Below are 144,179 nucleotides of genomic sequence, written 5' to 3'. Positions count from 1 at the left end.
GCAATAACATGGTTGGTTATATCATGGTAATAACATGGTTGGTTATAACATTGTTGTAACATGGTACGTTATAACATGGTTGTAACATGGTACGTTATAACATGGTTGTAACATGGTTGGTTATAACATGATTGGTTATAACATGGATGGTTATAACATGGTTGGTTATAACATGGTTGTAACATGGTTGGTTATAAGATGGATGGTTATAACATGGTTAGTTATAACATGGTTGTAACATGGTTGTTTATAACATGGTTGTAACATGGTTGGTTATAACATGGTTATATAGTTGGTTATAACATGGTTATATGGTTTGTTATAACATGGTTGGTTATAACATGGTTGCTTATAACATGGTTATAACATAGTTGGTTATAACATGGTCGGTTATAAGATGGTTATAACATGGTCGGTTATATAATGGTTATAACATGGTTGGTTATAACATTGTTATAACCTGGTTAATTATAACATTGTTATAACATTGTCGGTTATATCATGGTTGGTTATAACATGGTAATAACATGGTTGGTTATAACACGGCTATAACATGGTTGGTTATATCATGGCTATAACATGGTTGGTTATAACATGGTAATAACATGGTTGGTTATATCATGGTAATAACATGGTTGGTTATAACATGGTAATAACATGGTTGGTTATAACATTGTTATAACATGGTTGGTTATAACATGGTTATAACATGGTTATAACATGGTTGGTTATACCATGGTTATAACATGGTTGGTTATATAATGGTTATAACATGGTTGGTTATAACACGGCAATAACATGGTTGGTTATATCATGGTTATAAAATGGTTATAACACGGTTGGTTATAACATAGTTATAACATGGTTATAACATGGTTGGTTATACCATGGTTATAACATGGTTATAACATGGTCGGTTATATAATGGTTATAACATGGTCGGTTATATAATGGTTATAACATGGTTGGTTATAACATTGTTATAACATGGTTAATTATAACATTTTTATAACATTGTCGGTTATATCATGGTTGGTTATAACACGGCAATAACATGGTTGGTTATATCATGGCTATAACATGGTTGGTTATAACATGGCTATAACATGGTTGGTTATAACATGGTTATAACATGGTTGGTTATAACATGGTTAGTTATAACATGGTTGGTTATAACATGGTTTGTTATAACATGCTTGGTTACACCATGGTTATAACATTATCGGTAATAACATGGTTGGTTATAACATGGTCGGTTATATAATGGTTATAACATGGTTGGTTATAACATTGTTATAACCTGGTTGGTTATAACATTGTTATAACATGTTCGGTTATATCATGGTTGGTTATAACATGGTAATAACATGGTTGGTTATAACATGGTAATAACATGGTTGGTTATAACATGGTTATAACATGGTTGGTTATAAGATGGTTGGTTATAAGATGGTTGGTTATATGATGGTTGGTTATAACATGGTTGTAACATGGTACGTTATAACATGGTTGTAACATGGTACGTTATAACATGGTTGTAACATGGTTGGTTATAACATGATTGGTTATAACATGGTTGGTTATAACATGGTTGGTTATAACATGGTTGTAACATGGTTGGTTATAAGATGGATGGTTATAACATGGTTGGTTATAACATGGTTGTAACATGGTTGGTTATAACATGGTTATAACATGGTTGGTTATAACATGGTTATATAGTTGGTTATAACATGGTTATATGGTTTGTTATAACATGGTTGGTTATAACATGGTTATAACATGGTTGGTTATAACATGGTTATAACATAGTTGGTTATAACATGGTCGGTTATAAGATGGTTATAACATGGTCGGTTATATAATGGTTATAACATGGTTGGTTATAACATTGTTATAACCTGGTTAATTATAACATTGTTATAACATTGTCGGTTATATCATGGTTGGTTATAACATGGTAATAACATGGTTGGTTATAACATGGTTATAACATGGTTGGTTATAACACGGCAATAACATGGTTGGTTATATCATGGCTATAACATGGTTGGTTATAACATGGCTATAACATGGTTGGTTATAACATGGCTATAACATGGTTGGTTATAACATGGTTAGTTATAACATGGTTGGTTATAACATTGTTATAACCTGGTTGGTTATAACATTGTTATAACATGTTCGGTTATATCATGGTTGGTTATAACATGGTACGTTATAATATGGTTGTAACATGGTTGGTTATAACATGGTCGGTTATATAATGGTTATAACATGGTTGGTTATAACATTGTTATAACCTGGTTGGTTATAACATTGTTATAACATGTTCGGTTATATCATGGTTGGTTATAACATGGTAATAACATGGTTGGTTATAACATGGTAATAACATGGTTGGTTATAACATGGTTATAACATGGTTGGTTATAACATGGTTGTAACATGGTACGTTATAACATGGTTGTAACATGGTACGTTATAACATGGTTGTAACATGGTATGTTATAACATGGTTGTAACATGGTTGGTTATAACATGATTGGTTATAACATGGATGGTTATAACATGGTTGGTTATAACATGGTTGTAACATGGTTGGTTATAAGATGGATGGTTATAACATGGTTAGTTATAACATGGTTGTAACATGGTTGTTTATAACATGGTTGTAACATGGTTGGTTATAACATGGTTGGTTATAACATTGTTATAACATGGTTAATTATAACATTTTTATAACATTGTCGGTTATATCATGGTTGGTTATAACACGGCAATAACATGGTTGGTTATATCATGGCTATAACATGGTTGGTTATAACATGGCTATAACATGGTTGGTTATAACATGGTTATAACATGGTTGGTTATAACATGGTTAGTTATAACATGGTTGGTTATAACATGGTTTGTTATAACATGCTTGGTTACACCATGGTTATAACATTATCGGTAATAACATGGTTGGTTATAACATGGTCGGTTATATAATGGTTATAACATGGTTGGTTATAACATTGTTATAACCTGGTTGGTTATAACATTGTTATAACATGTTCGGTTATATCATGGTTGGTTATAACATGGTAATAACATGGTTGGTTATAACATGGTAATAACATGGTTGGTTATAACATGGTTATAACATGGTTGGTTATAAGATGGTTGGTTATAAGATGGTTGGTTATATGATGGTTGGTTATAACATGGTTGTAACATGGTACGTTATAACATGGTTGTAACATGGTACGTTATAACATGGTTGTAACATGGTTGGTTATAACATGATTGGTTATAACATGGTTGGTTATAACATGGTTGGTTATAACATGGTTGTAACATGGTTGGTTATAAGATGGATGGTTATAACATGGTTGGTTATAACATGGTTGTAACATGGTTGGTTATAACATGGTTATAACATGGTTGGTTATAACATGGTTATATAGTTGGTTATAACATGGTTATATGGTTTGTTATAACATGGTTGGTTATAACATGGTTATAACATGGTTGCTTATAACATGGTTATAACATAGTTGGTTATAACATGGTCGGTTATAAGATGGTTATAACATGGTCGGTTATATAATGGTTATAACATGGTTGGTTATAACATTGTTATAACCTGGTTAATTATAACATTGTTATAACATTGTCGGTTATATCATGGTTGGTTATAACATGGTAATAACATGGTTGGTTATAACATGGTTATAACATGGTTGGTTATAACACGGCAATAACATGGTTGGTTATATCATGGCTATAACATGGTTGGTTATAACATGGCTATAACATGGTTGGTTATAACATGGCTATAACATGGTTGGTTATAACATGGTTAGTTATAACATGGTTGGTTATAACATTGTTATAACCTGGTTGGTTATAACATTGTTATAACATGTTCGGTTATATCATGGTTGGTTATAACATGGTACGTTATAATATGGTTGTAACATGGTTGGTTATAACATGGTCGGTTATATAATGGTTATAACATGGTTGGTTATAACATTGTTATAACCTGGTTGGTTATAACATTGTTATAACATGTTCGGTTTATCATGGTTGGTTATAACATGGTAATAACATGGTTGGTTATAACATGGTAATAACATGGTTGGTTATAACATGGTTATAACATGGTTGGTTATAACATGGTTGTAACATGGTACGTTATAACATGGTTGTAACATGGTACGTTATAACATGGTTGTAACATGGTATGTTATAACATGGTTGTAACATGGTTGGTTATAACATGATTGGTTATAACATGGATGGTTATAACATGGTTGGTTATAACATGGTTGTAACATGGTTGGTTATAAGATGGATGGTTATAACATGGTTAGTTATAACATGGTTGTAACATGGTTGTTTATAACATGGTTGTAACATGGTTGGTTATAACATGGTTATATAGTTGGTTATAACATGGTTATATGGTTTGTTATAACATGGTTGGTTATAACATGGTTGCTTATAACATGGTTATAACATAGTTGGTTATAACATGGTCGGTTATAAGATGGTTATAACATGGTCGGTTATATAATGGTTATAACATGGTTGGTTATAACATTGTTATAACCTGGTTAATTATAACATTGTTATAACATTGTCGGTTATATCATGGTTGGTTATAACATGGTAATAACATGGTTGGTTATAACATGGTTATAACATGGTTGGTTATAACACGGCAATAACATGGTTGGTTATATCATGGCTATAACATGGTTGGTTATAACATGGTAATAACATGGTTGGTTATATCATGGTAATAACATGGTTGGTTATAACATGGTAATAACATGGTTGGTTATAACATTGTTATAACATGGTTGGTTATAACATGGTTATAACATGGTTATAACATGGTTGGTTATACCATGGTTATAACATGGTTGGTTATATAATGGTTATAGCATGGTTGGTTATAACACGGCAATAACATGGTTGGTTATATCATGGTTATAAAATGGTTATAACACGGTTCGTTATAACATAGTTATAACATGGTTATAACATGGTTGGTTATACCATGGTTATAACATGGTTATAACATGGTCGGTTATATAATGGTTATAACATGGTCGGTTATATAATGGTTATAACATGGTTGGTTATAACATTGTTATAACATGGTTAATTATAACATTTTTATAACATTGTCGGTTATATCATGGTTGGTTATAACACGGCAATAACATGGTTGGTTATATCATGGCTATAACATGGTTGGTTATAACATGGCTATAACATGGTTGGTTATAACATGGTTATAACATGGTTGGTTATAACATGGTTAGTTATAACATGGTTGGTTATAACATGGTTTGTTATAACATGCTTGGTTACACCATGGTTATAACATTATCGGTAATAACATGGTTGGTTATAACATGGTCGGTTATATAATGGTTATAACATGGTTGGTTATAACATTGTTATAACCTGGTTGGTTATAACATTGTTATAACATGTTCAGTTATATCATGGTTGGTTATAACATGGTAATAACATGGTTGGTTATAACATGGTAATAACATGGTTGGTTATAACATGGTTATAACATGGTTGGTTATAAGATGGTTGGTTATAAGATGGTTGGTTATATGATGGTTGGTTATAACATGGTTGTAACATGGTACGTTATAACATGGTTGTAACATGGTACGTTATAACATGGTTGTAACATGGTTGGTTATAACATGATTGGTTATAACATGGTTGGTTATAACATGGTTGGTTATAACATGGTTATAAGATGGATGGTTATAACATGGTTGGTTATAACATGGTTGTAACATGGTTGGTTATAACATGGTTATAACATGGTTGGTTATAACATGGTTATATAGTTGGTTATAACATGGTTATATGGTTTGTTATAACATGGTTGGTTATAACATGGTTATAACATGGTTGCTTATAACATGGTTATAACATTGTCGGTTATATCATGGTTGGTTATAACATGGTAATAACATGGTTGGTTATAACATGGTTATAACATGGTTGGTTATAACACGGCAATAACATGGTTGGTTATATCATGGCTATAACATGGTTGGTTATAACATGGCTATAACATGGTTGGTTATAACATGGCTATAACATGGTTGGTTATAACATGGTTAGTTATAACATGGTTGGTTATAACATTGTTATAACCTGGTTGGTTATAACATTGTTATAACATGTTCGGTTATATCATGGTTGGTTATAACATGGTACGTTATAATATGGTTGTAACATGGTTGGTTATAACATGGTCGGTTATATAATGGTTATAACATGGTTGGTTATAACATTGTTATAACCTGGTTGGTTATAACATTGTTATAACATGTTCGGTTATATCATGGTTGGTTATAACATGGTAATAACATGGTTGGTTATAACATGGTAATAACATGGTTGGTTATAACATGGTTATAACATGGTTGGTTATAACATGGTTGTAACATGGTACGTTATAACATGGTTGTAACATGGTACGTTATAACATGGTTGTAACATGGTATGTTATAACATGGTTGTAACATGGTTGGTTATAACATGATTGGTTATAACATGGATGGTTATAACATGGTTGGTTATAACATGGTTGTAACATGGTTGGTTATAAGATGGATGGTTATAACATGGTTAGTTATAACATGGTTGTAACATGGTTGTTTATAACATGGTTGTAACATGGTTGGTTATAACATGGTTATATAGTTGGTTATAACATGGTTATATGGTTTGTTATAACATGGTTGGTTATAACATGGTTGCTTATAACATGGTTATAACATAGTTGGTTATAACATGGTCGGTTATAAGATGGTTATAACATGGTCGGTTATATAATGGTTATAACATGGTTGGTTATAACATTGTTATAACCTGGTTAATTATAACATTGTTATAACATTGTCGGTTATATCATGGTTGGTTATAACATGGTAATAACATGGTTGGTTATAACATGGTTATAACATGGTTGGTTATAACACGGCAATAACATGGTTGGTTATATCATGGCTATAACATGGTTGGTTATAACATGGTTGGTTATAACATGGTAATAACATGGTTGGTTATAACATTGTTATAACATGGTTGGTTATATCATGGTAATAACATGGTTGGTTATAACATGGTAATAACATGGTTGGTTATAACATTGTTATAACATGGTTGGTTATAACATGGTTATAACATGGTTATAACATGGTTGGTTATACCATGGTTATAACATGGTTGGTTATATAATGGTTATAACATGGTTGGTTATAACACGGCAATAACATGGTTGGTTATATAATGGTTATAAAATGGTTATAACACGGTTGGTTATAACATAGTTATAACATGGTTATAACATGGTTGGTTATACCATGGTTATAACATGGTTATAACATGGTCGGTTATATAATGGTTATAACATGGTCGGTTATATAATGGTTATAACATGGTTGGTTATAACATTGTTATAACATGGTTAATTATAACATTTTTATAACATTGTCGGTTATATCATGGTTGGTTATAACACGGCAATAACATGGTTGGTTATATCATGGCTATAACATGGTTGGTTATAACATGGCTATAACATGGTTGGTTATAACATGGTTATAACATGGTTGGTTATAACATGGTTGGTTATAACATGGTTGGTTATAACATGGTTTGTTATAACATGCTTGGTTACACCATGGTTATAACATTATCGGTAATAACATGGTTGGTTATAACATGGTCGGTTATATAATGGTTATAACATGGTTGGTTATAACATTGTTATAACCTGGTTGGTTATAACATTGTTATAACATGTTCGGTTATATCATGGTTGGTTATAACATGGTAATAACATGGTTGGTTATAACATGGTTATAACATGGTTGGTTATAACATGGTTGGTTATAAGATGGTTGGTTATAACATGGTTGGTTATAACATGGTTGTAACATGGTACGTTATAACATGGTTGTAACATGGTACGTTATAACATGGTTGTAACATGGTTGGTTATAACATGATTGGTTATAACATGGTTGGTTATAACATGGATGGTTATAACATGGTTGGTTATAACATGGTTGTAACATGGTTGGTTATAAGATGGATGGTTATAACATGGTTAGTTATAACATGGTTGTAACATGGTTGGTTATAACATGGTTGTAACATGGTTGGTTATAACATGGTTATAACATGGTTGGTTATAACATGGTTAGTTATAACATGGTTGGTTATAACATGGTTTGTTATAACATGCTTGGTTACACCATGGTTATAACATTATCGGTAATAACATGGTTGGTTATAACATGGTCGGTTATATAATGGTTATAACATGGTTGGTTATAACATTGTTATAACCTGGTTGGTTATAACATTGTTATAACATGTTCGGTTATATCATGGTTGGTTATAACATGGTAATAACATGGTTGGTTATAACATGGTAATAACATGGTTGGTTATAACATGGTTATAACATGGTTGGTTATAAGATGGTTGGTTATAAGATGGTTGGTTATATGATGGTTGGTTATAACATGGTTGTAACATGGTACGTTATAACATGGTTGTAACATGGTACGTTATAACATGGTTGTAACATGGTTGGTTATAACATGATTGGTTATAACATGGTTGGTTATAACATGGTTGGTTATAACATGGTTATAAGATGGATGGTTATAACATGGTTGGTTATAACATGGTTGTAACATGGTTGGTTATAACATGGTTATAACATGGTTGGTTATAACATGGTTATATAGTTGGTTATAACATGGTTATATGGTTTGTTATAACATGGTTGGTTATAACATGGTTATAACATGGTTGCTTATAACATGGTTATAACATAGTTGGTTATAACATGGTCGGTTATAAGATGGTTATAACATGGTCGGTTATATAATGGTTATAACATGGTTGGTTATAACATTGTTATAACCTGGTTAATTATAACATTGTTATAACATTGTCGGTTATATCATGGTTGGTTATAACATGGTAATAACATGGTTGGTTATAACATGGTTATAACATGGTTGGTTATAACACGGCAATAACATGGTTGGTTATATCATGGCTATAACATGGTTGGTTATAACATGGCTATAACATGGTTGGTTATAACATGGCTATAACATGGTTGGTTATAACATGGTTAGTTATAACATGGTTGGTTATAACATTGTTATAACCTGGTTGGTTATAACATTGTTATAACATGTTCGGTTATATCATGGTTGGTTATAACATGGTACGTTATAATATGGTTGTAACATGGTTGGTTATAACATGGTCGGTTATATAATGGTTATAACATGGTTGGTTATAACATTGTTATAACCTGGTTGGTTATAACATTGTTATAACATGTTCGGTTATATCATGGTTGGTTATAACATGGTAATAACATGGTTGGTTATAACATGGTAATAACATGGTTGGTTATAACATGGTTATAACATGGTTGGTTATAACATGGTTGTAACATGGTACGTTATAACATGGTTGTAACATGGTACGTTATAACATGGTTGTAACATGGTATGTTATAACATGGTTGTAACATGGTTGGTTATAACATGATTGGTTATAACATGGATGGTTATAACATGGTTGGTTATAACATGGTTGTAACATGGTTGGTTATAAGATGGATGGTTATAACATGGTTAGTTATAACATGGTTGTAACATGGTTGTTTATAACATGGTTGTAACATGGTTGGTTATAACATGGTTATATAGTTGGTTATAACATGGTTATATGGTTTGTTATAACATGGTTGGTTATAACATGGTTGCTTATAACATGGTTATAACATAGTTGGTTATAACATGGTCGGTTATAAGATGGTTATAACATGGTCGGTTATATAATGGTTATAACATGGTTGGTTATAACATTGTTATAACCTGGTTAATTATAACATTGTTATAACATTGTCGGTTATATCATGGTTGGTTATAACATGGTAATAACATGGTTGGTTATAACATGGTTATAACATGGTTGGTTATAACACGGCAATAACATGGTTGGTTATATCATGGCTATAACATGGTTGGTTATAACATGGTTGGTTATAACATGGTAATAACATGGTTGGTTATAACATTGTTATAACATGGTTGGTTATATCATGGTAATAACATGGTTGGTTATAACATGGTAATAACATGGTTGGTTATAACATTGTTATAACATGGTTGGTTATAACATGGTTATAACATGGTTATAACATGGTTGGTTATACCATGGTTATAACATGGTTGGTTATATAATGGTTATAACATGGTTGGTTATAACACGGCAATAACATGGTTGGTTATATCATGGTTATAACATGGTTATAACACGGTTGGTTATAACATAGTTATAACATGGTTATAACATGGTTGGTTATACCATGGTTATAACATGGTTATAACATGGTCGGTTATATAATGGTTATAACATGGTCGGTTATATAATGGTTATAACATGGTTGGTTATAACATTGTTATAACATGGTTAATTATAACATTTTTATAACATTGTCGGTTATATCATGGTTGGTTATAACACGGCAATAACATGGTTGGTTATATCATGGCTATAACATGGTTGGTTATAACATGGCTATAACATGGTTGGTTATAACATGGTTATAACATGGTTGGTTATAACATGGTTAGTTATAACATGGTTGGTTATAACATGGTTTGTTATAACATGCTTGGTTACACCATGGTTATAACATTATCGGTAATAACATGGTTGGTTATAACATGGTCGGTTATATAATGGTTATAACATGGTTGGTTATAACATTGTTATAACCTGGTTGGTTATAACATGGTCGGTTATATAATGGTTATAACATGGTTGGTTATAACATTGTTATAACCTGGTTAATTATAACATTGTTATAACATTGTCGGTTATATCATGGTTGGTTATAACATGGTAATAACATGGTTGGTTATAACATGGTTATAACATGGTTGGTTATAACACGGCAATAACATGGTTGGTTATATCATGGCTATAACATGGTTGGTTATAACATGGCTATAACATGGTTGGTTATAACATTGTTATAACATGGTTGGTTATAACATGGTTATAACATGGTTATAACATGGTTGGTCATACCATGGTTATAACATGGTTGGTTATAACACGGCAATAACATGGTTGGTTATATCATGGTAATAACATGGTTGGTTATAACATGGTAATAACATGGTTGGTTATAACATTGTTATAACATGGTTGGTTATAACATGGTTATAAAATGGTTATAACACGGTTGGTTATAACATAGTTATAACATGGTTATAACATGGTTGGTTATACCATGGTTATAACATGGTTATAATATGGTCGGTTATATAATGGTTATAACATGGTCGGGTATATAATGGTTATAACATGGTTGGTTATAACATTGTTATAACCTGGTTAATTATAACATTTTTATAACATTGTCGGTTATATCATGGTTGGTTATAACATGGTAATAACATGGTTGGTTATAACATGGTTATAACATGGTTGGTTATAACACGGCAATAACATGGTTGGTTATATCATGGCTATAACATGGTTGGTTATAACATGGCTATAACATGGTTGGTTATAACATGGTTAGTTATAACATGGTTGGTTATAACATGGTTATAACATGGTACGTTATAACATGGTTGTAACATGGTTGGTTGTAACATGGTTGGTTATAACATGGATGGTTATAACATGGTCGGTTATAACATTGTTATAACCTGGTTAAATATAACATTGTTATAACATGGTCGGTTATATCATGGTTGGTTATAACATGGTAATAACATGGTTGGTTATAACATGGTAATAACATGGTTGGTTATAACATTGTTATAACATGGTTGGTTATAACATGGTTATAAAATGGTTATAACACGGTTGGTTATAACATAGTTATAACATGGTTATAACATGGTTGGTTATACCATGGTTATAACATGGTTATAACATGGTCGGTTATATAATGGTTATAACATGGTTGGTTATAACATTGTTATAACCTGGTTAATTATAACATTTTTATAACATTGTCGGTTATATCATGGTTGGTTATAACATGGTAATAACATGGTTGGTTATAACATGGTTATAACATGGTTGGTTATAACACGGCAATAACTTGGTTGGTTATAACATTGTTATAACATGGTTGGTTATAACATGGTTATAACATGGTAGGTTATATAATGGTTATAACATGGTTGGTTATAACATGGTACGTTATAATATGGTTGTAACATGGTTGGTTATAACATGGTAATAACATGGTTGGTTATAACATGGTTATAACATGGTACGTTATAACATGGTTGTAACATGGTTGGTTGTAACATGGATGGTTATAACATGGTTGGTTATAACATGGATGGTTATAACATGGTTGGTTATAACATGGTTATAACATGGTACGTTATAACATGGTTGTAACATGGTTTGTTATAACATGGTTGTAACATGGTTGGTTGTAACATGGATGGTTATAACATGGTTGGTTATAACATGGTTGTAACATGGTTGGTTATTACATGTATGATTATAACATGGTTTGTTATAACATGGTTGGTTATAACATGGTTATAACATGGTTGCTTATAACATGGTTATAACATAGTTGGTTATAACATGGTTGGTTATAAGTTGGTTGGTTATAACATGGTTGGTTATAACATGGTTGGTTATAACATGGTTGTAACATGGTACGTTATAACATGGTTGTAACATGGTACGTTATAACATGGTTGTGACATGGTTGGTTATAACATGGTTGTAACATGTTTGGTTATAACATGGATGGTTGTAACATGGTTGGTTATAACATGGTTGTAACATGGTTGGTTATAAGATCGATGGTTATAACATGGTTGGTTATAACATGGTTATATAGTTGGTTATAACATGGTTATATGGTTTGTTATAACATGGTTGGTTATAACATGGTTATAACATGGTTGCTTATAACATGGTTATAACATGGTTGCTTATAACATGGTTATAACATAGTTGGTTATATCATGGTTGGTTATAAGTTGGTTGGTTATAACATGGTTGGTTATAACATGGTTGGTTATAACATGGTTGTAACATGGTACGTTATAACATGGTTGTAACATGGTACGTTATAACATGGTTATAACATGGTTATAACATGGTTGGTTATACCATGGTTATAACATGGTATAACCAACCATGTTATAACCATGTTATAACATGGTTGGTTATAACACGGCAATAACATGGTTGGTTATATCATGGTTATAAAATGGTTATAACACGGTTCGTTATAACATAGTTATAACATGGTTATAACATGGTTGGTTATACCATGGTTATAACATGGTTATAACATGGTCGGTTATATAATGGTTATAACATGGTCGGTTATATAATGGTTATAACATGGTTGGTTATAACATTGTTATAACATGGTTAATTATAACATTTTTATAACATTGTCGGTTATATCATGGTTGGTTATAACACGGCAATAACATGGTTGGTTATATCATGGCTATAACATGGTTGGTTATAACATGGCTATAACATGGTTGGTTATAACATGGTTATAACATGGTTGGTTATAACATGGTTAGTTATAACATGGTTGGTTATAACATGGTTTGTTATAACATGCTTGGTTACACCATGGTTATAACATTATCGGTAATAACATGGTTGGTTATAACATGGTCGGTTATATAATGGTTATAACATGGTTGGTTATAACATTGTTATAACCTGGTTGGTTATAACATTGTTATAACATGTTCGGTTATATCATGGTTGGTTATAACATGGTAATAACATGGTTGGTTATAACATGGTAATAACATGGTTGGTTATAACATGGTTATAACATGGTTGGTTATAAGATGGTTGGTTATAAGATGGTTGGTTATATGATGGTTGGTTATAACATGGTTGTAACATGGTACGTTATAACATGGTTGTAACATGGTACGTTATAACATGGTTGTAACATGGTTGGTTATAACATGATTGGTTATAACATGGTTGGTTATAACATGGTTGGTTATAACATGGTTATAAGATGGATGGTTATAACATGGTTGGTTATAACATGGTTGTAACATGGTTGGTTATAACATGGTTATAACATGGTTGGTTATAACATGGTTATATAGTTGGTTATAACATGGTTATATGGTTTGTTATAACATGGTTGGTTATAACATGGTTATAACATGGTTGCTTATAACATGGTTATAACATAGTTGGTTATAACATGGTCGGTTATAAGATGGTTATAACATGGTCGGTTATATAATGGTTATAACATGGTTGGTTATAACATTGTTATAACCTGGTTAATTATAACATTGTTATAACATTGTCGGTTATATCATGGTTGGTTATAACATGGTAATAACATGGTTGGTTATAACATGGTTATAACATGGTTGGTTATAACACGGCAATAACATGGTTGGTTATATCATGGCTATAACATGGTTGGTTATAACATGGCTATAACATGGTTGGTTATAACATGGCTATAACATGGTTGGTTATAACATGGTTAGTTATAACATGGTTGGTTATAACATTGTTATAACCTGGTTGGTTATAACATTGTTATAACATGTTCGGTTATATCATGGTTGGTTATAACATGGTACGTTATAATATGGTTGTAACATGGTTGGTTATAACATGGTCGGTTATATAATGGTTATAACATGGTTGGTTATAACATTGTTATAACCTGGTTGGTTATAACATTGTTATAACATGTTCGGTTATATCATGGTTGGTTATAACATGGTAATAACATGGTTGGTTATAACATGGTAATAACATGGTTGGTTATAACATGGTTATAACATGGTTGGTTATAACATGGTTGTAACATGGTACGTTATAACATGGTTGTAACATGGTACGTTATAACATGGTTGTAACATGGTATGTTATAACATGGTTGTAACATGGTTGGTTATAACATGATTGGTTATAACATGGATGGTTATAACATGGTTGGTTATAACATGGTTGTAACATGGTTGGTTATAAGATGGATGGTTATAACATGGTTAGTTATAACATGGTTGTAACATGGTTGTTTATAACATGGTTGTAACATGGTTGGTTATAACATGGTTATATAGTTGGTTATAACATGGTTATATGGTTTGTTATAACATGGTTGGTTATAACATGGTTGCTTATAACATGGTTATAACATAGTTGGTTATAACATGGTCGGTTATAAGATGGTTATAACATGGTCGGTTATATAATGGTTATAACATGGTTGGTTATAACATTGTTATAACCTGGTTAATTATAACATTGTTATAACATTGTCGGTTATATCATGGTTGGTTATAACATGGTAATAACATGGTTGGTTATAACATGGTTATAACATGGTTGGTTATAACACGGCAATAACATGGTTGGTTATATCATGGCTATAACATGGTTGGTTATAACATGGTTGGTTATAACATGGTAATAACATGGTTGGTTATAACATTGTTATAACATGGTTGGTTATATCATGGTAATAACATGGTTGGTTATAACATGGTAATAACATGGTTGGTTATAACATTGTTATAACATGGTTGGTTATAACATGGTTATAACATGGTTATAACATGGTTGGTTATACCATGGTTATAACATGGTTGGTTATATAATGGTTATAACATGGTTGGTTATAACACGGCAATAACATGGTTGGTTATATCATGGTTATAACATGGTTATAACACGGTTGGTTATAACATAGTTATAACATGGTTATAACATGGTTGGTTATACCATGGTTATAACATGGTTATAACATGGTCGGTTATATAATGGTTATAACATGGTCGGTTATATAATGGTTATAACATGGTTGGTTATAACATTGTTATAACATGGTTAATTATAACATTTTTATAACATTGTCGGTTATATCATGGTTGGTTATAACACGGCAATAACATGGTTGGTTATATCATGGCTATAACATGGTTGGTTATAACATGGCTATAACATGGTTGGTTATAACATGGTTATAACATGGTTGGTTATAACATGGTTAGTTATAACATGGTTGGTTATAACATGGTTTGTTATAACATGCTTGGTTACACCATGGTTATAACATTATCGGTAATAACATGGTTGGTTATAACATGGTCGGTTATATAATGGTTATAACATGGTTGGTTATAACATTGTTATAACCTGGTTGGTTATAACATGGTCGGTTATATAATGGTTATAACATGGTTGGTTATAACATTGTTATAACCTGGTTAATTATAACATTGTTATAACATTGTCGGTTATATCATGGTTGGTTATAACATGGTAATAACATGGTTGGTTATAACATGGTTATAACATGGTTGGTTATAACACGGCAATAACATGGTTGGTTATATCATGGCTATAACATGGTTGGTTATAACATGGCTATAACATGGTTGGTTATAACATTGTTATAACATGGTTGGTTATAACATGGTTATAACATGGTTATAACATGGTTGGTCATACCATGGTTATAACATGGTTGGTTATAACACGGCAATAACATGGTTGGTTATATCATGGTAATAACATGGTTGGTTATAACATGGTAATAACATGGTTGGTTATAACATTGTTATAACATGGTTGGTTATAACATGGTTATAAAATGGTTATAACACGGTTGGTTATAACATAGTTATAACATGGTTATAACATGGTTGGTTATACCATGGTTATAACATGGTTATAACATGGTCGGTTATATAATGGTTATAACATGGTCGGGTATATAATGGTTATAACATGGTTGGTTATAACATTGTTATAACCTGGTTAATTATAACATTTTTATAACATTGTCGGTTATATCATGGTTGGTTATAACATGGTAATAACATGGTTGGTTATAACATGGTTATAACATGGTTGGTTATAACACGGCAATAACATGGTTGGTTATATCATGGCTATAACATGGTTGGTTATAACATGGCTATAACATGGTTGGTTATAACATGGTTAGTTATAACATGGTTGGTTATAACATGGTTATAACATGGTACGTTATAACATGGTTGTAACATGGTTGGTTGTAACATGGTTGGTTATAACATGGATGGTTATAACATGGTCGGTTATAACATTGTTATAACCTGGTTAAATATAACATTGTTATAACATGGTCGGTTATATCATGGTTGGTTATAACATGGTAATAACATGGTTGGTTATAACATGGTAATAACATGGTTGGTTATAACATTGTTATAACATGGTTGGTTATAACATGGTTATAAAATGGTTATAACACGGTTGGTTATAACATAGTTATAACATGGTTATAACATGGTTGGTTATACCATGGTTATAACATGGTTATAACATGGTCGGTTATATAATGGTTATAACATGGTTGGTTATAACATTGTTATAACCTGGTTAATTATAACATTTTTATAACATTGTCGGTTATATCATGGTTGGTTATAACATGGTAATAACATGGTTGGTTATAACATGGTTATAACATGGTTGGTTATAACACGGCAATAACTTGGTTGGTTATAACATTGTTATAACATGGTTGGTTATAACATGGTTATAACATGGTAGGTTATATAATGGTTATAACATGGTTGGTTATAACATGGTACGTTATAATATGGTTGTAACATGGTTGGTTATAACATGGTAATAACATGGTTGGTTATAACATGGTTATAACATGGTACGTTATAACATGGTTGTAACATGGTTGGTTGTAACATGGATGGTTATAACATGGTTGGTTATAACATGGATGGTTATAACATGGTTGGTTATAACATGGTTATAACATGGTACGTTATAACATGGTTGTAACATGGTTTGTTATAACATGGTTGTAACATGGTTGGTTGTAACATGGATGGTTATAACATGGTTGGTTATAACATGGTTGTAACATGGTTGGTTATTACATGTATGATTATAACATGGTTTGTTATAACATGGTTGGTTATAACATTGTTTGTCATAACATAGTTGGTCATAACATGGTTAGTTATAACATGGTTGGTTATAACATGGTTTGTTATAACATGCTTGGTTACACCATGGTTATAACATTGTCGGTAATAACATGGTCGGTTATAACATGGTCGGTTATATAATGGTTATAACATGGTTGGTTATAACATGGTTGGTTATAAGATGGTTGGTTATAACATGGTTGTAACATGGTACGTTATAACATGGTTGTAACATGGTACGTTATAACATGGTTGTAACATGGTTGGTTATAACATGGTTGGTTATAACATGGTTGGTTATAACATGGTTGGTTATAACATGGTTGGTTATAACATTGTTATAACATGGTTGGTTATAACATTGTTATAACATGGTCGGTTATATCATGGTTATAACATGGTTAGTTATAACATGGTTATAACATGGTTGGTTATAACATTGTTATAACATGGTTGGTTACAACATGGTTATAACATGGTTGGTTATACCATGGTTATAACATGGTTGGTTATATAATGGTTATAACATGGTTGGTTATACCATGGTTATAACAAGGTTGGTTATATAATGGTTATAACAAGGTTGGTTATACCATGGTTATAACATGGTTGGTTATATAATGGTTATAACATGGTTGGTTATAACATGGTACGTTATAATATGGTTGTAACATGGTTAGTTATAACATGGTTATAACATGGTTGGTTATAACATGGTTATAACATGGTACGTTATAACATGGTTGTAACATGGTTGGTTGTAACATGGATGGTTATAACATGGTTGGTTATAACATGGTTGGTTATAACATGGATGGTTATAACATGGTTGGTTATAACATGGTTATAACATGGTACGTTATAACATGGTTGTAACATGGTTGGTTATTACATGGTTGTAACATGGTTGGTTGTAACATGGTTGGTTATAACATGGATGGTTATAACATGGTCGGTTATATAATGGTTATAACATGGTTGGTTATAACATTGTTATAACATGGTTGGTTATAACATGGTTATAACATGGTTATAACATGGTTGGTTATACCATGGTTATAACATGGTTGGTTATATAATAGTTATAACATGGTTGGTTATAACACGGCAATAACATGGTTGGTTATATCATGGTTATAAAATGGTTATAACACGGTTGGTTATAACATAGTTATAACATGGTTATAACATGGTTGGTTATACCATGGTTATAACATGGTTATAACATGGTCGGTTATACAATGGTTATAACATGGTCGGTTATATAATGGTTATAACATGGTTGGTTATAACATTGTTATAACCTGGTTAATTATAACATTTTTATAACATTGTCGGTTATATCATGGTTGGTTATAACATGGTAATAACATGGTTGGTTATAACATGGTTATAACATGGTTGGTTATAACACGGCAATAACATGGTGGGTTATATCATGGCTATAACATGGTTGGTTATAACATGGCTATAACATGGTTGGTTATAACATGGTTATAACATGGTTGGTTATAACATGGTTAGTTATAACATGGTTGGTTATAACATGGTTTGTTATAACATGTTTGGTTACACCATGGTTATAACATTATCGGTAATAACATGGTTGGTTATAACATGGTCGGTTATATAATGGTTATAACATGGTTGGTTATAACATTGTTATAACCTGGTTGGTTATAACATTGTTATAACATGTTCGGTTATATCATGGTTGGTTATAACATGGTTGTAACATGGTACGTTATAACATGGTTGTAACATGGTACGTTATAACATGGTTGTAACATGGTTGGTTATAACATGATTGGTTATAACATGGTTGGTTATAACATGGATGGTTATAACATGGTTGGTTATAACATGGTTGTAACATGGTTGGTTATAAGATGGATGGTTATAACATGGTTAGTTATAACATGGTTGTAACATGGTTGGTTATAACATGGTTGTAACATGGTTGGTTATAACATGGTTATAACATGGTTGGTTATAACATGGTTATATAGTTGGTTATAACATGGTTATATGGTTTGTTATAACATGGTTGGTTATAACATGGTTGCTTATAACATGGTTATAACATGGTCGGTTATAAGATGGTTATAACATGGTCGGTTATATAATGGTTATAACATGGTTGGTTATAACATTGTTATAACCTGGTTAATTATAACATTGTTATAACATTGTCGGTTATATCATGGTTGGTTATAACATGGTAATAACATGGTTGGTTATAACATGGTTATAACATGGTTGGTTATAACACGGCAATAACATGGTTGGTTATATCATGGCTATAACATGGTTATAACACAGTTGGTTATAACATAGTTATAACATGGTTATAACATGGTTGGTTATACCATGGTTATAACATGGTTATAACATGGTCGGTTATATAATGGTTATAACATGGTCGGTTATATAATGGTTATAACATGGTTGGTTATAACATTGTTATAACCTGGTTAATTATAACATTTTTATAACATTGTCGGTTATATCATGGTTGGTTATAACATGGTAATAACATGGTTGGTTATAACATGGTTATAACATGGTTGGTTATAACATGGTTATAACATGGTTGGTTATACCATGTTATAACATGGTTGGTTATATAATGGTTATAACATGGTTGGTTATAACATGGTTATAACATGGTTATAACATGGTTGGTTATACCATGGTTATAACATGGTTGGTTATAACACGGCAATAACATGGTTGGTTATATCATGGTAATAACATGGTTGGTTATATAATGGTTATAACATGGTTGGTTATAACACGGCAATAACATGGTTGGTTATATCATGGTTATAAAATGGTTATAACACGGTTGGTTATAACATAGTTATAACATGGTTATAACATGGTTGGTTATACCATGGTTATAACATGGTTATAACATGGTCGGTTATATAATGGTTATAACAAGGTCGGTTATATAATGGTTATAACATGGTTGGTTATAACATTGTTATAACCTGGTTAATTATAACATTTTTATAACATTGTCGGTTATATCATGGTTGGTTATAACATGGTAATAACATGGTTGGTTATAACATGGTTATAACATGGTTGGTTATAACACGGCAATAACATGGTTGGTTATATCATGGCTATAACATGGTTGGTTATAACATGGCTATAACATGGTTGGTTATAACATGGTTATAACATGGTTAGTTATAACATGGTTGGTTATAACATGGTTTGTTATAACATGCTTGGTTACACCATGGTTATAACATTATCGGTAATAACATGGTTGGTTATAACATGGTCGGTTATATAATGGTTATAACATGGTTGGTTATAACATTGTTATAACCTGGTTGGTTATAACATTGTTATAACATGTTCGGTTATATCATGGTTGGTTATAACATGGTAATAACATGGTTGGTTATAACATGGTAATAACATGGTTGGTTATAACATGGTTATAACATGGTTGGTTATAACATGGTTGGTTATAAGATGGTTGGTTATAAGATGGTTGGTTATAACATGGTTGTAACATGGTACGTTATAACATGGTTGTAACATGGTACGTTATAACATGGTTGTAACATGGTTGGTTATAACCGTTAGGGTAATTTACATCTGGCTCTGTATTTAGATTTTGTAATTATCTTATATTTTATATATTTGTAATTTATATTTTATTGTGATTTTATTTGTACTGCGATTTTAATGGAAAGCACTTTGGTGTACTTCGGTCTTAAAAATGTGCTATATAAATAAATTTTGATTGATTGATTGATAACATGATTGGTTATAACATGGTTGGTTATAACATGGATGGTTATAACATGGTTGGTTATAACATGGTTGTAACATGGTTGGTTATAAGATGGATGGTTATAACATGGTTAGTTATAACATGGTTGTAACATGGTTGGTTATAACATGGTTGTAACATGGTTGGTTATAACATGGCTATAACATGGTTGGTTATAACATGGTTATATAGTTGGTTATAACATGGTTATATGGTTTGTTATAACATGGTTGGTTATAACATGGTTATAATATGGTTGCTTATAACATGGTTATAACATAGTTGGTTATAACATGGTCGGTTATAAGATGGTTATAACATGGTCGGTTATATAATGGTTATAACATGGTTGGTTATAACATTGTTATAACCTGGTTAATTATAACATTGTTATAACATTGTCGGTTATATCATGGTTGGTTATAACATGGTAATAACATGGTTGGTTATAACATGGTTATAACATGGTTGGTTATAACATGGCTATAACATGGTTGGTTATAACATGGTTAGTTATAACATGGTTGGTTATAACATTGTTATAACCTGGTTGGTTATAACATTGTTATAACATGTTCGGTTATATCATGGTTGGTTATAACATGGTTATAACTTGGTTGGTTATAACATGGTTATAACATGGTAGGTTATATAATTGTTATAACATGGTTGGTTATAACATGGTACGTTATAATATGGTTGTAACATGGTTGGTTATAACATGGTTATAACATGGTTAGTTATAACATGGTTATAACATGGTTGGTTATAACATGGTTATAACATGGTTGGTTATAACATTGTTATAACATGGTTGGTTATAACATGGTTATAACATGGTTGGTTATACCATGGTTATACCATGGTTGGTCATATAATGGTTATAACATGGTTGGTCATATAATGGTTATAACATGGTTGGTTATACCATGGTTATAACATGGTTGGTCATATAATGGTTATAACATGGTTGGTTATACCATGGTTATAACATGGTTGGTTATAATATGGTTGTAACATGGTTAGTTATAACATGGTTATAACATGGTTGGTTATAACATGGTACGTTATAATATGGTTGTAACATGGTTGGTTATAACATGGTTATAACATGGTACGTTATAACATGGTTGTAACATGGATGGTTATAACATGGTTGGTTATAACATGGTTGGTTATAACATGGATGGTTATAACATGGTTGGTTATAACATGGTTATAACATGGTACGTTATAACATGGTTGTAACATGGTTGGTTATTACATGGTTGTAACATGGTTGGTTGTAACATGGTTGGTTATAACATGGATGGTTATAACATGGTCGGTTATATAATGGTTATAACATGGTTGGTTATAACATTGTTATAACCTGGTTAAATATAACATTGTTATAACATGGTCGGTTATATCATGGTTGGTTATAACATGGTAATAACATGGTTGCTTATAACATGATTATAACATGGTTGGTTATAACATGATTATAACATGGTTGGTTATAACATGGTTATAACATGGTTAGTTATAACATGGTTATAACATGGTTGGTTATAACATTGTTATAACATGGTTGGTTATACCATGTTATAACATGGTTGGTTATATAATGGTTATAACATGGTTGGTTATAACATGGTTATAACATGGTTGGTTATACCATGGTTATAACATGGTTGGTTATATAATGGTTATAATATGGTTGGTTATACCATGGTTATAACATGGTTGGTTATACCATGGTTATAACATGGTTGGTTATAACATGGTACGTTATAATATGGTTGTAACATGGTTGGTTATAACATGGTTATAACATGGTTGGTTATAACATGGTACGTTATAATATGGTTGTAACATGGTTGGTTATAACATGGTTATAACATGGTACGTTATAACATGGTTGTAACATGGTTGGTTGTAACATGGATGGTTATAACATGGTTGGTTATAACATGGTTGTAACATGGATGGTTATAACATGGTTATAACTTGGTTGGTTATAACATGGTTATAACATGGTAGGTTATATAATTGTTATAACATGGTTGGTTATAACATGGTACGTTATAATATGGTTGTAACATGGTTGGTTATAACATGGTTATAACATGGTTGGTTATAACATGGTTGGTTATAAGATGGTTGGTTATAACATGGTTGTAACATGGTACGTTATAACATGGTTGTAACATGGTACGTTATAACATGGTTGTAACATGGTTGGTTATAACATGGTTGGTTATAACATGGTTGGTTATAACATTGTTATAACCTGGTTGGTTATAACATTGTTATAACATGTTCGGTTATATCATGGTTGGTTATAACATGGTAATAACATGGTTGGTTATAACATGGTTGGTTATAAGATGGTTGGTTATAAGATGGTTGGTTATAACATGGTTGTAACATGGTACGTTATAACATGGTTGTAACATGGTGGGTTATAACATGATTGGTTATAACATGGTTGGTTATAACATGGATGGTTATAACATGGTTGGTTATAACATGGTTGGTTATAACATGGTTGTAACATGGTACGTTATAACATGGTTGTAACATGGTACGTTATAACATGGGTGTGACATGGTTGGTTATAACATGGTCGTAACATGTTTGGTTATAACATGGATGGTTATAACATGGTTGGTTATAACATGGTTGTAACATGGTTGGTTATAAGATGGATGGTTATAACATGGTTGGTTATAACATAGTTATAACATGGTTGTAACATGGTATATTATAACATGGCAATAACATGGTTGGTTATAACATGTTTATAACATGGTTGGTTATAACATGGTTGGTTATAACATGGTTGGTTATAACATTGTTATAACATGGTCGGTTATATCATGGTTATAACATTGTTATAACATGGTCGGTTATATCATGCTAATAACATGGTTGGTTATAACATGGTTATAACATGGTTGCTTATAACATGATTATAACATGGTTGGTTATAACATGATTATAACATGGTTGGTTATAACATGGTTATAACATGGTTAGTTATAACATGGTTATAACATGGTTGGTTATAACATGGTTATAACATGGTTGGTTATAACATTGTTATAACATGGTTGGTTATAACATGGTTATAACATGGTTGGTTATACCATGGTTATAACATGGTTGGTCATATAATGGTTATAACATGGTTGGTCATATAATGGTTATAACATGGTTGGTTATACCATGGTTATAACATGGTTGGTCATATAATGGTTATAACATGGTTGGTTATACCATGGTTATAACATGGTTGGTTATAATATGGTTGTAACATGGTTAGTTATAACATGGTTATAACATGGTTGGTTATAACATGGTACGTTATAATATGGTTGTAACATGGTTGGTTATAACATGGTTATAACATGGTACGTTATAACATGGTTGTAACATGGATGGTTATAACATGGTTGGTTATAACATGGTTGGTTATAACATGGATGGTTATAACATGGTTGGTTATAACATGGTTATAACATGGTACGTTATAACATGGTTGTAACATGGTTGGTTATTACATGGTTGTAACATGGTTGGTTGTAACATGGTTGGTTATAACATGGATGGTTATAACATGGTCGGTTATATAATGGTTATAACATGGTTGGTTATAACATTGTTATAACCTGGTTAAATATAACATTGTTATAACATGGTCGGTTATATCATGGTTGGTTATAACATGGTAATAACATGGTTGCTTATAACATGATTATAACATGGTTGGTTATAACATGATTATAACATGGTTGGTTATAACATGGTTATAACATGGTTAGTTATAACATGGTTATAACATGGTTGGTTATAACATTGTTATAACATGGTTGGTTATACCATGTTATAACATGGTTGGTTATATAATGGTTATAACATGGTTGGTTATAACATGGTTATAACATGGTTGGTTATACCATGGTTATAACATGGTTGGTTATATAATGGTTATAATATGGTTGGTTATACCATGGTTATAACATGGTTGGTTATACCATGGTTATAACATGGTTGGTTATAACATGGTACGTTATAATATGGTTGTAACATGGTTGGTTATAACATGGTTATAACATGGTTGGTTATAACATGGTACGTTATAATATGGTTGTAACATGGTTGGTTATAACATGGTTATAACATGGTACGTTATAACATGGTTGTAACATGGTTGGTTGTAACATGGATGGTTATAACATGGTTGGTTATAACATGGTTGTAACATGGATGGTTATAACATGGTTATAACTTGGTTGGTTATAACATGGTTATAACATGGTAGGTTATATAATTGTTATAACATGGTTGGTTATAACATGGTACGTTATAATATGGTTGTAACATGGTTGGTTATAACATGGTTATAACATGGTTGGTTATAACATGGTTGGTTATAAGATGGTTGGTTATAACATGGTTGTAACATGGTACGTTATAACATGGTTGTAACATGGTACGTTATAACATGGTTGTAACATGGTTGGTTATAACATGGTTGGTTATAACATGGTTGGTTATAACATTGTTATAACCTGGTTGGTTATAACATTGTTATAACATGTTCGGTTATATCATGGTTGGTTATAACATGGTAATAACATGGTTGGTTATAACATGGTTGGTTATAAGATGGTTGGTTATAAGATGGTTGGTTATAACATGGTTGTAACATGGTACGTTATAACATGGTTGTAACATGGTGGGTTATAACATGATTGGTTATAACATGGTTGGTTATAACATGGATGGTTATAACATGGTTGGTTATAACATGGTTGTAACATGGTTGGTTATAAGATGGATGGTTATAACATGGTTGGTTATAACATGGTTGTAACGTGGTTGGTTATAACATGGTTATAACATGGTTGGTTATAACATTGTTATAACATGGTTGGTTATAACATTGTTATAACATGGTCGGTTATATCATGGTTATAACATTGTTATAACATGGTTGGTTATATTATGCTAAGAACATGGTTGGTTATAACATGGTTATAACATGGTTGCTTATAACATGATTATAACATGGTTGGTTATAACATGATTATAACATGGTTGGTTATAACATGGTTATAACATGGTTGGTTATAACATGGTTATAACATGGTTGGTTATAACATTGTTATAACATGGTTGGTTATAACATGGTTATAACATGGTTGGTTATACCATGGTTATAACATGGTTGGTTATATAATGGTTATAACATGGTTGATTATACCATGGTTATAAAATGGTTGGTTATATAATGGTTATAACATGGTTGGTTATACCATGGTTATAACATGGTTGGTTATATAATGGTTATAACATGGTTGGTTATAACACGGCAATAACATGGTTGGTTATATCATGGCTATAACATGGTTGGTTATAACATGGCTATAACATGGTTGGTTATAACATGGTTATAACATGGTTGGTTATAACATGGTTGGTTATAACATGGTAATAACATGGTTGGTTATAACATGGTTGGTTATAACATGGTTATAACATGGTTGGTTATAACATGGTTGGTTATAACATGGTTTGTTATAACAAGGTTGTAACATGGTACGTTATAACATGGTTGTAACATGGTTGGTTATAACACGGTTGTAACATGTTTGGTTATAACATGGATGGTTATAACATGGTTGGTTATAACATGGTTGGTTATACCATGGTTATAACATGGTTGGTTATACCATGGTTATAAAATGGTTGGTTATATAATGGTTATAACATGGTTGGTTATACCATGGTTATAACATGGTTGGTTATATAATGGTTATAACATGGTTGGTTATAACATGGTACGTTATAATATGGTTGTAACATGGTTAGTTATAACATGGTTATAACATGGTTGGTTATAACATGGTACGTTATAATATGGTTGTAACATGGTTAGTTATAACATGGTTATAACATGGTTGGTTATAACATGGTACGTTATAATATGGTTGTAACATGGTTGGTTATAACATGGTTATAACATGGTACGTTATAACATGGTTGTAACATGGTTGGTTGTAACATGGATGGTTATAACATGGTTGGTTATAAAATGGTTGTAACATGGATGGTTATAACATGGTTGTAACATGGATGGTTATAACATGGTTATAACTTGGTTGGTTATAACATGGTTATAACATGGTAGGTTATATAATGGTTATAACATGTTTGGTTATAACATGGTACGTTATAATATGGTTGTAACATGGTTGGTTATAACATGGTTGGTTATAACATGGTAATAACATGGTTGGTTATAACATGGTTGGTTATAACATGGTTATAACATGGTTGGTTATAACATGGTTGGTTATAACATGGTTTGTTATAACAAGGTTGTAACATGGTACGTTATAACATGGTTGTAACATGGTTGGTTATAACACGGTTGTAACATGTTTGGTTATAACATGGATGGTTATAACATGGTTGGTTATAACATGGTTGGTTATACCATGGTTATAACATGGTTGGTTATACCATGGTTATAAAATGGTTGGTTATATAATGGTTATAACATGGTTGGTTATACCATGGTTATAACATGGTTGGTTATATAATGGTTATAACATGGTTGGTTATAACATGGTACGTTATAATATGGTTGTAACATGGTTAGTTATAACATGGTTATAACATGGTTGGTTATAACATGGTACGTTATAATATGGTTGTAACATGGTTAGTTATAACATGGTTATAACATGGTTGGTTATAACATGGTACGTTATAATATGGTTGTAACATGGTTGGTTATAACATGGTTATAACATGGTACGTTATAACATGGTTGTAACATGGTTGGTTGTAACATGGATGGTTATAACATGGTTGGTTATAACATGGTTGTAACATGGATGGTTATAACATGGTTGTAACATGGATGGTTATAACATGGTTATAACTTGGTTGGTTATAACATGGTTATAACATGGTAGGTTATATAATGGTTATAACATGTTTGGTTATAACATGGTACGTTATAATATGGTTGTAACATGGTTGGTTATAACATGGTTATAACATGGTACGTTATAACATGGTTGTAACATGGTTGGTTGTAACATGGATGGTTATAATATGGTTGTTATAACATGGCTATAACATGGTTGGTTATAACATGGCTATAACATGGTTGAATATAACATGGTTAGTTATAACATGGTTGGTTATAACATTGTTATAACCTGGTTGGTTATAACATTGTTATAACATGTTCGGTTATATCATGGTTGGTTATAACATGGTACGTTATAATATGGTTGTAACATGGTTGGTTATAACATGGTTATAACATGGTACGTTATAACATGGTTGTAACATGGTTGGTTGTAACATGGTTGGTTATAACATGGATGGTTATAACATGGTCGGTTATATAATGGTTATAACATGGTTGGTTATAACATTGTTATAACCTGGTTAAATATAACATTGTTATAACATGGTCGGTTATATCATGGTTGGTTATAACATGGTAATAACATGGTTGGTTATAACATGGTAATAACATGGTTGGTTATAACATTGTTATAACATGGTTGGTTATAACATGGTTATAACATGGTTATAACATGGTTGGTTATACCATGGTTATAACATGGTTGGTTATATAATGGTTATAACATGGTTGGTTATAACACGGCAATAACATGGTTGGTTATATCATGGTTATAAAATGGTTATAACACGGTTGGTTATAACATAGTTATAACATGGTTATAACATGGTTGGTTATAACATGGTTATAACATGGTCGGTTATATAATGGTTATAACATGGTTGGTTATAACATTCTTATAACCTGGTTAATTATAACATTTTTATAACATTGTCGGTTATATCATGGTTGGTTATAACATGGTAATAACATGGTTGGTTATAACATGGTTATAACATGGTTGGTTATAACATGGTTATAACATGGTAGGTTATATAATGGTTATAACATGGTTGGTTATAACATGGTTATAACATGGTAGGTTATAACATGGTTATAACATGGTAGGTTATATAATGGTTATAACATGGTTGGTTATAACATGGTACGTTATAATATGGTTGTAACATGGTTGGTTATAACATGGTAATAACATGGTTGGTTATAACATGGTTATAACATGGTACGTTATAACATGGTTGTAACATGGTTGGTTGTAACATGGATGGTTATAACATGGTTGGTTATAACATGGATGGTTATAACATGGTTGGTTATAACATGGTTATAACATGGTACGTTATAACATGGTTGTAACATGGTTTGTTATAACATGGTTGTAACATGGTTGGTTGTAACATGGATGGTTATAACATGGTTGGTTATAACATGGTTGTAACATGGTTGGTTATTACATGTATGATTATAACATGGTTTGTTATAACATGGTTGGTTATAACATTGTTTGTCATAACATAGTTGGTTATAACATGGTTAGTTATAACATGGTTGGTTATAACATGGTTTGTTATAACATGCTTGGTTACACCATGGTTATAACATTGTCGGTAATATCATGGTTGGTTATAACATGGTACGTTATAATATGGTTGTAACATGGTTGGTTATAACATGGTTATAACATGGTACGTTATAATATGGTTGTAACATGGTTAGTTATAACATGGTTATAACATGGTTGGTTATAACATGGTACGTTATAATATGGTTGTAACATGGTTGGTTATAACATGGTTATAACATGGTTGGTTATACCATGTTATAACATGGTTGGTTATATAATGGTTATAACATGGTTGGTTATAACATGGTTATAACATGGTTGGTTATACCATGGTTATAACATGGTTGGTTATATAATGGTTATAACATGGTTGGTTATACCATGGTTATAACATGGTTGGTTATACAATGGTTATAACATGGTACGTTATAACATGGTTGTAACATGGTTGGTTGTAACATGGATGGTTATAACATGGTTGGTTATAACATGGTTGTAACATGGATGGTTATAACATGGTTGTAACATGGATGGTTATAACATGGTTATAACTTGGTTGGTTATAACATGGTTATAACATGGTAGGTTATATAATGGTTATAACATGGTTGGTTATAACATGGTACGTTATAATATGGTTGTAACATGGTTGGTTATAACATGGTTATAACATGGTACGTTATAACATGGTTGTAACATGGTTGGTTGTAACATGGATGGTTATAACATGGTTGTTATAACATGGCTATAACATGGTTGGTTATAACATGGCTATAACATGGTTGGTTATAACATGGTTAGTTATAACATGGTTGGTTATAACATTGTTATAACCTGGTTGGTTATAACATGGTTATATAGTTGGTTATAACATGGTTATATGGTTTGTTATAACATGGTTGGTTATAACATGGTTATAACATGGTTGCTTATAACATGGTTATAACATGGTTGCTTATAACATGGTTATAACATAGTTGGTTATAACATGGTTGGTTATAAGTTGGTTGGTTATAACATGGTTGGTTATAACATGGTTGGTTATAACATGGTTGTAACATGGTACGTTATAACATGGTTGTAACATGGTACGTTATAACATGGTTGTGACATGGTTGGTTATAACATGGTTGTAACATGTTTGGTTATAACATGGATGGTTGTAACATGGTTGGTTATAACATGGTTGTAACATGGTTGGTTATAAGATCGATGGTTATAACATGGTTGGTTATAACATGGTTATATAGTTGGTTATAACATGGTTATATGGTTTGTTATAACATGGTTGGTTATAACATGGTTATAACATGGTTGCTTATAACATGGTTATAACATGGTTGCTTATAACATGGTTATAACATAGTTGGTTATAACATGGTTGGTTATAAGTTGGTTGGTTATAACATGGTTGGTTATAACATGGTTGGTTATAACATGGTTGTAACATGGTACGTTATAACATGGTTGTAACATGGTACGTTATAACATGGTTGTGACATGGTTGGTTATAACATGGTTGTAACATGGTTGGTTATAAGATCGATGGTTATAACATGGTTGGTTATAACATAGTTATAACATGGTTGTAACATGGTATATTATAACATGGCAATAACATGGTTGGTTATAACATGGCTATAACATGGTTGGTTATAACATGTTTATAACATGGTTGGTTATAACATGGTTGGTTATAACATGGTTGATTATAACATGGTTGGTTATAACATTGTTATAACATGGTCGGTTATATCATGGTTATAACATTGTTATAACATGGTCGGTTATATCATGCTAATAACATGGTTGGTTATAACATGGTTATAACATGGTTAGTTATAACATGGTTATAACATGGTCGGTTATAACATGGTTATAACATGGTTGGTTATAACATTGTTATAACATGGTTGGTTATAACATGGTTATAACATGGTTGGTTATACCATGGTTATAACATGGTTGGTCATATAATGGTTATAACATGGTTGGTTATACCATGGTTATAACATGGTTGGTTATATAATGGTTATAACATGGTTGGTTATAACATGGTACGTTATAATATGGTTGTAACATGGTTAGTTATAACATGGTTATAACATGGTTGGTTATAACATGGTACGTTATAATATGGTTGTAACATGGTTGGTTATAACATGGTTATAACATGGTACGTTATAATATGGTTGTAACATGGTTGGTTGTAACATGGATAGTTATAACATGGTTGGTTATAACATGGTTGGTTATAACATGGATGGTTATAACATGGTTGGTTATAACATGGTTATAACATGGTACGTTATAACATGGTTGTAACATGGTTGGTTATTACATGGTTGTAACATGGTTGGTTGTAACATGGTTGGTTATAACATGGATGGTTATAACATTGTCGGTTATATAATGGTTATAACATGGTTGGTTATAACATTGTTATAACCTGGTTAAATATAACATTGTTATAACATGGTCGGTTATATCATGGTTGGTTATAACATGGTAATAACATGGTTGCTTATAACATGATTATAACATGGTTGGTTATAACATGGTTATAACATGGTTGGTTATAACATGGTTATAACATGGTTGGTTATAACATTGTTATAACATGGTTGGTTATAACATGGTTATAACATGGTTGGTTATACCATGTTATAACATGGTTGGTTATATAATGGTTATAACATGGTTGGTTATAACATGGTTATAACATGGTTATAACATGGTTGGTTATACCATGGTTATAACATGGTTGGTTATAACACGGCAATAACATGGTTGGTTATATCATGGTAATAACATGGTTGGTTATAACATTGTTATAACATGGTTGGTTATAACATGGTTATAACATGGTTATAACATGGTTGGTTATACCATGGTTATAACATGGTTGGTTATATAATGGTTATAACATGGTTGGTTATAACACGGCAATAACATGGTTGGTTATATCATGGTTATAAAATGGTTATAACACGGTTGGTTATAACATAGTTATAACATGGTTATAACACGGTTGGTTATACCATGGTTATAACATGGTTATAACATGGTCGGTTATATAATGGTTATAACATGGTCGGTTATATAATGGTTATAACATGGTTGGTTATAACATTGTTATAACCTGGTTAATTATAACATTTTTATAACATTGTCGGTTATATCATGGTTGGTTATAACATGGTAATAACATGGTTGGTTATAACATGGTTATAACATGGTTGGTTATAACACGGCAATAACATGGTTGGTTATATCATGGCTATAACATGGTTGGTTATAACATGGCTATAACATGGTTGGTTATAACATGGTTATAACATGGTTGGTTATAACATGGTTAGTTATAACATGGTTGGTTATAACATGGTTTGTTATAACATGCTTGGTTACACCATGGTTATAACATTATCGGTAATAACATGGTTGGTTATAACATGGTCGGTTATATAATGGTTATAACATGGTTGGTTATAACATTGTTATAACCTGGTTGGTTATAACATTGTTATAACATGTTCGGTTATATCATGGTTGGTTATAACATGGTAATAACATGGTTGGTTATAACATGGTAATAACATGGTTGGTTATAACATGGTTATAACATGGTTGGTTATAACATGGTTGGTTATAAGATGGTTGGTTATAAGATGGTTGGTTATAACATGGTTGTAACATGGTACGTTATAACATGGTTGTAACATGGTACGTTATAACATGGTTGTAACATGGTTGGTTATAACCGTTAGGGTAATTTACATCTGGCTCTGTATTTAGATTTTGTAATTATCTTATATTTTATATATTTGTAATTTATATTTTATTGTGATTTTATTTGTACTGCGATTTTAATGGAAAGCACTTTGGTGTACTTCGGTCTTAAAAATGTGCTATATAAATAAATTTTGATTGATTGATTGATAACATGATTGGTTATAACATGGTTGGTTATAACATGGATGGTTATAACATGGTTGGTTATAACATGGTTGTAACATGGTTGGTTATAAGATGGATGGTTATAACATGGTTAGTTATAACATGGTTGTAACATGGTTGGTTATAACATGGTTGTAACATGGTTGGTTATAACATGGCTATAACATGGTTGGTTATAACATGGTTATATAGTTGGTTATAACATGGTTATATGGTTTGTTATAACATGGTTGGTTATAACATGGTTATAATATGGTTGCTTATAACATGGTTATAACATAGTTGGTTATAACATGGTCGGTTATAAGATGGTTATAACATGGTCGGTTATATAATGGTTATAACATGGTTGGTTATAACATTGTTATAACCTGGTTAATTATAACATTGTTATAACATTGTCGGTTATATCATGGTTGGTTATAACATGGTAATAACATGGTTGGTTATAACATGGTTATAACATGGTTGGTTATAACATGGCTATAACATGGTTGGTTATAACATGGTTAGTTATAACATGGTTGGTTATAACATTGTTATAACCTGGTTGGTTATAACATTGTTATAACATGTTCGGTTATATCATGGTTGGTTATAACATGGTACGTTATAATATGGTTGTAACATGGTTGGTTATAACATGGTTATAACATGGTACGTTATAACATGGTTGTAACATGGTTGGTTGTAACATGGTTGGTTATAACATGGATGTTTATAACATGGTCGGTTATATAATGGTTATAACATGGTTGGTTATAACATTGTTATAACCTGGTTAAATATAACATTGTTATAACATGGTCGGTTATATCATGGTTGGTTATAACATGGTAATAACATGGTTGGTTATAACATGGTAATAACATGGTTGGTTATAACATTGTTATAACATGGTTGGTTATAACATGGTTATAACATGGTTATAACATGGTTGGTTATACCATGGTTATAACATGGTTGGTTATATAATGGTTATAACATGGTTGGTTATAACACGGCAATAACATGGTTGGTTATATCATGGTTATAAAATGGTTATAACACGGTTGGTTATAACATAGTTATAACATGGTTATAACATGGTTGGTTATACCATGGTTATAACATGGTTATAACATGGTCGGTTATATAATGGTTATAACATGGTCGGTTATATAATGGTTATAACATGGTTGGTTATAACATTGTTATAACCTGGTTAATTATAACATTTTTATAACATTGTCGGTTATATCATGGTTGGTTATAACATGGTAATAACATGGTTGGTTATAACACGGCAATAACTTGGTTGGTTATAACATTGTTATAACATGGTTGGTTATAACATGGTTATAACATGGTAGGTTATATAATGGTTATAACATGGTTGGTTATAACATGGTACGTTATAATATGGTTGTAACATGGTTGGTTATAACATGGTAATAACATGGTTGGTTATAACATGGTTATAACATGGTACGTTATAACATGGTTGTAACATGGTTGGTTGTAACATGGATGGTTATAACATGGTTGGTTATAACATTGATGGTTATAACATGGTTGGTTATAACATGGTTATAACATGGTACGTTATAACATGGTTGTAACATGGTTTGTTATAACATGGTTGTAACATGGTTGGTTGTAACATGGATGGTTATAACATGGTTGGTTATAACATGGTTGTAACATGGTTGGTTATTACATGTATGATTATAACATGGTTTGTTATAACTTGGTTGGTTATAACATTGTTTGTCATAACATGGTTGGTTATAACATGGTTTGTTATAACATGCTTGGTTACACCATGGTTATAACATTGTCGGTAATAACATGGTCGGTTATAACATGGTCGGTTATATAATGGTTATAACATGGTTGGTTATAACATGGTTGGTTATAACATGGTTGGTTATAAGATGGTTGGTTATAACATGGTTGTAACATGGTACGTTATAACATGGTTGTAACATGGTACGTTATAACATGGTTGTAACATGGTTGGTTATAACATGGTTGGATATAACATGGTTGGTTATAACATGGTTGGTTATAACATTGTTATAACATGGTTGGTTATAACATGGTTATAACATGGTTGCTTATAACATGATTATAACATGGTTGGGTATAACATGATTATAACATGTTTGGTTATAACATGGTTATAACATGGTTAGTTATAACATGGTTATAACATGGTTGGTTATAAAATTGTTATAACATGGTTGGTTACAACATGGTTATAACATGGTTGGTTATACCATGGTTATAACATGGTTGGTTATATAATGGTTATAACATGGTTGGTTATACCATGGTTATAACAAGGTTGGTTATATAATGGTTATAACAAGGTTGGTTATACCATGGTTATAACATGGTTGGTTATAACATTGTTATAACATGGTTGGTTATAACATGGTTATACCATGGTTATAACATGGTTGGTTATACCATGGTTATAACATGGTTGGTTATAACACGGCAATAACATGGTTGGTTATATCATGGTAATAACATGGCTGGTTATAACATGGTAATAACATGGTTGGTTATAACATTGTTATAACATGGTTGGTTATAACATGGTTATAACATGGTTATAACATGGTTGGTTATACCATGGTTATAACATGGTTGTTTATACCATGGTTATAACATGGTTGGTTATAACACGGCAATAACATGGTTGGTTATATCATGGTTATAAAATGGTTATAACACGGTTGGTTATAACATAGTTATAACATGGTTATAACATGGTTGGTTATACCATGGTTATAACATGGTTATAACATGGTCGGTTATATAATGGTTATATCATGGTTGGTTATAACATGGTAATAACATGGTCGGTTATAACATGGTTATAACATGGTTGGTTATAACGCGGCAATAACATGGTTGGTTATATCATGGCTATAACATGGTTGGTTATAACATGGCTATAACATGGTTGGTTATAACATGGTTATAACATGGTTGCTTATAACATGGTTAGTTATAACATGGTTGGTTATAACATGGTTTGTTATAACATGCTTGGTTACACCATGGTTATAACATTATCGGTAATAACATGGTTGGTTATAACATGGTCGGTTATATAATGGTTATAACATGGTTGGTTATAACATGGTTATAACCTGGTTGGTTATAACATTGTTATAACATGTTCGGTTATATCATGGTTGGTTATAACATGGTAATAACATGGTTGGTTATAACATGGTTATAAGATGGTTGGTTATAAGATGGTTGGTTATAACATGGTTGTAACATGGTACGTTACAACATGGTTGTAACATGGTACGTTATAACATGGTTGTAACATGGTTGGTTATAACATGATTGGTTATAACATGGTTGGTTATAACATGGATGGTTATAACATGGTTGGTTATAACATGGTTATAACATGGTTGGTTATAACATGGATGGTTATAACATGGTTAGTTATAACATGGTTGTAACATGGTTGGTTATAACATGGTTGTAACATGGTTGGTTATAACATGGTTATAACATGGTTGGTTATAACATGGTTATATAGTTGGTTATAACATGGTTATATGGTTTGTTATAACATGGTTGGTTATAACATGGTTATAACATGGTTGCTTATAACATGGTTATAACATAGTTGGTTATAACATGGTCGGTTATAAGTTGGTTGGTTATAACATGGTTGGTTATAACATGGTTGGTTATAACATGGTTGTAACATGGTACGTTATAACATGGTTGTAACATGGTACGTTATAACATGGTTGTGACATGGTTGGTTATAACATGGTCGTAACATGTTTGGTTATAACATGGATGGTTATAACATGGTTGGTTATAACATGGTTGTAACATGGTTGGTTATAAGATGGATGGTTATAACATGGTTGGTTATAACATAGTTATAACATGGTTGTAACATGGTATATTATAACATGGCAATAACATGGTTGGTTATAACATGGCTATAACATGGTTGGTTATAACATGTTTATAACATGGTTGGTTATAACATGGTTGGTTATAACATGGTTGGTTATAACATGGTTGGTTATAACATTGTTATAACATGGTCGGTTATATCATGGTTATAACATTGTTATAACATGGTCGGTTATATCATGCTAATAACATGGTTGGTTATAACATGGTTATAACATGGTTGCTTATAACATGATTATAACATGGTTGGTTATAACATGATTATAACATGGTTGGTTATAACATGGTTATAACATGGTTAGTTATAACATGGTTATAACATGGTTGGTTATAACATGGTTATAACATGGTTGGTTATAACATTGTTATAACATGGTTGGTTATAACATGGTTATAACATGGTTGGTTATACCATGGTTATAACATGGTTGGTCATATAATGGTTATAACATGGTTGGTCATATAATGGTTATAACATGGTTGGTTATACCATGGTTATAACATAGTTGGTCATATAATGGTTATAACATGGTTGGTTATACCATGGTTATAACATGGTTGGTTATAATATGGTTGTAACATGGTTAGTTATAACATGGTTATAACATGGTTGGTTATAACATGGTACGTTATAATATGGTTGTAACATGGTTGGTTATAACATGGTTATAACATGGTACGTTATAACATGGTTGTAACATGGTTGGTTGTAACATGGATGGTTATAACATGGTTGGTTATAACATGGTTGTAACATGGTTGGTTATAACATGGATGGTTATAACATGGTTGGTTATAACATGGTTATAACATGGTACGTTATAACATGGTTGTAACATGGTTTGTTATATAATGGTTATAACATGGTTGGTTATAACATTGTTATAACCTTGTTAATTATAACATTGTTATAACATTGTCGGTTATATCATGGTTGGTTATAACATGGTAATAACATGGTTGGTTATAACATGGTAATAACATGGTTGGTTATAACATGGTTATAACATGGTTGGTTATACCATGGTTATAACATGGTTGGTTATAACATTGCTATAACCTGGTTAATTATAACATTGTTATAACATTGTCGGTTATATCATGGTTTTTTATAACATGGTAATAACATGGTTGGTTATAACACGGCAATAACATGGTTCGTTATATCATGGTTATAACATGGTTGGTTATAACATGGTTATAACATGGTTGGTTATAACATGGTTGGTTATAACATGGTAATAACATGGTTGGTTATAACATGGTTGGTTATAACATGGTTGGTTATAACATTGTTATAACATGGTTGGTTATAACATTGTTATAACATGGTTGGTTATAACATGGTTGGTTATAACATGGATGGTTATAACATGGTTGGTTATAACATGGTTGGTTATAACATGGTTATAACATGGTACGTTATAACATGGTTGTAACATGGTTTGTTATAACATGGTTGTAACATGGTTGGTTGTAACATGGATGGTTATAACATTGTTGGTTATAATAAGGTTGTAACATGGTTGGTTATTACATGTATGATTATAACATGGTTTGTTATAACATGGTTGGTTATAACATTGTTTGTCATAACATAGTTGGTTATAACATGGTTAGTTATAACATGGTTGGTTATAACATGGTTTGTTATAACATGGTTGGTTACACCATGGTTATAAAATTGGCGGTAATAACATGGTTGGTTATAACATGGTCGGTTATATAATGGTTATAACATGGTTGGTTATAACATTGTTATAACCTGGTTGGTTATAACATTGTTATAACATGTTCGGTTATATCATGGTTGGTTATAAGATGGTTGGTTATAACATGGTTGGTTATAACATGGTTGTAACATGGTACGTTATAACATGGTTGTAACATGGTACGTTATAACATGGTTGTAACATGGTTGGTTATAACATGGTTGGTTATAACATGGTTATATAGTTGGTTATAACATGGTTATAACATGGTTGCTTATAACATGGTTGTAACATGGTACGTTATAACATGGTTGTAACATGGTACGTTATAACATGGTTGTAACATGGTTGGTTATAACATGGTTGGTTATAACATGGTTGGTTATAACATGGATGGTTATAACATGGTTGGTTATAACATGGTTGTAACATGGTTGGTTATAACATGGTTGTAACATGGTTGGTTATAACATGGTTATAACATGGTTGGTTATAACATGGTTATATAGTTGGTTAAAACATGGTTATATGGTTTGTTATAACATGGTTGGTTATAACATGGTTATAACATGGTTGCTTATAACATGGTTATAACATAGTTGGTTATAACATGGTTGGTTATAACATGGTTGGTTATAACATGGTTGGTTATAACATGGTTGTAACATGGTACGTTATAACATGGTTGTAACATGGTACGTTATAACATGGTTGTAACATGGTACGTTATAACATGGTTGTGACATGGTTGGTTATAACATGGTTGTAACATGTTTGGTTATAACATGGATGGTTATAACATGGTTGGTTATAACATGGTTGTAACATGGTTGGTTATATCATGGTTATAAAATGGTTATAACACGGTTGGTTATAACATAGTTATAACATGGTTGTAACATGGTATATTATAACATGGCAATAACATGGTTGGTTATAACATGGCTATAACATGGTTGGTTATAACATGTTTATAACATGGTTGGTTATAACATGGTTGGTTATATCATGGTTGGTTATAACATGGTTGGTTATAACATTGTTATAACATGGTCGGTTATATCATGCTAATAACATGGTTGGTTATGACATGGTTATAACATGGTTGCTTATAACATGATTATAACATGGTTGGTTATAACATGATTATAACATGGTTGGTTATAACATGGTTATAACGTCGTTAGTTATAACATGGTTGGTTATACAATGGTTATAACATGGTTGGTTATAACATGGTACGTTATAATATGGTTGTAACATGGTTGGTTATAACATGGTTGGTTATAACATGGATGGTTATAACATGGTTGGTTATAACATGGTTGTAACATGGTTGGTTATAAGATGGATGGTTATAACATGGTTAGTTATAACATGGTTGTAACATGTTTGGTTATAACATGGTTGTAACATGGTTGGTTATAACATGGTTATAACATGGTTGGTTATAACATTGTTATAACATGGTTGGTTATAACATTGTTATAACATGGTCGGTTATATCATGGTTATAACATTGTTATAACATGGTTGGTTACATTATGCTAAGAACATGGTTGGTTATAACATGGTTATAACATGGTTGCTTATAACATGATTATAACATGGTTTGTTATAACATGTTTATAACATGGTTGGTTATAACATGGTTGGTTATATCATGGTTGGTTATAATATGGTTGGTTATAACATTGTTATAACATGGTCGGTTATATCATGCTAATAACATGGTTGGTTATGACATGGTTATAACATGGTTGCTTATAACATGATTATAACATGGTTGGTTATAACATGATTATAACATGGTTGGTTATAACATGGTTATAACGTCGTTAGTTATAACATGGTTGGTTATACAATGGTTATAACATGGTTGGTTATAACATGGTACGTTATAATATGGTTGTAACATGGTTGGTTATAACATGGTTGGTTATAACATGGATGGTTATAACATGGTTGGTTATAACATGGTTGTAACATGGTTGGTTATAAGATGGATGGTTATAACATGGTTAGTTATAACATGGTTGTAACATGTTTGGTTATAACATGGTTGTAACATGGTTGGTTATAACATGGTTATAACATGGTTGGTTATAACATTGTTATAACATGGTTGGTTATAACATTGTTATAACATGGTCGGTTATATCATGGTTATAACATTGTTATAACATGGTTGGTTACATTATGCTAAGAACATGGTTGGTTATAACATGGTTATAACATGGTTGCTTATAACATGATTATAACATGGTTTGTTATAACATGATTATAACATGGTTGGTTATAACATGGTTATAACATGGTTAGTTATAACATGGTTATAACATGGTTGGTTATAACATTGTTATAACATGGTTGGTTATAACATGGTTATAACATGGTTGGTTATACCATGGTTATAACATGGTTGGTTATATAATGGTTATAACATGGTTGGTTATACCATGGTTATAAAATGGTTGGTTATATAATGGTTATAACATGATTGGTTATACCATGGTTATAACATGGTTGATTATATAATGGTTATAACATGGTTGGTTATAACATGGTACGTTATAATATGGTTGTAACATGGTTAGTTATAACATGGTTATAACATGGTTGCTTATAACATGGTACGTTATAATATGGTTGTAACATGGTTGGTTATAACATGGTTATAACATGGTACGTTATAACATGGTTGTAACATGGTTGGTTGTAACATGGATGGTTATAACATGGTTGGTTATAACATGGTTGGTTATAACATGGATGGTTATAACATGGTTGGTTATAACATGGTTATAACATGGTACGTTATAACATGGTTGTAACATGGTTGGTTATTACATGGTTGTAACATGGTTGGTTGTAACATGGTTGGTTATAACATGGATGGTTATAACATGGTCGGTTATATAATGGTTATAACATGGTTGGTTATAACATTGTTATAACCTGGTTAAATATAACATTGTTGTAACATGGTCGGTTATATCATGGTTGGTTATAACATGGTAATAACATGGTTGGTTATAACATGGTAATAACATGGTTGGTTATAACATGGTTATAACATGGTTGGTTATAACATGGTTATAACATGGTTATAACATGGTTGGTTATACCATGGTTATAACATGGTTGGTTATATAATGGTTATAACAAGGTTGGTTATAACACGGCAATAACATGGTTGGTTATATCATGGTTATAAAATGATTATAACACGGTTGGTTATAACATAGTTATAACATGGTTATAACATGGTTGGTTATACCATGGTTATAACATGGTTATAACATGGTTATAACATGGTTGGTTATACCATGGTTATAACATGGTTGGTTATATGATGGTTATAACATGGTTGGTTATAACACGGCATTAACATGGTTGGTTATATCATGGCTATAACATGGTTGGTTATAACATGGCTATAACATGGTTGGTTATAACATGGTTATAACATGGTTGGTTATAACATGGTTGGTTATAACATGGTTGTAACATGGTTGGTTATAACATGGTTGGTTATAACATGGTTGTAACATGTTTGGTTATAACATGGATGGTTATAACATGGTTGGTTATAACATGGTTGGTTATACCATGGTTATAAAATGGTTGGTTATATAATGGTTATAACATGGTTGGTTATACCATGGTTATAACATGGTTGGTTATATAATGGTTATAACATGGTTGGTTATAACATGGTACGTTATAATATGGTTGTAACATGGTTAGTTATAACATGGTTATAACATGGTTGGTTATAACATGGTACGTTATAATATGGTTGTAACATGGTTAGTTATAACATGGTTATAACATGGTTGGTTATAACATGGTTATAACATGGTACGTTATAACATGGTTGTAACATGGTTGGTTGTAACATGGATGGTTATAACATGGTTGGTTATAACATGGATGGTTATAACATGGTTGGTTATAACATGGATGGTTATAACATGGTTGGTTATAACATGGTTATAACATGGTTGGTTATAACATGGTTATAACATGGTTGGTTATACCATGGTTATAACATGGTTGGTTATAACATTGCTATAACCTGGTTAATTATAACATTGTTATAACATTGTCGGTTATATCATGGTTGGTTATAACATGGTGATAACATGGTTGGTTATAACACGGCAATAACATGGTTCGTTATATCATGGCTATAACATGGTTGGTTATAACATGGTTATAACATGGTTGGTTATAACATGGTTGGTTATAACATGGTAATAACATGGTTGGTTATAACATGGTTGGTTATAACATGGTTGGTTATAACATGGTTGGTTATAACATTGTTATAACATGGTTGGTTATAACATTGTTATAACATGGTTGGTTATAACATGGTTGGTTATAACATGGATGGTTATAGCATGGTTGGTTATAACATGGTTGGTTATAACATGGTTTTAACATGGTACGTTATAACATGGTTGTAACATGGTTTGTTATAACATGGTTGTAACATGGTTGGTTGTAACATGGATGGTTATAACATGGTTGGTTATAATAAGGTTGTAACATGGTTGGTTATTACATGTATGATTATAACATGGTTTGTTATAACATGGTTGGTTATAACATTGTTTGTCATAACATAGTTGGTTATAACATGGTTAGTTATAACATGGTTGGTTATAACATGGTTTGTTATAACATGGTTGGTTACACCATGGTTATAACATTGGCGGTAATAACATGGTTGGTTATACCATGGTCGGTTATATAATGGTTATAACATGGTTGGTTATAACATTGTTATAACCTGGTTGGTTATAACATTGTTATAACATGTTCGGTTATATCATGGTTGGTTATAAGATGGTTGGTTATAACATGGTTGGTTATAACATGGTTGTAACATGGTACGTTATAACATGGTTGGTTATAACATGGATGGTTATAGCATGGTTGGTTATAACATGGTTGGTTATAACATGGTTTTAACATGGTACGTTATAACATGGTTGTAACATGGTTTGTTATAACATGGTTGTAACATGGTTGGTTGTAACATGGATGGTTATAACATGGTTGGTTATAATAAGGTTGTAACATGGTTGGTTATTACATGTATGATTATAACATGGTTTGTTATAACATGGTTGGTTATAACATTGTTTGTCATAACATAGTTGGTTATAACATGGTTAGTTATAACATGGTTGGTTATAACATGGTTTGTTATAACATGGTTGGTTACACCATGGTTATAACATTGGCGGTAATAACATGGTTGGTTATACCATGGTCGGTTATATAATGGTTATAACATGGTTGGTTATAACATTGTTATAACCTGGTTGGTTATAACATTGTTATAACATGTTCGGTTATATCATGGTTGGTTATAAGATGGTTGGTTATAACATGGTTGGTTATAACATGGTTGTAACATGGTACGTTATAACATGGTTGTAACATGGTACGTTATAACATGGTTGTAACATGGTTGGTTATAACATGGTTATAACATGGTTGGTTATAACATGGTTATATAGTTGGTTAAAACATGGTTATATGGTTTGTTATAACATGGTTGGTTATAACATGGTTGGTTATAACATGGTTGTAACATGGTTGGTTATAACATGGTTGTAACATGGTTGGTTATAACATGGTTATAACATGGTTGGTTATAACATGGTTATATAGTTGGTTAAAACATGGTTATATGGTTTGTTATAAAATGGTTGGTTATAACATGGTTATAACATGGTTGCTTATAACATGGTTGGTTATAACATGGTTGTAACATGGTACGTTATAACATGGTTGTAACATGGTACGTTATAACATGGTTGTGACATGGTTGGTTATAACATGGTTGTAACATGGTTGGTTATAACATGGTTGTAACATGGTTGGTTATAACATGGTTATATAGTTGGTTGGTTATAACATGGTTATAACATGGTTGGTTATATAATGGTTATAACATGGTTGGTTATAACACGGCAATAACATGGTTGGTTATATCATGGTTATAAAATGGTTATAACACGGTTGGTTATAACATAGTTATAACATGGTTGTAACATGGTATATTATAACATGGCAATAACATGGTTGGTTATAACATGGCTATAACATGGTTGGTTATAACATGTTTATAACATGGTTGGTTATAACATGGTCGGTTATATCATGCTAATAACATGGTTGGTTATAACATGATTATAACGTCGTTAGTTATAACATGGTTGGTTATACAATGGTTATAACATGGTTGGTTATAACATGGTACGTTATAATATGGTTGTAACATGGTTGGTTATAACATGGTTATAACATGGTTGGTTATAACATGGTACGTTATAATATGGTTGTAACATGGTTGGTTATAACATGGTTATAACATGGTACGTTATAACATGGTTGTAACATGGTTGGTTGTAACATGGATGGTTATAACATGGTTGGTTATAACATGGTTGTAACATGGATGGTTATAACATGGTTATAACTTGGTTGGTTATAACATGGTTATAACATGGTTGGTTATAACATGGTTATAACATGGTAGGTTATATAATGGTTATAACATGGTTGGTTATAACATGTTACGTTATAATATGGTTGTAACATGGTTGGTTATAACATGGTTATAACATGGTTGGTTATAACATGGTACGTTATAATATCATTGTAACATGGTTGGTTATAACATGGTTATAACATGGTACGTTATAACATGGTTGTAACATGGTTGGTTGTAACATGGATGGTTATAACATGGTTATAACATTGTTATACCATGGTTGGTTATAACATGGATGGTTATAACATGGTTATAACATTGTTATAACATGGTTGGTTATAACATGGATGGTTATAACATGGTTATAACATGGTACATTATAACATGGTTGTAACATGGTTTGTTATAACATGGTTGTAACATGGTTGGTTGTAACATGGATGGTTATAACATGGTTGGTTATAACATGGTTGTAACATGGTTGGTTATTACATGTATGATTATAACATGGTTTGTTATAACATGGTTGGTTATAACATTGTTTGTCATAACATAGTTGGTTATAACATGGTTAGTTATAACATGGTTGGTTATAACATGGTTTGTTATAACATGCTTGGTTACACCATGGTTATAACATTGTCGGTAATAACATGGTTGATTATAACATGGTCGGTTATATAATGGTTATAACATGGTTGGTTATAACATTGTTATAACCTGGTTGGTTATAACATTGTTATAACATGTTCGGTTTATCATGGTTGGTTATAACATGGTAATAACATGGTTGGTTATAACATGGTAATAACATGGTTGGTTATAACAAGGTTATAACATGGTTGGTTATAACATGGTTGGTTATAACATGGTTGGTTATAACATGGTTGTAACATGGTACGTTATAACATGGTTGTAACATGGTTGGTTATAACATGGTTATATTGTTGGTTATAACATGGTTATATGGTTGGTTATAACATGGTTGGTTATAACACGGCAATAACATGGTTGGTTATATCATGGTTATAAAATGGTTATAACACGGTTGGTTATAACATAGTTATAACATCGTTGTAACATGGTATATTATAACATGGCAATAACATGGTTGGTTATAACATGGCTATAACATGGTTGGTTATAACATGTTTATAACATGGTTGGTTATAACATGGTTGGTTATAACATGGTTATAACATGGTTGCTTATAACATGGTTATAACATAGTTGGTTATAACATGGTTGGTTATAACATGGTTGGTTATAACATGGTTGGTTATAACATGGTTGGTTATAACATGGTTGTAACATGGTACGTTATAACATGGTTGTAACATGGTTGGTTATAACATGGTTGTGACATGGTTGGTTATAACATGGTTGTAACATGTTTGGTTATAACATGGATGGTTATAACATGGTTGGTTATAACATGGTTGTAACATGGTTGGTTATAAGATGGATGGTTATAATATGGTTGGTTATAACATGGTTGTAACATGGTTGGTTATAACATGGTTGTACCATGGTTGGTTATAACATGGTTGTAACATGGTTGGTTATAACATGGTTATAACATGGTTGGTTATACCATGGTTATAACATGGTTGGTTATACCATGGTTATAACATGGTTGGTTATATAATGGTTATAACATGGTTGGTTATAACACGGCAATAACATGGTTGGTTCTACCATGGTTATAACATGGTTATAACATGGTTATGACATGGTTGGTTATACCATGGTTATAACATGGTTGGTTATATGATGGTTATAACATGGTTGGTTATAACACGGCAATAACATGGTTGGTTATATCATGGCTATAACATGGTTGGTTATAACATGGCTATAACATGGTTGGTTATAACATGGTTATAACATGGTTGGTTATAACATGGTTGGTTATAACATGGTAATAACATGGTTGGTTATAACATGGTTGGTTATAACATGGTTATAACATGGTTGGTTATAACATGGTTGGTTATAACATGGTTTGTTATAACAAGGTTGTAACATGGTACGTTATAACATGGTTGTAACATGGTTGGTTATAACATGGTTGTAACATGTTTGGTTATAACATGGATGGTTATAACATGGTTGGTTATAACATGGTTGGTTATACCATGGTTATAACATGGTTGGTTATACCATGGTTATAAAATGGTTGGTTATATAATGGTTATAACATGGTTGGTTATACCATGGTTATAACATGGTTAGTTATAACATGGTTATAACATGGTTGGTTATAACATGGTACGTTATAATATGGTTGTAACATGGTTAGTTATAACATGGTTATAACATGGTTGGTTATAACATGGTACGTTATAATATGGTTGTAACATGGTTGGTTATAACATGGTTATAACATGGTACGTTATAACATGGTTGTAACATGGTTGGTTGTAACATGGATGGTTATAACATGGTTGGTTATAACATGGATGGTTATAACATGGTTGGTTATAACATGGTTATAACATGGTACGTTATAACATGGTTGTAACATGGTTGGTTGTAACATGGATGGTTATAACATGGTTGTAACATGGTTGGTTATAACATGGATGGTTATAACATGGTTGGTTATAACATGGTTATAACATGGTACGTTATAACATGGTTGTAACATGGTTTGTTATATAATGGTTATAACATGGTTGGTTATAACATTGTTATAACCTGGTTAATTATAACATTGTTATAACATTGTCGGTTATATCATGGTTGGTTATAACATGGTAATAACATGGTTGGTTATAACATGGTAATAACATGGTTGGTTATAACATGGTTATAACATGGTTGGTTATACCATGGTTATAACATGGTTGGTTATAACATTGCTATAACCTGGTTAATTATAACATTGTTATAACATTGTCGGTTATATCATGGTTGGTTATAACATGGTAATAACATGGTTGGTTATAACACGGCAATAACATGGTTCGTTATATCATGGCTATAACATGGTTGGTTATAACATGGTTATAACATGGTTGGTTATAACATGGTTGGTTATAACATGGTTATAACATGGTTGGTTATAACATGGTTGGTTATAACATTGTTATAACATGGTTGGTTATAACATTGTTATAACATGGTTGGTTATAACATGGTTGGTTATAACATGGATGGTTATAACATGGTTGGTTATAACATGGATGGTTATAACATGGTTATAACATGGTACGTTATAACATGGTTGTAACATGGTTTGTTATAACATGGTTGTAACATGGTTGGTTGTAACATGGATGGTTATAACATGGTTGGTTATAATAAGGTTGTAACATGGTTGGTTATTACATGTATGATTATAACATGGTTTGTTATAACATGGTTGGTTATAACATTGTTTGTCATAACATAGTTGGTTATAACATGGTTAGTTAAAACATGGTTGGTTATAACATTGTTTGTTATAACATGGTTGGTTACACCATGGTTATAACATTGGCGGTAATAACATGGTTAGTTATAACATGGTCGGTTATATAATGGTTATAACATGGTTGGTTATAACATTGTTATAACCTGGTTGGTTATAACATTGTTATAACATGTTCGGTTATATCATGGTTGGTTATAAGATGGTTGGTTATAACATGGTTGGTTATAACATGGTTGTAACATGGTACGTTATAACATGGTTGTAACATGGTTGGTTATAACATGGTTGGTTATAACATGGATGGTTATAACATGGTTGGTTATAACATGGTTGTAACATGGTTGGTTATAACATGGTTGTAACATGGTTGGTTATAACATGGTTATAACATGGTTGGTTATAACATGGTTATATAGTTGGTTAAAACATGGTTATATGGTTTGTTATAACATGGTTGGTTATAACATGGTTATAACATGGTTGCTTATAACATGGTTATAACATAGTTGGTTATAACATGGTTGGTTATAACATGGTTGGTTATAACATGGTTGGTTATAACATGGTTGTAACATGGTACGTTATAACATGGTTGTAACATGGCACGTTATAACATGGTTGTAACATGGTTGGTTATAACATGGTTGTAACATGTTTGGTTATAAGATCGATGGTTATAACATGGTTGGTTATAACATGGTTGTAACATGGTTGGTTATAAGATCGATGGTTATAACATGGTTGGTTATAACATGGTTGTAACATGGTTGGTTATAACATGGTTGTAACATGGTTGGTTATAACATGGTTATATAGTTGGTTATAACATGGTTATATGGTTGGTTATAACATGGTTGGTTATAACACGGCAATAACATGGTTGGTTATATCATGGTTATAAAATGGTTATAACACGGTTGGTTATAACATAGTTATAACATGGTTGTAACATGGTATATTATAACATGGCAATAACATGGTTGGTTATAACATGGCTATAACATGGTTGGTTATAACATGTTTATAACATGGTTGGTTATAACATGGTTGGTTATATCATGGTTGGTTATAACATGGTTGGTTATAACATTGTTATAACATGGTTGCTTATAACATGATTATAACATGGTTGGTTATAACATGATTATAACATGGTTGGTTATAACATGGTTATAACGTCGTTAGTTATAACATGGTTGGTTATACAATGGTTATAACATGGTTGGTTATAACATGGTACGTTATAATATGGTTGTAACATGGTTAGTTATAACATGGTTATAACATGGTTGGTTATAACATGGTACGTTATAATATGGTTGTAACATGGTTAGTTATAACATGGTTATAACATGGTTGGTTATAACATGGTACGTTATAATATGGTTGTAACATGGTTGGTTATAACATGGTTATAACATGGTACGTTATAACATGGTTGTAACATGGTTGGTTGTAACATGGATGGTTATAACATGGTTGGTTATAACATGGTTGTAACATGGATGGTTATAACATGGTTATAACTTGGTTGGTTATAACATGGTTATAACATGGTTGGTTATAACATGGTTATAACATGGTAGGTTATATAATGGTTATAACATGGTTGGTTATAACATGGTACGTTATAATATGGTTGTAACATGGTTGGTTATAACATGGTTATAACATGGTTGGTTATAACATGGTACGTTATAATATCATTGTAACATGGTTGGTTATAACATGGTTATAACATGATACGTTATAACATGGTTGTAACATGGTTGGTTGTAACATGGATGGTTATAACATGGTTATAACATTGTTATAACATGGTTGGTTATAACATGGATGGTTATAACATGGTTATAACATGGTACATTATAACATGGTTGTAACATGGTTTGTTATAACATGGTTGTAACATGATTGGTTGTAACATGGATGGTTATAACATGGTTGGTTATAACATGGTTGTAACATGGTTGGTTATTACATGTATGATTATAACATGGTTTGTTATAACATGGTTGGTTATAACATTGTTTGTCATAACATAGTTGGTTATAACATGGTTAGTTATAACATGGTTGGTTATAACATGGTTTGTTATAACATGCTTGGTTACACCATGGTTATAACATTGTCGGTAATAACATGGTTGGTTATAACATGGTCGGTTATATAATGGTTATAACATGGTTGGTTATAACATTGTTATAACCTGGTTGGTTATAACATTGTTATAACATGTTCGGTTATATCATGGTTGGATATAACATCGTAATAACATGGTTGGTTATAACATGGTAATAACATGGTTGGTTATAACATGGTTATAACATGGTTGGTTATAACATGGTTGTAACATGGTACGTTATAACATGGTTGTAACATGGTATGTTATAACATGGTTGCAACATGGTTGGTTATAACATGATTGGTTATAACATGGTTGGTTATAACATGGATGGTTATAACATGGTTGGTTATAACATGGTTATATGGTTTGTTATAACATGGTTGGTTATAACATGGTTATAACATGGTTGCTTATAACATGGTTATAACATAGTTGGTTATAACATGGTTGGTTATAAGATGGTTGGTTATAACATGGTTGGTTATAACATGGTTGGTTATAACATGGTTGTAACATGGTACGTTATAACATGGTTGTAACATGGTTGGTTATAACATGGTTGTGACATGGTTGGTTATAACATGGTTGTAACATGTTTGGTTATAACATGGATGGTTATAACATGGTTGGTTATAACATGGTTGTAACATGGTTGGTTATAAGATGGATGGTTATAACATGGTTGGTTATAACATGGTTGTAACATGGTTGGTTATAACATGGTTGTAAAATGGTTGGTTATAACATGGTTGTAACATGGTTGGTTATAACATGGTTATATAGTTGGTTATAACATGGTTATATGGTTGGTTATAACATGGTTGGTTATAACACGGCAATAACATGGTTGGTTATAACATGGATGGTTATAACATGGTTGGTTATAACATGGTTGTAACATGGTTGGTTATAAGATGGATGGTTATAACATGGTTGGTTATAACATGGTTGTAACATGGTTGGTTATAACATGGTTGTAACATGGTTGGTTATAACATGGTTATAACATGGTTGGTTATAACATGGTTATATAGTTGGTTATAACATGGTTATATGGTTTGTTATAACATGGTTGGTTATAACATGGTTATAACATGGTACGTTATAACATGGTTGTAACATGGTTGGTTATAAGATGGATGGTTATAACATGGTTGGTTATAACATGGTTGTAACATGGTTGGTTATAACATGGTTGTAACATGGTTGGTTATAACATGGTTATATAGTTGGTTATAACATGGTTATATGGTTGGTTATAACATGGTTGGTTATAACACGGCAATAACATGGTTGGTTATGTCATGGTTATAAAATGGTTATAACACGGTTGGTTATAACATAGTTATAACATCGTTGTAACATGGTATATTATAACATGGCAATAACATGGTTGGTTATAACATGGTTGGTTATAACATTGTTATAACATGGTTGGTTATAACATGGTTATAACATGGTTGCTTATAACATGATTATAACATGGTTGGTTATAACATTGTTATAACATGGTTGGTTATAACATGGTTATAACATGGTTGCTTATAACATGGTTATAACATAGTTGGTTATAACATGGTTGGTTATAACATGGTTGGTTATAACATGGTTGGTTATAACATGGTTGTAACATGGTACGTTATAACATGGTTGTAACATGGCACGTTATAACATGGTTGTAACATGGTTGGTTATAACATGGTTGTAACATGTTTGGTTATAAGATCGATGGTTATAACATGGTTGGTTATAACATGGTTGTAACATGGTTGGTTATAAGATCGATGGTTATAACATGGTTGGTTATAACATGGTTGTAACATGGTTGGTTATAACATGGTTGTAACATGGGTGGTTATAACATGGTTATATAGTTGGTTATAACATGGTTATATGGTTGGTTATAACATGGTTGGTTATAACACGGCAATAACATGGTTGGTTATATCATGGTTATAAAATGGTTATAACACGGTTGGTTATAACATAGTTATAACATGGTTGTAACATGGTATATTATAACATGGCAATAACATGGTTGGTTATAACATGGCTATAACATGGTTGGTTATAACATGTTTATAACATGGTTGGTTATAACATGGTTGGTTATATCATGGTTGGTTATAACATGGTTGGTTATAACATTGTTATAACATGGTCGGTTATATCATGCTAATAACATGGTTGGTTATAACATGGTTATAACATGGTTGCTTATAACATGATTATAACATGGTTGGTTATAACATGATTATAACATGGTTGGTTATAACATGGTTATAACGTCGTTAGTTATAACATGGTTGGTTATACAATGGTTATAACATGGTTGGTTATAACATGGTACGTTATAATATGGTTGTAACATGGTTAGTTATAACATGGTTATAACATGGTTGGTTATAACATGGTACGTTATAATATGGTTGTAACATGGTTGGTTATAACATGGTTATAACATGGTACGTTATAACATGGTTGTAACATGGTTGGTTGTAACATGGATGGTTATAACATGGTTGGTTATAACATGGTTGTAACATGGATGGTTATAACATGGTTATAACTTGGTTGGTTATAACATGGTTATAACATGGTTGGTTATAACATGGTTATAACATGGTAGGTTATATAATGGTTATAACATGGTTGGTTATAACATGGTACGTTATAATATGGTTGTAACATGGTTGGTTATAACATGGTTATAACATGGTTGGTTATAACATGGTACGTTATAATATCATTGTAACATGGTTGGTTATAACATGGTTATAACATGATACGTTATAACATGGTTGTAACATGGTTGGTTGTAACATCGATGGTTATAACATGGTTATAACATTGTTATAACATGGTTAGTTATAACATGGTCGGTTATATAATGGTTATAACATGGTTGGTTATAACATTGTTATAACATGGTTGGTTATAACATGGTTATAACATGGTTGCTTATAACATGATTATAACATGGTTGGTTATAACATGATTATAACATGGTTATAACATGGTTATAACGTCGTTAGTTATAACATGGTTGGTTAAACAATGGTTATAACATGGTTGGTTATAACATGGTACGTTATAATATGGTTGTAACATGGTTGGTTATAACATGGTTATAACATGGTTTGTTATAACATGGTACGTTATAATATGGTTGTAACATGGTTGGTTATAACATGGTTATAACATGGTACGTTATAACATGGTTGTAACATGGTTGGTTGTAACATGGATGGTTATAACATGGTTGGTTATAACATGGTTGTAACATGGATGGTTATAACATGGTTGTAACATGGATGGTTATAACATGGTTATAACTTGGTTGGTTATAACATGGTTATAACATGGTTGGTTATAACATGGTTATAACATGGTAGGTTATATAATGGTTATAACATGGTTGGTTATAACATGGTTATAACATGGTTGGTTATAACATTGTTATAACATGTTCGGTTATATCATGGTTGGTTATAACATGGTAATAACATGGTTGGTTATAACATGGTAATAACATGGTTGGTTATAACATGGTTATAACATGGTTGGTTATAACATGGTTGTAACATGGTTGGTTATAACATGGTTGGTTATAACATGGTTGGTTATAACATGGTTGGTTATAACATGGTTGTAACATGGTACGTTATAACATGGTTGTAACATGGTACGTTATAACATGGTTGTAACATGGTTGGTTATAACATAGTTGTAACATGTTTGGTTATAACATGGATGGTTATAACATGGTTGGTTATATCATGGTTGAAACATGGTTGGTTATAAGATGGTTGTAACATGGTTGGTTATAACATGGTTGTAACATGGTTGGTTATAACATGGTTATAACATGGTTGGTTATAACATTGTTATAACATGGTTGGTTATAACATGGTTATAACATGGTTGCTTATAACATGATTATAACATGGTTGGTTATAACATGATTATAACATGGTTGGTTATAACATGGTTATAACGTCGTTAGTTATAACATGGTTGGTTAAACAATGGTTATAACATGGTTGGTTATAACATGGTACGTTATAATATGGTTGTAACATGGTTGGTTATAACATGGTTATAACATGGTTTGTTATAACATGGTACGTTATAATATGGTTGTAACATGGTTGGTTATAACATGGTTATAACATGGTACGTTATAACATGGTTGTAACATGGTTGGTTGTAACATGGATGGTTATAACATGGTTGGTTATAACATGGTTGTAACATGGATGGTTATAACATGGTTGTAACATGGATGGTTATAACATGGTTATAACTTGGTTGGTTATAACATGGTTATAACATGGTTGGTTATAACATGGTTATAACATGGTAGGTTATATAATGGTTATAACATGGTTGGTTATAACATGGTTATAACATGGTTGGTTATAACATTGTTATAACATGTTCGGTTATATCATGGTTGGTTATAACATGGTAATAACATGGTTGGTTATAACATGGTAATAACATGGTTGGTTATAACATGGTTATAACATGGTTGGTTATAACATGGTTGTAACATGGTTGGTTATAACATGGTTGGTTATAACATGGTTGGTTATAACATGGTTGGTTATAACATGGTTGTAACATGGTACGTTATAACATGGTTGTAACATGGTACGTTATAACATGGTTGTAACATGGTTGGTTATAACATAGTTGTAACATGTTTGGTTATAACATGGATGGTTATAACATGGTTGGTTATATCATGGTTGAAACATGGTTGGTTATAAGATGGTTGTAACATGGTTGGTTATAACATGGTTGTAACATGGTTGGTTATAACATGGTTATAACATGGTTGGTTATAACATGGTTATATAGTTGGTTATAACATGGTTATATGGTTGGTTATAACATGGTACGTTATAACATGGTTATAACATGGTTGCTTATAACATGGTTATAACATAGTTGGTTATAACATGGTTGGTTATAAGATGGTTGGTGATAATATGGTTGCTTATAACATGGTTGGTTATAACATGGTTGTAACATGGTGCGTTATAACATGGTTGTAACATGGTACGTTATAACATGGTTGTGACATGGTTGGTTATAACATGGTTGTAACATGTTTGGTTATAACATGGATGGTTATAACATGGTTGGTTATAACATGGTTGTAACATGGTTGGTTATAAGATGGATGGTTATAACATGGTTGGTTATAACATGGTTGTAACATGGTTGGTTATAACATGGTTATAAAATGGTTATAACACGGTTTGTTATAACATGGTTATATGGTTGGTTATAACATGGTTGGTTATAACACGGCAATAACATAGTTGGTTATATCATGGTTATAAAATGGTTATAACACGGTTGGTTATAACATAGTTATAACATGGTTGTAACATGGTTATATGGTTGGTTATAACATGGTTGGTTATAACACGGCAATAACATGGTTGGTTATATCATGGTTATAAAATGGTTATAACACGGTTGGTTATAACATAGTTATAACATGGTTGTAGCATGGTATGTTATAACATGGCAATAACATGGTTGGTTATAACATGGCTATAACATGGTTGGTTATAACATGGTTGGTTATAACATTGTTATAACATGGTCGGTTATATCATGGTTATAACATTGTTATAACATGGTCGTTATATCATGCTAATAACATGGTTGGTTATAACATGGTTATAACATGGTTGCTTATAACATGATTATAACATGGTTGGTTATAACATGATTATAACATGGTTGGTTATAACATGGTTATAACATGGTTAGTTATAACATGGTTGGTTATACAATGGTTATAACATGGTTGGTTATAACATGGTACGTTATAATATGGTTGTAACATGGTTGGTTATAACATGGTTATAACATGGTTGGTTATAACATGGTACGTTATAATATGGTTGTAACATGGTTGGTTATAACATGGTTATAACATGGTACGTTATAACATGGTTGTAACATGGTTGGTTGTAACATGGATGGTTATAACATGGTTGGTTATAACATGGTTGTAACATGGTTGATTATAACATGGATGGTTATAACATGGTTTGTTATAAAATGGTTGGTTATAACATGGTTGGTTATAACATGGTTTGTTATAATATGGTTATTAACATGGTTTGTTATAACATGCTTATTTATACCATGGTTATAACATTGTCGGTAATAACACGGTTGGTTATAACATGGTCGGTTATATAATGGTTATAACATGGTTGGTTATAACATTGTTAAAACCTGGTTGGTTATAACATTGTTATAACATGGTCGGTTATATCATGGTTGGTTATAACATGTAATAACATGGTTGGTTATAACATGGTTGGTTATAACATGGTTATAACATGGTTGGTTATAACATGGTTGGTTATACCATGGTTATAACATGGTTGGTTATATAATGGTTATAACATTGTTGGTTATAACATTGTACGTTATAATATAGTTGTAACATGGTTGGTTATAACATGGTTATAACATGGTTGGTTATAACATGGTACGTTACAATATGGTTGTAACATGGTTGGTTATAACATGGTTATAACATGGTACGTTATAACATGGTTGTAACAAGGTTTATTTATAACATGGTTATAACATGGTACGTTATAACATGGTTGTAACATGGTTTGTTATAACATGGTTGTAACATGGTTGGTTGTATCATGGATGGTTATAACATGGTTGGTTATAACATGGTTGGTTATAACATTGTTTGTCATAACATAGTTGGTTATTACATGGTTGGTTATAACATGGTTGGTTATAACATGGTTTGTTATAATATGGTTATTAACATGGTTTGTTATAACATGCTTGGTTACACCATGGTTATAACATTGTCGGTAATAACATGGTTGGTTATAACATTGTTATAACCTGGTTGGTTATAACATTGTTATAACTTGGTCGGTTATATCATGGTTGGTTATAACATGGTAATAACATGGTTGGTTATAACATGGTAATAACATGGATGGTTATAAAATGGTATGTTATAACATGGTTGTAACATGGTACGTTATAACATGGTTGTAACAAGGTTTATTTATAACATGGTTATAACATGGTACGTTATAACATGGTTGTAACATGGTTTGTTATAACATGGTTGTAACATGGTTGGTTGTATCATGGATGGTTATAACATGGTTGGTTATAACATGGTTGGTTATAACATTGTTTGTCATAACATAGTTGGTTATAACATGGTTGGTTATAACATGGTTGGTTATAACATGGTTTGTTATAATATGGTTATTAACATGGTTTGTTATAACATGCTTGGTTACACCATGGTTATAACGTTGTCGGTAATAACATGGTTGGTTATAACATTGTTATAACCTGGTTGGTTATAACATTGTTATAACTTGGTCGGTTATATCATGGTTGGTTATAACATGGTAATAACATGGTTGGTTATAACATGGTAATAACATGGATGGTTATAAAATGGTATGTTATAACATGGTTGTAACATGGTACGTTATAACATGGTTGTAACATGGTTGGTTGTAACATGGATGGTTATAACATGGTTGGTTATAACATGGTTGTAACATGGTTGGTTATAACATGGTTGGTTATAACATGGCTGTAACATGGTATGTTATAACATGGTTGTAACATGGTACGTTATAACATGGTTGTAACATGGTTGGTTATAACGTGGTTGTAACATGTTTGGTTATAACATGGATGGTTATAACATGGTTGGTTATAACATGGTTGTAACATGGTTGGTTATAAGATGGATGGTTATAACATGGTTGGTTATAACATGGTTGTAACATGGTTGGTTATAACATGGTTGTAACATGGTTGGTTATAACATGGTTATATAGTTGGTTATAACATGGTTATATGGTTGGTTATAACATGGTTGGTTATAACACGGCAATAACATGGTTGGTTATATCATGGTTATAAAATGGTTATAACACGGTTGGTTATAACATAGTTATAACATGGTTGTAACATGGTATGTTATAACATGGCAATAACATGGTTGGTTATATCATGGCTATAACATGGTTGGTTATAACATGGCTATAACATGGTTATAACATGGTCGGTTATAACATTGTTGGTTATAACATTGTTATAACATCGTTGGTTATAACATATTTATAAAATGGTTGGTTATAACATGGTCTCAGGAGGGGAAAGCGGTACTCTACCTGCACTGTGTATAGTGCTGGCGGAGCGCTGCTGACGTCGACTGAGAAAATTGCCAGGCGGTGGAAGGAATACTTCGAGGACCTCCTTGATCTTACTGACACGTCTTCCAAGGAGGAAGCAGAGTCTGGGGATGAGCGGAATGACCCGCCAATTTCCGGGGGCGAGGTCACTAAGGCATTTAAACAACTCCTTGGTTGCAGAGCCCCTGGTGTTGATGAGGTCTGCCCCGAGTTCCTGAAGGCTCTGGACGTTGTAGGGCTGTCCTGGTTGACACGCCTCTGCAATGTTGCGTGGAGATCAGGGGCAGTACCTGTGGACTGGCAGACCGGGGTGGTGGTCCCCATCTTTAAGAATGGGGACTACCTGTAGTTGGTGTGTTCCAACTACATGAGCTCCCACCGGCACGGGATCATTAAGCTAAGACTCCAAGTCAGTGTGTAGCATTAGGAAGTGCGGATCGTGTGTGTGCGCGCAGGTCCAGTGTTTAACGGCTGCTTCTGTATTGTCCTGCAGGTGAAACGAGGGACCAGAAGGGCAGCACGCACAGGGTGTGCAGTAACACAACAGCGGGGAGCACGAGCACGAGCACAGACGTCGGAGGGAAGCACGCACACGGGGTTCGAGGGAGCAACGGGGAGTTATTGTGTTTACAGCTTTCCACTGTAAATAAAGAGCACTGTTTGCATCGCAGAGTCTGCGTTTTGGGTCCTCCTTTCCCCACATCCCCACGGTCTGCCAGCGAGCCGTGACAGAATGATCCCGCCAACCACCATGGACCCAGAAAACTCAGGAGTCGCCACGGAGGAGAGATCGCTCGCGCAGCTATGGGATTACTGCCGGAGCGTAATCCAGGCTGTAGACCCACACAAGAGACACCTACAGGTAGTGTTCCTTGACAATTACCTCACATCCACTACCCTCACCATGAACATTTTGGACATTAACAAACTTAGGCAATTGGTCACTAGTTTAAGGGAGAGCTCGAGTTTTGAATTATTTGGCTTGGGTGGCCCGAACACGGACAGTTCGGCCGCTCTCCTAGAGACTCTAGCCGCTTGGTTTTTCACGCGTCGGCGGAGGGCTTTCCCGTCGATGCTCGCGGCACAATCGTTTGATCCGCCATTATAGAAGGCATGCCACACTCTCCACCACCATTCCATTACGCCTCAACCCACTCCTGCGGTTTCAGCCCGGTCAGCTAGCAACGGACCGACAGTGCTCATTACCGCAGTGAGTAAACCGGACTATATTGTTTCGATAATAAACCCTGTCATTGACGATCAAAACACAGATGAACAGCGGATTTCAGTTTAAACGCGGCCCCGCCTTCACGGAGGAGAAGGCGTCCTCGCAAGCAGCGTTCAACCACATCCACACTCACTCCTGTGCTGGTCGAAGACTCAGGACCAGCGGCTCTGGATGCCACAGTGAGTAAAATGGACTCTGCCGGTGTTATAAATTCCCTTCCTGTAAACATGAAAATAGAAACTGTTTGCTGTACCTCCAAAGACTCAGAAAATGTTCCCTCTGAGACTGTAAGCTGGGAGCTAGGGAGTTCCGAGCATACAGACCCAAATGACTTTTTGGCTCAGTCTGACCGCATGGAGACGGAGTTTCTCCCCAGGGCTTCCCCAGATGCCAAACTGGAGGTCTCAGTTGCCTCTGGACCCCTGGAATTTGTTGAGCCAGCTGTAACATTTTCATCCTCTCCACCCTTCATAATAGCCATCTCACCCTCACCTCAGCCTGCTGCCCAGCTGGTAGCTCAGTCTTCAGTCCAGTCAGCCTCTCACCTTCATCCTCAGTTGGAGGTCGATATGCCGGCTGGACCACCTCTGCCATCATTTCACCCATCTGTCCCTGCATCGCTGTCCAGTCTACCAGGAGTAGCTGCCACACCATCGTCGCCTCCGCCCTCTGCAGCCACTTCTTTACCAGAGTTCCGTCCAACTGCAGCGACCACAGTATTCTCGGCTTCGCTGTCCGCATCACCTACTCTACCTTCACCTTCCCCACCTGCGGACACCGCGTCACCATCTTAGCCTCCGGATCATCCATCTGTGGCTGACGCGCAGCCGGAGATGCCCGCACCGCCAGCGGAGTCCGCACCGCCAGCTGAGGAGCTCAGCGAGCCGGAGGAGTCCGCACCGCCAGCTGCGGAGCCCAGCGAGCCGGAGGAGGAGCAGCTCAGCATGCCGGAGGAGCTAGGCGAGCCGGAGGAGCCCGCACCGCCAGCTGCGGAGCCCTGCGAGCCGGAGCAGGAGCAGCTCAGCGTGCCGGAGGAGCTAGGCCAGCCGGAGGAGCCCGCACCGCCAGCTGCGGAGCCCTGCGAGCCGGAGCAGGAGCAGCTCAGCGAGCCGGAGATAGGCGAGCGGGAGGAGCTCGGCGAGCGGGAGGAGCTCAGCGAGCCTGTGGAGCCCGCGCTGCCACCGGAGGAGCTCGGAGGTCCGGAGAGACCCGCTCAGCCTGAACTGGAGGTCAGCGAGTCAGATGGACCATCATGTCTAGCGCGCCCTCCACGCCAGCTATGCCCAGCGCGTCTGCGTCAGCGACCGGCGCGTCATCGACCGGCATGTCATCGGCCATGTACCACACCTCGCTGTTGTTCACCGGAGCTGCGCCGCCACCACTGGATCCCGGGCAGGCCGCCTGGGGAGCAGCAGCACCGCCACTGGATCCCGGGCAGGCCGCCTGGGGAGGAGCGCCGCCGCCGTTGGACCCGGGGCAGGCCGCCGGAGGAGCAGCAGCTCCGCCACCGCCACTGGATCCCGGGCAGGCCGCCTGGGGAGGAGCGCCGCCGCCGTTGGACCCGGGGCAGGCCGCCGGAGGAGCAGCAGCTCCGCCACCGCCACTGGATCCCGGGCAGGCCGCCTGGGGAGCAGCGCCGCCGTCGGACCCGGGGCAGGCCGCCGGAGGAGCAGCAGCGCCGCTACCGCCACTGGATCCCGGGCAGGCCGCCTGGGGAGCAGCGCCGCCGCTACTGGGCCCGGGGCTCGCCACCGGAGGGGCAGCAGTGCCGCCGCCACTGGAGCAGTGGCAGGCCCCCAGAACTGTTTTGCTGCTGCTGCCGGACCTGTGGCCGTCTGCCGGAGCTGCAACAGCGCCGCCGCTACTGGACCCGGGGCCCGCCACCGGAGGGGCAGCAGTGCCGCCGCCACTGGAGCAGTGGCAGGCCCCCAGAGCTGTTTTGCTGCTGCTGCCGGACCCGTGGCCGTCCGCCGGAGCTGCAACGTTGCCGCCATTGGACTCGAGGTAGGCCCCCTGAACTCTTTTGTTGTAATGATGGGCCGCCTGAGACTGTTTTGTGGCATTTTTCCTTTTTTTTTTTTGCTCCGCTGCAGGGGGTGCGGTCGGACTTTGGAACTGTGATCTTGGGGGGGTTGTTTCTTTTGTGGTTTTTGCTTGTTTTGGTTCTGGTTCTTGGTTTGGGTCCTCCTTTCCCCACATCCCCACGGTCTGCCAGCGAGCTGTGACACCTTTTGAATTCTGCAATACTTACAGTCAGGTGTACAGTAGCTATGCTGGACTTCTACTTATTTTAACAATCACATGAGATACAGTACAAACAACAATTCAACGCACAGCACTGTCCTGTGCGTCATCACCGGTCTAGTTGATGCTAACATCTCCACACCATTCACGGTCAGTGTGGCAAATGTGATGGCATTTCTACGTATCAGTCTGTGTTTTCAGTGCTCACTGTTCACCTCACAGTGTGCATCAATGAATGCGATCTTACCTGAGAGCCTGTTTTTTGGTTCACTGAGAAATGAAGAGAGAAAAATCATTTAGTTTTGATTTTTATTTTTTTAGAAGTCAGGGATGTCTCTTCAGGAGATCATGCTGCTTGTTACACATCGGCTCTCAGCCTTCACTGCTGTTTTGATGCTTTAGCACTTCTCCTCTGCAGAGGTAAATATATACAGTTACAGGTTGGGCACATACGGATCTTCTCAACCAGAATTCAACCAAATCTAAGCCATTATTTTTGTTTATCCCACTGAGCCATGTGCTGCTGATCAGAGGTAAATAAGTCGCAGTGGTGCCCAGCTCTTCCAGCCTCAATTGCCTTTAAGTTGCTTCTGGTGTGGTCACCCTGAGTTTCTAACAAAGGTTATCGATACAACCAGGAGCTGGTGCTTTGACCTGCTGGTGTGCTCATGTATTGATTCATGTGGGTATTCAGCTTGGTAGCTATGATACCTGAAAGGAGCTTCCATATTGTAGAGAGACAGGTAATCATCTGGTAATTTGATGATATCCCACCCTTATGGGGATCAGTCATCAGCAGCATTGCTCTTTTTTGCATTAGTAATTCCTTTTGTGCATAATTTTATATTATCGTTAATAATAAATTAATTAAAGCAACAAAACAACCCGAAGAGCCAGTTCGGAGCCGAAAGAGACGGCTCTTTTTAGTGAGCCGAGCCGAAAGAGCCGGTTCTCTAAAAAGAGCCGGAATTCCGATCACTACTGAAGACTGTTATCCGCTTCGCTGTCACCGGCCGTGAGAAAGTCTTTTTTCCCTTAGAAAGTTCAAGACCTGCAGCTCGCGCAATCTGTCTGTCATGCACATCCCAATGACTGACCCCCGTCCGCTCCCAGGAGGTTATAGTATGACGTGTCTGACGTCACTCTCTCTCTCCCTGTCATTTATTTGGCTGGAAACACATATTAACAAATTGCTAAGTGAAAACTATGGAATGCCAGGACTGCCATAATGAATTAATTAAATACACCATTAAATAATTAATTAAATGTGGCAATAATTAATTAAAATGTGAAATAAATAAATAATTAGTTAAATGTGTCAATGATTAATTCATTAAATGTGTCAAAAACATTTTTTAATTAATTATTTAGGTAAGGCTGCAGTTTTTGCAGCGATCTCGTATAGAAAACTATTCCGCGCATATATAAAACAGGTCCACGGCTCCGAACCGTAGTAAAGGGACCTCTGGCTAATACATCAGCTAGAGGTCCCTGGTTGATCAGGTTCCGTGCTGGGCCCGTAGCCGAAAACTAGCTTTACTTTGTCACATCTTCTTTTATATATATTAAAAATAATGGTTTATATTATTTATAATGTATTATAATGCAATTGCAAGTGTTTTTTTCTTTTTGCAGTGTTTTTCATTTTGCAGCATTTTTCTTTTTGCAAGTGTTTTCTGAAGTTGCAGTCCTTTTGGTCTCTCAGGGCCACCGTAGATATCCTTCTAATGTGACATGTTTTTAGTGCTCACATGTAAATTGCGCGGTGTGAATGTCCTAACTTTAGAACAAGGTGACGTAGGATTTTCAGAATAATGCTTCAGGTCCGTCTGCTAAAAATCTCTGACAGGTTTGATTTGTGTAATACTGGTTTTACCATTAGAGGGAGCCACACATCAAAATGTTGCCATCCAGCAGCAAAGAGCCAGAGGAAATGAAAGACCCTAAAGTGAACACGATGTGTTTCAGTCTGTGGAACAAAGTTAAAAATGATCTAGAAATGTGTCACACACTTCAGAAATGTAGAAGTTTGTATGTGATGAGCCTGTTAACATCCACCAGGACACCAGTGAAATACAGGTACAACTGTGTTTTAGCCACATGTTAAACCAGCAGATGCCTCTGAGCCAGATGTGTGCGTCTGTAATTAAAAGTGTGTATTCTATTTTGTGTGTGTGTATATATTTATATGTACAGTATGTTAATACTTTACATTTGCAACAGTAGGCACTGTGTGCTGTATCACAATTTTTTTTTTTTAAATGTTGTTTTATTGTAAACACATTTATTGTATTTTTATTCTAATATGCTGGTTTGGTGCTTCCATGGTGTGGTGGATGATGCGATGCTCTGACACTTTAGAGTTTGATGAATTTGGCCGAAACCGAGTTGTCACTTTAAGAATAATCAATTTCATGTAATAAAATTACAAGAAGCGTTATTTCCTTGTTTTATGTTTACGTCCTCGTTTGTTGTTTTAGAATAGCTACATTCATCCGTGCTTTTTTAAAAGGCATATTTTGATTCATAATTAAAAATTGGTCATTCATTCATGTAATCCCACCAATTAATTCCATGTTGTGTTTTTGAGTTATGTAGTTAATGCTGAAGTCCGCTGTCTAAATTTCGCATTGTTATTTGACTCATATTTACTTTAACACCTTCTGCCATGTTTTGAAATGAACGACATCCTTAAAAAGAAATATTCAAACTACTTTGGGTAAGTATGAGTGTGTGAAAACTAGAATGTTGTTAACGTGTAGGGATCACCCCCAAGACCCTTACTGTCTAACCTGCAGATAAAATTGAGGGGCAGGTAGCAGTAATGGGGTGAATGAGGCTACTGCAGCAGCCACACCCACCAGCCTCTGACTCCAGTTCACCTCCAAAGGCCTTCAGGGCCCTGTTTGTGTGGTGATATGTTGTGAACCTAATGACTAGAGTGTAATTAAAAAAAGAGGAAGTGTGTGAGACATGTTGACATCCTCGTCTCGTCAAACAGTCCAAAATGTAAATCTCAGAAGTGAAAATGACACAAAATACGTGGACTGGGCACCATTTAAGAACTTTAAAACATCAGAATCAGAAAGACTTTATTTATCCCCAACAGAGCAGATAACCTTGAAGATAAGAACAATAATTCAATTCAATTCAATTTTATTTATATAGCGTCAAATCACAACAAAAGTCGCCTCAAGGCGCTTCATAGATACAGAGAAAAACCCAACAATCATATGACCCCCTATGAGCAAGCACTTTGGCGACAGTGGGAAGGAAAAACTCCCTTTTAACAGGAAGAAACCTCCGACAGAACCAGGCTCAGGGAGGGGCAGCCATCTGCTGCGACCAGTTGGGGTGAGAGAAGGAAGACAGGATAAAAGACATGCTGTGGAAGAGAGACAGAGGTTAATAACAAATATGATTCAATGCAGAGAGGTCTATTAATACATAGTGAGTGAGAAAGGTGACTGGAAAGGAAAAACTCAATGCATCATGGGAATCCCCCGGCAGCCTACATCTATTGCAGCATAACTAAGGGAGGATTCAGGGTCACCTGGTCCAGCCCTAACTATATGCTTTAGCAAAAAGGAAAGTTTTAAGCCTAATCTTAAAAGTAGAGATAGTGTCTGTCTCCCGAATCCAAACTGGAAGCTGGTTCCACAGAAGAGGGGTCGGAAAACTGAAGGCTCTCCCTCCCATTCTACTTTTAAATACTCTAGGAACAACAAGTAGGCCTGCAGAGCGAGAGCAAAGTCCTCTAATAGGGTGATATGGTACTACAAGGTCATTAAGATAAGATGGGGCCTGATTATTTAAGACCTTGTATGTTAGGAGCAGGATTTTGAATTCAATTCTGGATTTAACAGGAAGCCAATGAAGGGAAGCCAAAACAGGAGAAATATGCTCTCTCTTTCTAGTCCCTGTCAGCACTCTTGCTGCAGCATTTTGGATCAGCTGAAGGCTTTTCAGCGAGTTTTTAGAACATCCTGATAATAATGAATTGCAGTAGTCCAGCCTGGAAGTAATAAAAGCATGAACTAGTTTTTCAGCATCACTCTGAGACAGGATATTTCTAATTTTAGAGATATTGCGCAAATGGAAGAAAGCAGTCTTACATATTTGTTTAATATGTGCGTTGAAGGACATATCCTGGTCAAAAATGACTCCAAGGTTCCTCACAGCGTTAATGGAGGCCAAGGTAATGCCATCCAGAGTAAGAATCTGCTTAGATACCATATTTCTAAGCTTTTCAGGGCCGAGTACAATAACCTCAGTTTTATCTGAATTAAGAAGCAGAAAGTTAGTGGCCATCCAGGTCTTTATGTTTTTAAGACATTCCTGCAGTTTAACTAATTGGTGTGTGTTATCTGGCTTCATGGACAGATAGAGCTGGGTGTCATCTGCATAGCAGTGAAAATGTCTTCTAATGATACTGCCTAAGGGAAGCATGTATAATGTAAACAGAATTGGTCCTAGCACTGAACCCTGTGGAACTCCATAATTAACCTCAGTGTGTGAAGAGGACTCTCCAGCAATAAGAACAGAATACACAGTTTTAAAATTACAGTTTAAAATTAAAGTGACTGAAAGGTGAATACATAACTGTAAGTAACTAAGAGTGAATAAATTGTCGGTAGTATAAGAAGAGTGTAGAGTAGTTTTTGTTTCTGGTGTGGGAAATGGTCTTATCGGCTGGAGTTAAAAAGCAGATTGGCCTTGGGGACAAAGGTGGCTCTCCTCCTCTCAGTCCTGCAGGAAATGCAGCAGAAGCGTCACACAGAGGGCAGCCATTGAAACGCGGGGTGAAGAATGTGAGAGGGGTCATAGATGATTTTGGCTGCCTGTCAGCCCGTTGGCTGAAAACCTGTGCCAGAGTTCTGACAGGCAGGCCAATGATATTAGAGCACACTGATGCAGTGTGCTGCAGTCTGTTCCTGTTCTGTAGGCTGAGGGAGTGGAACCAGCAGGTGATGGAGAAGGTCATGATGCTTTCCGGGAAGGCATTGTAAAAAGTCATCATGATGGGTGTGCTGACTCCAAAGGAGTTGAGTTTCCTAAGGAGGTGTAGCCGTTGGTGGCACCTCCTGAGAATCTCCTCTGTGTTGGCAGAGAATTTCAGGAGGTTGTCAAAGATGGTTCCCAGGTATTTGTACTCCTCAACTACCTCCACTGGCTTCCCGTGGATGGTGGTGGTGACTGAATCAGCCAGATCCCTCTGCCTACTGGAGAAGGTCACCACCATCTCTTACCACCATCTCAAACCTGGTGTAGAAAGCGTTGAGGTCGTCAGGGAGGGAGGAGGGGTTCCTGCCCTCCACCTGGATGGTTCTGGGGGTGATGACCACAGTATTCACAGAGGCCATGGTTTTGAGAAACTGCCAGGCTGAGTGGAGGTCCCTTGTGGTGAATTTTTTTTCAACTGTGTTTTTCTAATGTAGTTTAGCAGTTTTTATGGCTCTCTTGAGCTCCTGGTTGACCTCCTTTTTGTCCAGAGCAGAGCCGGTAACATGAGAAAAGCACAAGAAAAAAGCTGAAGTCAGAAAAGGTTAAAAGGTGAAATATTTGACCACTTGTAGTCTTAATCATGTTGAACTGGTCTCTGTAGTGCAATACATAACTATACTACTGCACACTGTGCAACCTAAACTTTACACCTGTTATATTAAAGTTTTCCACACTTCCTAAAAGACACTTCTTGAAGTCTTCTGCCCTTTTGCCTAAACTTTAAACACAAATACTCTACAAAAAAACAAACAAACAACAACCACACAAAAACATTCAAAACTGGTTAAACTCAGAATCACACAGTATCACTCTGACTCTGTTACTTCTGACCTTTAATAACCTATTTATGCCACTGTTACAGGGCGTAAACTCACTTGTCAGTAGTGCACAGATCTTATCTGCAGTCTGGAATTCTGGTCTTATCAGAGCAGCAATAAAGAGTTCATAACATTTCTGAAATTTGCAATATGTGTGTGTGTGTGTGTGTGTGTGTGTGTGTGTGTGTGTGTGTGTGTGTGTGTGTGTGTGTGTGTGTGTGTGTGTACCACGGCTAAATACTCAAAATGCGGTTTTAGTGTCAGGGTTAGAGTTATCGTTATGGTTATAGTAAGCAGCTAGGGAAAGCATTATGTCAATTAGATGTCCACACAAAAATATGAAAACACAACTTTCTCTGTGTGTGGCTATGCGTGTGTGTTAAATACAATGATATAAAAAGAGAACAAATCTGAGTGCATAACTTTGTAATGATTAATGATTCAGGAACCTTTGTACAAATGTATGAGTCAATCCAGGCTTGAGCAGCAAAACCTATAATTGTTCAAAGTCCAACAACAATACTTAGAAGAAGCAGGAGACACAGAGGCTGCTATTCCAGTGCTTTGAAAAACATTTGTTCGAGGTAGGATTTCTTATTTTCTGTATCATCACATCCCTGCCACAGACCAACAATATAATCGGCTTTTCCTTCTTGGAAGTTTTATCAGAGAATCAGTTTCAGTGTGACAGAAAGTGGTTTGAGCATTTCGCTCAAGATCACATTCATGAATTTCCACTGTTGTCTAATGCCACTTAGCTTGCGTGAGTAAACACCCACCACTAGAGTTGTATGAAGACTACGGGTGAAGTCAGTGAGTGTTTGGAGAGAGACTCCAGTTTTTACCAGGTTTTGAATTTCGCACCATTTTGTAGAATTGACCTCAATGGATTAGTCTGTACCATTTTGTGTCCACATTGTTAGACTTTGTTGAAGAGTTGTCGACTCTCCTTCTGAGAAACTGCAGTGAGAGACAGTTGTTGCTCAGTATTGCTCTGTTAGACCCAAACAGACAAAAGAAAATCTGAAAAGCATAAAAACTTACAAAAATCTGAACAATCTCATTTAACCAAATGAGTGTAAATAAGCCAATCCTCAAATCCAATCAGCCATGAAAACCCAGAAGTACACGTAGAGGCGTAGGAGCTGTCACCTGTACTTTCTGATATTTTAAAGGGTTTAGAAAAAGCTACGTTACAAAACACATTGTTGTCTTGGTTTCTTTGACAGAGAAAATAGTAACAGGAAGCTTGCTTTTCTTTTTAATTTTCACAGTAATGAGCAATGCTCTTCAGGAGCTCAGTTTGATCTTCACACAAACCCTCAGCTTTCTCTGCTGCTGTGGGAACAGGAAGCAGGTGAAGAAGAGCACCAGAGAGAAAATCTGTAGAGAAAGTCTTTGAACAAAGAAGAAATTATTTCCAGTGTCTCCAAAAGTGTTTCTTTGAGGTATTTTTTTTTTCTAATTTGAGCTTTCATATTTAAGACTGTAATGTTTAATGTTTCAGAGGATTGTGCTGGTGCTTCCTGTAAGACAGAGATAAAGAGCATTTGTTTTTGTTAATTTTCAGAGGTGAATCATGGCTCTTTATCAGATTTCTGGACTTTTTACACTTCGACTCTCATCCTTCATTAATGCTGCCCTGTCTCTAACTCTTCTCTTCTGCAGAGGTAAGTTTAGAGGCATAACACACCATTACAGGCTGAAAACACATGTTCATCTTCAGATTATGAAAGAGTCGAGCCCTGGTCATGTACACAGAGAGACTCTTTACACAATAAAAAACACAGAAAAATGGGACCAAATTACTAACATAATGGTACAAATGTAATTTATTTGCATTGTTGTTGCTCTTTGTGTCATTTACTCTCTGAGTTTAAATAAAGAACAGACTCTTTTAGACTTCATCTGTGCAGAGATCCATCCATGTCTGAGGTGTTGCTTCAATCAGCCTTTCATCTGAATCCTACAGGAGTAAATCAAATCTGATGTGTTTCTTTGCAGGTTATTCTCAGGAAGCTCCAACAAAGCAAATAGTGGCTCTGCTGGGTGATGATGTTGTTTTACCCTGTTTCCTGACAACTCCTGTGGATGTATCACAGCTGCAGCTGGAGTGGGCAAGAACTGACCTGACACCAGGATTTATCTACATGTGGGACAAAAATAAAGAAAATGTGGAGTTGAAAGAGCCGTCGTACGCTGGAAGAACCTCACTGTCCTTTAATAAACTGAAGCATGGAGACGTCTCACTGACTCTCTCCAAAGTACAGCTGTCTGATGAAGGACCGTACAGATGTTTCATTCCACAACTGGGTCAAATGTCATATGTTCATCTTATTGTTGGTAAGATTATTTTATTTAACTTTATTATGACTAATTCCTACTGTCAAAGTTTATTAGCACAAAATAATCTTTTAAAAGTTTTCTGGAATATGTGACATTATTTGTCTTTTCCAGTGTAAATAAATAATTCAAAGTTACGATATTGATAATCTCACACACAGTTAGTAGATATCCAAATGTTCTCTTGTAAATTGAGTGCAGCAGATTACTGTGATTTCTCTCGTCTCCCTTCATCAGGGTCAGCATCTACACCCGTCATGAAGGTGATGTCAAATGTCAGCAGCAGGGTGGTGTTACAGTGTGAGTCTGCAGGCTGGTATCCAGAGCCTGAGCTGCTGTGGTTGGACGGTGAGGGAAACCTCCTCTCTGCTGGACCTGCAGAGACCCTCAGAGGTCCTGATGACCTCTATACTGTCAGCAGCAGAGTGACTGTGGAGAAGAGACACAGCAACAACATCACCTGCAGAGTCCAACAGAGGAACACTAACCAGAGCAGAGAGACACACATACATGTTCCAGGTAATAATGACTCACAGTCAGAAACTATGTCATTATTTCACCCTCATCATGTGCAGTTTGAACCAAATCAGAGCTAGTTTTACAAAAATAACTTGTATTTCTTTATGTTTTAAGGCTCTGCTGTCAGGAAGGAACCATCGGCCACTTTCATCATCGTGATCGTTGGCCTGCTGTGGATTTGTACCATTGTCACTGTTGTGTGGAATTTCATACCATCAAAAAAACCTGGTGCGTCACACGTTTGTTTCCCCTCTCATTAATAATCAGACAATGTTTTTTGACACTGTGGATTTATGATACTCAGCTGAAATAACTAAGCAGAGCGTCACCTTTGTTCCACTCTATAAAAGTCTTTGATAACAACCAAACACATTCAATTCAATTTTATTTATACAGCACCAAATTACAACAACAGTCACCTCAAGGTGCTTTATATTGTAAAGTAGACCCTACAATAATACATACAGAGAAAAACACAACAGTCATATGACCCCTATGAGCAAATGCTTTGGTGACAGTGGGGAGGAAAAACTCCCTTTTAATAGGAAGAATCCTCCTTATTTTGTCATTTCTGTGTGCAGACCCCAAAGAGATTGAAACTGAGAAGAAAACAACAAAACAAAAATGCACCAGAGCTCCTGCTGACAACACCGAGATCATAGCAATAAAAGCAGTGCCGCCATCAGAACAGCTGGAAGACGACACATCTGCTGCTGAGGAGATCAAAGAAGACGAGAAGGAAAAGAAACAGAAGAAACAGAAGTACAGAATAAGTGGTTCAAAGAAAAAAGCTCAAATTTGATGACCGTTTGTCTTAAAAACAGAACTTTAGCTCTCATGCTGCATCCAATGTTTCGAGGAGCTGACGCCATAACATGCATGACGTGAGACACAGAAGACTCCAAACATGTTTGACACTCTGTTTCTGTGCTCACCGTCACTTCATCATCACATGACGGAAAACATCAAACTTGTGATGTGTTCAGGAGTTTTCATCTATGAGGGAACTGCAGTGACGTCACAGAAAAAACTAAAAACCCTGCAGTTTGTTTCGCAGCACTTCCAGACTCACACACTGCATCGTGTGGTAAAGGCTTTACCCACTGGAGGGAACCACAGATCTGACTGTTGTGATAAAGCAGAGTGCACGTCAGCCTGTGGGTCACTTTTAAAGAGGAAGTTCAGAAATGTAAAATGAGTCATGTGACCTTCCTTATGCGTTTGCTTCTTTGAGTCTGTCAGCTACCTCCGCATTATCTGGAGGATGTTAGGAAGTTAATGATTGTTGCGACTCAACAGACGGACGTGCTTTCAGCTTTTCTAGTGTGTTATTTTCCTCATGTGTGTCATTGCCTTCAGTTTACATCCATGTTTATCGACCATCCAGTTTCATGTTGTGCTTTGTGCTGCACAACTGATGAAGTTCAGAATCACATTTATTTAAGTTTGTGCACAAACCAGTGTCACAGCTTATAACTGAGGTGTGAGGGGTCGGCAGCAAGCTTCCACTTTCCACTGCAGAAAGACTTCAGATTGTTTGGAAGTGACCTTACAACCTTTCTCAGAGTGAAGAGCAACAGCCTGGCTTTGATTAGATTCATGTAGTGTCTTTGAAAAGTGTACAACATAATGAAATGAAGTTTAGCATCTAATCCAAAGTGTAAACTATGTGTGTAGATGTATTTGTATATACAATACACACACACACACACACACCAATTACAAGATGTACAGTATTTGCATGCAATATTAAAATACGCGGTGTGTGTATGATGTCCATGTGTACAGGGCTTTAGTTTTGCAGTTTTACTTTCAGTTCAGCAGAATGTTCAGCTGGATCTAAAACTCTGGTGTGATTACAGCGAGGGCGATCAGAGTGTGACGCACGCTGGGTCACTCTCACAGGTAACAGACTCACAGTGTAAGACAGAGACGGCGATCACTGGATTTGATGGTTTTATTATCAGACACAAAACACACTGATCGGTAAGTGTGTCATCTGTGAGATTTGTGACCTGCAGCAGTCTCTGTTAGTAACGCTTCACAGTTTGTGTAATCTGAAGCCAGACTGTGCAGTTAAGACAAGTAAAAACTTGTTTCATTCAGAATCTGATGCCAACTTACCAGAGCATCCAGTTTGACCACAGCAGAGCCCAAAGACGATGACGTGCTGCCTTTCTGCTGGTTTTTTATCTCTGCTGAGCTCCAGCAAACTCTCATAACGACTTTATAACGACCGATTTACTGTAAAACTCAGGACAACAGGAGTTACAGTCTGCACCACTGCGGTAAGCCTTTTTTAATATATAATAATGTATCTGTGTGTCTGTGTAAGCGTGTGTCTCTGTTTCGCTGTAGAGTTCCTGGTGAGTGTGATGGTGCACGTCCAGCTTTAGCAGACCGATGAACAGGTGAACACAGCGGACATGTTTCAGCATTAGCAGCATCATAAACAAACATGTTCTAAAAACGATATTTAAATATGAATTATGGTCTTAACAACAAATTTTCTCTTATAAAGTCAGACTTTCTGTCCACATTACTTTGATTTTTACTAGAAGTAATTTGTCAAAAAGACACAAAACACAGAACTGTTTCTTTTTCCAGATATTTTTCTTTTATTGGCGTTCTGAATAACACACAAACCCACCCTATAAAACCACCCTGTTGCTTTACAGAGCGTCCTGGGGTGGGGTCAGATTCCCACGCTTACGTTGTTATTTTTGCTCGTCTTGGTTCAAATTGTTTCCACTGATTGAAGGTGGATCAGGTTTGTTTATTTGACCTAAAATCATGCAAAGAAATCACATTATACAGAGTACACACTTGCCTGTGTCGGACTGTGACATCATTGTTAACACGAGCCACGATCCTTGATCCGAGCTCATGAGGTCGTCATTAAATTAAAAGCAACTCTAACTATGCACATCTTACATTTACATTTGTTAAAGTTACACTTACACTCTGTGGTCTCGCTTCATGTTGTGTCAGTGTGATATTGTGGTAACACCTAAGTGGACATTAAATGTTTCCATATGTAGGCTTACTGATACAAGATGCAAACCGGTGTCCCTCTGTGCTCACGTGCAATATGAGCACAGACTGTTTTACATTTGTTTGTTTTTTATTATCATTATTAATGTGAGATTAATCAGCTCTGTCTGTTTGATAGTCCACCGTTCACAGGTTTCAAGATGCGTTATCTTCAAACTTTGCCACAATAAACTAGGCCTTCAGGAACACGAGTAGCTAGGCTGGCTAAACATTTAAACCTTGACCTTTATTGTTCTTGCACCCAAAGTCAAAGTTAACCTTGGAAAATTATTTCAAGAAACCATCTTGAGTAATATATCATATGAAAAGGCGTGGAGAGAGCCATACGACACACTTTTTAGTTTTTTCAATTTGATGCCCTACAACATCCCAGTGACACCATAACAGGCTGATGTCTGCCTTTCACTCTCTGGGTGGAGGTCTGTGATGAAAACAGAAGCATTAGGGCAAGTGGTGAAAGACAGATGCTAATGTGTTCTATGGCAAAGAATAAAAGCATGAAAGATGTGTGTCTAAGTTAATTTGATCCATTTATTAATTAATTTAAGCAGTCACCTCAACGCACTTTATATTGTGAGGTATAGACTCTACAATAATACAGAGAAACCCCGGCGATCCACTATGAGCAAGCACTTGGTGACAGGGAGAAGAAGAAAACCTGTTGTAGAAGCAGACTCAGGGAGGGACGACCAATCATATATGACATATTTTAGTCATATTTCGATGACTAAAGAAAGACATAAAATATGTTCTCATCAGTCCATGTTGAACTTTATTTTGAACTTATATTCATATGAAGATAAGTTCATATTGAATCAAAAATAAAACAGGGTTTGTGCATCATGTAACCTCTGAGACTGTGGGGTTTCAGGCCCAGTGTTGATGTCTAAGCGAGGGTCTGAAACCTTTCCATTGCTGGAAACATGTCACAGTTCTGATTATAATATTTACAGACAGTTTCAGCCTCCGTTCTGCGGCAGATTGCAGTTAAGTGTTGAGAGAGAGGAATGAAAATTAACACCTAAGTGGACAAGTTCAAGTATCTCAACGTTCTATTTATAGCAGTGCAGTGAGAGTGGATCGACAGACTGGTGCAGCGTCTGCAGAGATGTGGCCTGAGAGAAAACTGTAAGCTGTTGGTTTACTGGTCGGTCAACATTCCTAACCTCACCCAGGAGTGACATTTCAGAAACAAACAACTTTAAAATGTGTTTGAGCGCTCACTTAGAGAAAGTTCAGACACGTGTTGTTGTGTTTACTTCAATCATTTTGTTTGAACTGACAAAAAAATTTCCCAAATCTCTGATGAATAATTTTGATCATATCTTTTCATTAAATGCAGTAATGATGATCTTTTGAATGACCTTTATTTTGTTTTGTTTTTTATAAAGACTGAACATCACTCATTACAAAATAGAAAACAAATTTAGAATGGACGTAAAAGGGAAGTTTTTTTTTCTAGAAATAACTATATTACCGAATCAGTTTCCACAATATCAGACCATTCACTGAGAGCTGAAGAGAGTAAAAGCCTTTTGTTTTGACTTTCAGATAAGAAGCGATGGATGTCTCTTCAGGAGATCTTCTGGAGACCGTCAGCTGTCACTTCTGTTTTGGTGCTTCTAACACTTCTCTTCTGCAGAGGTAAACCTCTGATGTTCCTGTACACTATCTCAGACACTTGGTTGTGCTCATTCCCAGCTTGTACCTTACCTCATGTTGCTATGTGTCAGATAGTCTCTGGGACACCTTGGGGCAGCCTGTAGCTCTGGTCCTGTTGGCTGTGGTAGAGTCTTAGCTCTATGGATCTGATCTTAGGGCCTCTTCTTGTGCTGCCATGATCAGAGCCTCTGTACAGTCCTGTAAGGTGGTCTTTTCCAACCACTGGTAGGATTTCTTGATACCAGCCATTTCCTCAATCGATCGATGGTACATCCCATGCAGGTGTTTGGTCGTCCATGACAGTTTCTGTCCTGTTCCTCCTCATTGTCCTCTTCAGCTAGGTGATGGAGTCTTGAAGCAGCTGATCTCAGGGGGGCTTTTTCCTGATGTATTCATGGATGGTTCATATTTAATCCTGGATTGTGGTTCTGCCACATGAATTCTCACAATTTCTCTGTTGCTCATAGAGCATCAGGATGCTGGACTTTGGGTGGACTCCTGCACGCATAATAATCTGTATCTGTCTTTACATCAGTCACACATATCTTCTCATGTGATGATTTTGTTACTGCAGCTGAGTATCTTATGACTGTTATGAAATAGTATGTATAAAACATGTCAGGTCCTGATGCTGTCCAGCTCTTCATTCTGGAGACTCATTGTTAGTTGTCTGCATTTCTGATGTTGACTGACTCTCTGTGGTCTACTCTTAGGTCCACCACCCACTTGCTGTTAGTGTTGTGTGATGTGCCCTTCTCCCAGATGTTCTTGCAGACCTTGTTCTAGTCTTCTCTTGAAGCTGAGAGTACACCTTGGACTAATATTTGGAGAGCAGCCTATTTACTCTCCAGGCCTCTGCTTCTCTGGCATATCTCTTCAGCCTCAAATGAGTGAACAGACCTGTGAGCAGTTGTTTGGCACTTTTCAGAATCTCAGTCATGAACATCTTGCTCTTCATCATATCATCCAGGACCCGTCTTATAAAGCTCTACGGAGTGGAGAAGTTTCAGTGTGTGAGACAAAAACTGGCTTTTTTTTTGCATATGAACCCTAAAAGACCAATTCTGCTGGAGGCGTAACACAAGGTAACAATGGTAATATTTTTATTTTAAAAAATGGATTTTACTAATTATAGAAGCATCTAGAGACATCAAACTCTTTTTTTACTGTGAAGAATGAGGTGAAATTAAAGAAAAAGCTTTGAAAAAGGTCTATCCAATTACCCTGCATGCAATGGCTCAGTGGTTTCTCTCGTCTCCCTTCCTCAGGGTCAGTCTCTACACCCGTCATAAAGGTGATGTCAAATGACAGCAGCAGGGTGGTGTTACAGTGTGAGTCTGCAGGCTGGTATCCAGAGCCTGAGCTGCTGTGGTTGGACGGTGAGGGAAACCTCCTCTCTGCTGGACCTACAGAGACCCTCAGAGGTCCTGATGACCTCTATACTGTCAGCAGCAGAGTGACTGTGGAGAAGAGACACAGCAACAACATCACCTGCAGAGTCCAACAGAGGAACACCAACCAGAGCAGAGAGACACACATACATGTTCCAGGTAATAATGACTCACAGTCAGAAACAAACTATTTTATTATTTCACCCTCATCATGTGCAGTTTGAACCAAATCAGAGCTAGTTTTACAGGAATAACTTGTATTTCTTTATCTTTTAAGGCTCTGCTGTCAGGAAGGAACCATCGGCCACTTTCATCATCGTGATCATTGGCCTGCTGTACGTTGGCGCTGCTATCGCTTTCGTTTGGAATTTCATGCTATCAAAAAAACCTGGTGCGTCACACGTTTGTTTCCCTTCTCTATTTTTTCTGGAGCTTCAAAGGCTGAATTTCTGAGACTAAACTGAGCACAGTGTCAGCTTTGTTTCCCTTTATAGGAGTCTGAATATGTTCGTTCATGGACAGTAATGCTGCTCTGGACTTTGGAAATTAACAAGTGATCATTTCAGCATTATCTTACCTGAATGAATATTTTATTCTCACACTGCTCAGTTTCCAGTTTATGATTGCTCAGTATTTTTACACTGTGGTTCAGGGATGAATGTAACATTACAGGATCTTACAAAGAAAAGCGTCTGGACTTCTTTAAGGCCCCACCTTGCATGATAAGGTGGGGCCAGGTTTCACAATGAACTCACCCAAAACTCTGGCTGATTGGAGCCCACACCCAGTTTCACACCTTGGCTCAGCAATTAGAGGATCATCAGGGGGTCCATTTGTCCCTCTGTGGGGGGAAACTCCCACTAGGTTTATATCTGGGACTCTCCACCATTTGACCTTAGAACTGAAGAAGCTTCTCGGATGAGAGGTGAAACGTCTTCAAGTAACTTAAAGAAGTCCAGACGCTTTTCTTTGCAAGCTTCTTTGACTACGATGACCTGGATGACTGAGAACCTTCACAGACATTACAGGATCTTAACCAGCAGGAGGGACCAGAGGGAGTGTCAGTGGGGTTAAACAGGAATATAAATCAACAAACGCATGATAATTGCTCTGACTAATGCGTACTTTTATTTTAATGTTCCAACACAGTTACAGGTATTTTATGGTCACATAAAAATTTCAATAGGAAAGCTGTATTCAAACACACAAACACATGTATATGTATGACACTTTTCCTTTCTGTGTTTAGACACCAAGGTGAATGAAACTGAGCTGAAAACAATGAAACAAAAACGCAGCAGAGCTCGTGGTGACGACACCGAGAACAAAGAAATAAAAGAAGAGCCGCCATCAGAACAGCTGGAAGATGACACATCTGCTGTTGACATGAGTGAGGTGATCAAAGAGGGCGAGGAAAACCAGGAAACAGAGACTCAGAGTACGGCACAGTCAGCCTTAACCAGCAGTGAAAACTAAAGAACAAGAAGCTCTCTGAGAGCACAAACCTCAGGCAGCTCGCTGTTTGTGCAGTGCTTACTTTTAAGCAAGAATAGTGTATTTTTATATAACATTACACTGGAGTAGGATAATAAGTATGTGAAAATAAATGGACATTAATGACTTGAACTTATTATGTAATATTGTACTGCATTATATTTATAACTAACTCATTCATTCTCCTGACAATACTTTAAAGATTTAACACATTTTGGGGTCAACGTGAAAGAAAGACAGATGTGAAATGTAAAAGTGAGGTCAGAGGTCAAAACTGACATCATATTTTAAATGTACTTTCTATATGTTAACGATACACACCACACTTGTAAGAATCATAAAGTTTAACTCTTTTTTGTTAGTTTTCCATCAGTAAACCATCAAACATGACCCCACTCTGAATCCCTGAAAAGTTTTATCAGAAGTCATTCAAACTTTTCCAGCTCTGGTGTTTACAGATGCAATGACCCACAGAGACGATCAGATGATAGAAAAGTCCAAACTCATGATGTTTTTAATTGCGTTTCACTTTCAGTTACTTTTTTGTTTTTGATTATCTGCTGACAATTCATTTCACTTTTCTTTATGCAGCATCAAATCACATCAGCAGTTAACTTCCAGGTTAACACATTACATTGTGTGTTCCCACTAGAGGGAGCTACAGAGCAATCTGCTGCTATGACACCAGGATGAAGCAGGTTGTGTTTACAGCACAGCAAAGAGCCAGAGGACATGAAAAGATGTTCAGAAATATAAAATGTGGAACTTCCTGTTGATGTGACCTTCCTCTTGTGCATTTGGTTTTGTGGTTCTTCTTTGGGCGTCGACTGTATCTCTGTCAAAGCTGATGGATGGTTAGAGGGTCGTGATTGTTGATTTGTTGATGCCAACACAATCAGATGATCCCAAAGACACCAGTGTGTGTTTTTAAATGAGTCAGTGTGGAGTAAAGTTCCTTTACTGTTTAATGGTACAGTGTGCCACACATGTTTTTATCTGTTTTTTCTAATGTGTGTCATTGCCTCCTGTTTAAAGCCACATTTATGGGCCATCCAGGCACTATGTGTTTGTTTTTGTGTTGTTTCTCTTGGTTTTGTAAATGATTTCTGTTTTTGTAAATAAAGTTTCTAAGTTACTCCCTTATTCTGCCTCCACAGTCGAGCTGTGACAGTATTTATGTCTGACTAAATACACCCACTGAACAGAGAGTACATACGCTGTCCATTCTGAGGGTTACATAACAGGACATACAAAAAATAAAAAAGCTCTTAATTTTTTTTTTTTATATAAAACCTCAAATAAACAAAAGCACATATTATGCCTTGTTGTTGTTTATTTAATAGAAAATAAGTCAAACTACAGAAGCAGTCCTGCAAAAAACTGAGCACAGACTCTTATTCAGTACCACACATAGTAGGATTAACTTGATGTAATAGTTTTGGTATGATTTTATGGGTCATCTTTACATCCTGACATGCAAGTATTTGTTCATGCACAGCTCTCTGAAGGTCCCACAACAGTATTTGAGTCAGGCTGAGGTTTGGACTGACCGGCTCATTGCTGCATTTTGGTTCTTTTCACTTTCAGTGGTGTAGATTTGCTGCTGTGCTTGGGATCACTTTCCCTGATGATCCAGTTTCAGCCAAGCTTTAATATAATACTTTGGTGTACAGAGAAGTTGATGTTGAACTCAATAGCTGTGAGGTGCCTGAATCATCACGCCTCCAACACCGGGCTGTCAGCTGTGACGAAGCATGAAGTGAGCTTTGTAAATGTTGTTGTTAAAAGTCCGCTTGTTCACTGTAGCTGTTTTATACTACGTTACCCATGATGCACCTCGGTATCTGTACTTCCGGTTGGGAACGTGTTCAGCGCAGCGCTGCACAGATGAGAGGTGTGTCGGAGGAGTAACGTATTAACGTGCATTCGGTGTGAGTTAATACTGCGTGCGTGCTTACCATGTGAGTATTGTAAGATGAGAGTGAGGCTTGTTGACTTTATCTGTGTAATTTGCTATCGCTAAGAGGCTAGTCCCGTTGCTATCGCTAAGAGGCTAGTCTCATTGCTATCGCTAAGATGCGTTTTGTTTGGCCTACTACAGGCAGCCTTGTGTTCAGCCCATATTTCATTCCATATACGACTTACTGTCAAGCATTGTGGTTGTAGGTGGATGTAACTATTTACTATGTTTATTCTCTGAATCGTTGCAATCTGCAGAGGTCTGGTTTGCCAATGTATATACAAGCCAGAAATTCATTTATGGTCTTAGGGTGCCATCTAGTGGCCATGAGGTTATGGCAGATTGTATAACATTACGCTGGAAACCCACAGTACTGTATAAGGGGTACACTGCTATCCATAGTGGTTAATACAAATGTTTGTTCTTTCTGTTTACAGATGATCTGTCACGGCGGGGTGCGCCGATGTGTGCGGAAGCAGGACCCAAAAGCAGATGATGATGAGGAATAGTAATGATTAACAGAAAAGTGAACCTTTATTGCGATGGCGGCAGGAAATGAACCAAGAGACCAAAGCAAACAGGCAAAACACTAAGAAACAAAACACTGAACTGACAAAACACTAAGAAACAAAACACTAAAGGTACTAAGACCAAAAACTATAACTATGACCGAGGTGGAAAATAAACAGGCTAAGACTATGACTATGACCATGATTCTGGTGAGAATAAACAGACGAACTGACAATGGCATGAAGAAAACAAAAGGCTTAAATACAGACATGAGGTGATCAGGGGAAGTGGCGACACATGAGGAAACAGCTGACTGACATGAATCTAATGACAGGACCAGGAGGAGTGAAAACTAAATACAATGACCAAAGAACACATGACACTGTCAGAATAAAACAGGAAACACTAAAACTAGAAATACAAACTTAACATACCAAATACGTGATGAATAATGCAAGAACTCAAACAGAAAACCCAGGAACAATAACTGCCTAAACTAAAGGCAAATAGGAAATAACACAAAACTAACAACATCTCAAAAATTGAGAACAATACAAAGAAAGCTCAAAGTGCTGGGTCGGAGACCCAGCCTGTGACAGAGCCCCCCCCCTTAAGGGCGGATTCCAGACGCCCTAAAACCTCGAAAAACAAAACCAAAAACAACCCACCAAGGGCGGGCGGTGGGGGTCCAGGACGGAGGGCCAGAAACAAGGCCAAAAAAAACCAAAAACAACCCACCAAGGGCAGGCGGTGGGGGTCCAGGACGGAGGGCCAGAAACAAGGCCAAAAAAAACCAAAAACAAAACGTCCATCAAAATCCCAGGAGCGCAGGGAACAGTTCATGACTCCTCAGGGGGCCGACCCGGAGGGTGACGGTCCAGAAAGTCATAGTTCATGTGATCAGGGGGCCGACCCGGAGGGTGACGGTCCAGAAAGTCATAGTTCATGTGATCAGGGGGCCGTCCGTGCGGACGGCAACGGCGGCGACACGGAAACGGTTCAGGGGGCCGACCTCGACGGCGGCGACGTGGAAACAGTTCAGGGGGCCGGCCGAGCGGAAGGCGGCGGCGGCGCCCAAGTGTCAGGCGTACCGGCCGAGGCTTGGAGGGCACAGGACCAGGCGACGCTGAAGCAGAGGCTGAGGCCGGACCAGGCGACGCTGAAGCAGAGGCTGAGGCCGGACCAGGCGTAGCAGAAGACTCCGACGAGGCCGGACCAGGCGTAGCAGAAGACTCCGACGAGGCCGGACCAGGCGTAGCAGAAGACTCCGACAAGGCCGGACCAGGCGAGGCTGAAGACTCCGACGAGGCCGGACCAGGCGTAGCAGAAGCACAGGCAGAGGCCGGACCAGGCGTAGCAGAAGCCGGACCAGGCGTAGCAGAAGCACAGGCAGGACCAGGCGTAGCAGAAGCACAGGCCGGACCAGGCGTAGCAGAAGCACAGGCCGGACCAGACGAGGCTGAAGACTCTGACGAGGCCGGACCAGACGAGGCTGAAGACTCTGACGAGGCCGGGCCAGACGAGGACGAAGACTCTGAGGCTGAAGCCGGAGCCGGACCAGGTGGAGCAGGAGCAGCTGATGCAGAGGCCGGACCGGGCGAGGATGAAGGCTCTGAGGCTGCGGCTGACGAAGCACAGGCTGGAGCTGCGGCTGACGAAGCACAGGCTGGAGCTGGACCGGGCGAAGCACAGACCGGAGCTGGTCCTGGCGTAGCAGAGGCAGAACCAGGTGACAGTGAGGCAGCCACAGGTGGTGAAGCAGAAGGTGGCCAGACGGGCTCCTCAGGCCCTCCAGCTGACGAAGCATGAGGCTGAACGGGCTCCTCGGGCCCGCCAGCTGACGTGGCGTGAGGCTGGACGGGCTCCTCGGGCCCGCCAGCTGACGTGGCGTGAGGCTGGACGGGCTCCTCGGGCCCGCCAGCTGACGTGGCGTGAGGCCGGACGGGCTCCTCGGGCCCCCCAGCAGACGTGGCTTGAGGCCGGAAGGGCTCCTCGGGCCCTCCAGCAGACGTGGCATGAGGCTGGTGCGGTTCTCCTGAACCCCCAGCTGACGTGGCATGAGGCTGGATGGGCTCCCCGGGCCCTCCAGCTGACGAGGCATGAGGCTGGATGGGCTCCTCGGGCCCTCCAGCTGACGAGGCATGAGGCTGGATGGGCTCCTCGGGCCCTCCAGCTGACGAGGCATGAGGCTGGTGTGGTTCTCCTGAACCTTCAGCAGACGAAGCATGAAGCTGGCTGGATTCTCCTGAACCTTCAGCAGACGAAGCATGAGGCTGGCTGGATTCCCCTGAACCTCCAGCAAACGAAGCCTGAAGCTGGCTGGATTCTTCTGAACCTCCAGCAGACGAAGCATGAAGCTGGCTGGGTTCTCCTGAACCTCCAGCAAACGAAACATGAGGCTGGCTGGGTTCTCCTGAACCTCCAGCAGACGAAACATGAGGCTGGCTGAATTCTCCTGAACCTCCAGCAGATGAAGCATGAAGCTGGCTGGGTTCTCCTGAACCTCCAGCAGACGAAGCATGAAGCTGGCTGGGTTCTCCTGAACCTCCAGCAGACGAAACATGAGGCCGGACGGGCTCCCCGGGCCCTCCGGCTGACACTGAAATTGGCTGCACCAGCTGTACCTCCGTCTCCGGCTCCAAACCGGCCTGGATAGCAGTCCCACAGCAGCTTAGCTGAGCCTGATGGCTAGCTTTTCCAGGGCAAACAGTCTCTGTATAGCCGGGTTGCGTTTGTGATACGGAGCGTCGGTGGCGCGCACGCCGCTTTTTCTTAGGAGTGGAAGACGGCGGAGCGATGGGTGGAAGTCCCTGGTAACTCCGAGGTCCCCCGAGAGCCAGTCGAGTTCCCCGGAAAGAGTGCTCGTGCTCCGGAATGAGCCACGGCTTCCACCGGAGCTCCTCCTCCAAGAGAGCGCAGAATATAGACTGGCGCTCGTCGTCGTCCAAGTCTATGGTGTGCGGCGCTTCCTCGCGCTGAACTGTGACAGGAGTATGGCGAGACTGTGATGAGGGCGTGGAAACTGGTGAGCTGAGAGGTGGTGACGCTGCGGCGAATCTCAGCGAACCGACACGAACACACTCAGGTTCCGGAGGCAGCAATGGAGATGACTGATTGTGGGGTTGTTGTGACTGGTGGGTGCTGGAAGCCATTTCCTGACTCGACAGTCCCTGGGCCTGCAGCATCTCCTTTATCCTCGTAAAGGCATCAACTATGGCAGGTGAGTCCGGGAGCTGGAGAAGGCGGGGATCCCTCTCCATAATAGCTTCAGCAGCGTTAATCATTACCAGCTTGCTCTTTAAATCGGGCGCTGTAAAGAAGCGGTCGAGGATCGCTTGGATCCGAGCAGTCTCCTCCAGACACTCGGTGAGAGCAGAATCCGCTGGGTCCATGACTGGTCAGTTTGTTCTGTCACGGCGGGGTGCGCCGATGTGTGCGGAAGCAGGACCCAAAAGCAGATGATGACGAGGAATAGTAATGATTAACAGAAAAGTGAACCTTTATTGCGATGGCGGCAGGAAATGAACCAAGAGACCAAAGCAAACAGGCAAAACACTAAGAAACAAAACACTGAACTGACAAAACACTAAGAAACAAAACACTAAAGGTACTAAGACCAAAAACTATAACTATGACCGAGGTGGAAAATAAACAGGCTAAGACTATGACTATGACCATGATTCTGGTGAGAATAAACAGACGAACTGACAATGGCATGAAGAAAACAAAAGGCTTAAATACAGACATGAGGTGATCAGGGGAAGTGGCGACACATGAGGAAACAGCTGACTGACATGAATCTAATGACAGGACCAGGAGGAGTGAAAACTAAATACAATGACCAAAGAACACATGACACTGTCAGAATAAAACAGGAAACACTAAAACTAGAAATACAAACTTAACATACCAAATACGTGATGAATAATGCAAGAACTCAAACAGAAAACCCAGGAACAATAACTGCCTAAACTAAAGGCAAATAGGAAATAACACAAAACTAACAACATCTCAAAAATTGAGAACAATACAAAGAAAGCTCAAAGTGCTGGGTCGGAGACCCAGCCTGTGACATGACCACACACACACACATACCCATATACACACTCACACCCCCGTTACCTGCATGTGAATACTGTAATGCCTCCCTACCAACGCTGTACATCCTGTTGATGTCATCTGCCACCTCTTTAGTAAAGTTATTTGAACTACATCACTGTGGAGTACCATTCCTTCTGACCGAGGACGACTCAGTTGAAGCGTGATCGGCAATCAGTGCAAACATACATTACAAGTGGTCCTTCGAGCCGGATTCGCCTTGGCTGAGTTAATGAGATGGCAAACCCTCAGGATAGAGGTGCATCGAGTAGCTCCAAGTAGTTCAAGCAGCTCCGACTATGAAGAGGATGAGAGATGGCAGAAGATGGAATCAGTTTGGAGCAGTGTCCTCCAACACATGACTCAACTGCAAGTGTCTATGGAGGAAACTCATGGGACATTACTGAAGCGGGTGGAGCGTTTGGAGCAAGCTTCTAAACCTGGCAGTCCTCTTCCCCCAGAAACAGGAGCGTTAGAACAACCCCAACATATTTCCTCCATAACAGAAGTTGCACCACTACAACCTAGCAATGAGGTGTTACATGACACCACAACACCGGCGAACATGCCGACGCCAGTGGAAACATCTGCTCCATCACCTCCCCGTAAAGCGAGCCTTCACATTCAGCCAGTGCTGCACCCTGCCACTTATGTAGCTGCATCGACGCCACTCAGGAGACCTGGGCGATGCACTGCTGAACCCTTCTCATATCAGCGATCGGAACATCAGCTCCTGATGAACAGGCCAGGCCAGGTGCAGCTATTACATTCTGCATCCCCAGCTGATCAGCCACTACAACATGCTCATCTTTCAGTGCACCAGCTATCACAGGCTGTGGACCCAATGAGTCTGCAGCAGATGTCACATCCCGCTGCTCCTGTCTTCCAAGTCAGACATCCAGCTAATCCTGTGTACTTGCAGCAACCTTCACGTCCACCAGCGCCTGTGACCCAGCCATCACAGTGGACAGAAGCTCATCGCCCTGTGCCCACCATACTGCATCCTGAAGCTGTGCCTGATCCAGCTGGCAAGTACTATGTTCCTTATCCCTCAGGCAGTAACTATTCATCATCTTCCTCTGCTGAACACCATAATCCACAGGTTGCCACACTCACACCCCCGTTACCTGCATGTGAATACTGTAATGCCTCCCTACCAACGCTGTACATCCTGTTGATGTCATCTGCCACCTCTTTAGTAAATTTTTGAACTACATCACTGTGGAGTACCATTCCTTCTGACCGAGGACGACTCAGTTGAAGCGTGATCGGCAATCAGTGCAAACATACATTACAGTTGTCCTGGTACGTTTATGGGCTCAGTCTCTCATTTAAGGTCAAACTAAATGAAACGTGGAGTCAGTTTTTAAAGCCCTAAAGAACAGGGTCAGAGATTAAATTTGATCCACTGTGACAGAAAGTTTTGTATTTATAGCAACCCATGAAAACATCACAGGCTGTGTCTCACACTAAACACAGTCTTTACTGAATACACACTGCAGAATCAGGTTGCATGGGAAAAGCACCACTCTCTGGGTAATGATAGTTTATAGCAGATATAAGCTGTAATTCTTAGTAATCATACAAGGTTTTTCCACAGAGGCCTGTGGGAAGAGACATTTGCTGCAAGCAAGGAAGCAGAATCGACTCCACATGGAAGCAGTTGCTACAGTACTGTTCAAAAGTTCTGAGTCACCCTTCATTTTTTTATATTTTGGAGGAAAGTAAGAAATTTGGGCCACTTTATTTCCTTTAAGTAGTTTCACGAATTGTTCTCCGGGCTTTTTGAAGGATATTTTCCTTGGGGGAGGCCAATCCATGACTAATAGTCAATTGTCAGCACCAGTCAGATGATTTCCAGGTGGTCTAACATTGTGGATCCAAATCTGATGGTAATTCTCTGTCTCCAACACCACCGGCTGAAATGCAGTTTCAAACCATAGTAGAGCCTCCACCGTGTTTCACAGATAACTGCAGACACTCCTCCATGCATATTGACAATGATTTAAACCAAACATTTCAAGTTTGGTGTCATCACTCCACAAGATGTATTGAATCTGTTTTTGTCCAGTTTTTGTGTAGTTTGTCATGCTTCAGCCTGTTTCCCTACCTAATGGCTTCTTGACAGCCACCTTTCCACTGAGACCATATCTGATGAGGGCTTCAGGAAACAGTAGCTGGATCAACAGACAGTTGCGTCTCAGGTCCTATTTCAGCTCAGTCTGCTGTAGATATTTTTTTAGGCCTGCCACTACTTCTTTCATCCTCCACTTGGCCAGTTTTTTCCAACTCGGCTGGGTGTGGAGCGTTTCCTTTTCAGGCATAAACTGCACAACCCACCTACACATGCCAAGTTTTAGGCTAATAACTCTGAGTGCTCTTGTCTATGCTGGATAAATGTTTGGTTCCTCAGTCTCGTCATGCTGCATTTTTCTAGCCTTTTAGGGTTGTGGGCATTATCAATGTCATGTATGAAAGATACACAACAGAACAGAAATACAAAGAACACAAAGAACTTTAATTTGGAACAACAGCAGAAAGAGTCAGCTCTGAGATTAAACAGAAACATTCTTTGAAATAAATTAAACAGCACAAACGTGGCAATAATTAAATAATAATATAATACTTATTTTTTTGCCTAAGTTTCACAGAAGGCAGCAGAAATAAACAGCACAAACAACAAACAGCATAAATATGGAGCTGCACTGTCTACATGTTGGCGGATCCAGAACATCAAATGAATATCTGCAGTTTCAAGTTTCAGTTCATGGCCGTTCACACCCTAAAGGGTGGATCTGAGGGTAACCATGAATAAAAGGAGTAGTGAGACCAAGTTTGATTTAGATCCATGATCACTGAGCTATTTTTAATTAAAATTTTAATTCCAATGTATAATCTATTAATAGAGTCTCCATAAATTATGTTTTTGGTACTTCAGAGGTCTTTGGTGTCCTTCCAGTCTTCAATGTCTCCAACATGTTTTTCGACTCAGTTTCTACTTCAGTCCTTCCACATGATGTGTGACTGAACTGTTCCCACTGAAAATGTCTTTCCAAGGCTGTGGGTTGGAAATATCCAGTAAACTGTGACCAATAAACCAGCATGTTCATTTCAGTTCAACACAGTGAAAACCATGAAGGACTTTCCCACTTAACCTCCTAAGACCCGAACTCTTCCACAGCATGCATTTTTAATTTCTCTTTGATATTTGGGCTGATTAGGACCCGATGAATGTAAAAACAAAGACTTACCAGACTTTTTTTTTACCTGATTTTTGTTTCTAAGAAAAATGAGAGCCACATACGAGCATATTTATTTAAAATTTCAATAGAACAGTAGCAGTATAATGTCCTCATAAGTGAATATCAGGCCCTTGTAAAGTAAAATTGAGTATTTTGTTCAAAATAACCCAAAATGTGATGTTCACATATGTGGACGCCAGGTCCTAGATTAAATTTGTCCACTGGAGGTCATTCAGAAGCTTACTGAAAGATTCAAGGTGACCTTGACCAGCAAGATGTACAATTTAAATAAATGAGAACATTAAACCTGACAGTAATAAATAATGCTCTTTATCCTGCTAAGTGTTGATCTCCAGACTGAACTTCAGGTCTCTAATGAAGTCCAAGCAGTCCTCCAGTGTTGGACAGAGAGCTACAAGTGAAAAAAGAAAGTACAAAGAGGGTGAAAGAGATGGACCAAAGAACAAAACTGCAACGACATGATAGAGTCACATTCAAACTAGCCTCTAGTCTCTCATCCAGATCACCACACCCTGAACCCACTGCTCCACCCCTCCCCTGCAGCTGAGCCACAAACCACACCACAACTACAAAGAGGTGAAGCTTGGACATCTCTGCTGGCACATCCTCCTTTGAGCCTTTGAACTCAAAAGTTAAAAGTTGCAATAAATATTCAACTAGTGTACAATTATAGAGGATGAACACATCCATAGAAATTGAAACTGTTTTTGTAGCTGGCTATGAAGACGTGGATTTCTGCTGGCTTTTAACATGACAGTCTGTGAGGGCTGACTTGAGTAGATGAACTGCAGTTTGGGGCATTTTCACCCCTGCTTGGCATTAGCTCAGTGTACATGTTGGTTTTTAAACAATCATTAGGGTTAGATCGAAATAATGTTGCTGACAAGGAATGGAAAATAATTTAACCATTGGTTTTAGACTGGCTACTTCACTGCATCTGAATCCAATTTAAAGAATAACCTACATGTGGCTTGTTTCATATATTTACTGTTTAGATATCCAGATTTCCCATGCTGTGTTTTTTCTGATACAACACTTGAGTCTTCACCTGAGGTCGAAGTTTAAATCAGACTCCGTTTATAGAAGTGACCTTATGAAGGGTCTCAGTGCTGCTGGGCCAAGTGTCTTCCTGTGGCTGCTGGTTTGAACCTCCAACCTGACTATCAGGATCCAGCAGAGCCAGAAAAGGTAAATCTCCAATGCTCTCAGGTCCATTAACACCAACCCTCCTTTGAACTCCTGGAATTGTTATGGTTCGTTTAGGTCACTTCGTCGCCTTGATGCTTCTGTTGAAAGAAGTTGAATAATAAGTCAGTCTGATGGCAGAAGAAGCAACAACATGTTTGTGTTTGTTTGTTTCTGATATACATTTTATTTGACGGCGAGAGAAATACGCAGTCACAGCCACAACCGACACAAAGGCAGTAACTACGACAACCAGAAAGACCCTGGACCGACCTGCTGATATATAAAAAAGAAAAAAAATGAACAAGGTCACCACACAAAACATCTCACCCAAACAAAAACAATGCAGAGAAAATGTGGGTTGTTATCTCACTATTTCTTGGAGACATCTCACGAGGATCTGGAGTTTGGAAGTTTCTAGGATACACGGGACTCTCTGTCGTAGAGGTCTTAGCGTACTTTGGATCTAAAATATAGTCATGATCTGTTCACATGAAGGTTTGGAAATGAGTTGAAAACAAAAACGTACCAAAACAAATCTTCTCACCGACTACAAGTTCAACAACAGCAGCTTTCACTCCGCTCTGCAGCTTGGGAATGAAACATCTGTATCTGCCGTTGTCTTCCTCCGACACGTTCAGGATCTTCAGTGAAATGTTCCCGTGTTTCATGTCGTCCATGAACAGCTCCGTCCTCCTGAAGTACGAGGCCATCTTCATGTCGGGGACCTCCTGCCTGTCCCTGTACAGGTGAACGTACTCCACTCGGCTCAGCCGGTCCGACGGGTCGGGCTTCAGGTCGGGTTTGGACCACTCCACCGTCAGACCCTGGACATCGAACATGGGCTCCAGGTGACACGGCAGGATGACATCATCACCCGGAGCGGCGATGATTGGAAGATTTGAACCGATCACCAGAACCTCACCTGGAAATATGGAAAATTAAACGTCTTGAACTCCACAGACCCCTGTAGAGTTACACACTGACGAAATAAACGCTAACAACAGTTGGCTCTGCCACTTTATACTGTAAAGTGAAAACTCTACAGTGATCCGGAGAAATCAAAAGAACCTCTAAGAAAAAGCACTTGGTAATAAAAAAAAAGAACTTTATTTTAACAGGAAGATGCCTCTGACAGAACCAGGCTCAGGGAGGTGCAGCCTCATAAAGAGCATAAAGATGAATTATGTTTAACTGTGTTATGGTCACCTTTTCTGTCATGGTCCTGGGCCATGTTGGCCCAGTGTTCTTAGTTTCCTTGTATGTTTGTATTTTATTCCATGCTTCCCCTGCCCATTATGTCTAAGTTCTCCCCGTGCTCTCTCTTCCCCCTGTGTGCCCTCTATGTATTTATGAGCCCTCGTCCCCTTTCGTGTTTATTCCATGTCTCCCCTGCCTGTTACGTTGGTGTTCTACTCGTGCTCTCTCTCCTCCTGTACTTCCTGTTTCACCTCTCCCGTCAGTGTTCAGTTCACCCCGCCCTGTCTCGTTATGATTATCAGTGTCACCTGTGTTCCCCGTGTGTTCCCACTTCCCTCGTTAACCCTCTGTGTATTTCTGTCTGCGTCTCCCTCTGTTCAGTGTGACGTCGTCCCTCATGTTGTGTGGATCTCCCTGTGTCTCTCTGCGTATGTTAGTTTACTTTTCCCAGTTTAGTTTTGTATTTCCTATGTTCTGCCATTCCAGCATTAAAGCTGTGATTTTGAGTTCATCACCGTGTCTGTGAGTTTTGCGTTTGGGTCCTCCTCCTGCCTGCCACACAGCCGAGCCTTGACATTTTTTGTTTTTACTGCTGAACAACTCATGTTAGCATCCTGACATTAGCGAGTCTCACCACTGGACTGCCTTCGTTAATGTGTGATTTTAACCTCAGCAAATAACCTGTTATTATAGGAGTCTGTGCAGTAAATACAGACACTCTGTGATGTTACTCATTCATTTAACTCTTTTAAATAACAGCTGTCAACTGTGACTGCAGACACAGTGTTAGCTGTTAAATGACTGTGTAGAAAAGTAGTTTGTGGTTCCAGCCTCGTAAACTTTTATTTTAAACTGATGACAGCTGCTGCCTCTGGGAGAAATATAAACTTCACACTTAAACTGTTGAGTCATGTGGAGCCTAAATGATGTGACACTGAAATATTGAAGAAAATAAGTCACACACATCTCTGAGACCAGCCAACAAACTGAACGAGTATCTCTGAGCAGCTACAGATTCATCTGAGATGAGACACGTGCACATTCATCTTAGTCAGTATTTTTTGAAGCTTTTAGCTCTGCTTGAATGTGTGAGGGAGTTTTCTTGGTTTCTTCAGATTCAATACTTGGAGTCCTTTATAATACATAAATGCACATGTTCTAAAGCTAAACTTTCTTTCTAAAAAGACAATTACTTACTTTTGTGCTTTTATGACTTTTGTATGTTTTAAATGTTGCTATTAAGTTGGAAAGAAGGTCTCTATCACAGATAGCTGTAAATTCCTTAGATATCAGGACACAAAGACACGACACATTTTCAGATGATCATCGGTTTTTAATCTTTGATTGTTTGAAGTTTATTGACATTAAACCTCCATAAAAGTACCAAACTTGACAGAAAAACTTTGCTCATCATGAATGCAGAAGTTACCTGTCATCACCTTCAGTGACGCCACAGTAAGAAGTAGTGGCTCTACTGAATCTGGCAATCTGGCCCAAACAGCTATTATGTTATGACATCTTTCTTAAAGTTATTTGTTGTGCAACGTTTAATTAAGATCATTATTTACCTTGAACAGGAGTCCTGACGATGAAAGCCGAGCACAGGATTAAAGTCCAGAGTGGAAAAGGGAAAAAAGAGTCCTCAAAGTGCGATTTGTAGACACACATGATGAGAGCAAGCTCAGACAGTCTGTGGCTGAGAGAAGCAAATCTTCTTCTTCTTCTTCTTCTGTACAGCTGCAGTCAGGTCTGCCTCCTACTAATAAACGATGCAGCCCCTCCTTACCGCTCATGTGAACATCCAGGCTGTGAATGGGGAGGTTTTAATCACAGTGTTCATGCCGTAAATCTTTTAGCTGTCACAGTCTGACTCTTCCTCATTTTATAACTCGAGTGGCTTTTAATTAGTCTCGTGTTTCTAAAACCGCGTGTTTAGTTGGGTTTGATTTTTCTTTGGGATTAAAAGAATCTTCAGCTTCTTACTGATTGAATAATTAGAAACCTTCAGATATATCAGTATAAAGGAATGTTCAGGGCCAGCTGTAGACACGATAACTGGCGCCTGATATCCGTCATGGCCACCTCGTAGCTCAGGGCCTGCAAAACAAGCTTCGCCCCACAAGATTTAACTGGATAGAAAGATGAACATTCTCATATAAAACTCTGTGAAGTGCCAGGAGGCTTACTCTCTTTTGGGAAGCCGACCACAGCTCCAGGCTAGATCCAAGCTAAATTTGAGGTTGAATTTATGAAAGTAAATTCTTACTGTTCCATTTGAACTAATATACGAGTCACATTATGACTGAGGGAGATGAGTGTAAAACACTGAGTTCATTATTTTCTCAGTTCAGTTCAGTTCAATGTTTTTTATATAGCACCAAATCACAACAACACTCGCCTGAAGGTGCTAAACATTATCAGCTAAAGATCTTAAAATAATGAGTCATGTGGAATAAAAACCCACGTGAAACAAGAAACTATTCTTCCCAGACTGTCTCGCCTAAGCATTTATCCTCCCTCGCACATTTTCTCATCCATTATTCTGTAATGTTGCCTAAAGTTTAGTAAAATTATAATGCATGGGAAAAACAGGAGTTGTGTCACTCTTGTGAGCAATCATATTTTACTGTAAGTCTTATTAGTAATATGAGTGTTTTCCCCATAGAGGCTGTGAGGGAAGCAGGGAGGGTCACAGATTGTCTTTAAACTGCATGCAAAGCGAGGAAAACTAGCTCGCCACAGAGCGAGAAACTGTACAGGACATGTAAATACCAAAAAACAAAGCTTCAGATGGTTCTGCTTCAAATGGTGTAAAAAAGCACATGTGAGACCAATGATTTTAAAATAGATATTCACAGAGAATTGAATATGAGTACACACACACAGTCACTGTATTCATATAAAAAATAACTTTATTTAAATCCATCCGAGAATGAACTTTATATAAAATCTTCAAAACTGTGAACAGTCCCAGTATCCATCTGTACACAACAGAACAGATGCACAAAGACACACAAAGACACACAACTTTAATCACAACATGTCTGCTCTACTCTTTTATAAGCGCTGATATTTTGTTGCATTTCCATGAGAAACAAGGAGAATGGGAGCTAGCTGTGTCGTTTACCAGGGGTAGATCAAATGTACATGACGAAATTATCACTGATAACTGCAACAAAAATTTAAATCAGAATCTGTTTGTATCTTTATTTTGTAACTTAAAATGAAAAAATATAGACACTTCTAGTTTTCCTTACATAAACCGGAGCTCTGTATCAGCTTAAGAAATGCATTGACTCTGTCGTAGAGATCTGCCCACCAGCCAATTTCAAGCTAAATTTGATAAATTAGTTTAAAAACATAAAGTCTCATGTGAAAATCAGTTACATGATGTCATCCAGGACAGCCTTTGTAAGTAAACACTTTCTCCACATCAGTGTCACGATAACCGACCTGTTTTGATTCAGACTTGCATTAAACTGATTTGGTAAACATGAAGAAACAACAAGTCCTGAATGTGGTTTCCAAACTTTATGGTTACATCAAATCCTGTTGATGTTTTTACAATCTTCTGCATCTCCAAGATCCACACTGATAGAAAAATCTTTTTCCAACACACTGAGCTGGAAATGTCCAATAAAACTTTATAAATAAAGCAGCAAATCGATTTCAGGGAGGACTTCCTCTTTTAATTTGTCCATCACTAGTAGCTTTTAGGAAGAATTACTTTGTCCTTAACTAGTAAGGTGTAAAACTTTAATAAGTTAGAATTTTAAGTCTTCAAGTTAATACAAATCCATAAAAATAAATATGATCTTCATCCTTCTACATCTTGAGCAAAGGAGGTTTTCTTCAGTCTTGCATTAAAGGGACTAGAAAGTCCTTAAATCTTTAAATGTTCTTTTTCTTTGAAAATGAGCTCGATAAATAAATCCACTGCCTTTATGATGACCTCAGTGCTGCTTGGCCCGAGTGTCTGCCAGTGGCTGCTGGTTTAAATTTTCCACTTGACTGTGAAGATCCAGGAAAGATAAATCTCAAATGGTCTCGGCTCCATTAACACCAACGTTCGCAAGGCACCTGGAATAGTTATACTTGGCTTTGGGTCGTTTTGCCTTCTGAAAGCTTCTGTTGAAAGAAATTGAATAATGAGTCAGTCTAACAGGAAGCAACAACATGTTTGTGTTTTATTTGTTTCTTACTTACATTTAATTTCTGATGAAGGCAGCGAGAGAAACACGCAGAAAAAGCGACGACAACCAGAACCGACATGAAGGTGATGACAACGGCGACCACAGAGACCCTGGATCGACCTGCTGACGTAAAAAAAATGTCACCCAAACACAAGTGACACAGAGAAAATTTGACTTCTCACCGTTTGCTGGAGTCACGTCCTGAGGATCTGGAGTTTGGAAGTGCAATGGCGTCTCCGTCGTGGAGGTTTTAGCAAAATTTGGATCTAAAAAGACCATAAACACTAGAGTTATAATAAGCTGATAAAATGAGACTGAAAGTTTGGAAATGAGTTAAAATAATACACAAAGCATGATTCCAAGTCTGAAAGTTCAGTTTGGATTGAACAAATCTTCTCACCGACTACAAGTTCAACAACAGCAGCTTTCACTCTGCTCTGCAGCTTGGGGATGAAACATCTGTATCTGCCGTTGTCTTCCTCCGACACGTTCAGGATCTTCAGTGAAATGTTCCCGTGTTTCATGTCGTCCATGAACAGCTCCGTCCTCCTGAAGTACGAGGCCATCTTCATGTCGGGAACCTCCTGCCTGTCCCTGTACAGGTGAACGTACTCCACTCGGCTCAGACGGTCCGACGGGTTGGGCTTCAGGTCGGGTTTGGACCACTCCACCGTCATACCCTGGACATCGAACATGGGCTCCAGGTGACACGGCAGGATGACATCATCACCCGGAGCAGCGATGATTGGAAGATTTGACCCAATCACCAGAACCTCACCTGGAAATATGGAAAATTAAACCTCCCGAATTCCCACAGACCCCTGTAGAGTTACACCGTGAAGACCTGAAGATCATCAACAGCCCCATGAGTCTTTGTGCTGTTACCGCAGAAGTGTTTCTGGGACCAAATTAAATGAAACAACTACTCCTCAGTATATTTGGTAAAAAGAACTGTTTAATCCTTCAGTTTAAATGAAGTAGTGACATATCTGTGAAGGTTTTCAGCCATCCAGATTATCGTAGTCTCAAGCCCTTGCGTTAAAGGCTGCCAGAATTATTTTTCCCGTTTTATGTTCATGCAGATGCTTTAACTCTTATTTGAAACACCTGGAACATCCTGGTCACACTGTGGCACTTTGGCTCTTAATAAACCATGTTGGTTGGCTGGAGAAGACCTCTTCGAAGAACCAAAACCATTCCTACTGTCTTCAACTCAAGCGTTTATGTAAGGAACGTTTGGATTCGGGGAATAAACAAAGTCATGTTATTTTTGTTATGTAACATGCAATTTGTTTTTGTTTTTTTTAAATATGTGATTTTTTTTTTATAAAGAGAGAATGCTGATTTCTGTTGGACTGAAATATCTCATCGTCTTGATTGGATTACCATCTAATATTTATGTCCCACCCCCAAGGATGAACTGTTGCCTGTAACTTTGTAATGAGATTAAATCTGCCTTTTAAACAGTAAATATTTTAATTTCATTAATGTATCACTTTCATTGGATTATACTTGGATTGAGCTTTATTTAAATGTTCATTATGTCTGTGTAAGTTGTCAGTCATCCATGTTCACATATTGGACAGAGAGGACAGATGGTTTGAAAGAGGAGTGAAAGACGCCATACTGTGAGCGACTGTCTTTGAACAGAGGCGGTGGTTTACGACACCAACTGTCTGCTATCTATAATCCAGTTTTGAGATCCTCCCCAGACACCTTAACGCCCACTCACATCTTGCACCAGTCGATTTCAATGGATCACATGATAGGATGAGGCAAGGTCTCACAGCGGTTTCACCCGAAACATCTGGTGATAATTGTTTTGAAGGAAGGAGGGTTCAGGGCTTAAGCAATCAGCATCATGGGCTCATCCGGTTAGAATAAGAATAAGCAGCCATCTAATTCAGAATTATTCTCAGGGTTCTCCTTTTATTCTCAAATAAATAAGGCAAAGAAGGAAGGAAACAAAGACACACATGGACTGCCACAGCTCAGCTGCCGCCCCGTGTGGAAGTGAAGAAAGAGTGAGCCAAAAGTGAATGCAGTCCTTATATAATGTGTGACATATAATGTGTGACAGGTGAGTGCAATCGAGGACAAGCACCACACCCAATCAAAGGTGAGAGAACTAAACAAGGTGCATCTGGTGAAGTGAGTGGGTGTGCTGGGATTTGCCAAAGGGTGGGTCTCTACAACAGCCGCCCCCATATTTTCTAGAGAGAAATATGTTGATATGGTCAGGATCGATCTTCGTCAGGAAGCGGGGGCAGGGGGATCAGACAGGAGACAGGGCGGATATAGGTTTTATCCTGTACTAAGACCTCCACAGTTCTGATGCGGTCATCTGGGCTTTTCAGCAAGCGTGTCACTCTCCCTACAGGCCAAAGGGCACGTGGAAGGTGTGAATCCATAATCATGACAACAGAGTTCTATGTGAGATCTGGGTTCTCCTTCTGCCATTTGGGTCTTCTTTGGAGGGATAGTAGATAGTCTTTTATGAAGTGCCGCCAGAAGTGATCTGCCAATATTTGTGCATGTCGCCATCGTCGTCGACCTAGGAGGTCAGAATCAGAATAGGATACTAAGGGAAGTGACGAATCATGTCGGCCCATAAGGAGAAGGTTTGGGGTTATGGGGTCAATATCCGCAATGTCTGAGGATACATAGCCTAGGGGTTTTGAGTTAAGAATGCCTTCAACCTCAATTAGGACTGTTCTTAAGACCTCTTCAGTGAACATTTGGGCACCAATGGTTCTCTTCAGAGCATTCTTCACAGAACGTATCTCCCTCTCCCAGGCTCCACCGAAATGGGGTGCATGCGGGGGATTGAATTTGAAATGGATTCTTTTAGTCATCAGGACCGGCTGTAGAGTCGGAGCAAGGTTGTTAAAGGCTGCCCGTAGTTCCTTATCTCCTCCTTTGAAGTTAGTTCCTTGATCACATATGATTTCCAGGGGTGTTCCTCGTCGAGAAATGAATCGTTGGAGGGCCATGAGGAATGAGTCGGTATCCATGCTGTTTAGGAGGTCAAGATGTATGCACCGAGTGGTGAGACATTTGAATATTATTCCCCACCTTTTCTCCGATCTGCGGCCGGTCTTGACCTTGTATGGTCCAAAGCAGTCTATTCCTGTGGAGTAGAAAGGTGGTTTGAATAACCTAAGACGAGCAGCAGGCAAGTCTAACATTTTTGGAATGATGGGCTGTGCTCTCCATTTCTGACATGCAGCGCAGCTATACTGATGCCTGCGTACTGCTTCCCTTCCTCTGAGAATCCAGAATTTCCGACGTAGTTCAGCAAAAAGTCTTTCTGAACCAGCATGATGCAGTTTGTCATCATAATTTTTGTATGATCAGTTTGGTCACTGGATGCGCCGGATCAAGTACTATTGGGTGAATGACATTCAATTCCAAGTCTGGGCTTTGCCGTAATCGGCCTCCTACATGGATAAGTTCAGAATTCTTGCACAGCACTGGTGACAAACACAATAGACGGCTGTCGGATGAAAGGGGTTTGTCTGACTGCAAATGGGCCAAATCTTCACCGAAACTGTCCAGTTGTGCCTGACGAAGGATTTCTTGTTCTGCTGCAGAAGGAATGTTACCCTTTTGGTTGGAGAGTGAACGAGCCGTGAAATCCAATAGCTCTTGATAGGTTCTGAAGCTGGGTGTGTATGTATGGGAGGGTATACTGACAATACCAAAGAAGTAGGCTTTCTTTAACTCAGTCTGATCATCATCCGGATGGAGATCTGTAACTGTGGGCCAGTTATTCGAAGGTGCATGCAGAAACGAGGGACCCTCGGTCCACCTGTTTGGGCTAAGGAACTCTTTCAGGGATTTACCTCTCGTAACATCATCAGCAGGATTTGTGGCTGAATTGATGTATCTCCAGTCTTGGCTGTTTGTGAGGTTTTGAATTTCTGAGATTCTGGCTCCTACGAATACCTTGAAACGACAGGAATCTGACTGAAGCCAGTGAAGTACAGTTGTTCCATCCAGGATCCAGGAGATTTTTATTTTTTTTCTCCCCCCCTTTCTCACTGTCCCTCTCCCCTTCTGTTTTTCCTTTCCTTCCTCTTTCTTTCTCCCTTTCCTATCCCTCACTCATGTCTGTCCCGTCTGTAACATCTGAAAATAAAATATAATAAATAATAAAAACAAAGATCGATCAAATGGACCAATACGGCAATGCCACGATGATCCATTTGGCAAAGTAAATCCATTGGGTATCCTTGTTGGTCTTCAGACAACAATTCTGATGGCTAAAGAACCAAATGGGACAGGCCAAAAAAAAAAAAAAAAAAAAGACAAACGCCGTAGAGTTCAAAGAAACCATTTAAAAAATATATTATAATAATAATAATAATAATAATAATAATAATAATGATAAAGATAATAAAGCATTCACACTAATTACCATCAGATTCGAGCACATGATAACGAGTCAATGTACACAAAGAACAAAGAAATATAACCCCTGGTACAGCTGTAAAACGAAACCAATAATCTTCTGTTTATTTGGTGTAACATTTACATTCTTATCTCAAGTTCATTGATCACATGTGTATAAATGAATTGTCTTACCAGAGACGGTGAGTCTGCAGCTGTTGTAGCCGCGACCATAACCTGTGTCCACCTCACACAGGTACAGACCCGAGTCCTCAGTCCTGAGTCTGGACAGCTGGAGTCTGATTCGTCCTTCTCTGAGGGCGTCTTTGTCACTCTGGACTCGTCCTGAAAACTTTTTGTCCTGATCCTCTGAGAACTCGACACCATCAAAAAGATGATAAAAAGTCCAGTATTTATGGCCATTATTCAGGATACAGAAGACCTTCAGTGCTGAGATGGACGTGTCTGGTTTGGTGGTGAACGTCCACTCCAGTGTGATGTTGTGGTTCTCCTCTGCCTGATAGGAGCTCTGTGTCACATCCACTACAAATGATCCTGTTGAGGAGACAGAGAGGAGCAGACACACAACTTTATACAACATCAGAACTTTTTTTTCCTGACATGCTCCTGTCCATATTGTACATTACTGACATACATGTGAAATTTCAAACTAATTGAAAATCTTATTGTTTGCTGAGGATACAAACTTGGTTTGACTATAATAAATCAACATTGAAACTGAGTACAAACAAAATTGATAATATTTGGGAATCCCACATATTTGACCAATAGAAAATAAATATATATATATACATAAATACATATACACACACATGTACACACGCACGCACACACATACACACACACGCAGTATTGTCCCATTAGACTTCCTTGAATTATATATTGTGTAAGTGTGGGGAAACACATACATTCTGCAAAGAAGAGCAATAAGGATAATAAGTAAAACCACTTCAAGAGAACCAGCAAATCCACTTTTCCTTAAATGTAATATTCTTAAATTTAAAGACTTGGTTGACGTCAGAACTGCACAATGTACAAAGCAGCAAATAAATCTTTGTCCCACAACATTCAGAACTTGTTCCAAATAAGACCAAATACTCATGACCTGGTAGGAATGCTTATGTTAAGCAAGACAGTAGCAAGGACTACATTAAAATATCCCAGCATTAAATTTGGTCTGCGAAATAAACCGTGCAGCTTGTGAATACAAAGCTGTTGAAGTAGTGAGCTGCATTTTATTGCTTTCAATTCTTTGTAGGAAAATGTGAAATGGATGCAGTGGTTTATTGAAATGTGTGCCAACATTCATGGAAATACAGTAAATAAGGTAAACACAGAGTCTGTGCTAATCCAATGAACTAGAACGTAATAGAAACGTTATTTACCTTTAACAAAATCCAAGTGAAGAATTGAAGTCCACAGTGGGACCACAAGGAAAGGCATGAAATCCATGATGTCATCTTCTTAACAATCTGTGGGGATCCAGATCTTCTTCTTCATTTTCACATTCAGGCTGCAGACAAAAATATAACTGTTACATCTCAACACACAGACATGCTGCATGTTCAGCAGCATGTCAGCCGCTACGATACTGACCAACTACTAATGTTAGCTGGTGGCTGCGAGCAACAACACCAACAACCAACAGAAATCTACTAAGTTCAAGAGTGAGGGGAATCCTGAGCAACACCTAAAAATCTCTAAAACGATTGAAAACTAAACTGAAATCAGGAAAATACAACACAGTGAGCAGCATGCAGAGATATTTTACAGGAACATGCTTTAGAAATCACCACAAACCATCATAAATCTGTTTTTATTTATTCTGAACAGGAAAGTGTGGTTAAAAAATGGCAAAATCAGACAAAAATCAAATGTTGCTGGATTAAAAAAAACTAAGTTTTTCTTTTCTAAATGAAATTCTGTGTAAGAAACTGACTGAACCTCTGTTACCTGGAAACATCATCACGGTTTTCCAGCAGAGAAGATTTTACCAACTGTGTTTGCAGGAGCAGCTGACGTCTTCATCTCTGATAAACAGCACATTAGTGGGAAAAGCTTAAACAAATGGTTGGAATTCAGTTGAATCCAGTGACGTCTGTATAGATATTTATCTCTAGGACAGAAAAGTCTGACCCCTCAGACTTCATTCAAAAATGTGGGTGTTTGATGGAGAGTTGCGGTTAGTGAGAGTTTGGAGACCGTTTGGAGGTTTATGAGAGTGAAGAGAGAAAGTCAGGAGAGAATGGAGCCGGCTAAGAAGAGGAGGATGTCCTCCCCTGTGTGGGAACATCTTGATCTTATTCCTCCCAACAAGGTATGTAAATTTCTACAGAAGATGTATTTTCATAATACTGATGGTGCAATACAATTTGTGTTAAGCTGTCTTGACTTTTGTACAAGGTGAAGTGTTTGCTATGTGCCAGGGAGCTGGGATATAACAACAACACCTCATCCATGCTTAGGCACTACAGAGCTTTGCATGAGAATAAGGGGAACACCAATGGAGCAAGACCAGGTGAGCCATCAAATGCAATGATAATATAGCATGCAGTAATGTTACTAAATGATATAACAATATTATTCAACTGTTATAAGTTACGTGTGTGATATTTATATTTGTGCTTTGTCTTTATTGTCTTTCCTCAGGAGAACAATCTCAAATAGATGAAGACCTGGTTAGCATGGTGATTGAGGACTTCCAGCCATTTAGCATTGTGGAGGACAAAGGATTCAAAAGATTTGTTAAATCATTAAATCCTAGCTATGTTCTCCCCACTAAAAAGGTCATAAAAGCAGTGAAAATTGAGTTTTTACAGAATAAAATGTGAACAGGCAGGACTGAGGCTCAAAGCCTCAGTGTGTAGCTGTTCATACCTCAACGTTACAAAAGCACAACCACTGTCCACACCCAACCACACCTCACCTCACAGTAAATAATCATTTTCCATACTGCCAGTATAAATATACACAGTATACTGCCATCACTACAATATACATGTTTTACACACTCCTTTTGTTGTTGACATTTACAGGCTGTGTGCAAAAGGCCACACTCTTCAAATTCATGCCAGCTATTATTTTTACGTCCAGTAGGTGTCCTGCTAGAGCAAATGAAGCTTCAAGAAGCTTTGCACTGGGGTGAACCAGTTGGATGAAAAGCTTCAGTGCTTCATGAAGCTTCATCTGCCAATCACTAGCAGAGACTGACGGGGCGACTCGGACTTCCTCCGCTCCTAAATGCGACTGCTAAGTGGCTGTCAGGGAGACGATCTTATTAAGACGTCATGCGTAATTTTGGGGCGTGTCATTGGTCGCCATGAGGACACAACAAAAACATTCCCAGATCTCTTTTGGTTTATCCAGTTGCTAAAGTCCCACACCTCCTGTTTGTGGCTCTGGGACTGAGGTTTACTGGGTTTGCGCCCTGTGTCATGAAACAGAATAACTGAAGCTGTGTTGTAATCACCAGTGACATAGTAGCGTGTAGTGTAGTCTAACAGAGTTAGAAAACAGCTTAATGAATTTCCTCAAAATTGATGTGGACAAATACCGCAACTCCATTGTTACTCCAGGTCCCAAATCGCTGCACAGTGCATGCCTCAGCAAAAGAAAATAATCCCAAGATGGAGAATTGAATGTGCAGTTGTATCACACACTGTTGATGACGACTGTGCGCTGTTATCTTTGTACCAGTTGCCAGAGTAAAGAGGGAGCCCAGGTAATGTTCCCTCTAATTTTTCATGTATCTGAGCGAATACACAAACTCCCTGAGCGGTCCTTTGGACCACTGTGAGCAACAGCAGACGTGTGCACTGTGGTCACGCCAGCATCAAATCCATCCAGGTTGCACGGTTTATTGAAATAATCAAATTACAGCATTTACATTTATGTTAGACTACTTTTAATTAACTGCTTTAGCCCACTTACAATGAAAATTAAAAAAAATCTTGTTCATGACCTGTGTAGTATGTTAACACTGTTGGAAGTAAAAATAACTTGAACTCCAATTTTGAAAACACGTGTTTAAAAAAAAACTTATTAAAAAAAACAAAAACAAAAAACTGTCATATGCTGTAGGAGTGTCTGAAACTGCAGTTCACTGAACAAAAGTTCAGTGAACTTTTGTGCTGTCGCTCCCGTGTCGACCTTCTTCTCAGTTTTGGACTCATGCTCATGAGTTTTGCATTTGGGTCCTTATCTGCCTGCACAGAGCTAGTTCATGATAGCATCAATGCAAAAAGGGCATAAACACAAAGCGCGGACCTGCCAAAACATCAGAATCAGTGAGATGTCGCCTTTCTCACCCGACGGCACGGACACGATCAGGGCTGAAAGCCAACAGCTTTCCAAAACTGAGTCCAGAAATATACAAAAACAGTTCAAAACAAAAAAATGCTGGAGTCCAAGGAGGCAGTGTCCATAGAGATCAGAAGGTCGACGTGGGAGCGACAGCACAAAAGTTCACAGTTCAGCTGTTCCTGGGTGGAAGACGGCGGTGACTCCACATCTCGTTGGCATTCAGATAAAGAGCTTTGTAGTCTTAAAAACTCAATGCACTAAAGCACTAAAACATCTTTGTGTAATAAACTTCATATTAAACCTTTGGGGTCCAGGGTCCAAAACAAAATATCCATCAAGGGCACAGGAGCACAGGGAACAGTCCAAAACCGTCCAGGGTCCAAAACAAAATATCCATCAAGGGCACAGGAGCACAGGGAACAGTCCAAAACCAAATGTCCACCAACAAGACAGCAGCTCAAGGAACAGTTCATTATACGCTATTATAAGTTCAGGGGGTTGGCCCCCGGGGGCCGATGGCTCAATAGCTCATAATTGGTCTTCTGTAAATATATTGAAGGTCTTCACCCTCTCCACCAGAATCCCGCTGATGTATAATTGGGGGTCCTGGTGAAGAGCGTGTACAAGAGTGGACTGAGCACACAGCCTTGGGGAGTCACTGTGCTCACCATCTTTGTACCTGATGTCATTGTACCAACTCTGACTGACTGAGGTCTGCCTGTAAGGAAGTCAAGTCAAGTCAAGTAAGCCTACAGTGGCTTGCAAAAGTATTCGGCCCCCTTTAACTTTTCCACATTTTGTCACATTACAGCCACAAACATGAATCAATTTTATTGGAATTCCACATGAAAGACCAACACAAAGTGGTGCACACGTGAGAAGTGGAACAAAAATCATACATGATTCCAAACATTTTTTACAAATAAATAACTGCAAAGTGGGGTGTGCATAATTATTCAGCCCCCTGAGTCAATACTTTGAAGAACCACCTTTTGCTGCAATTACAGCTGCCAGTCTTTTGGGGTATATCTCTACCAGCTTTGCACATCTAGAGACTGAAATCCTTGCCCATTCTCATCAGAAGCTGAAGTTCATTCAGTAAACAGATGTGACAGAACAGCTGGATGTCTGTCAGTAATCAGCAGCTGATGTGAAACGTGAAGAAAAAAAAAACTTAAATAATAAATAAAATAAAAAAATGAAATAATACAGACAGCATGAACATCTCTTCAATTTGTTATGAATACACTGTTACCATAAAACAATCTACAGCACAAAATATAAACCATTTAGAAATCATAATAAAAATCAAAGTTGGTGGAAGCAGGTCTTGATTTAGGAGATTGCTGCCATCTACTGGCTGATCTGCAGTTATGCTGCTTGATGAGACCCCTGAAGTTCTCAGAACATTTTATGTGCTGTCCAGTATCTGCTGCACCACCCATGGGAAGTATTTCAAGCATCAGTGACTTCAAAGTTTGTCTCCTTCAGTCTCACAGAAACATAAAGGATCAACTAATTTAATTACTTTATATTAACAAGGTTAAATATATTGCATAGTTTAGAATATAACATATATTTAAACACTGTAGTGCAAAAAAAGATATTCACCAATAGGGCTGCCACAATTAGTCGACTATTAAAAATGTCGACAACTAATTTAATTTGTCATTTGAAGCTTTGTAAAATCCTGAAAGACACAGGAATAAGTAGTAGGATTTAAGAGTGTAATAACCAACTGAAACAGAAGAGGGCAGCACTGGATGCCAGCTTTTAAATCCCAAAGAAGAAGAAGAAGCAGCGTCCGGTTTCATACCTGTGTCCAAATTTAGCGGCCTGGGTCAGACCCAGGGTCCCTGACAGAGACAATCTGAAAATTTCATTAAAAGCTTAATAATAGTGATGGCCCGCTTGAAGCTGAAGCTCCGGTGCGTGTGTCAAAAAAATCAACACACTGCTTCAGAAGCACTGTATCGAAGCTTGATTCGCTTGGCCAGAGTCACGTGATCAGTGACGTCCGAAGCTTCATTTAGAACCTAACTGCTTCGGTATCTGATTCAATGGTTTATAAGGAAGCGAATCATTCGTGGGATTTGTGGTGTTTTGATGGTGACAGATAGCGAACCACTGATCATTCTACTGAGAGATTTAGAGCCAGCGAGGAATAGAGGAGGTTCTGTTGTGTGGGAGTATTTTGAGTTGATTTTTGTCAATCGGGTGGGTTTTCCAGCTTTGTGTTCTGGCCGTTTGCTTTTGTTTTGTGCGTGTTTATTATATCTGAAAACGGGAAAAAGGTAAAATGTCAAAAATCTGCTTCCATAATATAAATATCATTAAATAACTTTAGAAAACTTCCATTTGACTGTTTACATGTAATGTTGTAAAAAAAAATATTTTATTGTTTAATTAATCTGAAAATGTTAGTCTGCCAAATGTGCAGCAACTGAATGTATTTATTCTCTTTAGCTGATAGTTTGTGGGGCCCAGTTAGACTGTATAACTGCATCTCTACCAGTTTCTCTGCACTCCAGCCTCCTCTGTGCCACATGAAGGGATGTCCCTTAATGCAGGAGAAATTATCTCCACGAAAAGCAACAGGTTCGGCCATCGCACACTAGAACAAATTCGCCTCTTAAATAAAAATGAAAAAAGGTTACCTTAAATGCATCATGTTTTTAATTTGCAAGTTCATAAGCATTTTGATAAGCATCCTGAAACATTGCATAAACAAGCATAAGCAGAAACATTGTTTCAGTGACAAGATATAGGCGGCAATCACTTTTTGGCAGGCTTAAAATGGCATATTATGGGTATTAATGATCCTTTAAAAGTTATTCAGGATTTCTTAGAGACTGTTTGGGATATGATGTGCCACATATCATCCTTTTGGATGATACCCAACAAGTTTGAAGCCGAAATATTGTTTCAGTGACAAGTTATAGGCCACAATCTCTTTTTGGTAGCGCTAAAATGCCATGTTCTCAGTCGTTATTCTGAACAAACAAGAAAGAGTCATGGTGATACTGGCACAATAGGTCTTTATTGTTTTAACTACTATTCGACAGTCTTATAACAAATATGAACAACGAGAGTAGACATACTAAACCTGTGGGCATTAATTATTCCATCGTGATGCGTGTAGTCATTCGTGAATGCGATACACACTGAAAGCAACCTTCTGATAAGCGTCATAATTCGGTTACAAGAAACGTTAAAGCTCCATAAATGCATACCTTTGCCTAATAACAAAGGCATAAATGTGTTTGGGTTTCCCCCCCCCCCCCACGTTATATCAGTTGCACGGAAGTAGCTGGCAACGCAAGTAATCCGGGCGCTGCAGCTTTAAGCAGCTGCGCGCGCTCCCGCGGACGGCAATCAGTTTCTGGCAGACAATCACTTTTTGGCACAACACCGGGAACGAGCTCACAAAGAGCACGCGCATTTTTTCCGGTCCGGAGCTGTAGGAGAAACACAAGTTAACTCAGAGACACAGACTGATGCGACAAACCAGTAAGTAGGTGTACAGCGCACACTGTAGTGTGTAGCACACAGGAGTATTAGCTTATTACGTACACGTTGGTAAGCTGTCTTGTTGCAACTGACGAACTGAAACAAACGAGCGTGCTGTGTGTGCAACAGCGCGACAAACATTACCTGTCCTTTTATTAACTGCACAAGTAGTGCTGGTCACAGCTGCTGGCTACCTGTGTAAGGCTGTCATGGGTCTGTAGCTCTGTCACCGTTTTAGGGAACATATTTAGTTTTAAAGTATTTAGAACATATTTAGTTTTAAAGTAAGTTTCCGGGCTTTTCCTGCCTTTCTGGAGGGATTATATTTCACTAAAAACGATCTAATATGCATGCCCACATAATTATGCATTATTATAATTATGATATATTAAAAACACACGCTGTATTTTAAAGAACATACATTAAGAAGCAGATTATATTAGATTTATATTTTAAATAAGACAAAAGTTGGATTTTACAGCAGTAAAATGATTGTATCTCTACAGTTTAAAAATGTAATAAGCTTTGCCCTGCACAGAGTGGATAGTGAAACAAATGGAATCATCATAATGACATTATTTCATATTTATTACTTCCCCCTCCTCTTTGCTTTATTATTGTAGCTCTAGTAATAAATAACAATGTAAGGATTCTGGATCAGCACCATGATGCCCATAGTATATACAGTATTCTGAAGAAGGTCTAAAATGTCACTGTGTGTGCATGTGTGTGTTTTATTTAGATGGATTTTTAAAAAAAAATATTACTCAGGATATAACATTGTGCAGACATGCCTGGTAAGGACATGAGGAGGAAACAGCAGGAGGTGTGTGAGGCTACTAAAGGCAGTGCTATAAAATTTTTCTGTCATCATTTTATTATAGATTAAGTGCAGGAGTTGTTAGGTGTGGATAATTAGATTATAGTTTATTGCAATAGCAAGTTGTGCCTTGTTCTCACATAGACAGCAAGTGGAGAATGATATATGAAATGATGGGATGGAAGGAAGAAGAGAAGCAAAGAGTGATTCACAGGCAGAGCCTAAATTATTTCTCACAGTTTTTTGTTGCCTTATGGTTCCAAGCGCTGTCACCAATCTTTGCATTTTGTTATTATCTCATGACACTTGTTTAATCAGCTACCATCTCTCCTGTGGACTTTTTAATGTCTACAGTCTCAGATCAACACAGCCCTGCCCTCCAGCACTATCAGCAGCAACATTGTACCCATCAGGTAAAACATCGGCTACGTTTGCTTTGCCTTGTTGCCCATATTAGATTCTTGATGAATGTGTGTTGTTGTTATTCAGCCTGGTTCAATGTGCCCCTTTTTAACTTTGAGCACCCGCCCCTTTAAACCTCTCTGCACAGCCCTGCCACACGGCAAAGGAAAATTGATAATAGTTAATTTGGCTGATTTGATTCATAAAATGTTATTAAACTGCAGCTCAGAGTAACGTTTAAAATATCCGCTTACCCTGAACCAGAGTCCACACGCTGAAAGCCGAGCACAGGATAGAAGTCCACAGGAACGAAGAGTCCTCAAAGAACGAGTTGTACACAGACATGGTGGATAAAGTACACAGTCTGAATGAATGAATGAATGAATGAATGAAGGCTCCTCTCGACTGTGTTTCTGCCTCCTGCTCCCGAATATTCTCTCTGACACATTTTCTCTCCGCCGGTTGCTCAAATACTCTCAGTGTGTTTTGGAAATATGGGCGGATCTAAACTCCACCCCTCTCTGTGTTGATTGGCTTAAAATGACATAGCCAATACGCTTTTCCGGGTTAACTGGTATGCTTGGTGTTTCCTTGGCAATATTTGTTTACAGTTCTAGATTTTTCTTTTCTTTTTTTTTTTTAAATTGCGGTCAGCGATTTGTCATGTGATTTTTGTTTTCAGAAAAACATCTTTGTCATGACAGAGTGAATTGTTGTTAAATGTCACCTGACAACGAATGATTATAATAAAACAGTAAAAAAAGAAAAAAAAAGTACATGTATATATAAGTATATATCAAAAGGAGGGATTTTCCAGACCAAAAAGGCTAGGCAGCGCCTGTATCACCTACGACAACTGAGGAAGTTCAGGGTCTCTCCAAAGATCCTCAGGCTTTTCTATACAGGAGCTGCTGCACATTCACCCAGTGTATATATATATATATATATATATATATATATATATATATATATATATATATATATATATAATGTTCTTCCTCTACACCCCCCCCCCCCCCCCCCAAATTTTTGCACATATCGAGGAGCGTGTCCGGCTACATTTCACTGTGTGTTATACTTGTATAACTATGCATGTGACAAATAAAGAACCTTGTACCTTGAACCTGGGATGTCACAACAATGAATCACCGGTTTACAAAGAGATAACAAATGTCTTGTTGCATTTCTTGTTTGGTTTGCGTAACTATTACTATGTGGAGGTAGAAAACGCAAAGTGTTTCTACAGACAAAAGCAAAACAGTGAATTCAAACAAAATAAGAAATTGGGGAAAATTAACAAACAATTAAAACAACACATATTTTGTAGTAAATACCAAGTAAAGGCTTGAAAAAACGTTTTATCACACCATCCCTTTTTTGAGGGAAAGAAAACAAACAAACAAACAAACAAAAGAATCTGCTGGCTGTAAATTGCTAATGCTACCCAGTCATATAAGTGTTAAGGCCAATATGTGACCTGTCTCCCACTGTGACACAAACTTCAATACAAGAGCAGTGAATTTAGGCCAAATGTGTATTTTTATTACAAACTAACCACAGTCTGTCCAGCTTAATTCAGTTTTTATACAAATAAATACGTTTACATAAATATGTAACTGTTTTATGCACCGTACAAACAGTATAAACAGTTCCTGTTATTACTGTGCCCAACCTGCAGTATGTTCCCCAACCACCAGGGGGAGCTGGTGGAGCAGAGCTGAAAATGATTAACAGATTAAATGCCATGCTGAGGCTGTCATTTTTAGCATCTACATGGATGTTAAAATCACCCACAATAATTATTTTATCTGAGCTGAGAACTAAATCAGATATAAAGTCTGAGAAATCAGAGAGAAACTCTGTAAGGCCCAGGTGGACGATAGATGATAACAAGTAAGACTGGTTTCTGAGTTTCAACATCAGCAGCAGTACTCTTGGCAAAGTGTGTAGTTCTTGGGACCAAACCTGTTGCTGCTGGGATGTTGTTCAACGTCACATTCTTTGTGGGGTACCAAAATATGGAGATGGAGAAGTCCATCCCACTGCTGCTTTATCTATCTCCAGTCCAGTGTCATCTTCTGTTTCTTTTCTACCTACCAAAAGTTAACCCACTGATTAAAATGTTATCCAAGTGTGAGTGTGCGAGTTGGAAAAAGACAAGGACAAAAGACAAAGGGGGCGCACACAAGTCAAAACATAAATGAAGAGTTCACAGAGTAGGCCAGAAATGGGACAAGATCTAGGGCCAGTGACAGAGGCCTCTGCCCCGAGATGTGAGGGCTGGCTGGGAGGCTAGCATCGGAGACCCTCAAATGGCTCTACTGGACACCAGAACACCTCAGGCATTATGAACGATGGCGGGACAACTCTCTCGACTCTCAGTCATGTGGAATAAAAACCCACGTGAAACAAGAAACTATTCTTCCCAGACTGTCTCGCCTAAGCATTTATCCTCCCTCGCACATTTTCTCATCCATTATTCTGTAATGTTGCCTAAAGTTAAGTAAAATTATAATGCATGGGAAAAACAGGAGTAGTGTCACTCTTGTGAGCAATCATATTTTACTGTAAGTCTTATTAGTAATATGAGTGTTTTCACCATAGAGGCTGTGAGGGAAGCAGGGAGGGTCACAGATTGTCTTTAAATTGCATGCAAAGCGAGGAAAACTAGCTCGCCACAGAGCGAGAAACTGTACAGGACATGTAAATTCCAAAAAAACAAGGCTTCAGATGGTTCTGCTTCAAATGGTGTAAAAAAGCACGTGTGAGACCAATGATTTTAAAATAGATATTCACAGAGAATTGAATATGAGTACACACACACAGTCACTGTATTCATATAAAAAATAACTTTATTTAAATCCATCCGAGAATGAACTTTATATAAAATCTTCAAAACTGTGAACAGTCCCAGTATCCATCTGTACACAACAGAACAGATGCACAAAGACACACAAAGACACACAACTTTAATTCAGTGCAGAAGCAGTGGCTCTTTCAGTCTGTGAAACACACAAGACAACAGTGGTAATGAAATATGACCAGTTTGATGAGGCGTGCAACACTTTTAATTAGAACTGGAACATTTGTACAAAGTTTCTACACAAAAGCAAAAGAAAATGAAAGTCAAGCCTTAACGACAAATGAGCTGAAATAAATGTAAGGTGCAGTTAATAAAGTGCTAAAGCAGGGAACGAAAAACACAAATTAAAATAAGCAAAAATAATAAAAGGCAGATAAAGGCCTTTTTTTGTAAATATTCACCTACCCAGCAAACATTTTGATGTTGAATAACTTGTTTTTTGTTTGTTTGTTTGTTTGTTTGTTTTTTGTTTTTTATCCTGGTTAGAAAAAAATGTTCCAAACTTAAATTTGAACTAAGTTGTAGACATTACAGACATCATTTTGATCTACTCTTTAACATCGCCTAGATAAGGGGAGTCAAACATAAGGCCCAGGGTCCAGAATCGGCCCAACAAAGACTCCATTCTGACCTGTTCCAGTCTGTTCCTTAAGATCAAAGTTGGCTGTATGTGGCCCTCGATCTAAAATGCACATCCGTGGCCTGGATGTTGTTGCTTTCTACGATAAGAAATTTTGTGTCCTAAAATTGTGTTCTACTCTTCCTTAATCAATTATAACAAAACAAAATATACAAAAAGAAAAAATTGGTCCAATGAAGCCTAAAACATGAATTGAACACACAAACTTCTGAGTTGACTGAAACAATCGTACTATGGTCAGTTTTGACCTGAGAGAGGCTCTCAGGATGTTTGCTGGGTATGTTTGAGCTTATAATGCAGAGCGCAGGTACATGGAGCTACATTGTGACTCTTAATACAAAATAACCGCTATAAACTATAAAAGCAGCAATAAACAACAAACAGCACAAACAACATCTTGGTGCCCTGCCTGCAGGCGTTTGGTGTTCAGGGAGTGGTTATTAGACTGGTCAGTGAAGGATCTGTCTGAGGTCATCAGTTAAAGAGGAATGAAATAACAGCTAGGCATTAGTCTCTCAGTCATCGTTAATTTTGAAAGTAAATTTTGATGTAGTTTTAGTCATTTCCAGTAAGCAGCTAAATCTTTGAGTCTAAAGTTGACTGTCTAACATATAAAGTGCTGCTTGTGTGAGAGTTGCCCCACACGGTTCACAAAGCGTCTGCTTTTCCTTGGCATCAACGTGTCCACATGTCTGCTCTACTCTTCTATAAGCGCTGATATTTTGTTGCATTTCCATGAGAAACAAGGAGAATGGGAGCTAGCTGTGTCGTTTACCAGAGGTAGGTCAAATGTACATGACGAAATTATCACTGATAACTGCAACAAAAATTTAAATCAGAATCTGTTTGTATCTTTATTTTGTAACTTAAAATGAAAAAATATAGACACTTCTAGTTTTCCTTACATAAACCGGAGCTCTGTATCAGCTTAAGAAATGCATTGACTCTGTCGTAGAGATCTGCCCACCAGCTAATTTCAAGCTAAATTTGATAAATTAGTTTAAAAACATAAAGTCTCATGTGAAAATCAGTTACATGATGTCATCCAGGACAGCCTTTGTAAGTAAACACTTTCTCCACATCAGTGTCACGATAACCGACCTGTTTTGATTCAGACTTGCATTAAACTGATTTGGTAAACATGAAGAAACAAAAAGTCCTGAATGTGGTTTCCAAACTTTATGGTTACATCAAATCCTGTTGATGTTTTTACAATCTTCTGCATCTCCAAGATCCACACTGATAGAAAAATCTTTTTCCAACACACTGAGCTGGAAATGTCCAATAAAACTTTCTAAATAAAGCAGCAAATCGATTTCAGGGAGGACTTCCTCTTTTAATTTGTCCATCACTAGTAGCTTTTAGGAAGAATTACTTTGTCCTTAACCAGTAAGGTGTAAAACTTTAATAAGTTAGAATTTTAAGTCTTCAAGTTAATACAAATCCATAAAAATAAATATGATCTTCATCCTTCTACATCTTGAGCAGAGGAGGTTTTCTTCAGTCTTGCATTAAAGGGACTAGGAAGTCCTTAAATCCTTAAATGTTCTTTTTCTTTGAAAATGAGCTCGATAAATAAAATCCACTGCCTTTATGATGACCTCAGTGCTGCTTGGCCCGAGTGTCTCCCAGTGGCTGCTGGTTTAAATTTTCCACTTGACTGTGAAGATCCAGGAAAGATAAATCTCAAATGGTCTCGGCTCCATTAACACCAACGTTCGCAAGGCACCTGGAATAGTTATACTTGGCTTTGGGTCGTTTTGCCTTCTGAAAGCTTCTGTTGAAAGAAATTGAATAATGACTCAGTCTAACAGGAAGCAACAACATGTTTGTGTTTTATTTGTTTCTTACTTACATTTAATTTCTGATGAAGGCAGCGAGAGAAACATGCAGAAAAAGCGACGACAACCAGAACCGACATGAAGGTGATGACAACGGCGACCACAGAGACCCTGGATCGACCTGCTGACGTAGACGAGAAATAAACAAGGTTACCACAAATGGACAAAAAAATGTCACCCAAACACAAGTGACAGAGAAAATTTGACTTCTCACCGTTTGCTGGAGTCACGTCCTGAGGATCTGGAGTTTGGAAGTGCAATGGCGTCTCCGTCGTGGAGGTTTTAGCAAAATTTGGATCTAAAAAGACCATAAACACTAGAGTTATAATAAGCTGATAAAATGAGACTGAAAGTTTGGAAATGAGTTAAAATAATACACAAAGCATGATTCCAAGTCTGAAAGTTCAGTTTGGATTGAACAAATCTTCTGACCGACTATAAGTTCAACGATTGCAGACTTGACTCTGCTCTGCAGCTTGGGGATGAAACATCTGTATCTGCCGTTGTCTTCCTCCGACACGTTCAGGATCTTCAGTGAAATGTTCCCGTGTTTCATGTCGTCCATGAACAGCTCCGTCCTCCTGAAGTACGAGGCCATCTTCATGTCGGGAACCTCCTGCCTGTCCCTGTACAGGTGAACGTACTCCACTCGGCTCAGCCGGTCCGACGGGTTGGGCTTCAGGTCGGGTTTGGACCACTCCACCGTCATACCCTGGACATTGAACGTGGGCTCCAGGTGACACGGCAGGATGACATCATCACCCGGAGCAGCAATGATTGGAAGATTTGACCCAATCACCAGAACCTCACCTGGAAATATTGAAAATTAAACCTCCCGAATTCCCACAGACCCCTGTAGAGTTACACCGTGAAGACCTGAAGATCATTAACAGCCCCATGAGTCTTTGTGCTGTTACCGCAGAAGTGTTTCTGGGACCAAATTAAATGAAACAACTACTCCTCAGTATATTTGGTAAAAAGAACTGTTTAATCCTTCAGTTTAAATGAAGTAGTGACATATCTGTGAAGGTTTTCAGCCATCCAGATTATTGTAGTCTCAAGCCCTTGCGTTAAAGGCTGCCAGAATTATTTTTCCCGTTTTATGTTCATGCAGATGCTTTAACTCTTATTTGAAACACCTAGAACATCCTGGTCACACTGTGGCACTTTGGCTCTTAATAAACCATGTTGGTAGGGTGGCTCAGCGACTCACAGGACCACCTCGAAGCTGAAATACCTGCGACTTCCTGTCAGTATTTAGACCTGGAGAAGACCTCTTCGAAGAACCAAAACCATTCCTACTGTCTTCAACTCAAGCGTTTATGTAAGGAACGTTTGGATTCGGGGAATAAACAAAGTCATGTTCTTTTTGTTATGTAACATGCAATTTGTTTTTGTTTTTTTAAATATGTGATTTTTTTTTATAAAGAGAGAATGCTGATTTCTGTTGGACTGAAATATCTCATCGTCTTGGTTGGATTACCATCTAATATTTATGTCCCACCCCCAAGGATGAACTGTTGCCTGTAACTTTGTAATGAGATTAAATGTGTCAGGCTCAGCTTTGTGTCTTTAATAAAGAGAAACGCTTTGCTGCCTTATAAACAGTAAATATTTTAATTTCATTAATGTATCATTGGATTATACTTTGATTGTGCTTTATTTAAATGTTCATTATATCTGTGTAAGTTGTCAGTCATCCATGTTCACACATTGGACATAGAAGACAGATGGTTTGAAAGAGGAGTGAAAGACGCCATCTATGTCCACTGTGAGCGACCATCTTTGAACAGAGGCGGGGGTTTACGACACCAACTGTCTGCCATCTATAATCCAGTTTTGAGATCCCTCCCCAGACACCTTAACGCCCACTCACATCTTGCGTCAGTCGATTTCAATGGATCACGTGATAGGATGAGGCAAGGTCTCACAGCGGTTTCACCCGAAACATCTGGTGATAATGACCCACACTCTTTTTCACATCTTGGCTCATGTGATGAGGCACATGATAAATAGTGTGTCAACAACCCTCTTAAGGGAAAACTCCCACTATGGCTTAAAAAACCTGGGACTCCTGAGACAGCTTCATGAAACTTAAAGAAATCCAGTCTCTTTTCTTTCTAAGCGTAAGCTTTTTACTTTTTTTTTTTTTACATTTCTTTGTTGTTTTCTGGGTTTATTTTTCATTTATTTATTCCCCTTTTGAGCTCTTTTGGTATAAAATATAAGGTAAGATTTACATTTTGTATCTTAGCAATAAATGCTCAAAAACGTAAAAGATTTGAAGACATTTGAGATTAGAATGAATTTTTATCCTTAGTAAAACTATTTTGTTTTTATAAATATATGAAATCCCTCCGTTTAATTCTACAGGGAGGAATAAACAACATATTCATTATACATTGCTTAGTTTTAAATCTGCTTTTTGCCTTTAGAGAAGGCTCTTCACGAGAATTCAAATTCTGATCAATAAAACAATATTTTCCTTTTTTAAGGTTACCTGCTTACATTAAGCAATCTCTAATTACTTAGTGTAAGTTCCCTTTTCACGGTGAGTATAAAAACTGTACAGATATACACTTCTGTAATAGCAGGCACAAACATTCATGGGACTGTGTCTAGATTTATAATTATGTATGATGCAGTTTCTGGTGTTTGTGTGGCAAAAACAATGCAACTATTAAGCTAAAGTGAAGCTATTAAGTGCTGAGGTTTAACCACTCGGTCCTGAAACTGTGCAGTGAAACACAGGACCAAACGTTGTCTCTTCACTGATAATATAAATACTGTCTTATTTTAAGTTGGATTCATTATAAAAATTGCTAAAGTAAGGGTGTATTGTCCATATATAAAACATTCAACATAAACAGTGTGGTTTAGCTCGCCCTCCTTTCTTGATAGCATTTTTTGCAGGCACTGATCGTTACTTTTTAAATTCAGTGTAACAAATTTCAAAGTGTGGACATGTTACCGCGATGGCTGCTGAAGGTGACTCCTACACTTTTAGAAGACACTGTGTTCTATCAAGGGACGTCAGATTAACTGGAAAAAGAAATCCACAACTTACTAAACTGTCCAATCAAACTGGAAAAGGTTTGAACAGAGTTTATAATGCAACCATAGACAAAAACATGAATCGTGAAAAGAAAAATATGAAAAAAAATTTGAATATTAATATTGTTTTTAAAAAATTAAGAATAATAGTTCAAACTCATTGAATTAGTTTTTTCAGGTAATATTTAATTTATCATATCAGGTTGTGAGTGCTGTTATCATGTAGAGTGACCAATATTACCTACAACAGTGATTCATTAGTTGTAACTCTGATAAAGTCAAAGTAATAATAGACAAGACACAGTCATCAACCCCTTGTTTAGAAACTTAGAGCAAGGACACTTGAATGCTAAATTTCCATTGGGAATATCAAAATCATAATTGCCAAAAAATTAAATATGATTACAACATATACAACTTAATATCAATAAAATATGAAAAAAGAAACCACAATACAAATCAAACATTGCTTCTCTGCCAAGATGAACTACCTGATTATGTAAAACAAAGGAGGGCTCCATAAGAGGCTACAGGTTAATCGTTTTAAAACAACTAACTATTAATGTGAATCTTCTGCAACCCAGCCAAGCATTTGATCATCATACTGGATAATTATTCATTCATTCATTATTTTTTAATTTATTCATTTTAATCCTGTCATTATTTACTTGTTCAGCTTCATTCTCCACCTGATATCCACTGTGATGAGATTAAGCTGAGCTCAGGGCTATACAAGAATAATAAGTATCTAGACTTTGCTTCATTCGTTCGGTTTAAAGTGTAAATATTTATTGGTTGTTGTTTGGGATTACACGTTTTTTAAATTTGAAACATATATTATTAATGTATGTATTCCAGTCCACTTAAATTTTTTTAATTAATAATTTTTGTAAATTGATTCGATTTCATTTAACGTTAAAAATAGAAATATATATTTACACACATACACTAGGTCACAGCACATTAGAGCCGCCCTGATTGGACGAAAATCACGTGATTCAGGTTTGAGCCTGAAACAAGATGGCGGCTCATTCCAAACTGTAAATTTCACAGCAACGACTGCGCGAAACGAGTCTCTGAAAACATTTCATGCGACAAACCGGATGTTTAGTTAGTGTATACGTCATTATTTCAGATAACCAGATGCTGGTTTTCCCCGAATCGCCACAGTTATCGCGTCACCGGAAGTGTTGCTAAGCACGTGTGTAAACAGAACAAACATGGTTACTGTTTACATTGTGATAAACTCAGGGTTCTGCTTCGTGTGGCTTCAGTATCGGCCTTAAACCTTCACACACAGACATGACACTCACAGTTATAGACTGTTCGGTGGATCAAAATAAAATCACGAAAATAAACCGCTCGTTAGAGGAGAAGTTACCCGAGAATCATCACATTTAATATATTATTATGTAATGTCAAAGTAATTCGCTGAAAGCTGTCATCGCTTATAATACCACACGGCAAAGGAAAATTGATAATAGTTAATTTGGCTGATTTGATTCATAAAATGTTATTAAACTGCAGCTCAGAGTAACGTTTAAAATATCCGCTTACCCTGAACCAGAGTCCACACGCTGAAAGCCGAGCACAGGATAGAAGTCCACAGGAACGAAGAGTCCTCAAAGAACGAGTTGTACACAGACATGGTGGATAAAGTACACAGTCTGAATGAATGAATGAATGAATGAAGGCTCCTCTCGACTGTGTTTCTGCCTCCTGCTCCCGAATATTCTCTCTGACACATTTTCTCTCCGCCGGTTGCTCAAATACTCTCAGTGTGTTTTGGAAATATGGGCGGATCTAAACTCCACCCCTCTCTGTGTTGATTGGCTTAAAATGACATAGCCAATACGCTTTTCCGGGTTAACTGGTATGCTTGGTGTTTCCTTGGCAATATTTGTTTACAGTTCTAGATTTTTCTTTTCTTTTTTTAAATTGCCATTTGTCATGTGATTTTTGTTTTCAGAAAAACATCTTTGTCATGACAGATTGAATTGTTGTTAAATGTCACCTGACAACAAATGATTTTGTATATATTAAAACAGTAAAATAAATAAATAAAGTACATGTATATATAAGTATATATCAAAAGGAGGGATGTCACAACAATGAATCACCGGTTTACAAAGAGATAACAAATGTCTTGTTGCATTTCTTGTTTGGTTTGCGTAACTATTACTATGTGGAGGTAGAAAACGCAAAGTGTTTCTACAGACAAAAGCAAAACAGTGAATTCAAACAAAATAAGAAATTGTGGAAAATTAACAAACAATTAAAACAACACATATTTTGTAGTAAATACCAAGTAAAGGCTTGAAAAAACGTTTTATCACACCATCCCTTTTTTGAGGGAAAGAAAACAAACAAACAAAAGAATCTGCTGGCTGTAAATTGCTAATGCTACCCAGTGATATAAGTGTTAAGGCCAATATGTGACCCGCCTCCCACTGTGACACAAACTTCAATACAAGAGCAGTGAATTTAGGCCAAATGTGTATTTTTATTAAAAAACTAACCACAGCCTGTCCAGCTTAATTCAGTTTTTATATAAATAAATACGTTTACATAAATATGTAACTGTTTTATGCACCGTACAAACAGTATAAATAGTTCCTGTTATTACTGTGCCCAACCGGCAGTATGTTCCCCAACCACCAGGGGGAGCTGGTGGAGCAGAGCTGAAAATGAACACTGTGGTCTTTGCATGTGAACTTCCCTCATGTGCAGCAGGTGCTGCCGGCTCTGTTCTCTGTGCAAGAGTCGTACTGCCCTTATTTTCACTGATGAGATGAGCCTGCAGCAGGTCTTGAGTTGATTTATCTTTGACCTGTTTACAGGAGCTACAGTATCCAGAGTCGTACGCAGTGAGGAGGTGAAATTATTCTGTAAAGATAAATTTTAATGCTTCATGAAATATTATCATCAGCCTCTTAAGAAATACAGCAAGACTGTCATAGCTGGCTTTGGGTCCCTTCATCCTCTCGATGTTTCTGTTAAAATAAGTTAAATAATGAGTCAGTCTGAGGGCACAAGAAGCAACAACATGTTTGTGTTTGGTTCTCACTTTTTGTTTCTGAACCAGGCGATGGGAAAAATATGCTGCAAAAGCAGCAACTGATATTAAGGCCATGAAAGCGACGTCCACAAAGACCCTGGAACGACCTACTGATGTAGAAATGAACAAGGTCAAAACAAACATACAGTTTAGAAAAAAAACTTCACAAAAATAGAAACAATGCAGAGAACAGTTGGAGTGTTTTCTCACCATTTCTCTGAGTCACATCTTGAGGATCAGGAGTTTGGAGGTTTCTAGGAAGCAGCAGCATGTCCATCGTCGTGGTTTCAGAGACATTTGGATCTAAAAGAGACACATAGTCAGCGTCTGTTTGTAAAATGAGGCTGAAACTTTGAAAATGGCTAAAAAAAAAAAACCAAACAAATCTTCTCACCGACTACAAGTTCAACAACAGCAGCTTTCACTCCGCTCTGCAGCTTGGGGATGAAACATCTGTATCTGCCGTTGTCTTCCTCCGACACGTTTAGGATCTTCAGTGAAATGTTCCCGTGTTTCATGTCGTCCATGAACAGCTCCGTCCTCCTGAAGTACGAGGCCATCTTCATGTCGGGGACCTCCTTCCTGTCCCTGTACAGGTGAACGTACTCCACTCGGCTCAGCCGGTCCGACGGGTCGGGCTTCAGGTCGGGTTTGGACCACTCCACCGTCAGACCCTGGACATCGAACATGGGCTCCAGGTGACACGGCAGGATGACATCATCACCTGGCGCGGCGATGATTGGAAGATTTGAACCAATCACCAGAACCTCACCTGGAAACAGATGGAAAATTAAAAAGTTAAACCCTTTGAACTCCCACAGACCCTCATGACTAGAAATGTGTTTCTAAACATTTCTAGTCACACTGAACATTTTAGGTACAAGTCAGATTTTTGAGGCGCACACACACACACACACTCACACACACACACACACACACACACACACACACACACACACACACACACACACACACACAAACCTGATAATCTGTTTAAAGGAAATGCAGACGAGGCTCAGTTTACTAATGTTCACAACTCAGAGACGTTCAGCTGATTATCAGATGAGACAAAGAAAAGCAAAAGGCACTGAAAGCAACGACATGGAGTATTTTGTGCTAATTAATCAGATTCAGATTTCTGATTGAGTCATCATGACTTCTTTTCATTGCTTCGTGTCACAGTGACAGTCTTTGAACTACCCAGAGTTTAAGAAGATCATGAGATGAAGCTGCAGCATGTTGATAACTGGATCAGCAGGACGTGGTCTTACAGCAAACCAACAAAACAGCAGAAGATCTGCCTTCTGTCAGTTTTTCACAATGACTCATAATGTGGAGGATGTGTTTCTGTAACTATATAACGAACCCTACATACACATGCTGCTCAGCAATAATTGCCTGTGATCTGCAGACACATGAAGTCTAGAAACTAGACTCAGCTGCTTATTTCCAAGATGGATCCACATATTTGGTCTGACTCAGATTTTGACAACGGACGCCTTTCCTGCAGACACATCAGTTAAAACTGTATGTATGGATGAGATTAGAGAGCAGAAGTTCCTGTGAGTCACTCACACATGGCATTGCTAGCTGCTGAATCATGACCAGAGTATCTGATTAGTTTGGTTAGTCTTATAAGATGAGTTATTAAAGTCAAAGCTCCTCGTTTGATTTATTATCAAATCAGCTTGTTCAGCTTGAACCAGACTGTAGAGCATGTTTCACTTACAGTCAGAGCTCTCTTACTTTAGTACACTAAAGCTGTGTTGTTCTACTTCATGCTAGGCTCAGTGACTCTGCCTCAGATAACCTGTAACAGAGCAGTGATTAAAAAAAAAACCAATAACTGAGTGTTAATAAAACCTTCAGTGCTCCACCCAAACCTTTAAACCCAACTCTAATCATCTGTTTTTACTCCACCCTTCACATCCTCCTCATACACCCTCTAAATGAAGTCGTTTCCACTCAGTGATGATAGAACACCAGCTCAGTACAATACAGACTTCATCCTGTGTGTTAGTCAGAAACAAAAACGCTCTATTATATTTTTTAAACATAATTTTTTTTTTTTTTAAATTCTGCTGCATTAACAGAAGCAGCAGTCTGACAAGTTCACACTCACACAGTCCACCTGCTATATTAACGGGGGGAAGCCGCAAATCACAGGGGCGAACCTGAATCATCTCGTTTAAACTTCTTTCCGTGTCAGTAAGTCACTGATAACTGTCTTTGCTCACAGCGACACAGAGAAGAAACCACAGCTGTGAGCTGACAGTAACGTTTACCTCGAACTGGAGTCCACACGCTGAAAGCCGAGCACAGGATAAAAGTCCACAGCGAGGCAGAGAGCGGGCTGCACACAGACATCGCAGAGAGAGCACGGACTGAGTCAGTCAGGTCTGTGTTTCTGCCTCCTGCTCAGTCAAAGCGAGACTGGCTTTAAATTCCCGCATCACTCGTCTGTGATTGGTTGAATACAGCAACAGCTGACTTGCTCCGCTGCTGAACATATTTCTGTCCTTCACAGTGTTTGCGCGATTTAACAGGTGGTCAGGCTAACTGGTGATATTCGTTTATATATGAATGAATAAATAAATAAATCTTACAATTCATCGTGTCTATCAGTAAACTCACTGCGCTCATGATCGCAGATAAACATGTTTTTGACTCTAGCAATTTAATGCCAGAATTTTTAAATCAGGAACTCCAAACGTGAAACATCCAGAAACATCTGGAAACACCCGGAGCCTTGACCCGTTAACGTTCGTTATCAAACAACATGATCACCAGATCAGTTGTTCTTTGTTGTTAACAATAATTACTCATTGCTATAGAAAAGCTCGGACCACGGAAATATTAGAAAAAAACATGATCTATAACAAACAATAATATTTAACTGTAACTCGATGAAGGGGACAAAATAAAGTTTCCAAAGTCTTCAAAAACTCCCATAAATCCCCGCGGTTAACCCCGTGATTATTTTTAGATTCAGCTGGCAGATAAAACAGGTGTTTGTCACAAGCTTCATGACTTTGATGACTCAGAACATTGATGCTAACTCATGCTGCAGGAGAAGATAAAGCGAACAAAATAAAACCATAAAACTAAAATATTGCTGTGCCTCTTATGATACTGAAAGACAAAATACTGCTGTATTTGCTTTGGTCATCTGTTTGTCTGCCATGATTGTTCTCTCAGCGCTCTGACCCCTCTGAAAATACTGTTGATTATATTTTATTTATTTATTTTTACTATGATTTAATCTTTAATCTCACTGTCTTTGGATTCATTTTGAATCAGCTGAAAGTCCCTCTGAACGTCTCCGCTGATGTGTTGATCCTTCTTCTGTGAAATGATTTAAATCATCTGAATATGCGATGTGTTTCACTGCGCTATGGTTAGCTAAAAAAAACGTTAACAGATCCTGATATGAAGTCAGATCTCAGCATTTCTTTTTTATCGGTGTAACGTTGTGAGTGTGCAGACAGGCTCTGGATTTACCCACACCTACGTGTCTAGACACAAGCAAATTTGAAGGGATGTTATTTGTAAGTCACTGATTCTTAAAGTAAAAGTTACTTTTTTACTTCTATTTTTTTATTATTTTTTTTTTACTTTAAGACTGTTTTGGTGGAGGAATTAACAACAACTCCCATGATGCATTGCATCAACGTATCCATCTGAGACCCTGTGTGGGTCTACTATGTGAACACTTAACACGGGTTCACGAACAAATCAGCTAAGTTCAAGATGTCACTGCGGATCGTCTGTAGCCTGAATAACGATCATTAACTCTCAACTCTTCATGGTCTTCATGATGGTGACGATGAAGAGTTCTGAGCAACGCTGTGTGATCCTCGAACTTTTGGTATCGACTCAATACTGATTAACTACAGTATTGCCAACACCAGTACCAATACTTTCAAATTATAAAGTCAGCTTCCTCAAAGTTGAAAAACGGACTCAAGGCATTCTTGACTTTTACTGCATTTAATGGACACAAGTGGCACCAACCATACCATTTGAACTGTACAAACAACATAGAGTGATCAGTTTTCACAATAAGTTGTTATCATAGAGAATAAACAATAAAGCATATTATTCAACAACATAAAAAACATTCTCAATTTGACCTTTACAATGACCAACATAAACTTGACAGTTCTGTCACAAACAAACATCTAATTTTTCTACTAACATATAAAACACAAATTGCAAACCTCATTGGCCGCATGAACTTGAAGGGGTTAATGAAAACACATCTCGCAGTGCACACTCTTTCCCCATAGCCGGGAAACTTCTTTGCATGCGTCTACATAGCTCTACCACCAACTGAGAAAGGAAAGCATGCTGCTCTCTACCGAGTGTGAAGTGTAAATGAAAATATTGTCAACCCCAAACAACAGACTGAACATTGGTTCCACCCTGGAAACATTCTGTAAAACCTTTAAATGTCTGTTGTTAAACCAAAAATGTATACATTAAATATGATTTATTAAAAAGAAAGTACTTTAATGTATTTATTGTAACTTACACCCATGAAATTACCATAAACTGCATAACTGCTGCTGACGGCAGTCACAAGGGGAGAGCAGTGTGTCATCATCTATGTGCCAACAACACCAACACGAGGATATCATATCGTGCGTCTGAGATGAACCATCAGCAGTTCTGAACACATTTTAATGATCACTAAATCACTGTGACTTGTACTTTCTGTATAAATATGCTTTTTTTTCTGAGTGTAGTCTTTTGGTTGTTTTCTTCAACCGTCTCCCTGTGTGTGTATTTGTGTCCATGCTCCCAGATGTTTTGGGTTGCCAGATCGTGATCCTGCAAGTGTTCCTGCGCTGGAGGAAGCCACACCTGCCACTCGTCATCAGCGCCTTATTTAAGAGTGTGGCTGAGCTCCAGTCGGTGCCGATTCTTCCTTCTGACTTGTCAGTACAGCCGCGGTCTGCTATTTTAGAAAACCCTCGCTAAAGTAAGGATCGTCTAGTCATCAATGTGTTTTGTCTTCAGGTATTGGTAGGAGTTTGCTGTTTTCACTATTCACTTTTTATAGACACTTGCACTGTGTGGATCAGGGAGGAAGCGCCACGCCACCCCAGTGCCTGGAACTTGTAAATAGTGATTCATTGTGCACTTTATAAATAAATTCACTGTTCACCACAAGAGTCCTGCATTTGGGTGCTACTTCTCGCCTGCAACTCCATGGTCTGCCACCACAGTCTCTGACAAATTCAGTGACATACAGGACTGAGGACTGAGTCTGCACCTGTGTTAAGTGGAACAAAACAAAAACAGTCCTGGAGATGGCTATAAGAGTTATTATAGTTTTGCATTTTCTGACAATTTTTAGATTTTATTTTAGCTAACTAAAATGTCACTCTTTGTTTTTTTTATATGTAGTTTTAGTTTTTATTTTAGAGGGTTAAGACTGTTTTTGTATGAGGCCCTGAAAGCTAGTTTGTGATAAGGAGCAAGACGAGGACTACCAGACCTGGCAAATTAAATCCAGGTAGCTCCTCACGTGCATGTTTCCCATCAAACTGTCAGAAACATGAGACTAATGAAAACTTCATCATACATGACATTAATTGAGACATAAAGGAGTAAGAGTGTGTGTATGTGTGTAAAGCAGTAAGAGATGACTGCATCAGACTGAGCTAAGAATAATAAAACTCTGTAGAGCATTTTAATATCTGTGAAACACAAAATAATTCACAAAAATACAAACTTTCATCTAATCAAACAGTTTGAAAACTTCACAAAATGCAAACAGGAAACAACACACAGAAATGATAAATAAATAAATATATATGAGGCACGGAATAATTTATTTATAACACACTTTAAAAACAAAGTTTACAAAGAGCAGGAAGAAGGTGATTTTAAACATTAAAGACAAATAAAAGAAACACACTAAAGTTCATAAAAAATAAGTAGAACAAATGTCAAGACAAACATTTAAAAATCAAAGACACCATCTCTCTATCTATGGTCAAGTGCATGCTTCACATCAGCGAGGTTAACTGTGAATTTCTATACCAAATAAAAGCTTTTTTAAGTTGACCCCAGAGAAAGATGGTAAGCTGCCCAGTTAGTCAGAAATATACTATAGTGTAAAATTAAATAATCAGCTCAAGTTTTATATAGTCAGTTATTTACAAATAAATACCTGTTATTCATCCATGACTCCTACATAATGTTTGTGCAATCAAAGTAAACATCTGTCAGATTATTATCACATATTTACTACTTTGCAAACTTCATAAAGTACAAACAAACAAAGAAAACAAAACGAATACGTACAAAATAGAAAACTTTTTTTTTAAGTAAATACTTTCCTCAGCAGAGCTTCGTGCTCTCAGACTTCTTGCTATTTATGATGATAATAACTTACATGTAACGTCTTTCATTTATTTACTGTGTAGCATTCACTCTGTGTTTTATCTGATAGTTGTTAAAGACTTTTGTAAAAGTGACCTTATGATGATCTCAGTGCTGCTGGACTGAAGTGTCTCCCTGTGGCTGCTTGTTTGAATCCCCAACCAAATTGTCAGGATCCAGAAAAGATAAACCAACGCTCTCCACTCCATTAACACCAACAATCCTTTGTGCAAAGCACTAGTAATTGTTATGACTTTGGATCCCCTGGTCCCCCGAATGCTTCTATTAAAAGAAGTTTAATAATGAGTCAGTCTGACGGCACAAGAAGCAAAAACATGTTTGTGTTTGTTTCTGATGTACCTTTTGTGTGATGGCGAGAGAAATAAGCAGCAAGTGCAGCGACTACAAGTAAAGAAACAGTGATGATGATGGAGATCAGCACAGCGACCCTGGACCGACCTGCTGAGGTGAAAAAAGGTCACCACAAATGGACCAAAAACGTCACCAAAACAGAAATGATGCAGAGATAAATCTGGATTTTTTTTCCTCACTGTTTCTCTGAGTCGTGTCCTCAGGATCTGGAGTTTGGACGTTTCTGGGATGCAGTGGTGTCTCTGTCAATGAGATTTTCCCGTAGTTTGGGTCTAAAAGACACAAAAAAACATAAGAGTCATAAATTGTTAATAAAAATTTGAGTTTGGAACCACAAACATCGCCAAAACAAATCTTCTCACCGACTACAAGTTCAACAACAGCAGCTTTCACTCTGCTCTGCAGCTTGGGGATGAAACATCTGTATCTGCCGTTGTCTTCCTCCGACACGTTCAGGATCTTCAGTGAAATGTTCCCGTGTTTCATGTCGTCCATGAACAGCTCCGTCCTCCTGAAGTACGAGGCCATCTTCATGTCGGGGACCTCCTGCCTGTCCCTGTACAGGTGAACGTACTCCACTCGGCTCAGACGGTCCGACGGGTCGGGCTTCAGGTCGGGTTTGGACCACTCCACCGTCAGACCCTGGACATCGAACATGGGCGCCAGGTGACACGGCAGGATGACATCATCACCCGGAGCAGCGATGATTGGAAGATTTGAACCAATCACCAGAACCTCACCTGGAAACAGATGGAAAATTAATTCTCCTGAACTCCTGCAGAACTTCCACAGATCTTCAGTGTATAACTCTGTAAAGTGACACACACACAAACACTTGAAGATCTTGAACAGCCAAATGAGTGTTTCCGCTGTTATTCCAGAAATGTTTCTTACTGAGATCAAATTATTTAAAGAAAGAAGTCCTCCTCAGTCTACTGGTAAACAGGACAGGGATCTCAATATCAGGATGTGAATTTACAGCAGAATAAATTAAGCTGAATGCATCCGGTTTAAATGGAGGCATATCTGTGCTGGTTCAGACACACGCAGTGTCAGGGATTCAAAGTTTTGATCATGGGAAACAGTCTGGTCCGTAACTGCTTTAATCTAAACCTGAACAGCTTCCTCTGTGAGTAATCTCTGTAAATAAGTGACATCATCATGAGATCATCAGACAGACAGTAAAATGCTGGGTTCCTGTGGGTACCTGCTGATCCAGAACAATGAAATTACAGTAACCAGACACAGGAAGACAAAAAAAAACCTTAATCCACAGAGACTTTTAACCAAATTCTTCTGAATTAGGTTGTTAAAGCCAAAACTAGCTCATCTGTGGAAAGCCATGATGGACGCATATGTCGGCTAAAAATATTGGAACATAGTGTTAATTCATCCCCTTACCACAATGTATGATGTGGTTTCTGGTGTTTGTGTGGAAACAACAACGCAAATATTCAGTATATTAGGTTTGTGTGACGTTGGTTTAATTCAGTCCTTGTTTGCTGACATTATTCCCCCCCCCCCCCGTAAGGCCATGATTTCTTAAATAAATTCAATGTAATTTAAGAGAATTAAGTTCTACAGTGTGGAGACGTTACCGAGTTGACTGCTGAAGACTTCTGGACTTCTAGAAAGACTTCCTGTACCATCACGGGACGTCGGAATAACTGGAAAAAGAAATTCACAACTTCAGAAGAGATCATGAGAAGATAGAGAAGATTTTATTATACAAGCAGCTGACATCATACACAAAAACATGAAGCCTGAACATGAATATATTTAAAAACAAACAAACAAAAACATATAAACATATGGAAATTAATTAATATAATCTTTTTTTGCCTTATATTCGGTAATGTTTTATTAAATTGTGATGTTTAATGCTTTCTATATAGATTAGTTAGAAATATTCACAAAATAATTCCTTGACCCTGATAACAGGTCAGATAAAATAATAATAATAATAATAATAATAAAGAAACCATACACAAAAGTCCCTATATAATTGAATTTCTTTTATGTCTAGTCACCAGTGATTAACTAACTGGATGTGTGGTGGGGGTTTTCCCAGAAATGACTCAATGATGGAATTAAATCAAGACTGAAAAGAGCAGAGTCATGATTACCAAACAATAAATGAGCTTATGACATGTGTAAATTTACAACTCAGTAGAATATTCTTAGAAAGATCAAATGTGTGTACCACACAAATTAAGCACCCCTTCCCTTCCAAGGTGAACATATCTGTTCAGAACAAAGCAGGAGATCCATAAAAAGGTACAAGTTAATCTAGATTTTCTTCTATGTTCTTATTTTGTACGGTAGGTTCAGGGAGTTTACCTCATAAAACAGTGGAGTAGGACAGTAACTTAAAATCTAACGCAGAATGGAAACTTTAAACTGAAAGCCTGACTAAAAATATTTACAAGAATAAGTGAAACATATCGTTAGCTTCATAGCATAATTGCCTAAGTCATTGACTTAGTCAAATGACTTAGGCAATTATGCTATGAAGCTAACGATATGTAAAATCAAGACTTTCACGTGACTGAATTTAATTGGACAAATCAGTCACGTGATCAGGCCTTACAACTGCGCCGAAATGGCGGCTCATTTCAAACTGTGTCATTACGTGATATCAGAGATTATATTTAATGTTTTCTAGCGAGTTTCCACACCGGACATGTTACCTTATTTCGTTCTTGTTGCTAGGCAGCAATGTGGCGCACGCGTTTTGTTTACGCTGTGAGAAACAGGTGTGGCGCGTCTGACGTAAATAGGCGTGTCGAACCTTTACACATCTTTAGAATGCTCAGTGGATCATCGCCTTTATCCGACCTACATAACACTCTTATCAACGCTCAAATGGGAAGAAACCGCTTCATACGGGGCAGAACCTGCCTGATAATCACCACAATTTAACATTATTTTACGTCTCAAAAGTAATTAACTGATGTCATTACTCACAGTGACACACAACAAAGTTGAACTGCTAAAAGGGAACTCGGCTTGTTTATTTCTTGAAAATGTGAATGAAATGTAGCTGTGAGTTTACCTTGAACGGGAGTCCAGACGAGCAAAGCTGAGCACAGGATGAAAGTCCACAGTGAGGATGAGTCTCCACCCAGCGAGCTGTACACAGACATGGCTCGTATATTCTTTGAATGAATAACCCGAATCATCGTGGACCGTTCAAGTAGGCTACTTCTTTAGCCCCGCCCATCTCTCTCTCTCTCTTTTCCTTAGTCATTTGACTAGAAACACCTGGAGAAAACACGACCAGCCAACACAGTCATGAGCTGGAACACCCTTTCACCCAGTTATGTAGGTCTTACTAAATAAAAGTCCATCACTGAGCTATAAACAAGTGTTGTTCTCCATCACTTTGAACTGCAGACATATTTACACAATAAATATACCCCCTGCCTATGGAAGGAGGCCATACCTAGAGAGAAACCTTTAAATTTCCTTTAACGCTTTGATCTGTATCGGATGCTGTAAAAAAAACTGAACATATTTAAACACAAAACAGTCTTGGTGTTTGGGGATGATTTGTTTCAGTCTAGTTAGCAATGATCAGGGGGGATTTTAACCCTTTAATTTGTCCATCGGAGACGCTTTAAGGTCTCACTGAAGATTTAAGTTCTCTTTAAATACTCAGGTATAACATTTAAATAAGTTCACACAGTGAGACTAAATAAATGTTAAAAGTCCGCTTGTTCACTGTAGCTGTTTTATACTATGTTACCCATGATGCACCTCGGTATCTGTACTTCCGGTTGGGAACGTGTTCAGCGCAGTTCAGGACAGATGAGAGGTGTGTCGGAGGAGTAACGTATTTACTTGCATTCCTGTGTGAGTTAATATTGTGTGCGTGCTTACCATATGACCACACACACACCCATATACACACTCACACCCCCTTTACCTGCATGTGAATACTGTAATGCCTCCCTACCAACGCTGTACATCCTGTTGGTGTCATCTGCCACCTCCTTAGTAAAGTTATTTGAACTACATCACTGTGGAGTACCATTCCTTCTGACCGAGGACGACTCAGTTGAAGCGTGATCGGCAATCAGTGCAAACATACATTACAATAAATATTCATTAAACATGCTGAGGAGTGTTTCTTCTCCAGGCTGAACTTCACAGTTTTGTATTGAAGGAGGAAATCCATCAGTTTCACTGCTTGATGTTTCCAAGCAGATCCTCTAGAGTCTGACAGCAGCAACTCTGACTGAAGACGTCTGTAAGAAATATTTCCTGTTTACATCCTCTGATCTTCCACTCTCTGTTTTCTTGTTCTACACTTTCTTTATGTGAAAATGAGCTCGATAAACTGGACATGGTCTTGAGCTGGGGTCAAAGTTCAAATTAGGCTCACTTCCTGTTATAGAAGATGATCTTGGTGCTGTTGGCTGTTGGTTTGAATCCAACCTGACTGAAGATCCAGTAAAAATAAAAAGTGTTTTTCTCATTTGCCTCTGGCTGTTTCTGATTTTAAAAAAACAGTTGAAAAGATTTTTTTTTTAATCCAATTAAGTCTGATGGCAAGAATCAACATTATTTGTGTTTGTTTGTTTCTTACTTTTAATTTCTAAAAAAATGCACTAATAGAATTATGCAAAGAAAGCAGCGACAGCAGCAACGGACATGAAGGCGATGACAATGATGACCACAGAGACCCTGGTGATGTCAACAAAGGAAAAAAGGTAAATGCACAAAAATGTCACCCAAACAGAAATAATGAGGAGAAGAACTGGATTGTTATCTCACCGTTTCTTAGAGTTTTGTCCTGATGATCTTGCGTTTGGAGCGACGTCTCTGTCGTTGAGGTTTTAACGTGGTTTGGCTCTAAAAGTCACGAAAAAAATAAATAAAATAAAACTGAAGGTTTGTAATGGTACAGAAAAAACACACAAAACTGTTGGGAACCACAAACATGACCGAAACAAATCTTCTGACCGACTACAAGTTCAACAACAGCAGCTTTCACTCTGCTCTGCAGCTTGGGGATGAAACATCTGTATCTGCCGTTGTCTTCCTCCGACACGTTCAGGATCTTCAGTGAAATGTTCCCATGTTTCATGTCGTCCATGAACAGCTCAGTCCTCCTGAAGTACGAGGCCATCTTCATGTCGGGGACCTCCTTCCTGTCCCTGTACAGGTGAACGTACTCCACTCGGCTCAGCCGGTCCGACGGGTCGGGCTTCAGGTCGGGTTTGGACCACTCCACCGTCAGACCCTGGACATCGAACATGGGCTCCAGGTGACACGGCAGGATGACATCATCACCCGGAGCAGCAACGATTGGAAGATTTGAACCGATCACCAGAACCTCACCTGGAAACAGGCAGAAAATGAATTCTCCTGAACTCCTACAGAATTTCCACAGATCCTCAGATCGTCAGTGTATAACTCTATAAAGTTACACACTGAAGACCTGAACATCATGAACAGGCCCATGAGTCTTTGTGGTGTTACTGCAGAGGTGTTTCTGGGACTAAATTATTGAATGAAACAAGTCCTCCTCAATGTTTCCAAAACCAACAGAGAACTCATGGGAGATTTGTTTCACCCTAAAGCCTTGTTTAGTTCTAATAAGTGATGCCGAGTCAGTGGAATTAAGGAGCCTGGGACCTGGTAAGAGTTCACATGGGCTGAGGTTGTGTATAAACCTCAGGTCATGTGTCCATAAGGACCCATATGATCACAGGGTGATAGTGACATTGCACGTCATAGGTCACAACACCACTGAAGGTTCAATATGTGGGACTCTGTCAGCTTTTATATGTGAAGAAACTGGAATACAAGGTCAATAAAGTCAGGTTCTGCCATTTCTATCTTTGAAAGACTTCAAGAAAATAAATTTCTCTGGCCCATAACACTCACTATACGTTTGAGAGATTTCAGACATAACCAATGAGTATTTCTTAGTTTTAGTGATTCCTCTTTAGAGAGACGGCCCTTTAGGGATTAACCATGCAAATAAACAGGTCGAGTTTCTGAGTTCTGTCAATTTCGTTGAACTTCTATTCTTTATCACCTCTTCAAAAACAAAAGCATCCATCAAGTTTTTGAAGGAAGCCACAAGTAACAAAACTGGTTTAACACATGAAAAAGTTGGATTACCTTCTTCAAAACTGTTCAACACTGCGGCTTTAATTTCATTAATTTGTTAATCAAATGCTCATGATAACCCTCCCAGGCCAGAGACATGTCAACCGTTAGACATGACAAGGAAAGGCAAAGGTTTTTTGTTTGTTTCAGCTCCAGTTTAAACAGAATCACCTTTGTCTTCTTCCATTTCTTCAGTCTTTGGGGTACTAAGAGTTACAAGACGAGATGAAGAAACAGCAAGAAGCAGAGAGCGTTTAAAACTACAAAACAGAGCTGTTTTCACATTTAACTCATAAGCTGTCTTTGTGGAGGATGTGTAGCACAGCAGGGTAGAAGCCTAACCGATTAACACAAATGGATGTCTGCGTATATCAGGCAATAACTGATTATTGGTGGTTATTCAAACATGATCTACATGGCAGATAAACAACAAAGTCACCAAAATCACCAGAGCTGCTTATATTTGGAAAGTCCAAATGTCATCTAAGCATTTAAAACAAATGAGTTGTTATTAAATGTCACAACGTCCTTTTGTTCAGTCACATCAATTCTGAGCTGATTAACTGATGAAATACTTTACAACAATTCTCCGTGACTCACTGACTGACTCATGGGACGGATACGTATTGAAGCCCGTTTGCAATAAAAAAAAATCAAACAAACAAACAAAAACAACCCAAAAATCAAGTATCTAAAATCGAAATTTCGAGTTACTTTTCTCAACATTTCGAGAAAATAACTCGAGTTATAGATCCTTTTTTTCCTTAGTGGTGGTAACGGGCTTCCATAGATATGGGATGGGTGGATGGATACGGCCAGATGCGGCTTCTAAGTCTCTCTTTTTTTTCAGCGGACGGTTTTAACGTTTACCGGGAGATCTCCACACCTGTCAGATGTTGGTGCCAAACAGCAAAGTATAGCACGTGTCTTCTATTACACTTTAATCACGCGCGGCCCTGCAGTATTAACAGAGACACCACGTTCACACTCACACTTTCAGCCTGTTCAGTGTTGTCCGTTATAATTAATCCTCTGTGAGCGCTTAAACGGGGTAAAGCCGCTCATCGCAAAGGAGAGCCTGCTTAAATCATCTCGTTGAAACTTCTTTCCGTGTCAAAGTAACTCACTGATAACTGTCATCACTCACAGCGACACGGAGAAGAAGAACACACAGCTGTGAGCTGACAGTAACGTTTACCTCCAGCCAGAGTCCACACGCTGAAAGCCGAGCACAGAATAGAAGTCCACAGTCCACAATAGAAGTCAGACATGGTCCACAGAACACTGAGTCCGTGGATTAATTAATCAAACCTGAGGTTGTCTGTGCTCCTGCCTCGATTTCACTGGATGTATGAATGAATGACCTGTTAGTCTTCAAATATCCAGATACGGTAACGAGCAATGTTCCCTCTAAGCTGCGCGCGTGCGCAATTGCTCACTGCTGCTGGCACGGTCTCTGCGCACAGAAAATCTGCGTTGCGCAAAAAAATACGTTTAGACGTTTAGCGCAAATCTTGTGTAGTTAGTGTGTGTAGTCAATAGTTTAGTGGTGTGTGTCAGAACAAGGAGGCGACTGCTGAATACTGCGTTTCCTTTTTCAATCTATACCGGTACACATACCAGCCAAACAATTTGCGTTATGGAACAGAATGATTTCGGGATTTATATGGAAGGGCCGTAAACCCAGAGTTAGATAAATAACATTGCAACTACCTAAGGAACGGGGTGGACTTTCCCTCCCAAACTTAGAAAGCTATTTTAAAGCAGCACAATTAAGATACTTAATTTATTGGTGTGATCCTTTGTATGAAGCAAAATGGAAATATTTAGATGTGACACAATTAAAATGACCACTACAGACAATATTAGGAGATAAAAAATTATATTTGGAACAGAAAAATAATTTAAACGAATGGACTAAAACTCCTTTAAAGATATGGTTTGATGAATGCAAAAGCCTTAAATCAGGAGCTGGAATTAAACTCAGATGGGTCACACAGGCACTGCCTGAGGTTTTAAATGACTATAAAGGAAGTACAACAACACTTGTGGTCTTTTTAGATAGTATTGACCATCAACTCTGCAAGTGAATTTATTTTACAACTGTCATTTTGAACACTGAGATTGGGGAGCTTACTCGAGTCCCTGAAACAGAACACTGGACATGTTTCACATGCGTCATGCTGAGTCACTGGTGAGTCTATGTGGCAATTAGAGGAAGCGATGTTTGTGCTTCTTTAGTTCAGTCTCATGTTTCAGATCACTTGGTAAAACCATAAAGTCAGCTGACTACAGAGGCGAGGGTGTGGATTTTTTTAAAATGATACATGTGGAACTAAATGTAAATCTGAAGTAACTGAAGTGCAGCTTTAATGCAAAACACATATCACATAAGTGTTGGGAGTTAGAGATTTTCATGCTGAGTCATTCTGTCTTCCTTGCTGTCACTTGGGATTTTTATTTGTCCAGTAGAGCAGGAAATCTTCTTTCTTCATCTTTTTGATTCTGGGTGGAGCAGGTGGATGTTTTCTCCTCTCTGTGTAGAAACCAGAGAGAGAGAGTCAGGAGCAGAGAAGCTGCAGATCAGACTGTAAAGATGAATGTTGAGGAGGAAGAAGCTGATGTGTTGTGATGATGTGACGGCATGTTGTCCGAGGTGCTCACAGTATAAATGTGGGAGTAGAAGGACGAGAGCAGCCTGATGTGAGCAGAGAGGAAGCTGCGGGTCAGCACTGCTGTTTTACTACATGTTACTGATCTGAGGGAAGAACTTCAGCATTTTCACGAAAACCACAGTGTTCAGTATAAAAACCTGTGTCACAGTTAATGTAGTGTCATTAAATGTGTCGATTCTGTGTTTGGACGACTTCACAAGAAGTCTGACTAAGTAGAAATGGAAAGTTTCCTTCTTGAAGGAGATGAACTTTGAGCTCTACTGGTCAGATTTACACCAGCATAGCAGGAAAAAAGACTCTGACTGGAGGTTTGATAACATCAGGTGTGTCATCAAACCTGTGACACAAACAGCTTTTCTGCAGGTCAGCCAGCAGATGGCAGCGTTCCCTTAAAGAAAAGCTGCATTTGAACTGGATACACTATGTTGATGATTGACGTCAGGTTTATAATATGCAAACAATAAACAAAGTAAAGGCTCCATTAATATAAATATAGGTTCTCATTGTCAAATGTAACCATGTTACGAGGTAAACAGTGACTTAACATCAAATAGAGGCAAAAAAGAAAACAGTGTCTAAACGTGCTTGAACTTTTTACTTTCACACTCATATTTACAGACGATTTCACACATTCACATATATCACTGTAACTTTACACTCACTGCAGTAACAAATACATCCATCCAAAATTCTTAAATATAAATATTCTTATAAATAAATATCTGAGGTAATAAAAAAATAAAATATAAAAATAACAAAATAAAGATCCTGAGCTGGCTAACAGCTGCAAACACATCTGTTTAACTGTGAACCAAAGGAGCTCTGTCATGTTACAGAGCAGGAATAAAGAAGAGTTGGACACAAACATCCTCTGATTTTAGCTCCGTAACTGCAGCAGAAACTACAGTCAGGAGGATTTCTGTCAGTCTGCACAAAGTTTGTAGCTTTAAATGACAAAAAGAGGAAGTTAAGCTTGAGCTCTGCATCAGGATCAAACTGCTTCTTTAAATAAATAACTAGAAACAGCCTGAACATCGAGTCCTGACCAGCAGGAAGTTTCAATTACATTTAATAAATTAACTGTGGCTTTAAAAATGAAGACCAATAAATATCTGAAGTTTCAATCACCTTGTATAAGGTGCTCACAGTGCTGTCATATAAAACTAGCTTTCATAAATAAACACTTTCAGCATCACAATAAGTGACTCTGTTTAAATTACAGCTGCATTAAACATCATTCACAGCAGGTCATTAACACAGTGCAGTAAAGTAATCAGCTTATAACCTGTTTTTGTAACTTCTGTGTCTCCCACACAGTTTTCAGATGAGGGTTTATTTCCATCTTTCCACCTGAGCTGTGTCACAAACGTTCATGGAAATTTCCTTTAATGCTGTGAAATCCTTCCAGTCCTGCTGTTTGGGAATAATTCACTTCAGTCCAGAACAGTGATGATGATCATTTCTTTTACAACATTTTCTTTGTGTGAAAATGAGCTCGATAAATAAACTGGACGAGGCTCGAGTCTTCAGCTGGGGTCAAAGTTCAAAGTGTGTTCTTTGCTAAACCAGCGTAGAAAAGCAGCATAGAAGAACTAGTCCATTTATTCCTTTGAGCAAGCAGCTAGACTGGTAGTGGTTGTTTTTCTGTATCATCATCCTCTGGATGCTTCTGTTGAAAAAGGTAGAATAATGAGTCAGTCTGACGACACAAGAAGCAACAACATGTTTGTGTTTGTTTGTTTCTTACTTTTAGTGTCTGGTGAAAAATGTGTCTGGAGAAATATGCAGCAAAACCAGCGAGAGCCAAAACTAATAATAAGGTGACGACAGCGATGACCACAGCGACCCTGGATCGAGCTGCAGATGTAGAAAAGACAAGAAGGTCACCACAAATACACAAAACCCCAAACAGGGATGATGCAGAGAAGAGCTGGACTGTTTTCTCACCATTTGTTGGAGTCGTGTCCTGAGGATCTGGAGTTTGCAGCGGCGTCTCTGTCGTTGAGGTTTTAGCAAAGTTTGAATCTAAAAGACAAAACAGTCAAAATCTGTTATTAAAATTAGGCTGAAAGTTTGTATTGGGGACAAAAACAACTTTGAGTTTGGAACCACAAACATCAACAAAAATCTCCTCACCGACTACAAGTTCAACAACAGCAGCTTTCACTCTGCTCTGCAGCTTGGGGATGAAACATCTGTATCTGCCGTTGTCTTCCTCCGACACGTTCAGGATCTTCAGTGAAATGTTCCCGTGTTTCATGTCGTCCATGAACAGCTCCGTCCTCCTGAAGTACGAGGCCATCTTCATGTCGGGGACCTCCTTCCTGTCCCTGTACAGGTGAACGTACTCCACTCGGCTCAGCCGGTCCGACGGGTCGGGCTTCAGGTCGGGTTTGGACCACTCCACCGTCAGACCCTGGACATCGAACGTGGGCGCCAGGTGACACGGCAGGATGACATCATCACCCGGAGCAGCGATGATTGGAAGATTTGAACCAATCACCAGAACCTCACCTGGAAACAGACGGAAAATTAAGCCTCCTGAACTGCCACCACTATAGACTGAAGACCTGAAAATCAGTAACAGCCCCATCAGTCTCTGTGCTGTTACTTTAGTGTCTCTTAATATACACTACAAAATTTCAGCCATAACCAGTGTGCAGTTGTTGTCAGTGATGGCTGTTTGTTGTTCTGTTACAGACTGACTGAGCCTCGTACGTTCTGTCTGTGGTACTGAAATTCTAACATTTTTAAGTTTTACATAAACAACTTGATTTAATTTGACATCTTTTATTTCATTACTATCATACAGAGCGACTGCTTTGTGTTTACACTGATTCATGCTGATCTTTTGATAATTTGAAACTGATTTGAAACTGATTATTTAACTGCTGCAAATAAAGAAAAATAAGATAAGTTCGGGTTTAATAACCAACTAATTTCATTTATTAAAAATTTTAAACTACAAATCCAGAGGAAACTACAAAACACGCACAGACACCTGATTGGACGAACGAGCCACGTGGGCAGTCAGACGTAATTCCTGATGGGGTCATGATGGCGGGTTGTCAAGCTAATGTGTTTTTATAGAAAACACATTAGCTTGTGGAAACACGTGTAGTCAGCAGCAGCATGTGCGGACTGAATCTGCATCACTCCGGATCAATAAACAGGGTTTTAGTTTCGGCTCACCGGACGTTGTGTTTTGTAACTCTGCTCTTTCTCTCCTCTGACAAACACACGGCTCTCATAAACCTGACCTGCTCACAGACTGCTCGGTGAATCACCGCCATCGTGTCCGTTATAAACAAACCTCACACAGTCAGAACCTGCCTGACAATCTTCTCGTTTTAAGCTTCTTCCGGTTTTAAAGTAACTCACTGACAGCTGTCACACTGTTAGTGACGGACAACACAGCACAGCTGATAACAGTCATTTCAGCTTATTCACATCCGCCAGTTTTTCATTAAAATTCACTGTAATCTGCACTAACACGCAGCTAGAAGCTGGACACGTCGGCTTACCGTGTACAGGAGACCAGACGGACAAAGCCGAGCACAGGAGAAAAGTCCGGAGTGAGAAAAAGGAAGAGTCCTTAAAGTAGAAGTTGTTCAGAGACATGATCGATGATTAAAAGTTCCGTTTTCTGACTGAAGCGAGTTTTTTGGAAAGCTGCAGTCCGATCAGTCCCTGCCTGCTTCGAGCGAATTGAATGAATGAGTTGCGAGGCTCACTCGCTGTTTAAAAATAACTCTAAGTCTCCGCCTACGGAGCGGTGTAACTGAGCCCTAGATGGTTATGAAGTCCCGTGATGTGATTACGCAGGGGAAACCCCACAGTGAAACCTGTCTGTCGCGCTTTGTCGCATCACCGAAATTACTGTACTTGGATCATTTCTATAGAAACTCCGAGTCTCAGTTTGTAACTAGTCTGCTCCGTCTCACTTTCTGTTCAGTTTGAAGCCTCAGACATTATAATGTGTCTCACTGAGCAAAAATAAAAACAAGCCGACCTGTCAGGTGAAGTAAGCGAGTCTGAACTTTCATAATAGAAAAACAAAAACGTGCTGTGTCATTAATGACTCAGCAGTATGTAGCACAGCATCCACAGACTAACTTGGATATATGACTGTTTAATCAATCTAATAATCTGTTAGATACAGAAGGTGAGTTTGATCATTTCTCTGTGAGATCAAAGCTGCAGCAAAGATTCAACGCTGTTTACAATGTTGTGATGATGTAACATCCTCCACCTGCCAGTATAAATGCTCAGACATGTCAGTGCAGAGAACAATGGAAGCTCTGCTGGTTAAACTGGTGCTGGCAGCACTGCACTCCTCCTTATATGCTATTAGTCAATACAGATATTGTACAGCTTTCACATCACTGCTAATAATAACCATAATTATAGTTATAATAATATATCTGTATTTACAAATTACAGACTAAAGAGGAGTAATAATATATAAATGATGAATTAAGCACATTTTAATCTATGCTTAATAGTGTGGCATTAATATATAAAGTGCTCCCATTATTTTTAATATATCTAAAATAAAATCAGTTTCTCTGACATTAATTAAATGGATGAATTCTCAATAACAACATTGATTAGCTCCACAGAAGCTCCAACAATACGAACATCCTGACTTCCTTGACTGGAAGCAGATGACGTGTGCTAGCAACAGCAAAGCTCAATAGGAATGAAGTCTCACTCTCACTTCCTCTTCCAGCACATGCGTTTAGCACAGAATGGGCGTAGCTCTGCTGAGAACTAATCTCACTGCAGGCGGCCTGGACAATCCTGGCTTATTATAGAGAAATCAACTTCAGTGGGTTTTTACTGTAACACATGCACTGCTTTACCTGTCTGTGACATTTGCCTTCTATACAACAATAAGTGATAATAATCAAAAGAAATAAAACTAGCAGTGAAACCAATGAAAATTAAATGTTTTTAAACAATAAAAACAAAGTTGAAATAAGAAAATTTGCTCTGGAAATAAAAACTCTGAAATACAGGAAACTAATTCAGAAAAAAAATCTCCAAAAGTTGATTCTGTTCATCTGGACGTAGCGCTACGTTTTACCTTCCTGGATGATTGAGGATGCATCAAGACCAGAAAAAAATAGTTTTATTATAACTTTGTGCTGAAGCGGAGCGACAGCACTGCATCTGCTAGACTGTAAATCCTGCTTAAGACAACACGTTTGTATAAAATGTAAGTAAACGTGCTTCATCTCTCATCAGTTCAGCAGCTTTTTCTAACAGGAACTTCTCTGATTTAAAACCAACAGACGTGATTTAAAAGAGGCAGTCAGCTTACATCTGAAACCACCAGAGATGGGCAGTAACGCGTTACTTGTAACGCGTTACTGTAATCTGATTACTTTTTTCAAGTAACGAGTAAAGTAAGGGATTACTATTGCAAAATCGGTAATTAGATTACCGTTACTTTCCCGTAAGAACGCTGCGTTACTAAAACCGTGATTTTTTTTGCGAGAATGTCTCATGACAGTGACGTAAGCAAGTGCGACGTTGGTGACAGCAGCTGTGTGCAGATCAACAATGGATAATATATCGAGTGCGGGAGAGAGTATGAGCGTGCAGCGTTTAAAGTGTGGAAGTACTGACCTTACTTTGAGTTTGATTCCATAAAAAGTGACAAAAACATTAGCGTCCATCGTGCGTGGGAAGAAAACTTCTTTTTACAGCGAAAAAACCCCCTAAACTTCCGAGCAAGCACCGAGTAGCTACGACGTGATGGGAAACTCACAGAGACACTCGCGCGGATTCTTCAACTGACCGCAGCACACCTGCACCAGGGTAACCCTCCGCCTACCCTGCTCCTGCTTTACAGGTGAAAATAGAGCAAAAGGACCGCTAGTCTTTGACTTTATTTATTTTCTGCTGTGTTTTACTTGCATCTGTTTGAAAGAGTGAGTGAAAACACAAAAAATATTTTATTTTATGTGCTGGAATGTGTAGAAAATAGGTTTAAATGTTAAACTCATTTATTCAACTCAGAGAATGTTGCATATAATTAAATGTTTTGCTTGATGCATAAAGTTAAAAGATTAAAACTGATAAAACAAGTTAAAAAAAGAGACTTTTCCATTTGATTACATTTTGTATGATGGATTATGCAGAAAAAGTAGAATTGGGCTGAAAGATCTATCACTTTATCACCTCTTCAGGTTGTAAATCGTGTTTTTAAAAAGTAACTAAGTAACTAAGTAATTAATTACTTTTGAAAATAAGTAATCAGTAAAGTAACGGGATTACTTTTTGGGGGGAGTAATCAGTAATTAATTACTGATTACTTTTTTCAAGTAACTTGACCAACACTGGAAACCACTGAGTCAAAGTTTGGTTTATTGGTGGAAGTTTGACAAAAAGCCTCATAACTTATGATGAAACTATGATTCCTATAAGTGTGGCGCGTATTATCATCATACAGAACGCACTGTAAAATGATTAAAAATTTTATGTCTCATTTGACCTCTGACCTCTCCTTCAAGCTCAACAGACTGATCTGAAGGTCTCTTCAGTATTTAATATTGAATAATGTTACATTTTCTGGTTTTACTGTCCAGTAAAGAAACATTGGGGAAAAGAAACAACGATAAAAATCAGCTGTGTTTTATATATATTTTTAATTTAAATTAATAATACATGTTATTTGACTTTCAGTTGATGTTTTCACTGAGCTGAATACGCCTGTAGTGCATTTAAATATCCCTGAAACACAAAGAATTTAGAAAAACTACAAACACAGAACTTTCATTCAGTGAAACAACAAACAGGCATTAACTAATGAACAACATACAGCAATGACAATGAAACACAAGTGATGTAATGAATCACTGACGGCACAACAAAGTTTATACAGACGAGCAAAAGAAAGTGAACGATGAGTCAGTCTGATTGCACAAGCAGCAACAACATACTCTTACTTTTAGAGCGAAAGAAATGATGCAGAGAAAAGTTGGACTGTTAGACTGTTTTCTGTGCACTGCTGTGGATGCTGTTTGCTGTAACAATGACATGATGTTTGAGTCTTTAGTTTTGGTTATAGTGAACCTGCCTCCTGTTTATGAGATATTTGTAGCAGAAGTCAGAGGGAATAAAAAAGGGGGGAAAAAAATTGAGTGTTTAGCAGTGTAAATATAATCTTTATGCCGGATCAGTGTGTGAGTACTGGGCTAAAGTGAGGATGACGTCACGTGTTCATCAGG

At 37.3% G+C, this 144,179-nt stretch overlaps 10 protein-coding genes across 20 annotated transcripts; 3 read left to right on the top strand and 7 right to left on the bottom strand.

Annotated features, from left to right (window-relative positions):
* The first annotated feature begins 62,370 nt into the window (after positions 1-62,370).
* On the top strand, positions 62,371-63,762 carry LOC146713636 (uncharacterized). The gene is made up of 3 exons (XM_085438791.1): positions 62,371-62,526; positions 62,632-63,166; positions 63,386-63,762. The coding sequence occupies exons 1-3, from the start codon at positions 62,371-62,373 to the stop codon at positions 63,760-63,762; spliced, it is 1,068 nt and encodes a 355-aa protein (XP_085294917.1).
* Positions 63,763-70,124: 6,362 nt separating this feature from the next.
* Positions 70,125-74,226, top strand: LOC146713635 (butyrophilin subfamily 1 member A1-like). The gene is made up of 7 exons (XM_085449057.1): positions 70,125-70,187; positions 70,878-71,051; positions 71,174-71,273; positions 71,608-71,946; positions 72,184-72,465; positions 72,580-72,693; positions 73,047-74,226. Exons 3-7 carry the CDS (start codon positions 71,183-71,185, stop codon positions 73,265-73,267), a joined length of 1,047 nt encoding a protein of 348 aa, XP_085305183.1. The 5' UTR covers positions 70,125-70,187; positions 70,878-71,051; positions 71,174-71,182; the 3' UTR covers positions 73,268-74,226.
* Positions 74,227-74,321: 95 nt separating this feature from the next.
* Positions 74,322-81,209, top strand: LOC146713634 (butyrophilin subfamily 1 member A1-like). 3 transcript variants are annotated; one of them, XM_085449276.1, is made up of 5 exons: positions 74,322-74,753; positions 77,071-77,163; positions 78,450-78,731; positions 78,850-78,963; positions 79,822-81,209. In XM_085449276.1, the coding sequence occupies exons 2-5, from the start codon at positions 77,085-77,087 to the stop codon at positions 80,046-80,048; spliced, it is 702 nt and encodes a 233-aa protein (XP_085305402.1). In that variant the 5' UTR covers positions 74,322-74,753; positions 77,071-77,084; the 3' UTR covers positions 80,049-81,209. The 3 variants fall into 3 exon arrangements, with proteins under 3 accessions (XP_085305402.1, XP_085305412.1, XP_085305422.1); XM_085449286.1 differs by lacking the exon at positions 74,322-74,753 and adding an exon at positions 76,521-76,647; XM_085449296.1 differs by lacking the exons at positions 74,322-74,753; positions 77,071-77,163 and adding an exon at positions 77,175-78,266.
* Positions 81,210-91,161: 9,952 nt separating this feature from the next.
* On the bottom strand, positions 91,162-95,048 carry LOC146713633 (myelin-oligodendrocyte glycoprotein-like). Its single transcript, XM_085438778.1, has 4 exons — positions 93,851-95,048; positions 91,630-92,007; positions 91,456-91,548; positions 91,162-91,358 (listed from the first exon to the last, which is right to left on the bottom strand). The coding sequence occupies exons 1-4, from the start codon at positions 93,948-93,950 to the stop codon at positions 91,162-91,164; spliced, it is 768 nt and encodes a 255-aa protein (XP_085294904.1). The 5' UTR covers positions 93,951-95,048.
* A 128-nt stretch (positions 95,049-95,176) lies between these two features.
* LOC146713632 (uncharacterized) lies at positions 95,177-110,241 on the bottom strand. 3 transcript variants are annotated; one of them, XM_085449070.1, is made up of 7 exons: positions 110,177-110,241; positions 102,274-102,401; positions 101,063-101,422; positions 96,876-97,253; positions 96,658-96,741; positions 96,489-96,598; positions 95,177-96,410 (listed from the first exon to the last, which is right to left on the bottom strand). In XM_085449070.1, exons 2-7 carry the CDS (start codon positions 102,338-102,340, stop codon positions 96,372-96,374), a joined length of 1,038 nt encoding a protein of 345 aa, XP_085305196.1. In that variant the 5' UTR covers positions 102,341-102,401; positions 110,177-110,241; the 3' UTR covers positions 95,177-96,371. The 3 variants fall into 3 exon arrangements, with proteins under 3 accessions (XP_085305196.1, XP_085305191.1, XP_085305205.1); XM_085449065.1 differs by lacking the exon at positions 110,177-110,241 and adding an exon at positions 102,842-103,395; XM_085449079.1 differs by lacking the exon at positions 110,177-110,241 and adding an exon at positions 102,842-103,394 and having other exon boundaries at positions 96,489-96,595.
* A 2,515-nt stretch (positions 110,242-112,756) lies between these two features.
* LOC146713631 (myelin-oligodendrocyte glycoprotein-like) lies at positions 112,757-120,181 on the bottom strand. 2 transcript variants are annotated; one of them, XM_085449162.1, is made up of 5 exons: positions 119,878-120,181; positions 115,699-116,076; positions 115,481-115,564; positions 115,281-115,390; positions 112,757-115,202 (listed from the first exon to the last, which is right to left on the bottom strand). In XM_085449162.1, the coding sequence occupies exons 1-5, from the start codon at positions 120,065-120,067 to the stop codon at positions 115,164-115,166; spliced, it is 801 nt and encodes a 266-aa protein (XP_085305288.1). In that variant the 5' UTR covers positions 120,068-120,181; the 3' UTR covers positions 112,757-115,163. The 2 variants fall into 2 exon arrangements, with proteins under 2 accessions (XP_085305288.1, XP_085305295.1); XM_085449169.1 differs by having other exon boundaries at positions 115,281-115,387; positions 119,878-120,174.
* Positions 120,182-120,781: 600 nt separating this feature from the next.
* On the bottom strand, positions 120,782-125,712 carry LOC146713630 (myelin-oligodendrocyte glycoprotein-like). 4 transcript variants are annotated; one of them, XM_085449108.1, is made up of 5 exons: positions 123,664-123,771; positions 121,773-122,150; positions 121,589-121,681; positions 121,388-121,488; positions 121,217-121,313 (listed from the first exon to the last, which is right to left on the bottom strand). In XM_085449108.1, exons 1-5 carry the CDS (start codon positions 123,743-123,745, stop codon positions 121,275-121,277), a joined length of 693 nt encoding a protein of 230 aa, XP_085305234.1. In that variant the 5' UTR covers positions 123,746-123,771; the 3' UTR covers positions 121,217-121,274. The 4 variants fall into 4 exon arrangements, with proteins under 4 accessions (XP_085305218.1, XP_085305225.1, XP_085305242.1 ...); XM_085449092.1 differs by having other exon boundaries at positions 120,782-121,488; XM_085449099.1 differs by having other exon boundaries at positions 120,782-121,485.
* A 1,336-nt stretch (positions 125,713-127,048) lies between these two features.
* Positions 127,049-131,406, bottom strand: LOC146713629 (uncharacterized). Of its 2 annotated transcripts, none has more exons than XM_085449141.1 (6): positions 131,199-131,406; positions 129,742-129,810; positions 128,506-128,883; positions 128,323-128,415; positions 128,132-128,233; positions 127,049-128,053 (listed from the first exon to the last, which is right to left on the bottom strand). In XM_085449141.1, the coding sequence occupies exons 1-6, from the start codon at positions 131,323-131,325 to the stop codon at positions 128,019-128,021; spliced, it is 804 nt and encodes a 267-aa protein (XP_085305267.1). In that variant the 5' UTR covers positions 131,326-131,406; the 3' UTR covers positions 127,049-128,018. The 2 variants fall into 2 exon arrangements, with proteins under 2 accessions (XP_085305267.1, XP_085305276.1); XM_085449150.1 differs by having other exon boundaries at positions 128,132-128,230.
* A 1,285-nt stretch (positions 131,407-132,691) lies between these two features.
* On the bottom strand, positions 132,692-135,604 carry LOC146713628 (myelin-oligodendrocyte glycoprotein-like). Its single transcript, XM_085449336.1, has 4 exons — positions 135,465-135,604; positions 133,112-133,489; positions 132,923-133,000; positions 132,692-132,832 (listed from the first exon to the last, which is right to left on the bottom strand). The coding sequence occupies exons 1-4, from the start codon at positions 135,535-135,537 to the stop codon at positions 132,744-132,746; spliced, it is 618 nt and encodes a 205-aa protein (XP_085305462.1). The 5' UTR covers positions 135,538-135,604; the 3' UTR covers positions 132,692-132,743.
* A 1,913-nt stretch (positions 135,605-137,517) lies between these two features.
* Positions 137,518-140,692, bottom strand: LOC146713627 (myelin-oligodendrocyte glycoprotein-like). Of its 2 annotated transcripts, none has more exons than XM_085449258.1 (5): positions 140,466-140,692; positions 139,078-139,455; positions 138,891-138,966; positions 138,689-138,803; positions 137,518-138,610 (listed from the first exon to the last, which is right to left on the bottom strand). In XM_085449258.1, the coding sequence occupies exons 1-5, from the start codon at positions 140,560-140,562 to the stop codon at positions 138,563-138,565; spliced, it is 714 nt and encodes a 237-aa protein (XP_085305384.1). In that variant the 5' UTR covers positions 140,563-140,692; the 3' UTR covers positions 137,518-138,562. The 2 variants fall into 2 exon arrangements, with proteins under 2 accessions (XP_085305384.1, XP_085305389.1); XM_085449263.1 differs by having other exon boundaries at positions 138,689-138,798; positions 138,889-138,966; positions 140,466-140,688.
* Between the last annotated feature and the right edge of the window lie 3,487 nt (positions 140,693-144,179).

Source organism: Copadichromis virginalis, linkage group LG3 (genome assembly GCF_057382275.1).
Source record: "Copadichromis virginalis isolate Kocher_CV1m ecotype Utaka linkage group LG3, C_Virginalis_male_GT1.1, whole genome shotgun sequence".
NCBI lineage: Eukaryota > Metazoa > Chordata > Actinopteri > Cichliformes > Cichlidae > Copadichromis > Copadichromis virginalis.
This window is presented reverse-complemented; position numbering and strand designations above follow the sequence as displayed.

What these genes read in the sequence shown, in the direction of transcription:
- LOC146713636 (XM_085438791.1), top strand. Translation starts at nt 62,371, where the DNA reads ATGCCCGCACCGCCAGCGGAGTCCGCACCGCCAGCTGAGGAGCTCAGC. An exon ending in AGGAGCCCGCACCGCCAGCT is followed by an intron (nt 62,527 to 62,631) that starts GCGGAGCCCTGC and finishes GAGCCGGAGCAG; the next exon opens with GAGCAGCTCAGCGAGCCGGA. An exon ending in CCCGGGCAGGCCGCCTGGGG is followed by an intron (nt 63,167 to 63,385) that starts AGCAGCGCCGCC and finishes TGCCGGAGCTGC; the next exon opens with AACAGCGCCGCCGCTACTGG.
- LOC146713635 (XM_085449057.1), top strand. Translation starts at nt 71,183, where the DNA reads ATGGCTCTTTATCAGATTTCTGGACTTTTTACACTTCGACTCTCATCC. An exon ending in GACACACATACATGTTCCAG is followed by an intron (nt 72,466 to 72,579) that starts GTAATAATGACT and finishes TTATGTTTTAAG; the next exon opens with GCTCTGCTGTCAGGAAGGAA. An exon ending in CATACCATCAAAAAAACCTG is followed by an intron (nt 72,694 to 73,046) that starts GTGCGTCACACG and finishes TTCTGTGTGCAG; the next exon opens with ACCCCAAAGAGATTGAAACT.
- LOC146713634 (XM_085449276.1), top strand. Translation starts at nt 77,085, where the DNA reads ATGTCTCTTCAGGAGATCTTCTGGAGACCGTCAGCTGTCACTTCTGTT. An exon ending in AACACTTCTCTTCTGCAGAG is followed by an intron (nt 77,164 to 78,449) that starts GTAAACCTCTGA and finishes TCCCTTCCTCAG; the next exon opens with GGTCAGTCTCTACACCCGTC. An exon ending in GACACACATACATGTTCCAG is followed by an intron (nt 78,732 to 78,849) that starts GTAATAATGACT and finishes TTATCTTTTAAG; the next exon opens with GCTCTGCTGTCAGGAAGGAA.
- LOC146713633 (XM_085438778.1), bottom strand. Translation starts at nt 93,950, where the DNA reads ATGTGTGTCTACAAATCGCACTTTGAGGACTCTTTTTTCCCTTTTCCA. An exon ending in CGTCAGGACTCCTGTTCAAG is followed by an intron (nt 92,008 to 93,850) that starts GTAAATAATGAT and finishes CCATATTTCCAG; the next exon opens with GTGAGGTTCTGGTGATCGGT. An exon ending in TGAGATGTCTCCAAGAAATA is followed by an intron (nt 91,359 to 91,455) that starts GTGAGATAACAA and finishes TTTATATATCAG; the next exon opens with CAGGTCGGTCCAGGGTCTTT.
- LOC146713632 (XM_085449070.1), bottom strand. Translation starts at nt 102,340, where the DNA reads ATGGATTTCATGCCTTTCCTTGTGGTCCCACTGTGGACTTCAATTCTT. An exon ending in GGACGTGACTCCAGCAAACG is followed by an intron (nt 96,599 to 96,657) that starts GTGAGAAGTCAA and finishes TTTTTACGTCAG; the next exon opens with CAGGTCGATCCAGGGTCTCT. An exon ending in GCCTTCATCAGAAATTAAAT is followed by an intron (nt 96,411 to 96,488) that starts GTAAGTAAGAAA and finishes TTCTTTCAACAG; the next exon opens with AAGCTTTCAGAAGGCAAAAC.
- LOC146713631 (XM_085449162.1), bottom strand. Translation starts at nt 120,067, where the DNA reads ATGTGTCAGAGAGAATATTCGGGAGCAGGAGGCAGAAACACAGTCGAG. An exon ending in GGACGTGACTCCAGCAAACG is followed by an intron (nt 115,391 to 115,480) that starts GTGAGAAGTCAA and finishes CGTCTACGTCAG; the next exon opens with CAGGTCGATCCAGGGTCTCT. An exon ending in GCCTTCATCAGAAATTAAAT is followed by an intron (nt 115,203 to 115,280) that starts GTAAGTAAGAAA and finishes TTCTTTCAACAG; the next exon opens with AAGCTTTCAGAAGGCAAAAC.
- LOC146713630 (XM_085449092.1), bottom strand. Translation starts at nt 123,745, where the DNA reads ATGTCTGTGTGCAGCCCGCTCTCTGCCTCGCTGTGGACTTTTATCCTG. An exon ending in CGTGTGGACTCCAGTTCGAG is followed by an intron (nt 122,151 to 123,663) that starts GTAAACGTTACT and finishes ATCTGTTTCCAG; the next exon opens with GTGAGGTTCTGGTGATTGGT. An exon ending in AGATGTGACTCAGAGAAATG is followed by an intron (nt 121,489 to 121,588) that starts GTGAGAAAACAC and finishes TTTCTACATCAG; the next exon opens with TAGGTCGTTCCAGGGTCTTT.
- LOC146713629 (XM_085449141.1), bottom strand. Translation starts at nt 131,325, where the DNA reads ATGATTCGGGTTATTCATTCAAAGAATATACGAGCCATGTCTGTGTAC. An exon ending in AGTCTTCAGCAGTCAACTCG is followed by an intron (nt 128,884 to 129,741) that starts GTAACGTCTCCA and finishes ATCTGTTTCCAG; the next exon opens with GTGAGGTTCTGGTGATTGGT. An exon ending in GGACACGACTCAGAGAAACA is followed by an intron (nt 128,234 to 128,322) that starts GTGAGGAAAAAA and finishes TTTTCACCTCAG; the next exon opens with CAGGTCGGTCCAGGGTCGCT.
- LOC146713628 (XM_085449336.1), bottom strand. Translation starts at nt 135,537, where the DNA reads ATGTCTGACTTCTATTGTGGACTGTGGACTTCTATTCTGTGCTCGGCT. An exon ending in CGTGTGGACTCTGGCTGGAG is followed by an intron (nt 133,490 to 135,464) that starts GTAAACGTTACT and finishes GCCTGTTTCCAG; the next exon opens with GTGAGGTTCTGGTGATCGGT. An exon ending in TGTTGTTGAACTTGTAGTCG is followed by an intron (nt 133,001 to 133,111) that starts GTCAGAAGATTT and finishes CGTGACTTTTAG; the next exon opens with AGCCAAACCACGTTAAAACC.
- LOC146713627 (XM_085449258.1), bottom strand. Translation starts at nt 140,562, where the DNA reads ATGTCTCTGAACAACTTCTACTTTAAGGACTCTTCCTTTTTCTCACTC. An exon ending in TGTTGTTGAACTTGTAGTCG is followed by an intron (nt 138,967 to 139,077) that starts GTGAGGAGATTT and finishes TTTGTCTTTTAG; the next exon opens with ATTCAAACTTTGCTAAAACC. An exon ending in TTTTTCACCAGACACTAAAA is followed by an intron (nt 138,611 to 138,688) that starts GTAAGAAACAAA and finishes CTTTTTCAACAG; the next exon opens with AAGCATCCAGAGGATGATGA.